This window comes from Gymnoscopelus braueri, assembly GCF_963280865.1.
Source record: "Gymnoscopelus braueri genome assembly, chromosome: 9".
Classification (NCBI taxonomy): Eukaryota; Metazoa; Chordata; class Actinopteri; order Myctophiformes; family Myctophidae; genus Gymnoscopelus; species Gymnoscopelus braueri.
The window spans coordinates 26,639,255-26,783,433 of NC_137610.1; the positions used below are offsets into that span (position 1 = coordinate 26,639,255).

General features: G+C 40.7%; 8 protein-coding genes across 16 annotated transcripts; 4 read left to right on the plus strand and 4 right to left on the minus strand.

Moving 5' to 3' along the window:
- Window positions 1-5,975: 5,975 nt before the first annotated feature.
- On the minus strand, window positions 5,976-110,933 carry pdcd2l (programmed cell death 2-like). 6 transcript variants are annotated; one of them, XR_013933772.1, is made up of 6 exons: window positions 110,507-110,933; window positions 109,879-110,004; window positions 108,874-109,044; window positions 108,297-108,450; window positions 104,346-107,976; window positions 5,976-6,069 (listed from the first exon to the last, which is right to left on the minus strand). XR_013933772.1 is itself a non-coding variant. In XM_080437960.1 (5 exons), the coding sequence occupies exons 1-5, from the start codon at window positions 110,880-110,882 to the stop codon at window positions 107,631-107,633; spliced, it is 1,167 nt and encodes a 388-aa protein (XP_080294086.1). In that variant the 5' UTR covers window positions 110,883-110,933; the 3' UTR covers window positions 103,731-107,630. The 6 variants fall into 6 exon arrangements, 4 of the variants coding, with proteins under 4 accessions (XP_080294086.1, XP_080294087.1, XP_080294084.1 ...); XR_013933773.1 differs by lacking the exon at window positions 5,976-6,069 and adding an exon at window positions 103,122-103,700 and having other exon boundaries at window positions 103,793-107,976; XM_080437960.1 differs by lacking the exon at window positions 5,976-6,069 and having other exon boundaries at window positions 103,731-107,976; window positions 108,874-109,038.
- On the minus strand, window positions 6,966-11,512 carry LOC308092250 (myoD family inhibitor domain-containing protein-like; the record flags this gene model as incomplete). Its single annotated transcript, XM_080438095.1, has 4 exons — window positions 11,419-11,512; window positions 10,743-10,835; window positions 9,949-10,227; window positions 6,966-7,243 (listed from the first exon to the last, which is right to left on the minus strand). Exons 1-4 carry the CDS (start codon window positions 11,471-11,473, stop codon window positions 6,966-6,968), a joined length of 705 nt encoding a protein of 234 aa, XP_080294221.1. The 5' UTR covers window positions 11,474-11,512.
- On the minus strand, window positions 15,195-22,683 carry LOC308092251 (forkhead box protein P4-like). The gene is made up of 13 exons (XM_080438096.1): window positions 22,578-22,683; window positions 22,214-22,297; window positions 22,027-22,123; window positions 21,560-21,704; window positions 20,718-20,822; window positions 19,943-20,030; window positions 19,538-19,621; window positions 17,913-18,159; window positions 17,407-17,483; window positions 16,838-16,939; window positions 16,174-16,295; window positions 15,869-15,938; window positions 15,195-15,474 (listed from the first exon to the last, which is right to left on the minus strand). Exons 1-13 carry the CDS (start codon window positions 22,659-22,661, stop codon window positions 15,346-15,348), a joined length of 1,434 nt encoding a protein of 477 aa, XP_080294222.1. The 5' UTR covers window positions 22,662-22,683; the 3' UTR covers window positions 15,195-15,345.
- On the minus strand, window positions 30,615-33,611 carry LOC308092589 (forkhead box C1-B-like). Its single transcript, XM_080438589.1, has 3 exons — window positions 33,541-33,611; window positions 32,902-33,323; window positions 30,615-32,040 (listed from the first exon to the last, which is right to left on the minus strand). The coding sequence occupies exons 2-3, from the start codon at window positions 33,303-33,305 to the stop codon at window positions 31,569-31,571; spliced, it is 876 nt and encodes a 291-aa protein (XP_080294715.1). The 5' UTR covers window positions 33,306-33,323; window positions 33,541-33,611; the 3' UTR covers window positions 30,615-31,568.
- ppp1r3ab (protein phosphatase 1, regulatory subunit 3Ab) lies at window positions 33,174-45,846 on the plus strand. 2 transcript variants are annotated; one of them, XM_080438588.1, is made up of 5 exons: window positions 33,174-33,205; window positions 35,468-36,275; window positions 37,039-37,091; window positions 37,188-37,285; window positions 40,555-45,846. In XM_080438588.1, the coding sequence occupies exons 2-5, from the start codon at window positions 35,476-35,478 to the stop codon at window positions 43,891-43,893; spliced, it is 4,290 nt and encodes a 1,429-aa protein (XP_080294714.1). In that variant the 5' UTR covers window positions 33,174-33,205; window positions 35,468-35,475; the 3' UTR covers window positions 43,894-45,846. The 2 variants fall into 2 exon arrangements, with proteins under 2 accessions (XP_080294714.1, XP_080294713.1); XM_080438587.1 differs by lacking the exon at window positions 33,174-33,205 and having other exon boundaries at window positions 35,252-36,275.
- On the plus strand, window positions 52,809-61,162 carry samtor (S-adenosylmethionine sensor upstream of mTORC1). Its single transcript, XM_080436859.1, has 5 exons — window positions 52,809-53,081; window positions 57,065-57,206; window positions 57,546-57,674; window positions 58,467-58,581; window positions 59,838-61,162. The coding sequence occupies exons 1-5, from the start codon at window positions 52,904-52,906 to the stop codon at window positions 60,480-60,482; spliced, it is 1,209 nt and encodes a 402-aa protein (XP_080292985.1). The 5' UTR covers window positions 52,809-52,903; the 3' UTR covers window positions 60,483-61,162.
- Window positions 65,760-81,669, plus strand: LOC308091750 (tRNA-dihydrouridine(20) synthase [NAD(P)+]-like). The gene is made up of 16 exons (XM_080437465.1): window positions 65,760-65,865; window positions 67,964-68,107; window positions 68,720-68,765; window positions 68,991-69,082; window positions 69,176-69,219; window positions 69,916-69,976; window positions 70,371-70,418; window positions 71,635-71,700; window positions 72,142-72,212; window positions 72,772-72,858; window positions 74,135-74,303; window positions 75,284-75,405; window positions 77,251-77,391; window positions 78,132-78,219; window positions 80,023-80,096; window positions 80,389-81,669. The coding sequence occupies exons 1-16, from the start codon at window positions 65,860-65,862 to the stop codon at window positions 80,675-80,677; spliced, it is 1,548 nt and encodes a 515-aa protein (XP_080293591.1). The 5' UTR covers window positions 65,760-65,859; the 3' UTR covers window positions 80,678-81,669.
- LOC308092125 (nuclear factor of activated T-cells, cytoplasmic 3-like) lies at window positions 81,809-102,968 on the plus strand. Of its 3 annotated transcripts, none has more exons than XM_080437955.1 (16): window positions 81,809-82,259; window positions 86,560-86,694; window positions 87,214-87,439; window positions 88,146-88,380; window positions 88,749-88,858; window positions 89,535-89,638; window positions 90,143-90,455; window positions 91,288-91,450; window positions 91,884-92,083; window positions 92,575-92,747; window positions 93,355-93,495; window positions 93,703-93,758; window positions 94,071-94,425; window positions 96,119-96,480; window positions 97,893-98,103; window positions 102,595-102,968. In XM_080437955.1, exons 1-16 carry the CDS (start codon window positions 82,157-82,159, stop codon window positions 102,726-102,728), a joined length of 3,021 nt encoding a protein of 1,006 aa, XP_080294081.1. In that variant the 5' UTR covers window positions 81,809-82,156; the 3' UTR covers window positions 102,729-102,968. The 3 variants fall into 3 exon arrangements, with proteins under 3 accessions (XP_080294081.1, XP_080294082.1, XP_080294083.1); XM_080437956.1 differs by having other exon boundaries at window positions 86,560-86,640; window positions 88,146-88,389; XM_080437957.1 differs by lacking the exon at window positions 86,560-86,694 and having other exon boundaries at window positions 88,146-88,389.
- Window positions 110,934-144,179: the final 33,246 nt, after the last annotated feature.

A 144,179-nucleotide genomic window follows, 5' to 3' on the forward strand; every position in this document is an offset into this window, starting at 1 on the left:
GATTTTGTCCAAACCTCACCCCGATTGCACACATTGTCTCTGTAGTCATATGATCAAGGAGCATCTGTCAGATTTTTCGGATTCTATTCCGATTGACTCCGATTGGCTTTCAAAGTTTGCACTACATGTGACAAGCACCGCTGGACCCATTGGCTGCAAACTTTGCACACACACTCCCAGTAGAGTAGGCCAAGGGAGAATCTCCGACCATATTTTTCCTCCAAATCGGCCAGTTATAGCGCCACCATGAGACAGATTTTTGCGAAACACATTTCTTGTTACTACTACAGAATTTGTCCAAATCTCACGCAAATCGATATACATTATCTCTGTAGTCATGTGATCAAGACGTATCTGTCACATGTCTCACATTCCATTCGAATTGACTATGATTGGCATACAATCAACATATTTTTTTTTCCATTTGCAACATATAGGCAAGGCCATTTGTGCCAGATTCCAGATTCTGCCATAGTGATTTCTTCAAAACACTCTTTTTTCTTCTACTACGGATTTTGTCCAAAACCCACACAAATCAGTACACATTATCTCTGGGGTCATGTGATCAAGATGTATAAGTTTGATTTCTCAGATCCCTTTCCAAGCAGATGACCAAAGTTGCGGGCCCTGGCTAAGCAACCCGGCCTGGCGGAGACCTGTTCTCCGAGGAGCACACTTTTCTTTTATTTATTTATTTATTTGACAGTTATTTTCTGTTGCTGTTGGTAGTCATGGCTGCCAGTTCCCACCTAATGTTGTGTGGGAGTTCTGACTGCTCCAGACCGCACTGGATAACTGTTAGCTTGCATAATGTCTTCAGACTAGGACTTAAATCTAAGATGTACAGGTCATCGGGTGTGTAGTAGTATCCTCCAAAGAGAATGATACGATCTCCCACCACCATGCAATAGCACATACCAAGGTTACATGTTCTGTTGCATGGTGGACATTACATTACATTTACATTACAGTCATTTAGCAGACGCTTTTATCCAAAGCGACTTACAATAAGTGTATTCAACATAGGTAGGGAACGAAAACTACTAATCACCAGAAGTCTTTAGTGCATTTTCTGCAAAAACAAGCAACCAAGAGTATACCTAGCGCTAAGGTAAAAGTGCAATATATCAGCTACCTATTTCCTTAAACAGATGAGACAAAATAGCTAAATCAAATGAGCATGAGCTAAAACAAATAAGTATCGACTAAACAAGATCCAATAAACAATCCAATAATCCAATAAACAATACAGCAATAGAAAACAAGCGTTCGTACAACTAGTTAACAACAAGTAGGTCAGGCAGAGAGGAAGGGTAGTGTTTCCTGAAGAGGTGAGTTTTCAGCCTGCGGCGAAATATGGGCAGTGACTCTGCTGTCCTAACATCAGTGGGAAGTTCATTCCACCACTGTGGGGCCAGAACAGAAAAGAGTCGTGACCGTGTGGATCGGCCAGAAGGACCCTTGAGTGACGACACTGGTCTTTCCCCTTGTGCTCAACCTTCTTCCAGGAGAAGGTCTCTGGGTTGAATTTCACCAGGTCACTGAATGTCTGGTTTAAAGTGCAGCCACCAAATATGTACAGCTCTCCATTGTAGGCAAAGGCTGAATGACCATAGTGTCCTGTTGGAGGAGGCTCTGCAGAAGGCGTGCTCAGCCAGCAGTTGTTGTCTGTGTCAAACACTCTGATGTTGTTGTCCTGCGGTACGCCTCCAAATACATACATCTTTGTCCCCATGATGGTGGCAGAGTGACGTTGTGAAGCAGGTGATGCAATGCCTCTGGTGTTAATTAAAGACCAGACCATTGTGGTGGTGTCCAACTTGTACATGTCATTAGTACGTCCAGTCGGCCTGATGTATCCTCCATAGATATACATGGCCTTCCTCGATACACAGGCTGAGTGGGATGTCCTCGCCATTGGAACAGTCCCAGAAACCCTGGGTTTGAGCCATCGGTGGGTGTCGACATCAAATGCATGAAGCAGGTTGCAGAAAGGATGGCCTCCCCAGATGTAGATGCTACCTTCTATCAGCACGGCTGTGTGCTTCTCACGCCTGGAGGGAACCTCAAGGGGACATTCTCCTCTCCCAGTTATCACCGGGCTCAACTTCATCCAGCGTAAAGACACTGTGTTGAAAACATTCACATCAATCTGAACGTTGTCATCAGAACCTCCAAAGGAGTACACCTTGTGTCCAACTGCAACAGATGCATGGTATTCTGGACCTCCGTTCAGATGCACCGTCCAGCGGAACATTTCTCGCTCCGTAGATGACGTTGGACTTGTCAAGTCTTGCTCTGTAAAAGTGTCTAATGTGCTTTCTACCACTTATTGGTTCAGTGGTATAGATGTCACGCAACTTTTGACCAGTCCACAAGGACAGTATAGGTCGGGGTGGCCAATCAAGGAAGCTGATCACCGTTGATCCCCCTGATATGGTAAAAGTACAGTCCAGGCAGGTTCTGGTAATCTCTCGTGCTATGCAGCAAGACAGTCTGTTGACAAACAATCCACAGGACAAGTTACTATACAGGCAGCAGCATTTGTACGTTTTAACAATTTGTAAGTTGCTAAATCACATCTTGTTGTGACACTTTTAAAGGACGTGGTTGTGATGGTGTCGACATTGTGATGTCGTTGTGTGATGATGTCGTTACTTAGAATATGTAATGACTGTCTTTGTAAGCATGCGTGTACAGGTCACACTTCAGCTAGGAAACTTTACAAAGTACTAAATATTAGTGACTCCATTGGTGGGGTCCAGATGGACCAGGTCAGTAACTCTGAGAGTGGACACATGGGCCACCAAATGGGCCTTTACGGTTCCATTTGCACACTCAGAATTCCATGAATCCTGAGGATTTTTACAGTGTAGATCAGGGTCCCAGAGATGACAGACAATGCATATAAAACTGGGGGTCCTTGAAATGAAAAAGGTTGAGAATCAATGAGCTAAACTATACTTGGACTCCAATCTACACTGTAACATCCTCAGTGTTAATTTAACTCTGAGATTGTTCAAATGGGACCAAATGATATGGGTCCGTTTGGACCCCTAGTGGCCCCTGTACCAGACGTTGAGAACCAGTTAAGCCCTCCCCCAACAGCACCTCACCTTTTTCAAAAATATTGTTTCCAAATAATTTTTTTACTTCTTATAATTGTTTTAATTTTTTTATTGCATACCTCCCGTTGAGGGGTGGTTGTGGTTCTAATGGAGAAGTAAACCATCACAGAACTTCACAGGTTCTGGAAATGTTCAGGTTATGGAAGGTTATGGGTTAACCCTGTCGTGGTCAAATCGAGCCTTTAGGTCTTGTGTTATAATCTTCCTCAGTTATTTTATGCATAACTAAGAGGAACTGAACTGGAGCCATCTCATTCCAAGGTATAAAAAAAATGAAGCTTGATATCAATATTTCATGCATCCCTATTTTGTAACCCAACCCTCATTAGCTAAGTTTTGATGTATTTCACTTCGCTGACACCCTCCCCCTTCCCACACAAAACACATGAACATAACACGCTGGTTTAGAAAACCATTCCCCTCACTTATTAAAATATGTGTTTATGCCCCCACCGCCGGCGTACCTCGCATCACTTTGATCTCCCCCTCTCTCTGTCAGCCCTCAAATGTTAGATATTCAAATTCCGGTTACGTTTATTTTTGTTTCTTTTTTTACAGTAAGATGGGCACATCTGACAGACTGACTATTAGCTTGTTTTATTATTCTTCCCTCCCTTTTATTTCCTGTTTTAATAGACGCCACTTCATACACTAAAGGCATGAGCCTTGTTTTTGATTGAGGAGGTTACAAACATTGTCACGGAGCTGTAGACAAGAGAAGAATACAAATAAGACACATTGTGAATAAGATGAGTTGAAAGGGTTGTTTTTGAAAAAGCAGGCAAAGGCTCAGAACAAATCATTCTTCAACTGGGTTCATGGTGTTTTCTGTGTGATGCCCACTCTTGTTGTCTCACACTTGCCAGCCCAACAAATCAGCTAGGAAGACAGCTCCTGCAATATCGACTCTGTCGGGTGTGAAATCTTGTCATGTCCAAAACTGTCACTTTTCTGGAAACTGAAAAAAAAAGAACCTGTGTTCCAATGCAGTGTGGGTCTCAAACTTTTTCATGTCAAGGACCCCCAAATTAATATGTATTTGGCCACCGACCCCATTTGAAAATATTCCCAGAAGTTCTTGCATAAAACGGGAGTGGCGAGTGACCCCCATAAAATATTTGTATTAAAATGTTTCAAAAATGTTGCTGTCTCACTAGAGAGACAATATGAAATATTGCAATGAACAAGTGTAGTACAATGTATTGTCTCTCTTGATAATAATAATCAAAATAATAAGTTGCAAAAAGAAACAAGTTGCACAAATATTCCAAATCTTTCTTCTTTTTTTTTAAATAGCAGATCTATATTCTGATGCGACGCAAATTCTAGATCAATATCTGGTGTATATAGGGTTGAACTGATTTTATGCTATATATTCACTTTTTGCTCAGGACCCCCTGGTTCAATATTTATAAAACCCACAGACACACTTTAGCCACCTACACAATGAAAAGCTAAAATAGGTGTGTGTGTGTGTGTGTGTGTGTGTGTGTGTGTGTGTGTGTGTGTGTGTGTGTGTGTGTGTGTGTGTGTGTGTGTGTGTGTGTGTGTGTGTGTGTGTGTGTGTGTGTGTGTGTGTGTGTGTGTGTGTGTGTGTGTGTGTGTGTGAGAGACCAATGTCCTCAAAATGGGTTTATGTGCAAGCCTAAAGGTAACATTATGACAAATTGAGGGGGACAAGCGGAACAAACCTTAGTTGTGTTTGGTCACCATGCTCTAAATTAAGTGTCACCACCGTTACTTGTCACTAAAACCGAACGCGTCGCAGGTAAAAAAGAGACACTTTGATTCGATTCTTTTCTCCGTAATGCGACTCAAAAGAGCCCCTCGACTCTCCCAGGCGGCGTTGACAGTGTCGTCTCTTACTGTACTTTGTTATATTTTTGGCGTTTGGCTGTGCGTCTGCGCTGTCAACTTTAACAACGAGCTCTAAACAGGCTTTAAACGGACTTCCATCTCCAACATAATGTGAGAATAAGCTGAGCGTCCTTTCATGTTCTAAGTGATTTATCTGACAAAATATGAAAAGAGGATTGAAGAATCGGCCGACACAAGTTTAGGTGTCGTGATGTTACAAAGAGCTGTGAAGCGGTGCTGGAAGAACTACTCAGATTTTCTTTACTTAAGTCAAAGTAGCAATACCACAATATAGAAATACTCTGTAAGGCCTGTATTCAAAATTTCACTTGTGTTAAAGTACAACATTTTATACGTACAGTACCAGTAAGTACAGTACATTTTTATATTTGAATATAATAAATACGCCTTGCATTACGATGTGCTGTAGATCTGCTATTTACGCATATCCAAAGTATAAAATATGGCTTAAATGGTTAATGTATATGTTTTGTGAAAATAATCTAAATCTGCAAAGTAGTTACTAGTAGTAACTACAGTACAGTTTACAAAGAATTGTGTGGAGTAAAAAGAAAAAGTACAATATTTGCCTCTGAGATTTAGTGGAGTGGAAGTATAGTATCAAAAAGTATAAGAAACATGGAAATACTCAAGTAAAGTAAAAGTGTCTCTACTGAACTGAAGAAAGTACGGTAAATGTTAGTTACTTTCCCCCACTGCTGTGAAGAGATACAGTATTAAGTATATTCTGGAGACTTGGATCATGAGAGGCCATGATGTACAGAGATCCTTCTCATACAGACATGCACATGGGTCAGAATCATCTGTGAAATAGATAGTTCATATTGACAGTGGTGGAAGAAATACTCAGATAGTTTTACTTAAGTAAGATATACAAGCTCACAATGTGCCGTTCATTGTGAGCTTTATGCATTCGCTGGTGACAAGAACCACTCCGTAGAAACATCAGCGTTGTATTATGTACTGTATTATATCGTCTCTGTCGGGTGGAAACCTCATATGTCCAAAACTGTTACTTTTCAGGATTCAAATTCAAAAATAGCAAAAGTAGCAGATCCACAAGCTCAAAGTGTGCCACGCTGTAGTATGATTAAGTAGGGCATTAATTTACAAAAAAACTAGTCCCATACTGACTTTGTCAATGACCTTGACGAATTAATTTAAATATTTCACAGGATCCGCTACGTGGTAGCGTTGATAATCACTCAAAGATTGACCCAGCCGCAAAGCCGTGGGTCGGGTTGGCCAGTCAAATCCGAATGTTATGTTTGTGACACCCACCATCCACACACCAACAAGGCAATTAAAAATAAATATTAACAAGATGAATATTGCATTTATTTAATTCCTCTTGTCAGCGTTTGCTATGATTCATTTAGTGGTATAAGTTCTGATTATTTGGCAGATAAGAATAATAATTTAAAGAACAGTTCACGACGTCATGCACATTCCTCAGCTGCAACGGACTGCAAGAAAGTCAAAGTCAACGTGAATGAAGGCATGACATTTGATGAAAGGATGATAGCTGTTAATGAGCATTTCATATGAGACAACTGTATATGTGATCACTAAAGGTATGGATGCCTTGTGTTGTTTCCAACTATAATTTATACAGTAAGGTCAACCATTGACTGCTTGGTATCAAAACAGCATTGTATTCAAACTAATGAGATCCACATTGGCTTGATTTCTGTTTGTTTACCCAGAGAAATGAAAAATGGAGCAAAGACGACCTTGAAACATTCCTGTTGATAATGATGATGATCATACACGATAATAATCACTGTATCACAAGTACTGTGTAATATACTTGATATCGTTGCTGTCGGGGGAAACCTTGTATCTCCAAAACTATGACTTTTCAGGAACTGGAAAAAATTGTCTTCATTGATGTGTGTCCTCTCTTCCGAGTGAGTCTTCCAACATGTTCTTGTGCAAAAACAGTGCATTAATCGGTCTCTAGCTGTGATGACAAATGTCACAACAGTCCAGGCAGAACTCCATACACTCCTTGGATTCACAGCAGGAGCAGGCCTCGAACAGGACAGAGTGGCATTGCTGGTGACAGCGGAGCTCCTCTACAGGGGTGTCCTGGAGGGTGGCACAGCAGCGGGCACAGCAGCGGCAGCAGGACGAGCACAGGGCATGGAAAGAGGACGAACAGGCTTCCAACAGAGCCAGGAGCAGCGCTGAGCACTGACACCACAGACAGGCTACGACCAGGTGCATACAGGAGCCTGGTGGTTGGACACAACAAACACACCACTTACAAGGTTATTATAGTTTTACATTTTTCATTAGTTAGTCTTTATTTTTTATATATTCTTTGCTTTCCAATTTCAGTGTAAATTGCTGGGTTGTACATTACAGCTTACTGTGTCAGGGGCCCCCAATGGTCACATCCAGCTTACTGCTGCCAGGGGCCCGTGACGGCCGCACATTGTACAACCCAACTTGCTGTTGCCAGGGGGCGTGATAGTGAAATGCAGCAAGATTCTGCCAAGACCCGGAAAAGATGAGCTGTGATTGGCCAGTAGTCACTTTCAGTGGCAGTTGGGGCAAACGCTCACCCCAAAATATGATTCACGATTCTGTGCCGGTACATAACTTCACAACGTTCGGCACGGCAACACGCTCGCTTTAGCTCGCTCTGTGGTGCCTCTCGTGGCTCAAGTTCACTTGAGACGGCGCGCCTCCGACGTGGTCCAAAACTATACTTTATCGGCAAAAAGAAATTGGTCTGTGGTTGTCGGAAAAAGAGTGCCTGCAGCGAGATTCGATCACAGGGGGTGTGGGGGTTGACAGCCCATTGCTCAGCGAGACACTCCACCAGACCAGTTAAATAATTAGGGTTTTGGGCTGTATTAGAATGTGACAACGCCCCCACCGTCCCCTCTGGGGGCGGAGTCCTTGTTTTCTCTTTTTTGCATTCAGCCAATCGCAAGGCAGGCAGGGCGGGGCTTGGTAGAATCTCGCTGTAGAAAAATATCACGCTGCCAGGGGCCCCCAGGGGCCACACGTTGTCAAGGCGCGCCTTTGCTACAATCCGCAACAAACTTGGCGCAAACACTGTTCAGGGGACTAAATTGCACACGTACAGTATGTGGTGCTGCAGCAGGGTTACAGCATTGTTTAACTCTTCAAATGGCCATTGCTCTGATCAGTGCAATATAGGATTTGAAGGCTGCTACGAGGCCTTCAAATCTAAAAGTAGATTTCCAGATCAAAAGTCATTATAAAGTATAGAAAAATCGACATACTCAAGTTAAGTAATAGTCCCTCACAGTTTGGTTGGAAAGTATCTCTAGGCCTACTGATACTTTCCATGTTGTATCTGTACTAATACTTTCCACCGTCACCACAAGCTTCCATGCATCTCCAACATACAGACTACCCCGTCCTCCACCTCAGTGAAACATCCAAGTTGTTTTTGGATCCAAACTAGAGTATACGCTATTTAAAACAGCAACGATGCAGACATCATAGTACTAGGGTTACAGGGATTAACGATACTATTAACCTTTTAAATTAATCTCATGCATGTTTATCTCCCGTTCTCCTCCTTAGAACTTAAAAAGGAGAAAACTACAGTTCTTCCAGTGATCAAGTGTGAGTGTGGTTTACTTAATCACAGAACCTGGATCAGTCTTTAGGGAAAACAAACGGGTCACCGGGGCCTCCAGTGATGAACAACAACCACAACCAAAGCTGTCAAAGCTGGATAATTGCTCTCGTAACCAAATTGGGTGCACATTAAAAGTGCATATTTTAACCCCAGTTATGCAACAAGGCGCCTCTATGAAGCCTGACTTATAAAAAGCAGATATGCAAGCTCATGACCGGTCGCGTTTGCAAAGCGTCGTGAGCGTGTAGATCTGCTATCTCTGGCGTGCGACACCTTTCTGCGCAGTTAAGTATAGCTGCGGCTTTATTGACTTATCCGTTGTGTTATTATTAGCGTGCTACTGTTTGTTTCATCACCAACATGGAGCAGATGCTGAGGCAGGCTGATGCAAATCGAGGTTCTTTTATCCTGTTTACTTAAGGAGGTAAATGAAAGGAAGACGGCAGAATTCCCTGGGGAGCGGGGTTCAAAGTTTTCTGCTTTAGCTGCTTGAATTATACTCCCCCCTCACACGTCATTTATGCTAAAGTGCTGTGTGTGTGTGTGTGTGTGTGTCTGTGTGTCTGTGCATGAGTGCAGATGAATGTGTTATGTGAGGCCACACAATATTGATTTAATGCAGAGCTTTATTGCGATAACAACATGAACGCAGTTCATCAAATACCTGCGTTATCGCAGGCACTGATTGTTTTGTAAGAAAGAACCAACCGACCGACTTTAAACTCGCCGTGCATCCGAGGGAGTGATGCACCAAGTAGGAAGTCGGTAGGATCAGCAAATCAAATAATTTCTGGATTAGATCAATACTGCGGTTATTAAATATTTGTTTCTACTTCATGTACATCATCGGTTCTCAAAGTGGGGTCCAGGGACCCCTAGGGGTCCTTGAGGGGGTTCCAGGGGGTCCCCAGCTAAATGATGGATAGTTAGGAACCAAATGGACCCTTATGGGTCTGTAACTGACAGTGTACAAATGGAACCAAATGGACCCTAACGGATCCATTTGGTTCCATTTGTACTCTGTCAGAGTTAAATGAACATGATTTTACACTATTAATTGGATTGGAAATGCCATTAAATGGGGGTCCATAGTCTAAAATGCATGTCAAAATGGGGGTCCTTGAAATTTAAATGGTTGAGAATCACTGTTAGAGCCGTAACAATCTTCTCTTATTATGGGGGTCCCTGGTATATCTTTTCAAATGGGGGGTCCGCGGGCTAATAAGTGTCAATTTGGGGGGTCCTTGACATGAAAAAGTTTGAGAACCACTGATGTACATTACATTGCCCCACCAGGGAGATGGTTCTGGTTCCTACCGTCTTGTGTGGCAGCAGCTATCTGTGAGCGGGCCAGACTGTCCTGGCTCTTATTGGTCCGCTTGCTGCTGCTGGTGCTGTGGACCGACAGGCTGGAGCCCTGAAGTCTGCTCAGCGCTGGTGGAACAGGAGGAATGTTGTGGTTGGGGAGTCTAGGGGAGACGGAGCGGCCACATCGGGCACAGCGGGGCTTATGGAGGTCACCCTGAGGTGTGTGGAACACCTGTGTCTTCACTGGAGGCCCCTGAGATGATGCATCCACCATGGACACAGGCTGGCCTGCGGACAAGTGGGTGGGCAGCAAGGTTATTGTGGTTTAGATTTTTTTTCATTCGTTTAGATTTGTATCACCTTGTTAAAGGAGTCCGGTAGGAGACTCAATGGAGACTCTTTGAGACTCAGCCGGTCATCAAATGATTGGCTTAGGAATGCGACAAAAACAAAAAAATCTCCATGAATTCTAGGCTTCATGGGGGGGGGGTGTAATTGATCGAAAATATGTTTTTTTGGGGGGTGAACTACTCCATTTAAGACTCAAATAGACCATGGCACTCTCAGAATAACTTCAGAAGATATGTAAACACTATCTAACGGCACCAACAAATGACTATTTCCCTAATACAGTTTAAAACAAACGCATAATGAACTAAAGAAATACCAAACAAAAGCCAAACTAATAAACAAAAACCTTGAACCACACCTTGTATTCACATTACAAGTCAAGAGATATCAATGTGATACTGGCAGCTCAGTTCAGTGAGTTGTTAGGTGTGTCAGTCAAGGCCTCTACGTACTGGTAATGAGGTCAGTGGGGACAGCATTGTGCCGGGCAACAGGATCATGTGATGATGGGATCTCTTCCCCTGCTGATCTGAGCGATGCGCTACCTTCAACACGTGTCAAAGAAAGGTCACATTAGTGAACTGCGGTCAGAGCACAGAGGGTTTGTTTCAACCAATTAGACATTTTTATCGCTTCCAATTTCACTTGTTTATCCTGTGTCCTGATTTTGATGAAATTGATAACCCGAAATATGCTATGGGAATATAGAGCTATTTAACACAAAATAATATCAATTCTTGTACCTTTATGTTAAACACCAGCCTGTGTTACTGTGCTGTACAGTGTTCTGGCATACAGTACATTATTCCAGTGGTTCTCAAAGTGGGGTCCCGGGACCCCCAGGGGTCTTTGAGGGGGTTATAGGGGGTCCCCAGCTAAATTTGTTAATATAGCATCAAGATCAGTTTAACCACTTTGAACATATATACATTATACTGTAGGGTTAAATTACAGCTTATTATTACAGCTATTTAAAATACAAGCTCACCAACGTGTTGCGATGGGACACGTTGTGCACAGCAATTTCCCTCCTATTGCAGTGCAGTGTGAATGCACATACAGCATGTTAGTGACAACAGGCTGAATGTACAGTAAGTTAGTTCACAAATCAGATCATTTATCATTTACCTTGAGTCATGTCCAGTGTCCTGTCCACAGGCCTGTCATTTCCTGCTGATAACATCTCTTCTTATCTTCATGTCTGTGGAGGGTCAGAACCCTCATCTTCCTCCCTGCTGTGTCCCCGAGTCAGCAGGCTTCCTCACTGCAGTTACACCACCCAACAAGAACACCCACCCACCTTGGCTGAGTCACAACCCAGCACGCTGTGTGTGTGCGTGCGTGTGCGTGCATGCATGCGTGCGCGCTGGGGGGCATCTGGGTGTGAGTGAAACTCCTTTACCATGAGTCTGAAGTTGCACATCAGTGACTCACTAATGCCTAATTTGCACCTCGCCGTACAACGGTATCACACGCCGAAAATAGCCGATCTACAAGCTCACAACGCGTTGCATCCCCAGCGCGTTGTGAGCTTGTAGATCGTCTGTTTTTGGCGTGTGTGTACCAAACAGGCTGATCCCAGACATCAGCCTGGATACAGCGACATGACTCTGATGTTATCTCCTCCGTTCTGCTTTTAGTCACCTCACACAATGGAGACACATGCCCCGTAAGAGTGTTAGAATTGTGTGTGCACACACACACACACACACACACACACACACACACACACACACGTTTGTATTACTATCCTTGTGAGGACCGAGATGTCATTTTAGGTCACATTTTAGAACAGTGATTTTATGAATTTGAAGCCTAGAGACGAAAATCTACACGCTCACAAATCAGGCATAGCTACAGTATAAGTATAAATCAGGCAAAACTGAGTATAGACCAGGCATAAATCCAACCCTAACCCCTAAACCTAACCTCTAAAATGTCTAAAATTCTAACCTGAAACCTTTGCCATCTGTAAGCCTAACTACACAAATCTGTGCTCAAAATGTCGATTTCTCAAATTCTACTATACTATACTACTATACTTGTGGGGACATTCGACCCTCTAATGTATATTAATACAAGTACACACACACACACACAACCTACCTCATAACAATCCTGTCCAGGCCGCTGCAAAGCCTTCATTATCCACACAAATGTGATAGAAGGGACCATCCATCCATATTTCAAATCTTTTTTTTATTCATTAGCATTACAATAGATCAAAATCTTTTCTACAAGTTTACAACTTTAATCTGTATTGTCCTGGCTGCTTTGTATTATCATAAAAGAGACGGGAGGTCACCGGGGACAGAGAGAAAAGAATGCGTCTGTTATGATCATCATTCAAATCAGAGTCCAGGACCGCTGAATAGATGAATCATTATCATATATTTATGTTTCATATACAACGCTCTCAGGGCTTTTGTTTCCCATGAATCTGCGCGTTATTCGAGGATAAACACAACATGAAAACAAGATAGGCCACTTCCTTCATGTCTGAATGTGCTTGTTACAGAAAACACCAGCTTCACAGCTGTAAACACGGAATTGTCATTACAACATGTGTGGTGCAGGCATGTCAACAGTTTGTTTACAACAACAAATACACAACAGTACAGGACAGTAGAGTCACACAACGCAGTTTAATAACTCCGATCAACACCTATTGTACACACACCAAGCATGATACGTAACTATAAATATAATCCATAACGATTTTATGAATTGAAATGAAATGAAAGGAAGTTTAAAAGGACAGCCTTGTGGGCTTTCCTCTCTCCATGTCCAGTTGGACTGCCAGCCACCCTGCCATTTGTAGACTATTTGTTTGAAGTTTTCAGTGTTTTTTTTACACTCAGCCTAGTCAATGTTTTTTTAATAAAAACCCATAGAAGGCTGAACAGTCTCTATATGTCAGTTATCTAGCGAAGGCAAAGTGGGCATTCTGGAAGTTAAAATCATCTAACCCCCAAAGTGACCTACTGTAATGTATAGATTGATGTCCAGGTGGTGGTTTGGTTAAAAAATGCCAGATTACTAATGATGATTACTGTCAAATGTGGAAAATGCAGAAGAGGACAATAGTTTTACAACACTGATCTGAATGTTATTTCATTTTCTTTAGCTATGATGGAGTTGGTTGGAGTCTCCAGTGCTGTCAGTGTCATCACATCTTGACGATGAAGATGAGCAGAGAGACCAGCCTCTTCCCGAGGTACTGTTAACTTTAGTACCGTCAAAGGGCTTTGTTGAAATACAGTACAATACATGTTGACTCGTCTGTCGTCCAATGAGCATATTGTGGCACTTCAAAGCAACTCATAAATGAAGCAGTCGAAGTGGTGTGATGCCATGCTAACTCTCAGTCAGTAAACACGTCACATGGAGGAGAGCTAATCAGGAAGTGTCACCTAAATGGGCTGACAGCGTATCAAAGGCAGCCCTGAGAGACAACAGCAAGCCTAAAGGCGCTGTGTCTTTATCAGCAAAGACAACATTTGACATTAGTCAAAACAAGGAGCTCAAAACTCTCCGAGAGTTGAGAGAACTTGAAACGCAGAGAGCTTTGTTCTTTATTTTAGTTGGTGAAAGCTGCTGCTTCACTTCCCGTTGATCATCAGTGGATGACAGGCTGTTATTGTGCTGTTTAATGACGAGATTGTCTATAAATTCCCTTATATTTACGTTTAGTAGACTAATATAGTTCTATACAGGCAAAGGAGCAGTTGGGGGGGAGTATGTAATGAACACTGAATTTCATATTTCTTTTGTCTTTCCTTTTTTCATTAGATGGTACTCGTTTACTTAAAGTTTGTTGCAATGAAAACAAGCAACACAATCACACATTAATATTAATTTATTGCACTGTAATTGCACATTGTATACTTTTTAAATACGTTCAAGTACAAAGGGCTGTTTGTAGCATACAACATAAAAAGACAGGGGGTGTATAATTATGCATTATGGTTCCATAATACATACTGTACCATAATACCATAATCATGAACCATTAGGGTCAAGGATCAAAACAGCATGAATCACTTTGAACCTGGAGTCACAACGAGTCACATCGGGACAAATTGTGAGCTTGTAGATCGGCTATTTCCACAATTCGGCATAGGACAAAGTGCACAGGGCTTAAGTGGTTAAAAATTCTCATTTAGAGTTTTATTTGCAGGAGACAAGAATAATAAAGCCTCCAACCCATATCCTAATCCATTTTCTATTTCTTTCTAAAAAAAGAGAACAAATTGATGACAAATATGTATGTGAACCATTAAGGCAAGAATGATGCATAATGTAGCTGAAATTACAAGCCACTGTTTATTTATCTTTTGACCAGTTTTGTTTCTACATGGAGGAGATTGTGATTGCATCAGCACAGGACATTACACAGACAAGAAGGTGAGTACATTGACATTTTTTTTTTCATCAGTGATGTGGAGATGATAGCTTATAGTTGGTAAAATACGAACCCATAATATTACAGACAAAAGTAGCACACTTTTGTGCATATTTGACTTTCATTAGGCTAATACATACTACTGTATAGTGTACTTAAAGTTTACATTAGTTTACAATGTCAAGAAGAAGAAGCGATACATCAGGAATGTTTATACACTACGTTCCCAGACTTTTTTCATCTCACGAAGAGAAAAGCCTTTAAGAGAACTAGAGCCAAAACGGTCTATAGTAACTTCAGTTTTTTTGTACTTCCCCCAGTCTTTTATGGCCAATCACACAACACACTTTTGTGAATGTAAACAGATCAGGGCCCACTTGAAAATTGGCCCACCCATCAGACCATTGGTGGTCAGATGGACGGGCTGTCTGGACCACTGGTCAGAGGTCATGCCAGGTCAAACAAGTGCTCTTCAGACATCAAACATTCTTGGTCTTCATTTAATGCTTCCTCTTTAAGAATGAAGGATCTGCAACACACAAACCATGTGTTTGGTTTGTAGTACTAGTATGGTTATGGGTGATTTGTACACAGTATACATCATGCATTAGAGGTCGAGAGCTTGTTAATACTGTTCAAGTGAATGGAACTTACTGCTGTAGAGGTGGGGAGCAGTCAGGGTGAACGTGTGCAGACGTGTTCTGTTGCATTTGACCTCCATTTACACATCCATTGCTTCCACCTTTAAACCCTGGCAGAGATGCCTCGCTCAGTGCAGTCTGAGAGAAAAAAAACAGTCAAATACCAAAATGAGGAGTGAAATACCAAATAATCCAATACCAAATACCAATGACCAAAAAGAAGATTCAAATACCAACTACGACCAATGCCAATACCAACTACCAAAAGGAGGAGTTAAATACCAAATAGTCGAATGGCAAAAAGAGGAGTCATATACTAAAAAAGTGAGAAAGAACCAAAAACGAGTCCATTTGGTTCCATTTGGTACTCTCTCAGAGTTAAATAAATTACACTGATGATTTTACAGTAGATAGATAGGTGTCTCAGAGGGGGAAAGGGTATCAAATAGGGGTCAGTGACCCAATGCTTATACTGTAACTGGGGTCCCTGAAATTAAAAAGGTTGAGAATCAATGCAGTGTGAAGCTCTTACCTGTAAGCTAGCTGTCAGCACACTCCCAAACATTGTGTTAGTGGACATGGTCTTAATCAGCGCTGCATGTCTGCAGAATGACATTAACACAATGCTGTAGTTTCCATTTATATTTAAAATGCACGGAAAACAATATCAGACAACTGAAATAATTACTTAATTCTGAAAATGATTATTCATTCATTATGAGAGATGACATGCGGGTGGCTGGAGTGACAGAGGAAGATGCAGAAAACAGAAACAGATGATTCGCTGTGGCGACCCCTGATGAGAATTAGCCGAAAGAAGAAGAAAGAAGGTTGTACCCAGTGATTTTCTGAGACCTCCTCCTCTGAAACTCCAGCTCGTCCACGGTCCACACGGCTCCCTTCATGTTCTCCACACGAACAAAACACTTGTGCAAGCTGAGGTTGTGACGCACCGCGTTCTGAAGAACACACAACATTCATATGAACAAAACAGCATGTGAGCTTGTAGATCTGCTATATTTTTTTACTGTATTTGAAATAGGGCTTACTGTATGTAGTTCATTCATAATGTACTTTTTCCCCAGAGCACAATATTTGTCTTTGAAATGTATTGGAGTGAAAGTCATAACTATCCAAAAATACAAATACTCTAGTAAATTACAAATACTATTATAATTTTTTTAACCTAAGTACAGTACTCAAGTACATTTATTTGGTTACTGTCCACCACGGTTCTTAATTATGTCTTTGTTATTGTTGTTATTGCTGCTACAATACAGATGAAGCAAAACCAAAGAATTGTACCCTTACAGTATGTAGTTACTCGTAAGATTTAACAATAGCAATGTCCCCATCAAAACATTTTAATATACAAGCATACATCAGCTATATTTTTTTTTACATTTTAACAACGCACATCTTGTATGGGGAGTTCCTGGCACAACATGTTTTCAGATGGGGGTCCTTGACACGAAACAGTTGAAACACTGTCATAACGAACCTTCCAAGTAGCTGCATTTCTTCTGAAATAAGCGAATGTTCGTGTGAACCAGCTGTATATCTCATTGAGGGTTAACTGCATGTCCGACGCTTCCATTATAGCCTGAAAGAGATCAAACAATGACAACACATTTCATTCTTATTTTCTTAGAGATGATATTCTAATATGTATTCATCTATCTATTCCAGTGGTTCCCCAACCTTTTCTGGATCAGGGCCCACTTGAAAATCATGAAAGCATTCGTCACCCATCTGACCACTTAACCCGACAGCCGAATGCATTTTCAGAGCATGTTTATTTTAATGATCAATCAATTGATTGTGTTCCGGCTTGGATCAATGGAACTAAAGTAGTACAGTATTAAGTTCCTATTCATCGTTATCATATCATAACTCATTTTTCATGGTATATATGTTTATATTATTATTATATTATTAATGTTATATTATCAATGAAATCGGAGTGTTTTGCCAATTATTTGGGGGTCCACTTGCAATATCCTCATGGCCCGCCAGTGGGCTTCAACGCTGATTCATCCAGTCATTCAGTTGTAAACATACAGATCTTACCTGTCTAATGAGTGTGGCGTAGGTGAAGGGAGGTCTGATGTCTGCATTCTTATACAGCTCAAAAGGGGATCCTTTTTCTATAAATAATCAGAATCAACTTTATTGTCACATCACAGGTTTACAGGCGTAAAGAAGTGGGTGAAATTTGTTTCAGATTTAGTTTTTGTTGTTTTAAGGATGAGATTCTTACAATATCCACAGGAGAAAAAAAAGTATATTTAAGTGTGCAATGAGGCATAGCCATTTAGCTGTAGAAATACATGTGTATATCGTCTCTGTCGGGTGGAAACCTTATGTCCAAAAACTTTCAGGATTCAAATAAAAAAACAGCAAAAGTAGCAGATCGACAACCTCGAGCTTGTAGATCTGCTACTTTTGATGCTTTTGTGTGACGCTGTAGTATGATCAAGTAGGGCGTGAATTTACAAAAAAACACAAAAGGTTAAAATATGGAGTTTTCTGCCCGACAGCAAGGATATAGCTAGCAGAAACCATAGTAACTGTACCTGAGGACAGAGGGCAGTGCGAGGGCTGATGACATCCTCTGACGGGCCCCTCATCGCAGGGTGTCCGGGACGGAGACGCTCCTCCAAACCCATGGGATGATACTGATGGGGATGAGGAGGAGGAGGATGATGATGGTGGTGGTGGTGGGGCGGCAGGCCCCAGGGGAAGGCTGGGGGTCTGCACTACGGCTTGAGGACTTGCTGGAGGTAAACTCTTGGACGCGGCAACAGCAGACGCTGGACCCATCTAGATGGGACAGAAAGAGCGATCTGAGCTGCATGGGCCAAACAAGAGCTTAATGAAAGTTGGACAGATGATAGAGGTGGTGGAAAAATTACTCAGATTAGTTACTGAAGTTAAAGTAGAAATAGAACAATATGAATTTACAAATAAAAGGCCTGTGTTCAAAATTTTCATTAAAACAAAAGTATTGACATCAAAATATACTTAAAGTAAAAGTACTAAAATCTTTCACAATTTGTTATTTTTGCCACCTCCTATTTTTTTCCAGAAATCCTCTGCTAGTTACTGTCCACCACTGCAAGAGCTTAAAGCTCTATCGTGTAATTTCTTTGGTGTGAATAAAATGTTATTTTGTCCAATCTGTATGGTAGAGCATATTCTCATCTGTTTTTATGTCTGGAGACTCCCTTCCAGAATAGGCTTCAGAGGTGCATCCTGCAGGAAACTTGGCTCAGATCTGAAATTGAACCCATTTGATTTGGCGCATAGGCAGCATGCCCTTAATTGCTGAACACAGCAGTGTTCGAACCCACAACATCCCATATGAAAGGCGTATGCTCTAACTGCTACACTACAGTATGTTAATACAATATAACTAATACAATTGGGGTGGTTGTATTTGGTCTACAACTGAGACATTTAGATTGTGTGTCTAGGTTGGACACAACCTTTGACACGATCCTGTTTCTGGTTTGACCTGAAGGTCAAAATGTAATTTCTCCCCAGACCAAGCAGGCAGGCTCTATTAGCTCAGTGGTAAAAATGTCTGCACTTGTGCAGGAGACACAGATTCAAATCCTTGGTGGAACAACAAAGTTACAAAGAGCATCTTTAATGAAAGTTGGTCAGAAGAACAAGGGGGAGATTTAAGATGAGTGTAACAAAGTGATTCGATACGGCTCCTCTGCGGCGATGCCACTAATATCCCCAAAGAAGGGAGGCAATCATTGCTAATTAAAGGGTGAAATTGTTTGGTTGAGGGTTGTGATTATTTGCCAGATTAACAAATGATTATCTTCCCTATTATGCTGGCATGTGTGTTGTCTGACAGCCTGGCTGCCATCTGGTCTTAACAGCTGTGCCACCACGGGTGTCATTTGGGGTTCCAGGGGGATGGCGATTGCCACCCTGTAGCTTCCGCATTTAACCTAAAAATGTTGGTCTTTTATTCCTATTTCCTCCACTTCTGAATGTTTTTTTTTACAGATGAATCAGATTTTTGATCGACAATTTCGTCAACTTTATGGGATTTATTGGTTTTATTTCCTAAATCAATTAGTCCGATTAACCATTCAAGCCCTATTTTGCGTGTGTGTGTGTGTGCGTGCATGCGTGCATGCGTGCGTGTGTGTGCATGCGTGCGTGTGTGTGCGGTACTCACGGGTGCAGAGAGTGACTGTGTTTCCAGAGGGGTGAGGTGAAGGTGAGACAACATGGCCTGCAGACGTTCTCGTTCTTTGGAGAGCTGTTGGAGAGAGCAGTAATGAGAGGATGGTGTGAGAGGAGATTACGGTGCGTTTGAGGGTTTCATGACAACATCTTATATCGTGGAACACACAATTTAAGTTAACTATTTCAAAAAGTATAAAACATATGGGTGAATTTTTGTTTTTATTTTGGGTGCTGATCGGTCAAGCGTTTTTTTTAGATCAGCTGTGGACACACAGACACACACACAGGTCGACCCTCTTTGACAGCTAGGCTCCTGCCGAGCCAAGCTGTAAAATAATTGGTACTAATATGCCTGTGCACCAGGTACCCTGATGGTGTCTCTATGATTGCTCACCTGAAGGTGTAGCTGTCGCACCACCTGCATCTGCACCCGACACTGAGCTGTGCTCCTGTCATCCAGAGTATGCTCGCTCCCCAAATGCCTAACAATACACACACACACAAATAACCCCATAATATATGCATTATATCGTTGCTGTCGGGCAGAAACCTCTTACATATCTCCATATTTTCACTTTTCGTGTTTATTCGTAAATTAATGCCCTATCATACTGCAGCGTCAAACAAAAGTATCAAAAATACCTCACAAAAAACTCTATACTGCCTCCCCCTGGTGAGCCGGGGGGCCTGACAGAGGGGAAAGGAACTGGTTGGAATAACGTGTTCCTTCCACGCGCTACGTCCTACCAGGGAAACTCCCCCCTAGGTGATAAGAAGCGGCCTGCTCACTCCTCATGCATTGAAGGAAGCATGCGCTCTGGGCTCTCCCGAGGGAGAGTAGCGCCCAGAGGGAGAGTAGCGCCCAGGATTACAAGCTTAGGCAATTGGCACTGGGTGAAAAATAGGTTACAAAATCCTGGGATAAAAATTTAAGAAGAAAAAAAATAGCTCTACTATCTCCAAACGCGCCAATCTGAGCTTGTCGATCTGCTATTTTTCATTAGATTGAAGGGAGGTAGATTCCTATTTTCCTTTTAAAGCATTTTCAAAGTTAACAAATTAAAGTTATTTCAAATGTAGAGAAAATAGCGGATTGTTGTTTTGCTTTTAGTATTATACTATATATAAAATAGAGTAAATGTAAATGTAAATAATTTGTTGAAACGTACTTGATGAATTGGCTGATGTTTTCACAGACGGACTCGCATCCAGGCCAGTTGCATACACCATGAGAATACAGCATTTGTGCAACCGAACAGTCCACTTCAAGAGCACTGGAGGGAGATGAGAAGAGGGGTTAAGTGGTACTGGCATTAGTGGCATAATAAAAAACGCAATACCAAGAAAACGAGAACAGAAAAAGAAGAATGGAAGAATATGACTGTGGGCATTTTGTTTTCTGTGAACTACAACCAAGCAGTGATGACAGAGAAAGGTGGAGGAGGGCACAGACAGATAAAGGGAAACGTCTTCGCTTTTGATTTAGTACATGCATTCATATTGACTTTTCTTTGCAGGTGCTGGAACTTAAATAAAATAAACAAAAACAAAATATACCGTCCCAAGGGGAATTACAAAAAACACAGTTTCAGTGTAGTCGCACCCAAACACCTCCCGTCTCTCAAAGATGAAAACACACATTTCTACAGATGACAACTCTTTGAAGTTGTCAAAAAAAAAAGGCAATGGGAGTTCTTGCATCTAGTGAGAATAGAGCAGTGGTTCTCAAACATTTTCATTTCAAGGACCCCCATCTGAAAATATATTGTGCCGGGGACCATAAGAGAGGATTTAAGTCAAATGTTTTCTAAATGTGTCGAAAATATGTTCGCCAATTGTTCACGATTTTTCCAAAATGGAGCAGATTGGCTATTTTCAAATAGCCAAAGTACAAAATAGGGTTAACATGGTAAAACTGTTCCTCATTTATGCTGGGGACCCCCTGGTACCCCCTCAAGGATCCCCTGGGGTCCCCGGACCCCACTTTAAGAACTAGTGGAATAGAACGTACCATTGTGTCTGGTGAGAGGGGGAATGTCTTCCTGATGCCGTAGCTGAGGTTATAGAGGTAGAGGTAGGCTCCACATGGCTTTCTTCTGTTAGGACCGCAGTGAGCTCCTTCCATATCTGTTGGCTCTCTGCAGTGATGAGGCTGGCTAAAACACACACCCGAGCGCACACACACACACACACACACACACACACACACACACACACACACACACACACACACACACACACACACACACACACACACACACACACACACACACACACACACACACACTAAAGAGTCACTAATGTATATAAATATACTACATTAGAAGTGACTATACTGTACTAGAAAAACATATACCAAAGATCATAATCTATCTACAGTATCTGTAAGAGTGTTTTTTTTATGCATAACCTGCATTTATGATCAGGGAAGCAATGCATATGTTTCCACAGAAGATGAAGAAGAAGAAGAAGGTAGACCTGTAGACAGTGTAGGGGAGCACAGCACTGCTCTGTGTGTCCTGAGGAGCTGCTGCTGTTGGAGGAACTGTTGGAACAGCAGCTGCTGTGGAGACAGCTGCAATAACAGGTAGACACATTACTGACACATTTCACTCACTCATGTAAAATAAAAGAAACACTTAAGGCCCACAAAAAGCACACACACCTCTTTGACCTTCTTGCCTGGAAGCTGTAAAAGCTGCAACTGTAGCTGCTGCTGCTGCTTCTGGTAAAACTCCTTTAAATGTTGCTGTGCAAAAGAGACACAACATTATACAGGTACAGAGCTGTAAAAACTACAGAGGTATAAAGCTGATGAGCCACAGCATGAAGTTATGGGAAAGAGCAGGGTTAGCAAGGCTAAGAGAAGATGTGACAATATGCGAGCAGTAGTATGGATTTATGCCAAGGAAGAGCACTACAGACACGCTGTTTGCCCTGAGAGTGTTGATGGAGTGTTCTCTAATGTACATTAGAGAAGGTCAGAAGGACGGAGTTATATATCGTCTGTCAGGTGAATGTATCAGTACCTGCTGCAGCAGTAGGGCTTGTTGTTGGTGCTGCAACAAAGCCTGCAGTTGAGGAGGCGACAGAAGTTGTTGCATGGCCTGCATGGCCAACACAACCTGAAGCAAACAGTTCACACAGCATGAGAGAGAGAGAGAGAGAGAGAATTGTTTCATTCAACAGACATGACTGCTAATTTGTTTGTTAATGTAGCCGATCTACAAGCTCACAACACCACACTGGGTTTTATGAATATTGAAAAATAGCTTGTGACTAAATAATAACTACATTGGATCCATTGGAAGATTTGGAACACAGGTTATTTTTCCCATTTCCTAAAACATAACACTTTTGGACATACAAGGTTTCCATCTGACAGCGACAATTATGTTCTTAAAAGCTCCTGGGTTTTTTGTGCTCTGCAAAATAGCATTAGTCACCAGCTGTATCACTGTGTCACAGTCATTTTGTTTTATTGCTGGATATAATAATGGTTGTTGTGCAGGCGTATATTTATATGTGTACTAATGCTCATGCTCGGCATTTATCGTGAGCGCACTAAGACAAATTCCTGGCAACCTCACTTGGAAAATAAATTACTGAGTCCCTAGAACAGAAGGCAAGTGTCAAGTATTACACAATAATAAGCATCACAATGGGAGTGATTGGGACACAATTACAGCGGTGTGCTGTCATCTTATTGTGAACATCATCATGATAAGTTGTGTCACTGACCCTGAATGAGATGGGAGATAGGTTGAACACTTAATTAGCAATACAATTACATGCATATTGTGACTCCTAATGGAAGTTTATGGATATTAATGAAGGCAAACACACACAGAATAATAAAACGACAAATAAGATAGAAGCTAAGGGCAGTCATTACCATGACTGAATTATTCCAAACATGTCCCTTCAGTAGCCTATCAAACTGCATCAAATGTGTGACAAAACCCGAGATGAAACGTCTGTGTATTAATTCAAACAGAAATATTTTATGAGGAATGCCATATCGCTGCTGTCAGGCAGAAACCTTGTATCTCAATGTTTCAACCTTTTATGTCTAAATTAATGCCCCACTCCAAGTAGCCGATCTACTGGTGAAAGTGGTTGAAGTGTGTCTGTGGATTTTATAAATATTTAACCGATGAAAAGTAACTACTGTGACTAAATAATAGCTACACTAGATCCACTTGAACACAGGTTGTTTTTGGCATTTCCTGGAAAGTAACGCTTTTGGACAGGTTATCCAACACTGCTGTTGGAGGAGTAATGTTTTGAAGAAAAGGGAGATAGGTTGAATGGTTAATTAGCAACTTAATTACATGCTAGTTGTGACTCCTAATAGACGGCACACACACCCACAATGATAACTGATCCACTCTGTTACTCAAATAAGATGGAGGCTAAGGCAGTCATTACCGTGACTGAATTATTCCAAACAATATCATACTCCATCTAATGCATGACAAACCTGAGATGAAATATCTGTGTATTAAGTGTAAGGGATATTTTTTGGTTGAAACTAAAAGCTGTTTGTTAAATGGTTACATTCTGATAGTAACCATTGCTATAAAGTGTTAATTTGTTCAGTAACAGGGGTCTCCCCATCTTTACAGCTCTAATAAACAGAAAATAAATGTTCAGGTGGGTTGCCAATTTCAGCCAATCAGGAGTGATTACCTATTTATCAGCTATCAAGTTCCTTTTTCCAGTTCCAATTTTGTCTTGCTCATTTCTTTCTGTCATCGTCTCCAATTTCACTTGTTTCTCCTGTATCCTGTATGAGTTCTCTCTCCTGATTGGATCAAATTGGTATCCCGTCCTGAAAATGTATTTTCTGTTTACTAAAGAGCTGGAGAGACAGGGAGAGCCCTATGACTGAAAACACTCTATACTATAGCAATGATTGCTATCAGAATATAGAACTCCACTTATTTGAACAAAAACATATATACTGAACCTTTAATTAATATGCCTCCAGTGGGACAGAAGCGTGTAGCACTGTATATTTCACAAACATCTGCACGGTCTGTGACTTAGTTACCTCTTGCCAAGGTGTCTCACTGCTCTGGTGTTTGTGCAGGAGTAATATCTGAGCTGCTTGCTGGACTGAATGAAAGACGGAGACTTGTGGGACCTGCATGTGGTTCTCCCGTCTTGGTCTTCGCAGTCCTTCAGGACCATACTGTACATTTCATGAACTCCACTTCATTGAACGACTGGAACTCTCTATCTGTGACTTTATGGTGCAGAACACTGCAGCTGTTCACTCTAGAAAATAGTCTAAAATGTTCACTTTGGCTCCTAATGTGTTTTTGTTAAAAATTGTGCTGGTGTTAAAACTGTTCAAACCACTAAGGTAATTTGTCAACGTGTGTTTCATGTCAGCCTTGTTAGGAAGAGAAAATGAATACATGATGAGATGGGGAAACGTCACTCACAGTGGTTATGCTCATTGAAAATGAATCATGCCAGGATACTTGAACTCAATACATCACTGCTGGACCCCTTCACTGTGGGGGGTGGGTGTATGGTTTGATTGGTTTCCCATATTTTGGAAACCTAGCCTGTAGGTGCACAAGATGATGAAAACATGCATGACTTCATAGCGAATCAAGAGAAGACAATATACAGCAAAACTGACGAGACGAGTCAAAGGAACAAAACGAGGAGTGGTGTGGTGACCAGCATGCAGCCGTGTGCTCTGGCTTGTTTTATTGATATCCTAGATTACATTTCCCATAGGATGGAACTGAATTGTGACAGACAACCATAAAATTAGGTTGGAGTCGTGCTTAGCTTATAGTTATTTGCCTTTCTCTAGCATCTATTTGGCTCGGGTGATCCTGTGGACAATTATTCCTCCTCCTCTGCACCGACGACTCACAAAACTAATAATGAAGGACAAACAAGAGTTCTGTGTGTCAACTCCCCAGCTGGGATCAGATCTCATATGAAATCCCTGCCACTGTCAAACAGAGGCTCCAGCGGGGCTCCGGGTTTGCTTGTGTCCTGCCTATGGAAGTTGAGATGCCACATTTCTCATGACATCTGTTTACTTAAAGCTCGTTCTATTTCCCCACTTAGGATGGATGGAGGAGGAGGAGGAGAAGGTAGGCAACTGAAAGGATGAAGAGGAGGATGCATAGGAGGATGGAAGAGGTGGGTGGATGAAGATTACCTGTTTACACTGGAGTCTCTGCCAGCTTTCTGCGCTCACTCCGCCACAGGAGTCCCCATTAGCCGGTGTCTCTCCCGGAGCGCTGTCTGAGTGACTGAGGAGGCTGCTGGCTGCTGCCGGGGTTTGACGGGCTGAGATGCTGCTGCTTGGACTGAGCAGAGACTCAGGCATCCCAGCTTCAGGTCCTAACAGAAGACAACCCCCAGGAAACAGTCAGTCAGTGCAGTAAAAGTAGCAATACCACAATGTAGAAATACTCTGTTACAAGTAAGAGGCCCGTATTCAAAATTTCACTTGCGTAATCGTACAAAATACTGGCATCAAAATATTAAAAAATAAATAAAATAAATTGCAGACCTACAAACTCACAACACATCTCAACACGTTGTGATATTACATATCGTTGCTGTCGGGCATAAACCTTGTATCTCCATATTTTCACTTTTTGAGTTTTTTTGTAAATTAATGCCCTGCTTGATCATACTACGGCTTCACACAGAAGCATCAAAAGTAGCAGATCTACAAGCTATAAATGCAGATCTGCTACTTTTGCTATTTTGGAATTTGAATCCTGAAAAGTGTCCATCCGACAGAGACGATGTGTTATATTACGTGTTTTTGCTACTTTTGAAAGATCTTGAATGTGAAAGTGAAAGTGGTTAAGTCGGTCTGTATGGTTTTATGAATATTTAACCAATGAAAAGTAGGCTATTAACAAGAGCTTGTGTTTTTGCTTGTGTTTTTGCTACTTCTGTGTGACACTGTAGTATGACAATGTAGGGCATTAATTTATGAAACTTAAACTTAAACTTAAAAAGTTGAAACATTTTAATACAGGATTTCTGCCTAACAGCATTGCAATGTTTATATTCAAGCTCATAAAGTCTCGGCTTTGATGGAAAAGTTAAACATTAAATGTGCTGTACATGTTCGGAAAATCTAATTCTCAAAATGAAAATGGACTATTTTATTTAGATTTGGTGAAACAAATGTGTACAATAGACTCCCAACACTAATTAAGGGCTATATTGTAAAACTGCCAAAATTAAAGGCACCAACTTCAATTGATTTCGTACTCATGCAAAATCTTTTCTTTTTTCGTATCCCGTCTATAATCTTTTTATGTAATTTGACAGCATCTTATCTGAAGACAAATCAGTCCAGTCTCTCAGATGCTCTGGATCAGTAAAGCAGTGGTTCTCAAACTTTTTCATGTCGTGGACTCCAAAATAAATATGTCGTCAATTTGGCCACGGACCCCCAACTGAAAATATTTTATGCCAGGGACCCCCATACAAGATTTGCGTTGTAAAACTTTTTCAAAAATATTTCACATTTCACATGAAAATAGCCTATCTACAAGCTCACAGCGAGATGTTGTGAGCTTGTAGGTTTAAAGTGGTTTAACAGATTTTGATGCTATAGCGACCAATTTTGCTGGGGACCCCCTGGAACCCTCTCAAAGAACCCTGGGAGTCCCTGGACCCCACAAGCGACAGCTAGATCCATGCTGTAGCTTTGTCCTGTAACTAATTACTTTTACTTTTGTCCTGTACCTAATTACTTTACTCTCACATGCTGTGTATCAAATACAACATCCGTACATGAAAGAATCATTCACACTCCCATGTCTGAACTTTTCTTGCAAGTAATAGAAAATATGACATAATTATATTACATTCTATTGAAGAAAACTGGCTTAAAGATACAACTCACAATATCCAAATGAGTACAGATATAACCAACCAAGTAAGAACTGGTAATCGTCGCTGTCGGGTAGACATTTTGTATGTCCAAAACTATCAACTACTTTTCAGAAAATGGAAAAAATAAGCTGTATTGCAATAGATCCACTGTAAAAGAAAACAAAACACACACAGACACAAGTAACCACTTTCACTTTAAAAAATTTAAAATAACAATAATAGCAGATCTACAAGTATAAAATAGGTCTTAAGTGGTGAACATACGTTTTGTAATAATAATCTAAATTACAAGTAACTTGTAAATAAAGTTTTTAAATAATTGTAAAGTAGTAAAAAGTTGAACATTTGCCTCTGAGATGTGGAGTAGAAGTATATAATAAAGTATTGAAACATTTTACTTCAATACTTAGCTTGTAGACTGGCTATTTTTGCTACTTTTGTGTGACATTGTAATTTGATTAAGTAAGGCATTAAGTTACAGAGAAAAAAAACACATAAACAGTTGTAACATGGAGATACAAGCTTTCTGCCCGACAGCAGCATTATGTAAATAGTAAAGACTGGTTATGCAATAATGAAGAAATAACAACTTTCTAAGAATAAAGACTAGTAATATTACAGCACCATTCAGTATATAAAAGACAATATTAAAGGTATGTATACGTACCGTTGTGTAGAAGAGTGTGTGTGTGAGGCAGCCAGGCAGTGTAGATGTACACAGTTTGCTCACAGAGGATGAGAATCCACTGACACAGAGTCTACCTGAGAGGGAGGAGTCAGCCTATCTGTCAGTTAACCAGTGCTGTAAGAAGTACTTTACTTAAGTAAAAGTAGGAATAGTAACATAATGTAGAAATACAAGTAAAAGGCCTGTATTCATTGCATGCATCACTCAGAGCCCGTGTAGAGAATTTGGCCACCATCGCCCGTATTGATGAAATATCATTGGATCTTCACAGCCCCAATAAAGGACCCTTTACAATTGATATGACTTATTAGTCATTTTTAGCCACCATTATTATCATCATCCTTTAAAGCTTTTTTTTTTTTTTTGCTTCTTTATTCTTCTACTTAAAGCATGAGTCCAGAATTGTGATTGCCATTATGAAATTATCCGATACTAAAAAATGATATTTAATACAGTAGGCAAAATAACAGATAGAATTAGCAGGTGAGATTAAAGAAAGGAAACACTAAATATAATTTTGCTTTTTTTAATGAACTATCATATCAGCAAAAATCCCAAAGGAGGACTTAAAAAAACCCAAAATGACTCATAAGTTAACACAGACTTTATTGAATCTCTGTCATAATTAACAGAAGGCCGTTTGTCCGTTCCTTTGGGGAAAAATACAAACATAGTCCCTTTATTTAGATGTGCTAGGCGTGCTCTGTGTGTGTGTGTGTGTGTGTGTGTGTGTGTGTGTGTGTGTGTGTGTGTGTGTGTGTGTGTGTGTGTGTGTGTGTGTGTGTGTGTGTGTGTGTGTGTGTGTGTGTGTGTGTGTGTGTGTGTGTGTGTGTGTGTGTGTGTGTGTGTGTGTGTGTGTGTGTGTGTCCTTCAAAAACTAAATTAAGTACAATGATATAGCTGAATATGAACAACAAAAAATACTTCTTCAGTTGTCTATCAAAGCGTTATCAAAGAGCTATTTACAGAAGTGCTCATCTTCTCTTATTTGAAGAGGATGTCATTGTATCTAATTAAAAACAAATTAAACTAACCTATCTATAGTATTAAAGGCATGGACAAAAAGCCTAAACTGTGTGCATAGACCACATTACCCTGCTTCAAATGACTGCTTCAAATGAGGAGACAGTTGTTGTTTTGTCTTTGTACAGCATATAGTATATCGTCGTCTCTGCCGGGTGGAAACCTCACATGTCCAAAACTGTTACTTTTCAGGATTAAAATTATATAATTATACAATAAAAGCAAAAGTAACAGATCTACACGCTCGAAGCGTGTCGCTTCTCGCCGCTTTTCAAGTTTGTGGATCTGCTACTTTTGAAACTTTCCTTTCTGTCCTGTCCTGTGCTTCAATTTGATTTACATTCTGAAGCACACTGATATCACATGATATTCTTTACAGCAGTTTAACTGTGTGCGCGCATTTGTGCGTGTGTGTTTGGTGCTTGGCCTTTGGTTTGACTGTGTTGTACCGTATAGAAGGTGCTCTACAATGTACAATAATGTGTGTGATGACAGCAACTATAGATCAGAGCAGGACAGACCAGGCCTCCAAAGCTGACAGCAATTCCACAATCCTTACTGTACACCCTACCCACACATCTGTAGGACATCAAGTTTATGTAATAAATATTAAGTCAAAGCTTTGTATTCAGATAGTAATCATTGCTATAGAGTGTTTGTTCAGTAACAGGGGTCTCTCCAGCTCTTTAGTAAACTGAAAATACATTTTCAGATGGGACACCAATTTCATCCAATCAGGAGAGAGAACCCGTTTCAGCTTAGTTTTAATAGTTCCCTTTCCAATTTTGTCTGCTCTTTTTTTTTCTTTCTTGAAGCAAATTGGTATCCTGACCTGAAAAAAAAAGGAAATCTGTTTACTAAAGAGCTGGAGAGACCCCTGTTACTGAACAAACACTCCAAACACAGCAATGATTGCTATGGGAATGTAGTGCTATATACAGTAACACTATAATCACCTCCCCTCATACTCTCCTATGGATTAGTTGATTTTAAAATGTATGTATTGTCGTGACCTAATTTCTTTTTTACAAAAACAAAAGGGGTGCATGATTTACTCTTCGATCATTATATTGATTGCTTTGTTGTTTTTAAACATTCAGTATGCCTCTGTGTTGACATTCTGCAATTCCATGATTCTTCTTCCATCCTTGTTGTGACCCTTATCATTAGGAAATAAATCAAACAAGAAATAACACGACATATCTTATTTTTACACCACAAATTACAAAACAATACAGGATGCAAAGACAAAACATTAACAGTAGGCTACAGATGACTGTTTCTGGTGAAGGAAGATACATAGTAGTTTGACATTGATATGATTAAGCAGACATTTACCTTTTAAAGCCTTCTGTTCACTGCTATAAAAGTGGTGGAAAGTAACTAAGTATATGTTCTGTACTTACTGGTATGTACAATTTTGAGGTATATTTAATTTATTTGAGTATTCATTTTCTTTCAATACTTTATACTTCTACTCCACTACATTTGACAGATACAGTTATTAGTTACTTTGTAGATTTTGATAATTTTTCAAAACATATTAACCAATTAAGCCCTATTGTATACTTTGGCTAATCGAAAATAGACAATCTACAAGCTCACATCTGCTATTTAAAAAATATATATTTCTGAATATTTTTTGTACTTTCAATTTGGTACTGTAAGTATATTTTGATGCCATATTATTGCACTTTTACTCAAGTACAATTTGAATACAGGACTTTTACTTGTAACAGAGTATTATTACATTGTGGTATTGCTACTTTTACTTAAGTTATCAGAGTAGTTCTTCCACCACTGTATAAAACAGTGGAGGGACAGGCTCAAGACTAGCAAGATTCTATTGAAGGTTTTTTGTGACTCTCTGCCCCCTAGTGGATCATTTTTACCTATCCTTCTCTTGTACTGTGAAATAAAGCTATAATACAATATAGTTAGCTAAAAATATAAAGATACAGGACATTTTTTGACAGTACTCCTACAGATTTTGTCCAAACAACACACAAATCGGTACACAGTATCTCTATAGCCATTAAACCAAACGGGTCTTTCAGATTTTTAATTCCATTCTGATTGGCTAAGATTGGCTTTCAAAGTTTACAGGAGTGCTCCGTTTTGAACAAAATACCTCAAAATCATTAACACTTCAGATGTCTGTGAAAGTTTGCAAGCACATTCCCTCTAGGCCCAGGAAGAAATGTCACTTGAACATTTTAAAATCAGCCTCATGGTGGCGCTACAACAGGCAGATTCGTATTTTTTGTTGTGCTGCTTGGAGCCTATTGTATACGCAAAGTGACAAATAAAACCCTTCTTCTTGATTCTTGATAGTTAAATATTTACATTAGTTTCTTAGCAGGATACAGCACAATAAAAGGCAGTCCTCACCATTATCATTCTTCAGAGATCAGGGTTGAAATAAATAGTTGACATTATAAAGCGAAGGTTTCAGTGTGTCTTTGAAGGTTTGCGTCACACTCCCACTCCCAGGCAGATAGGTTTGCTGCAGGGGTGTAAAGAACATGCTGTCATGTGAATCCTTCACGGGTCGGAGGCGCTGAGGGTCATACATGTGCCAGTTATGCAGGCTGGGGTGCCATCTCCCAACTATAGCTCTATCATGTGAGTCTGGGAACCTCTGGGGAGGACAGTCACTTCTCCAGCAGCCAGGACAATCTTCCCAGCACTCCCTGTTTAACCTCCAAGGCTGAGAGCACGCTTCTATCCAGTTCACAGACTTGTTCTGACAAGCCCAAGGTTCAGGGCGCTGTGTTTTCACCGGGCCTAAAGTCACAGGTCCGTTCAGACAGAAAATACTGAGCAGGCATTTCGGCTGCATCCAAGCTGCACAGCCATACACCTCTCTCTCAGTATATTGCCTGTCAAAATTATTACATAATCGTATGAGCACAATGATTTGAGCCAAGCACAATTATTTTTGCATAATCGTCAGAATCTTTTCCCATCCCATAAAATCATCTTTTGAAACTTTTTCATACATTTTCATAATCAGATCTGCAAGTTCTCTATCAGGCTATTTTTTACCTATTTCTGACAGAAATGTGAAAGTATACAATAGTATATGGTATATGTTTTGGCCATAGTTAGTACATTGTTTATTTAGATTATTGGTACCGGTCATTATCAGCCATTTATTTATATTTTTCATTAAGGCTTTGTACATTTATTATTCTGCATTTACAGTATTTTTACAAAGCCTAAAAGGCGAACTTAAAATCATATTTTCTCATTTTCAATGCCAAAAACACAAATCATTTATTGCAATTATTTGTATGACAATGGGCATAATTTTAAATGTTTATGATTTCCAGTTCAAATCGGTTGCTGAGCCAATCAAACGAAGCTATGGACAGTAAACATGTGTGCCATCTTCTGAAAACTTGGGACTACAGTTATATACGGTATATAGTATATCGTTGCTGTCGGGCAGATACCTCTTATCTCCATATTGTGTTTTTTTTTCCAATTAAATTAATGACCTACTTGATCATACAGCGTCACACAAAAGTATCAGATCCGCAAGCGCGAAATACGGCGTGAAGCGACACGTTTTGAGCTTGTAGATCTGCTACTTTTGCTATTTTTGAATTTGAATCATGAACAGTAACAGTTTTGGACATAATGAGGTTCCCACCCGACAGAGACGATATACGGTATCTACGGTACATACAGAGCCTATTAATCGTCAATAAAAATGTCATGATGGTGACAGTCCTTACCTCTCTCTCCATATCCTGGCTCTCCTCCTCCTGCACTGTCTGAAGTTCCCGCGTTGAAAGTCACCCAGGTGACACGGGTGAATGCCCCAGTAATGGCCCCTCCCATCCTCGCAGTGGCCCACCTTCACGAAGCACTCGTTGACGGAGAGGTTGTGGCGGACGCTGTTCCTCCAGGCTCCCTGACCCCGGCCGCTGAGGTAGGGGAAGCGCTCCTCCATCAGCCGGTAGATGGACCTGAGGTTGAGCCTCTGGGAGGGCGAGGACAGGAGTACTTTGGCTATCAGGCCAATGTAGGAGAGCGAAGGTTTTGGAAAGCGATGACTGTCATCACACAAGGTCCTGTCTGGAAAGCTGGGCTGAGGCACTTCTTCTGTGTGGGCGTTCTTCTTGCCACTGTCTGACATCGCTACGTTCTTCTATCCCTGGAGAAATAATAGATACAAGTTTGTGTTTTCACTCTCAGCTTTTCCTTGGTCAGAATCAGCTTTATTACATCAGAAGTTTGTAGTTTAAATGGAAAGGGAAGAGGAATGGAGATAGAAAGGAGAGCTAGGAAAACAGGATAGAAAACAGGCCAGATAAGCAAAAAGTAAAGCAGCGTATATGGTCGGTAAGTACAGTAACAGTTATGTACTGTACCTCGTGCACTCTGGATCTTGATAATTCCTCTGAAAAATTTACAGGTTCCTTTAAACACTGCCTTTTATGTAGGTCCTACCTCTTTTTCCGTTTTTTATTTGTTGTACTAGAGCTTCATTATCCAAAATGCCAGCACTGTACAGTTAAGAATATGCATTTGCTTGAGAGCTACGCTTGCCTTCAGAGATCTATACATGTTACTATTAGGAGTGAAAGAAGTTGTCAAAGTTTGTCGTTTTATACTGCTCCCATTCATGCTATGGGAGGGCTAACCATTCTTCAGTTAAGACACAGTACTGTTCATACAAAAAGTATTTTATTTGCTCAACAAGATTCCAGCTTAAGCCTTTCATGCCACAGCCTCAGAGGTGGAAGGTAAACACTGGTGCAACAGCAGCACAAGCCAATTGTATTAACCGTAGAACTGTAACCGTGAACTGTGTAATTCTTGGTCACTGTAGACAACTTGATAAGGCATAAGCTCAAAGAGATTACAGGAATGAGCTTGTGTGGATGTGTTATTTGCTTTTCTCTGTGACTTTATCACAGTGGCGTAAAGAAGTAAGTACATTTACTCAAGCACTCTGTATAATTTCAAGGTACAGTAGCCTACTTTCACTTTACTTGAGGATTTCCATTTCTTGATTCTTCATACTTTATACATCTCAGAGGCAAATATTATGTTTTACTCTACCACAATGATCAATTATTAGCTCTAGTTACTATAGTTACTATAGATTACTATAGATTATTAATAATTAACAAAAATATTAAGCAAAAAATCTTCTACACTTTTAAGTACCTTTAAGTCCACAGCAGTCATCATTGTAAGCTTGTAGATCACATTTTTTTAAAGTACGGTTGACGTCAAATTATTGATCACTAAAATAGTGGCTAATGATCAATAAGTATAATCCAATGAGTATTTTTTCTTCTGCTACTTTAAGTATATATTGTTTTTAGGCTAATACTTTTGCACATTGACTTAGGTAAGATTTTGAATGCAGGACTTTTACTTGTAACTAAGTATTTTTACATTGTGGTATTGTTACTTAAATCTGAGTACTTCCTCCACCACTGAGCTTATGTGGATTTTGTTATTTGCTTTTCTCTGTGACTTTATCAAGTGTTATTCTGTAAATGTATCGGTATTACACAATCACACTTTGTGCTGTCAGGTGTTGGCCAACAATAAAATGTTGGTGGACCTGAAAGTTACACAGAACTTGGACCTTAAAGACGGGGTGCCATGATTTTCAGTGATCCCCCCCCCCCTAAAACATAATCATCAGGTATTATGGTTATACTAGGAGGAAGCTTTTTTTCAAAAAAAGTGTACAGAAAGTGTTAAAATTATGTTTTATGTGGACACGCCTCCAGTTCATTAAGTAAACCTGGTTCTCACCTTAGCACCTCCTCCACCACCTTAGCACCACCCACTGTCCTAGTCCCTCCTCCTCCTCATGCCTACACCTGCTGTGTTATGATAATGAGGGGGAGGGCAAAAGAAACATACAAACAAAGCTCACTATTGCCATGACAGCCATAAAGTACTAGCTGAATAAATAGTCTTACTCTCTAGGGAGAACCGAGGCCCAAAAGAGAAAAAGATTAGCTTAGAAAGACAACTTACTTAGAACATTTTTAGTTTCGGCTGTATTCTTGAAACAGTATGATGACTTCATACATTATAGAACTAACACACAGAAAATGCCATTGTAAAATTACAATGACATTTTCTTCAGTGTTCCACTGAGCTTAGAGACTTCTGCACATAGTTAACAGTAAGTCCTTTCTGGCCTATTTATAGTGTTGGCCCCAGCTACAATGTGCTCTGTAACTCGACTCCATCTGCTCAGTCACAGCTTGTTGAATGTCAGTTGCCAGCAACAGGGACACTGCAATTTGTCTCCTCACTCTCTTACAGGGAGCCCAATGGAGATCGTGGTAGAACCGAGGCCCTTCCCCGGGCCATGGAACCTCTTGGGGGTCCCGGTCCCGGACATCCACTCCATTATAGACGTGGAAGATGATGAAGGAGAAGAAGTGGTCATCAGGATCAGACCTAAATCCTCTCCACTCCCGCGGAGAAGGAGTGGAGATCTCTCTGATGGTGACTCAGAGCCCGAGACCCCGCCGTCCCGCTCCAGAAGGGTGTCCTTCGCGGACGCCAAGGGCCTCAGTTTGGTGCGTGTTAAGGAGTTTGACAAGTGGGACATACCTAACCTTCCCGGCTTTGCCTCACTGGACGGTGAAATCAAAGATCCGGAGGAATTCTACGTGTCTGCTCCGTTCTCCCTGCCGTTGTCTTCCGAGGAGGTGGCCACGAGAGTTCAGGAACAGAAGATGGGGCTGGAGACCGTCGAGTTCATCCCTGGGACCACGACACTACGAGGGGTGATCCGTGTGCTCAACCTGTCCTTTGATAAGACGGTGTACGTACGTACCACCTTGGACGCCTGGGCCAGCCACTTTGACCTACTGGCTGAGTATGTCCCAGGCTCCAGTGACGGGGTCACTGACTGTTTTGTGTTTAAGCTGACCCTGGTTCCGCCGTTCGAGGAGCACGGGGCCAGAGTGGAATTTTGTCTGCGGTACGAGACTTCTGTGGGAGCCTTCTGGGACAATAACAGAGATAAGAACTATGTGCTGTTCTGTCACCAGAAAGCTAAAGAAACCAAGGAGGAAGTCCCGCAACAACACGTATGCAAGAAAAGCTGTCTCAAGACCATCAGGTGAGGAGCAGTGGGTTTGATTGATTGATTGATCAAAGACTTTATTCGTATGAAATGTAATCAGCACGTGGTGCAGTCAGACATTAAGGGTTAAGGCTTAAAGGATAACACAAAAACGTCCTGGGGAGTAAGTATCAGATGCTTTACTTACTGTATGTGAAAGTAGCAATACCACAATGTAGAAATACTCTGTTAAGTAAAAAGTACAAAAGTATTGACACAAAAATATACTATTATATACTAATATACTAAGTAAAGGTCCTCATTATGAATGGCACATTTCATCCTAATGCATTATAATGTACTTATAATGCTTCATAACACTTATAATTATGCATAACAACACTTTATAACTATTAAGGTAGTTATAATGTGCTGTTTCACTGAGCTTATACTGCATTATGATCAGCACTTATAATACGTTATAAACACTGTTATCTTGTCATACATGATTATAAACATTTATAACGAGTGTTATAATGCCTTATAAGTGCATTATAATGTTGTTTGTGTGTTTGTGTCAAATGCTGAAGCTAAATACATTTGTTTCAGAGATTTGTGAATTGATTATAGCTATGTGAATGACATAAGTTGCATATCGTAGAAACCTTGTATCTCCATAATTTTGACTCTCCATAATGTTTTCTTTTTTGTAAACTAATGGCCCACTTCATCATGCAAGAGTGTCACACAAAATTAGTGAAAATAGCAGGTCTACAAGCTGTTGAACTACAGTATAATCTATCAATTGATCATTTCACAGTCACATCTTTACCACTGGGGAAGATGACTCATCGCTGGAAAACTCATCATTGGGTGACTATTTCTTTGAACAATTAAGTAGTAAAATATATCAGTCAATCTGTGATTACATGATAAATAATGAGAAACACCTCCATCTTTATTCTCCAGGTGTATCAACGCATGATGCAGTCACGTCCAGTGTAACAGCTCAGCAAAGCTCTGATTCTCTGTCAGGAAGTTTGGAAGAAAGTCGTCAAAAATTACTAGTGAGTAATACCTCACAGTATGGTTAATTCCTTCAGCTGTGGTGTCTTAACCATATTTTTGCCATTCATTCATTCAGTAACATTGAGCTTGACTTTTTGACATGTCCTTTGTCACTTTGAGAGGATTTCATGCCTCCACATGTTTTTTTTTCTTTCATTGAGATATACAGTATAATTTAGACCAGTGTTTCCCAAGCTGGGGTCCGGGCTCCCCTGGGGGCGCGCCAAAGATCAAGGCCTGAGGCCGTGTCTAACTCCCACATGTCACGTCATCGTGAAGCACACTAATAACATTGTTTTAAAATATTTTCTGTGAAAAGATTTGGCTTAGAGGGAAATATTATAGGGTACCTAGCATAGAGCCCTGGAGGACCCCGGTCAACTAAGTATATAGGATTTAAGTGGTTAAGTGTTTTGAGAGCGTCGGTGATATTGGTCATTGCATATAATCCTACGGATTGCGGTGGCACCTGTCAGCAGGGAGTGTTGGGCAGGAGGAGTAGGACGAAGGTTCTACGTCCTCACTGGCAGGTGAGTCAGTAGTTTACAACAACATTGACAACACAGAAATCAATTGGCACAATGACTAAATTGGGGAGAAAAAGGGGTGAAGAATTATACAAATAATTCATTAAAAAAAAACTTTTTGAGAGACATCATGAGGTTATAGTATATACTGTATGTCAATAATGGAAAGAGATATATAAAAACACTGTCGTGTTTTGAGGAATGGGATCCTATCGAAGTAAGAATTGACAAAGAACTCACATTTAGAAAAAGGCTGCTATGCTATGCTACTTTACCATTCTAATGCCAATACAAACTTGGTACAAAAGGCCCAGTGTAGCGGACATGCTTCTAATGCTATCCGCATTTGGATGCCAGACATACGGGTTTAGCCCTATATACAAGTGCAAGTACTGTAAGTATCAATCCGTCCTGATGTGATAAGCCTCACCCATCTCGTACCCCAGGTTAAAATGAACTGCAGTTATAAATTAGAAGTTACTGTATTTTATAACAATTTCGATCTGTTTATAAAGTCACAGTTACAATATTTGCCCTTGATTTGGGCCTTAACAGTTTACAGTTTAGGCATTTAGCAGACGCTCTTAATCCAGAGCGATTTACAGTAAGCAAGGACACAAGATAATACATCATAATACATCATAATACACATAATACGTCAAATGCTTAAAAATAGTAATCTAATAATAAAGTAATACATAAGTAAACCAATAATCTAATAATAACTACATACGTAAACCAAGGACCTATCATCAGCCTACATTGAACCTATATACACACTATAGGATGCCAGGTCAACAATGACCTGGCATCTGTCTACATAACATGCTAAGTTACATTTTAGCCTTTGCATAATCTTGCAAGGTCGTCAAGGCTAGGGCAAGTGCTACGGGCTGAGGTGGAGTCTGAAGAGGTGAGTTTTCAGATTACGGCACTCAAACCCTATACTTAGTTGACCGGAGTCCCCCATGGGTCTACACTGGGCCCCCTAATCGTTTACCACTACTCTTCGCCGAAAATAGCCGATCTCGGAACGTTCTACCAGAATGTGGACGCTACGCAGTTAAACTACGTAGAAGCCTTATGGTACTGTACTAGTCTACAGTATGTCCTTGACCTTGTCCATATGAGGTTGCAGGAGGAACAGGAGATTCATCATGCCCTTTCAGAGAGAATCTCACACCAGAGTCATGTGAGGGACCACTGACATGACAAGCGTCACTGACATGTAGTCAAGTCAAATGTATTTATAAACATTTCATCCATCCAGGGATGAAGCGTAGACCAGATGTGCTTTAAAACATACTGTAAGAATGAATTACGATGAAGTGACAGTACCATAGTGTTAAATAAGATAACTGCACACTTAAACTGTAGCAGTTTCATCCTAATGCCACTTGAGAGCAGTTCTTATGAGGTTCTCACATGCAGTGGTGGAAGAAAGTATTCAACCCAGTACTTGAGTAAAAGTATAGATACTCCTCCTGGTCAAATATTACTTAACTACAACTTAAGTGAAAGTTGCTCAGTCAGACTTGTACTGCTGGAGTTAAAGTACTGGAGTACTTGCTTTTAAAAATACTTAAATATTCAAAAGTACAAATTATAAAAAGTTAAATTTATTTTAATACGTATCAATGCATTTTCCCAAAACATTCACAACAAAAACTGTGAAAATAGCCGATCTTCAAGCCCCCTCCTTTCTCTTCTTCTCCCTTTCTGGAAAACAACAACAAAATGATGGAGCACCCACTTCTTAAAAAATAAAATTACTTTTACTTTACTTTATTTGTTTATTTAGACAGGACAGAGCATATTAATGAACGTCACATGAACGTAAATACACCGGATTTAGCAAAGATGCTCATTTTCATCCGCAGTCCTCACACAAAACATAAAATCAGAAAAACATAACATCAGAAAACAGACAAACGGTGAAATACATTTACATAACATTACATAGCCTAAAAATAAACCTAAAATATGATCACAAATGGTTGCAGCTTTGGTTTTCAAGCAACCATCTTTTCACATTGGATTTAAAAGATGGAAATGTAGCACAATCCCTTATATGTAGAGGAAGGCCATTCCATGCTACACAACCCTGTACTGAGAGGACATTTTGACCGAAGGTTGTTTGCCGGTGCGGCACTTCACAATCAGTGAAATCAGTTAAACAGTGCTTAAGTGGTTGATTCATAAAGTATCTTTGTGTACCGGAGTCCCTTCCTAGAAATGTTGTCAAAAGTACAATATTTGTCTTAAGTCATAAGTTTATCAAAAAAAGAAAGAAAACATTTGCTCAAGTAAAGTACAGATACTGAGAAAATGTACTAAAGTACAGTACTCAAGGTACTGTACTTTGTTACTGTACACCACTGGTCACATGCTATGTTTACAGCAGCAGGGTTGGAGGCCAATTAGAGTAGCTTACTGTATACGTAATGTATACGGTACTGATACTGTACCATAGTTCTTATAATAACAATTGCCATGCTAATTAAAATGAATGGGGGGCTATGTTACATACTACAGTATTTAGTCTGGGCATGTTACAGTTTGGGGTTTCAAATGTCACCCTCTCCTAAATGGCAAAGTTGTTGTGTAAGCACATTGACTTGAAACTTTCAGTATTTAGTCTGGGCATGTTATGGTATGGGTTTTCAAATGTCACCCTTTCCTAAATGGCATAGTTATTGTGTAAACATGCTGACTAACTTGTTCCTCTCGTTGACGGACAGGTGGAGAACAGCCGCAACGGCAAACGAAGAAACAGACGGAGGGCGGCGAGACTGGCCCGGGTGAAAGACCACTTTATTCAAAGAGATGCAGAGCCTGGTGACATAGAACATGAAGAATCCCTTCCAGACACAACGCCGACGATACAAGGAGAAAAAACACCAGAAACACATTCAAACGAAACATCAATACAATCGTTTCCAGAGGAGCTCGACAAATATAGCCATTCTGAACCCATTACAGACTCTCTGCCAACATCCAGTAACCCAGATGTCCAATGTAAGACCTCAACAGTACAGGATGACATGTCACACATTGACTCAGAGAAATCTGAGAGCATGGAGTCATTGCAAAACCAGAGACCATCAGAAACCTCAGAACATAGAGGGAAGCTATCTACAGTAAGACAGAATCACATGAACAGTAATAGTAGAGTTATGAGTGACGAATCTCATACAGCAGATAAATCATATAGAACTGTCAGCTCAGCAGAGAGCATCGAAGGCTTTGTGAATCAGGCCACTGGCTTTACGTTTGGAACTGTGGTGGCTCCACTTTATCGTCAGGTGGTGGGGACAGTAGGAGGGGAGAGTCGGAACTTGGCACATATGGGAAATCTGGTGAGGGGACAGGAAAATAAAGGCGTCTCATCCTTTTATACAACTCAGACGTGTCTTCACACAGAAAGAAGAGAACTTGTGAATGAAACTAAAAAATCACACCAAGAATTTGTTTGGTGTGAGGATAATTCAAAGTGGTATCTAAATACCACTCTTAATTATCCTTTCTCCAAAACAATGGAAGCTACTACAAGTGTTTCACCAGATGACAGCAGTGAAGAAATTCCAGGGCACCCCATTGAAACTCTAGAATCACACCAACAATGTATTGGTCCTAAACCTATCTCAGGGAATGTAATGGAACCTCTGGCGACTGCAAATGTTTCAAATGCTGAGGAGTTAAAAATGCACAGCATCCCCAGAGAGAGTTCACATCTACAAGGAAACGATCAGGAGGACATTCTGACCAACGATGTGGAAAACAAGGCTCTTGTCCAAACACAACAAGTGCAACATCCTGAAGACAAACATTCACAAATTAAAACAGTACTAGATTCAACACTTTCAAAGGAAAATACAGATGCAGCCTGTATACAAACCATTTCCTCACAGCCTCAAGTTTCCCAAGTGTCAGACCATTTCAATGGCTGGGTGAACCAACTGACAACCAGTGATAAACCAATAGACCATGAATGTATTCACGAGTCAAAAGAAGATGAAGACATTCATGCCACTGTAACAGCAGGAACACTCAGTATGAATTCTGAACAGGAAAGACCAATGATCTATTTTGAACATTGCAATGGTGACTGCAGAGATGATTCAGCTACAACATCAGCTGAGAATAGCACTACCTGTATTGTGTCTTCGGTTGATACCATCGAGGGACAAGATCTCATGGATATAGCACTTAACTCGTCACTGGTGTCGAAGATGGAGACAAATATGGACAAGAGAAACGAAACAGACGACTCAAGCAAAGAGGAAACAAAAAAGTCACTCGAAAATGTGGACAGTGGAGAGTTAGCTGACCTGATGACAAAAGACATGATGACTACCTATCACTTATACACTGATATAGTTTCTGAGATTACAGACAAAATCGCTGTAGAAGAGAATGCAATTATTATGCCAGGAAAACCAGAATCTACTCCGGTTGCAGATGTAGTCACTAAACCGATGGAGGTCAAAGAGGAAACCGAGGGAAAAAACTGGGAGATGATGGTCGAAGAGGAGGAAGTGGATGTGTTGAGAGACAACGAAGGAAGTGCGAAGACAGGGAACCAGCCAGAAAAAGAGATGGAGGCATTAGGCAAAGAAAAGGACGAACAGAAGCAGGAGCTGTCAGAAGAAAGAGAGTTAAAGAAGGTAGAGTCAGAAGTGACAGAGAGAGAGAGAAAACGTATACAGGAAGAAACGATAGAGGAGATCACAGTTGCAGAGAAGCAGCCGGAAGAGGATGGTGATGTGGAGGAGAATGTGAAAGAGGAAATAATATCTGAGGAACTCATCGTTTGGGAGGAAGGGAGGATCGGAGAGGAGGAGCAGACAGGGGAGGTCTCTGTGGAAGAGGATGTCGGAGGGATGCAGGAGGATGAAGTTATTTGGAGAGGGAAGGATGAAGAAGAGACTGAGGCCGAGAATTTGAAAGAGGAAATAATGTCTGAGGAACTCATCGTTTGGGAGGAAGGGAGGATCGGAGAGGAGGAGCAGACAGGGGAGGTCTCTGTGGAAGAGGATGTCGCAGGGATGCAGGAGGATGAAGTTATTTGGAGAGGGGAGGATGAAGAAGAGACTGAGACCGAAGAGACGGAAGGGGACGTTAACGAGGGAGAGGAAGAGGAAATAAACGTGGAGTGGGAGGAGAAACAGATGAAAGTGAACGGAGAAGATATGGAGGAGGTCATCACAGAGGAAGGAGACGGAGAGATTGTGGTTGGGAAGAGAGACGAGGCGGCAGCTTTAGACCAGAGCTTATCCACACCGATAAATAAAGTGCATGAGGGTGCAAGTGAGAGAGAAGGTGACACAACGGAATACACATGTGGCAAGAATGAAATGCACATCTACACAGAGGGCTACAATCAGAGCGACAGCATTGCGACTGGCCGATCAAAAGCTACGTGTCATTCGGAGAGTGGGAGGGACCATCCTGCCACCACAGACAGAGTGTCACCCGACTTAACGGAAGAACCCAAAAGTGACCAAACGGACGGCGAGGATGGCGCTTCTTCCACGGATTCGCAGTCAGACGATGAGGTGGAGCTGTACATGCACTGTCTGCGGGCCGCACACAAGCAAAGCCTCAGGCCGGCCACGTTGAATCACAGCAAAGAGAAAAGCTTGAGTGCAGGTAAAAGGCCCTCCATTGGGAGAAACAGATCCTTGTCTATGCCGTCTATCAGCGAGTCTATGGACGAAGAGCAGCCCTCTGGCAGTCTTCAAGATGACACAGAAAACACAGAGAGTGAGGAAGCCACGCCAGCACCCACACCTCTACCTGTGACAGGTGGACTGGACGGAAGCGACACTAAGGTTGCGTGGTGGAGAGAGACATTTTCTTGCAGTAATATCTCCAAAGCATTGCTCTACACAAGCCTGACAATGTTTTTTTTCTTTGTGGCATACCACTATAATTTTCTCGCCTATTTCGCTCTGTACTTGCTGTCCATGTTCTGGCTGTACGGGCAGGGAGAAAAACAGCCGGTTAAAAAGCAACATTTTGCTCAACAAAATGTGTTGGACAAAAAGAATAAAGTTAATCTGGAAAATCGGTTTTGAACGGTGGCTTGCAATTATAGATTATTTTCTTACCGATTATTCTATCCATCATCAAATAATCGAGAAGCAATTTTTTTCGATAATTTGTTTTATTTTTTATATATCAACTAATCGACAAGAAAATAATCTAATTGATTTTTTATAATCGACTAAATTGATAGTTCTGATTAACCACTACATGCGATCTTCAAGCTCACAATGAGTCGCATCGCGATGCACGGTGTTAGTTTGTAGATCACACATTTGAGCTATTTTAGACGTATTTGAAAGAAAACTAATCTTTTTTTTCAATATTAATTTAAATCGATTATTTTTTATTAACAATTACATTGATTAGTTCGATCAACTGTTGCACCCCTGGTTGATCCATGCTAATGTCACAAATAGCCTGACTGTCACATGAGGTGACAAAGCACTCACTGAGCGCGTGCCTAAAAACAGGATGTAAGAAGACCCCCGCAGAGCCCTATAATCATGTGGTCATAGGGCCTGGGGTGAAAACAACACTTTATTAATAGAATGACTCACTCTTTATGTTTCTGGACAATAACAGAGTCTAAAAGGAGAGGGATGACCATTGGTTTGAATTATCCAAATCTGACTGTGATGGTATCACTTTTAAACTGGCTCATGTAATATTTGAACAGTGTGGAGTGGTGAGGGGCATTACACATACTGCAGAAGACAATGAATAGAAGACATATCCATATAATACACTGGTTCTCAAAGTGGAGTCCGGGGACCTCCTATTTTTGGGGTTTATCACAACCAGTGATAAACCAATAGACCATGAATGTATTCACGAGCCAAAAGAAGATGAAGACCCCTAGGGACCCCCTATTTTATTTTTCAGCTATTCGGAAATAGCTGATCTGCAAGCTCAGAATGCATCGTATCGTGACACGACGTGAGCTTGTTGAACTGCTATTTTCAAAACAACATAAATCTTGTCTTACGGGGGTCCCAGCACAAAATGTTTTCAAATGGGGGTCCGCAGTCAAATACATACAGTATCAATTTGGGGGTCCTTGACATGAAAACCTTTGAGAACCATTGCGTATGTGATACACTGTATAAGAATGTTAATTCTGTATTTTGAGGCCTTTGTTTGTGTTCACTTTCAACATGTTTAGCGGTAAACAGTTTAGCAATTATTTAGTTAAACCACTGGTTCTCAACCTGTAGCCCGGGGCCCACTGGTGGGCCGTGAGGATATTGCAAATATAAACCAAAAATGCACGCGGCCCACACAACTGACCACGTAGGTCAGATGGGTGGGCTGACGACGCTTTCAGGATTTTCAAGTGGGCCCTGATCCAGAAAAGGTTGAGAACCAGGGTTAGGGTTAGTGCAACAAAAAATATTTTCTCAAGTAAGAGTTACTCAGGCGTGTTCATGCTATTGAGTTTACCTCTATTGTCAGAGTACATATCCATTTCTAGGACTGCAACTATCCACTATCTTAGCGATTATTCTATCGATTACTTTTTCGATTAATCGAATAATCGAGAAGCACGTTTTTTGATCATTTGTTTTGTTTATATATCAACGGATCAATTTGGAATAGATTTCAAATTGATTTTTTTTATAATGGACTAAATTAATGTTTGATTAACCACTTAAGCCTTATGAAATACTTTAAAGTAGGGCTTTAAAACTAGCAAAAATAGCTCATCATGAGCTTGTAGATTTTTTTTAATGGGAAATAAATAAATACATAAAGATTTCCCGCCCAAAATCGATTAATTTTCTTAAAATCGATTATATTTTTTATTAAAATTGATTAAATCGATTAGTTGGATTAACTGTTGCAATCCTATTTCCCTTGTACGCTGTACAGAAAACCTTGTTTAGACAAAGGAGCGAGGTCGGGGACCATTGCTCAAGCTGATCAGTACTACACTGTTTTATATTATATATTATATTATGCAAACTTTGAGACTATTTGTATCAATGCCACCAAAAACTGTTATTTGTTGGAATATTTGTGTGTATTACATTTACTTTGATATGTATCAAATGAGTAAATAGCAGTATCAAGAAAGTATGACGTACTGTGTTATTGAATGTATGTTCATTTTTGGAGTTGGCTTTTATGTGTTCAAGTTGTCTTGATGTTGGTTTCATTAATATAATATCTATAATAACGATGTGCTGTGATTGAATACAAAAGCAACACACTTTAGTATATTAACCACTTACGCCGCTATATAGATCGTGCCATGACAAATACTAGCAAAAATAACAGCTCTACAAGCTCACAACACGTTGCGTTGTGACAGGTGGTAGATTGGCTATATCGTAAGTTTTTACAATTTGGGGGGGAAATCATTTTGAATTGTTTGAACATGTTTTCACATTTTCACTGATACATGCCCAATATAAGAAGCACTTGTGTCTGGGTAGCTCAGTCAGTAGAGAACTCACCTTCGGGCCACAAGTGTTGGGGTTTGATGCTGCATGGCACCGCCAACTCAGTGTAAGAGTATCAAGGCTTGGGTGCAGCAAGTCGTGTGGTAAGTACTGGGAACATATGGCAGGTGTTTTGCTCCACCTCAGCAATCCATCTCCTAAGGGTCTAGCACTGTGTTTCTCAAAGTAGGGTCTGGGGACCCCCAGGGGTCCTTGAGGGGGTCCCCAGCAACATTAGTTAAATATACAGCATAAACATCACTTGGCCCCATAAAATAAATTTTTCCCCATACAAATTAATTTGGGGGTCCTTGACATGAAAATAATTTGAGAACCACTGGTCTAGCGCATTAAAACAGGTTTTAGGTTTCTCCAAAACCTACATGCTTAATATAAGAAAGCAAAGTTGAAAGTGGTTTTAAATGCTTGCAGTGCAAACTCTATGACTGAACAGCTAAAGTTGCATTACACATCAGTTTGCGACAGTCTGTCTATCAGCTCTTTGGACTACAGAAGTGAATGTTATCAGTGGCACGGCAGGTGGGTCATACCCTGAAACTCAACAACACTTCACAAACCTGAATCCTTATCTGATGCTTAGCATGGATTTGGTACAACAATACAGTTTCTATTGTATTTCTGATTTACACTTGCCAGGTTGAATATTTTGAACATGAACCCAACATTCAAACATTCCAGTTTGTGGTGTTTACTTGAGGTATAATGTGGTTTTCAAAGTGAGGTCCACATCCACAAAGTCAATATTTAAACCAGTGGTGAAAAGTATTGAAGAACATTTAATCAAGTACTTTACTCAAGTACTGCTACTGTAAGTATATTTTGATGCCAATAGATTTGTACTTTTACTTAAGCAAAACAATCTTCTTTTGGAGTTTAACTACTGATTTAAACCTGAACAAAACAGGCTTCTTCGTCACCAAATAGTTCCTAGGGATTTTGCTCTCCCCTTCTGTCCCGTGACTTTCTCTGGGAAATAACGACAGGCTGCGATCCAAGAGGAAACTCTTGCCAAATGGAGGACAAACCCTGAGACGTGGCCAAAATGCAGGGACATTTCTGACATGACACTGGCAGCACTGAACAACAACTCCTCCTCTACATGTAGATGTCTCTTCTGACAGCTTGCACTTACCACCTGTTAAGATGACACTGGTGGAGGAAGTAGCCTACTCTCTATGTAACTTTACCTTGTGTTTACATAACAAAACAATAGCCTATACCAGCAGTTAGCAGCCACTGGAGTAGTGTGGTGGTGTTTAACCTACCTAATTTGATTAATTATTAATTATCTATCGGCAAAGTAACAAGTAACTAAACCTACCAAATAATTGTAGTGGATTAGAAAGTGCAATATTTGCCTCTGAGATGTAGGTATAAAGCACTGAAAATAAATGGCAGTATGTCCATTTAATCATTAATGGACATACTCAAGTAAAGTAAAAGTACCACAACACTGTACTTAAGTGCAGTGCTTGAGTAAATGTACTTAATTACTTTCCACCACTGAATTTTAGGCTACTGAAGAAACTTGATACAGCTCCAGCCCTCGGGACTGAACCCTTTGCATAAGGTTTTGACGTACGTTGACGTACGTGGTTTAATCGCTGCACAGCTGCAAGTACTATCCAGGGGATTGTGGGAGTCCTCTGAGAGGATTATCATCGCTGCCTTTTGACACAAAACTATGTACAGTATACTTTAAGCCCCCCAGAGGAGCACAACAGCATGGTTAACAGGGCACATGCACATTGATATTGCTACCCGGAGTACACGCTCAAAGAGAAAATGATGGTCTACAACAGCGGTTCTAAAAGTGGGGTCCAGGGAACCTCAGAGTTCCTTGACAGGGTTCAAAATGGACTTTCTCACTTTCTGAAATAACAACAATTATGGAGCTTACGCAAAAACAATTTCACCCACTTCTTTACAGCTGTAAACCAGTGATGTGACAATAAAGTGGATTTTCATTTTTCTCCTCTCCTTTCCAAAAGGCCCTCCTGGCAGCCCTCACATTAAAACCTGTGTCCTGTCTCAATGTCAGAGCAACTATAGACACCAGCTGACCAATAGTAATAGTTAACTCTGCACTCATTCCATGCATGTGTCACTGAAGTACTATATGTTGGCTGACCGCTGAGTGGTTAGTGAGCCCGCCTAGGGAACCAGCTGGCCCTGGTTGCCCCAGGTTCGATTCCAGACTATCCCAGCATATGTGCCGATGATATGAAATTTGTCCCTGAGCAAGACTCTTAACCCCAATTGCTCACAGGTTCTCATTGGAAACAAGACCGCAAGGACTTTCATGAACGACCTGTTAAAAGGAATTATCCTTATCCTTTACCCCTGACATTTTACACACTCCAAAATGACCTGCATGAATCCTGCTCAACATTCCAAATGATAATTGAGTGTTTTTATTAGACAGCTCTCCGTTGCCTCAGCTACAGCGTGATACTGAACAGATCTTAAATGTCAGGCTACTGATTGAGAAGCACCTTCAGCACCAGCACGACCTGTACCACAACTTCATTGACTTCAAAAAAGCCTTTGACCGTGTTTGGCATGAAGGGTTATGGCAGGTGCTCAGAAACTACAACTTCAACAATAACATCATACAGGTCATCCAAGCCCTTTACACGGACTCAAGCAGTGCAGTTCTCATAAACAACAGCATGGGAGAACCTTTTAAATCATCTATTGGTGTACGTCAAGGCTGTCTCCTCTCCCCTGTCCTATTTAACATCTTTCTGGAAAACATCATGGAGGAAGCACTCCAAGAATTCCACACCTCCATATCCATCGGAGGAAGACCCATCTCCAACCTCCGCTTCGCTGATGACATCGACCTCATGGGGAAAAGCGAGGCCGAACTCCAAGAACTCACCACCAGACTGGAAGAGGCGGCGAGAGCATATGGCATGTAGATAAGTGCAGAGAAAAGTAAGATCCTGGTCAACAGCCACAACCATGTATCTCCAACGAAGATCATAATGAACGGGCAGACGCTGGAGGAAGTAAAGGACTTTAAGTACCTCGGGTACTATGTGAGTGAAGATGGCAGCTCCACAAAAGAGATAAAAGCAAGAATTGGCATTGCAACATCAGCCATGACGAGACTGGCCAGTATTTGGAAAAGTAACACCATCAGCTTCTCAGTGAAGGTCAGACTTTACAAGTCACTTGTACTCTCCACCCTACTCTATGGCTGTGAGAGCTGGACACTCACAGCGGACACTGAGCGCAGGGTACAGTCCTTTGAAAGCAAGTGCTATAGAAGAATGCTACATATTTCATATAAAGAATACCGGACAAATTACTATGTTAGACAGTTAGACAGCACCCATGCTGGAGAACAGGAGCCCCTACTCTCAACAGTAAAACGTTGCAAACTGGCCTGGTATGGTCATGTCACAAGACATACCTCCCAGTCAAAGACCATCCTACAGGGGACAGTGGAGGGGAAGCGGAGAAGAGGCAGGCAGAGAAAGTCCTGGATGGACAACATCAAGGAATGGACTGGCTGCAGCTTCCAAACCCTGCTACACACAGCAGAAGATCGTGAGCGCTGGAGATCCCTGACTGCCCAAGCATCCACCATGTCACCCCTACGGCCCCCTAGGCCATGGGATGAGTGAGTGACTGGTTAACAATAGATGAACCTGTAATTGATTATCTAAGTCATCTGTATATTTATGTATGACTTGCACTGTGTCCTTAATACCCTGAAGAAGGCAGTTGTATCTGTCCGAAACATTGGCCTTTTTAACTCTGCGTCCTCAAATAAAAGTTGGCACTTGGGCCTCTTTGATGTTTTCAGCTGCTTATGTTGCAACACTCATGACTGCCTGACTTCAACGATACTCAGCAGAAGCACACATAATCTCTCACATGATGCTGACTCATTGCAGAAGTATTTCATCAGCATGGTGTAATTAAACAGATCCTGTCCCCAAGAGGACACTTAATCTGAGCAGTGTGTTACTCACTGCACACTGTAACATCAGCTGCTATTTCTCTGACCCTAAATCTAGTCAACCTAAATACGCAGCTACCATCATGTGCTTGTTATTTTTAGGATTGACTGGCACTAAAAGGGAGAGGGGATTTATAACTTTTCTGGTCTACATGGCAGTGGTTCTCATAGTGGGGTCCGGGGACCCCCAGGGGTCCTTGAGGGTGTTCCAGGGGCCCCCAGCTAGCACTAATTGGACTTAGATAAACTCATCCCCTGGATGATCTGCCCCTTGGCTACAGATGGCTCACTATTTTGGTGTTAAGTCGCTTGTCCTATAAGTATTGTTCTAAAATCTAAACAGATTGTATTAGGATTTATTTTTGTGTTTTATGGTTGCTTGAATAGTCTGTTGGGTGTTGTATTGTCTCATAGTGAACCACAAAGGAAATAAACTTCTGCTTTTTTGTAACAAATCCACATTGGCGTTTTTGAATGGTGATTTTTTTTGTATTGCTTGCCAATAAAGTATTCTACCTAACTAGCTAAATCGTGGATAGTTAGGAACCAAATGGACCCATTTAGTACACTCTCAGAGTTAAATTAACCCTGATGATTTTATATTCTAGATTGGGGTTCCAGAGATAAAGAATAGTATCAAATTGGGGTCCGTGGGCTAATGCATATTAAACTGCGATTTGAGAACCTGGTCTACATGGGAGGGTGGATGTCGAGTTGGAAAATTAATTCATTGCATATGCAACAAGAGGTGTAGTAAACTTGGGACAAACTCATCATTACTAAACTGTATATGGATAGAATTATAATTAATGATTTCATTCAAATATTATTTTATTTGTATGTGACAATAAGCATCTAGAAGAGGGGTTCCCAAACTTTAAAAAGATAAATCTGGAGCTTGAGTTTATAGATCTACTATTTCACTATTTCTTATAAGTTATTTTCAATTTATGGTCCCCCCCCCCTGAAATAATAATTAACACAAATGAATGAATGAATAGAAAACATTTGAAACGTATTTTTTTTTATTTGCTTTTTACCCATGAAAATGGGTCCATGACCGCAAAAATGTACCCATTGTTTGGGAAACAATGATCTAGAACCTTGATATTCATCAATTTCTAACAAGCACACATCTCTTAAAGTAATTATGCCACAATTTCCTGTAGGCCCTATTGATTCAACTTTAAATGTGTTAGATTAGGTGCAGTACTGTGCAGGCTATCTGTTTTTAATCCAGGTGACTGACACAATAAAGGGCTTTAGAAATGGGAATTGTGTGACCTTTTGAAACCACTAGATGACACTATGGGTGCGTTCGGAAATTACGCACCGGAGCACACTCGCCTATTAGTTTGTATTGGCCAGTGCGCTCAGTGCTGTATTTTCGAACGCGCCCAATGTAGCCTACATTGCTACTATGGCTCTCCTGAGGCTAGACATTTTACATGAGTAATATTACCCCAGATTATTAGATAGATAGATAGATAGATAGATTATGTGGACTTCACATAACGTCAATGTTCTAACGTAAATCACTGCTGTTTGTTTCTTAAGATAGTTAATCCTAGTGGTGTTTACTATTTTAGGCCACGTATTGTGCATTATTGTGTGAATTCCACAAGATGGTCACATATTTCGGCAGGTCACCGTTTTCACGAAAACGCCGCCAAAGGAACAGATCTACAGGCTAATAGCACGTCATATCGCTAGGCGTTGTCAGCATGTAGATCTGGTGGAAAGACAGCGAGGTTAGTTCTGTTTTGGCTCTCTGAAGAAGAACTAATATAACCAGCTGCGCTGCGGCGTTGTTGGCTGGTGGTGCACCGTCGCTCGAGAGTATCGCATGCCCAAAAAGTACAGATCTACAAGCTAACAAAGCGTCGTGATGCCCGCATTGCCTGGCTTTGCGAAGCGTTGTCAGCTTGTAGATCTGTTCTTTTTGGGGAAGCAGCGACACCGTCGTACGAATGCTGTAGGTGCACCGGTGGTTCCTCTCTTCTCTACCGGTGTCTAGTGTTGCCATGTCCGCTTATTATAAGCAACTTTGGGCTTGTTTTTCTGGTAAGTTGCTTGTAAATATTGGTAGTTGCGGTTTGTGTTTTTTTTTGGGCTTGTTTCTAAAATTAAGTTGCTTATTTGGGCTTTATGGACATACCAAACCATTATTATACCAAACTAAAAACATTTCTAGGGGAATCATTTTGGAGTTGCACGGCACCGGAGGTTCCGGTCATGTGTTCCGGCCGCCGGATGACGTAAAGTTATTTCCGCTCCGACCAGATTAGAAACCCGAAAACGGTATTGATCCCAGCCAGGCTACCAGATTTGTGTTGTTAAAATGTTTCAAAAATATTCCACTTTTTTTTTTTTTTTTACTTTCTTTAAAAAAAAAAAAAAAGATTGCTTGTATATCTGCTATTTTCAAATGGCTCGCTTCTTCTGGGCTTGTTTTCATAGGCCTGGTTGCTTGTTTCTCTCACAACATCTGGCAACACTGTGCACTGGTCGTTGCTCTCTTCTCGACCGGTGTGTGAGTGAAGCTGCCTGCGGGGAAAGGGGAAGCAAGCAGCGGCCAGGCAGGCAGCGGCTCGTCGCAGTGCCATGGACCCCACCAACAACGTAGAGACCGGGGAGACGGAGACAACAAGCAGCCCTGAGCCGCTCTTCTACGTGCTCATTCCCACCCAGAACCCATCGCCGCCGTGCAAGAAGGAGCAGGACAAGCTGTCCGGGGTGGTGAAGAACGTCCACAGAAAACTGCGTAGGAAATACAGAGAAGGTGAGAATGAAACATTGACTGACTTCTTCTTCCCTGGCCCTGTGGCTGAGTTGCCAGGTCTTGCGAGTGAAATAAGCAACCAGGTTTAGAAAAACAAGTCCAAAAAAAGCGTCTATTATCAGGCCACATGAGCACTTTATAAACCATCATTTTGCGAGAGAAATAAGCAACTAGGTCCATGAAAACAAGTAAAAGAAAAGCCACATGAAATATCATATTTAGACGGTTGGGTCTACAAATACATATTAATATGGGGGTCCTTGACATGAAAATGTTTGAGAACCACTGGTTTAAACAACATTAGGAAACACGCCCAAATAAGCAACTTATACTTTTGAAATGAGCCCAAATAAGCAACTACACTTTAGAAACAAGCAACTTTACAGAAAAATAAGCTCAAGTAGCTTATAATAAGCTGACATGGCAACACTGTGCTGTGGCTGTTGTGGAGCTAACGAAACCAGAGTTAACGTTAGCTATAATAATAAAAGCAGTTGTTCTCAAACATGTCAAGGACCCCCAGGGCCCCGAATTGATATTTGTGTCAGGACAGCCCATGATAGTCTTGATCCGAGGCTATTGGGGTCCATGTCCTGGACAGGGACCCCAATAGCCTTGGATCAAGACTATCATGTATTTGATCGATTTTGACATTTGCATGTAAAGTCAGAGTCGATAAAATACATCTATGATAGTCTTGATCCAAGGCTAGGAAGGACCCCCACATTTTCCAATTTCTTTCTAAGATTTTCAATATTTGTCTTCTTCTAAAATAGCAGATCTACTAGCTGGGCTATTTTTGAATAGCTGAAGTTTAAAATAGGGCTAAAGTGGTTAAACCACCTCCCTCAAGGACCCCAGGGTCCCCAGGGTCCACTGCTATAAAGGCAGACCATTATTTGTCTGGGTCTACAAATACACAAATGTGTACAAGTGTTCTAGTTATTTATGTTAATAGTATCAGCAGTGTAGCCTACACTGGGTTACACAGGGCAGGTTGAAATCTCTGTTTGGGGAATCCATCCCAGCTTCATTTTCATTATTATAAATCCTGTTTCAGTTTCTCTCTTCCTTCCTGAGCCAATACCTTTACTGAAACACCAGCCCTGTCAGGACTTCCAGTATATATCCACCGTTTGGTGGTTAACGATTTTAGAACCAAAGTTGGTTTCGTTTCAGTGTGTGTGTGGGAAAAGGTCAGTCTACACATAAAAATCTATTTGATTTGTGAAGCACATTATCAAATAGGCTGCATGGTCAGCAGTCAGTGCAACACACGAAGGCTCATATAATCAATTTAGGCCGTATCATGCACACCTGGACCTCAACAGAATAGTGAATAAGACTCACTGCAATGGAAGAAAACAAACTAAAAGCCATGACTGGTTCAGGTAGGCCTATAATACTGAATCGGAACTGAAATACCAAGGCAGTGTCTGATTTTCTTTACCTGGAAGAAGGCAAATAGAAGTAAGCCTCTTAAAAAAGAGTTTGTATACATTAGCAGACATGTTGCCGGTTATAATTTCAGGTCTTAAATCGTCATAAATTATAACTCCTTTGGATAACTCATCTTTCACAGAAACACTGTTCATGGGTTTTAAGTAAAGCAGTTATATGTTAAGGTACAGCAGCCATCTTTGGTATCTTCAGTGGTCGACAGTAACTACGTACTTTTACTGTACTGTACTTAAGTGCAATATGAATGAACCACTAAGCCATATTTCAAAATACAGTGAACATTGCAGATCTACAAGCTTGTAAACTAAGCAAGCAAGTACTCCTCTACTTTAACGCCAAGTACAAATTTGACAGAGCAACTTTCAGTTGTAGACAGTTGAGTAGTATTTCACCTATCGTATCTCTATACTTTGAGTACTGGGGTTGAGTACTTTGTTTGTCCACCACTGATACTGTACACAGTGGTCTTTTGTTCATTGTTAATGTAGAAGGTGATGACAGTGCATATTGACGTTCTGGCTGATGCGTTTAGGAGAGACTTGGCAAATGTAATGTATGCCACCTGTGGAGACGATCACCCAATTCTGCTTTAGTTTGGATTATTTTTAGACTTAACTCTTTTTTCCACCAATGCCTAGATCATAATGAGGCAAAATGACAAGACCTTAAAGCTAGCTGAACACTGTAACTTTCATGTTTTACCCTGGGTCAGAATCCGGGTCTCCTGCGCAAGTGCTGACATCTTTACCACTGAGCTCAGCTAATGGACCATGGCCTGCTTGGCTTGCTCAGGGGAGAAATATACTTTTGTTACACTTGTCAAGCAGTCGTGTCTAACCAGACAGGATCTAAATGACTGAAGAGCAGGGAGACCAAATACAACCACCCCAATTGTATGAATTAGATTGTATTAACCCATTAAAACCGGGAAAGCATCTGGGTCATTTTAGATTTTAGCCATATCTATCGTCTCTGTCGGGTGGAATAGTCATATGTCCAAAACTGTTACTTTTCAGGTTTCAAATTCAAAAGTAGCAGATCTACAAGCTCAAAACGCATCGTTTCACGCCTCGTTTCGAGGTTGTCGATCTGCTACTTTTGATGATTTTGTGTGATGCTGTAGTATGATCAAGTAGGGCATTCATTTATGAAAGTGAAAATATGGAGATAAGTGGTTTTTGCTCGACAGCAATGATATATAGCAACATAAGTTTTTTTTAATTCTGAACTGCTTGTGTGTGTAAAACTGCTATTGAACACTGGCCTGTCTAAGGAAATATATAGTCCTAATTGAGACTGTCTGTGTAGGAGGGATGTGCATGAAAGCTTACTCCCCAAATGACCCACAGAACTATTAGTAGTTGTATGGTTTGGTTAATTGGTCATCATTAGCAAAAGGATTAATACGTCCTAGTAGTTGTAATGCCTCCTCTGTCTTCAGCGTGCCACAGAAATGGCATCATTTAGGTGTTCTGGACTGGTTGCTAAGTTGCTCTTTGTTTTTGTTTTTATGCCGTGCCCCTTTAAAAAGCCTTCACAGACTGGTTGATTTTCATTTCAGAATACCGCCTTCTAGTAAAAACATGCATTTCACTTTTTCCCTACTCTCAAATCTCAAGAGTAAACAAAAACAAAACGATGTGGTAACTGCACTTAACTGCTAACCTGTTTGACCCAACAGAAATGAACAAGAAGCAAAATAATTTCAAGCTGTAGAAACCCATAAGTTCATGATGTGTACTGTCAAGTGCAGTACTTTTACAGTATAGTAATGTATTTGTTTAAAAATGCATTGCTTTGATACAGTTAATGGCTTACAACAGATAATGTTGAATGCACTCCTCAGACAAGATCGCTAGTGAGCAGCGGTCCCTTTGGCAGGACCTCATGATTGGTTAATAAGTAAAGCATGATCTTGTAGGCTTGGCATTGTATCCCAGCAGTCATGCTCGGACCGGGCACTGTGCTGTTTACTCCCACCCCTTTTTGTTGTTCTGCAAATCTGATATAGCTGTTTTCCTTGTGGTCATGGGATTTCTCCCTTATCAGCATGTGGGCCTTCGTTTGCAACTCAGAGACTGAACAACAAACTAACGAGATGTGGTGGTGAAGGGAATTTTCTTCGTGGACATTTTTGCTAACATGAAATGGCAAAGAGGGGAAATGATTCCACTTCTCTTGCTGCCAGATGATGCATGGTCACTGACGGAATGCTGAAGTAGTGCAGAAACATCAGTACGTAGCCTGTGCTTTTTTAGCTGATTACCAGGAGGAGCTCTTTAAATTCTTCTACACTAAATTGGATGACCACGATTAGCAAGTAGGTACTAAAGCCTTGCTGTTTGCTGAGTATACTAGGATAGTCCAACTCGTAACATTTTATGTCTTTAAATGTTTTATGTCTTCGTTTTCAGAAGACAAAAATAACAGTCTACTAGTCTAGTTGTACAACTTATGGAAATTATGTCTATTTTGGATTCTATAATGAATGCTCTATTTCATAATGTTATTGTTTTCCATAGTGGGTGATTTTGACAAGATCTGGCGGGAGCATTGCGAGGATGAGCAGACACTTAGTGAGTATGCCCTGGCCATGAAGAATCTAGCCGACAACCACTGGACCAAAAAGTGTGAGGGAGAGGGACGCATCGAATGGTGTCGCAGGTATGACTCACTTCAAAGGAAGAGACTTTTTTTTCTGCAATTTCAGTGGTGGTGCATTCTTACTCACACATAGGCCTGTTATTACATACCGTTTACCGTATTACATGATCACCGCCATTATTTAGCATAATCGTTAATCCTCTCCATTCATCTGTATAAAATCAACTGGATGAAATGAAAAAATAAATAATCATATGCCATCATCATTTCCACGTTGTTGTCCACACACTTTTAACCACTTTCAACCCTGGCGTCCCTACTCACGCATCACTTTTGTAACATGTTGATGTCAATGTAACGGCGAGGTGTGAGAAATATGTTTTGATTCTTCTTCCACAGTGTTTGTCAGGAATATTTCTTGGACGGTGGGATGAAAAGAATGTTGGAGAAGGATGAGAAAAGTGCCCAGCTTGCCATGGGTTTGGCCACGGCATCTTTTAGTGCCCAGCCACACAGCACCATCCCTGGGTAAATTACTGCTAGAGGCTGCACTCTGACCAAGATATTCTCTGTTTTGTGTTGTTGTTCAGTGTTGCTCTGTAGGGTAAGGGTAAGGGATATGTTTGGGTAGAAATGGCTGTTTGTTCAATAACAGGAGTCCCCCTGTCTCTCCAGCTCTTTCAAAAATAGAAAATGCATTTTCAGGTGGGCTGCCAATTTCAGGCAACCAGGAGAGAGTACCCATTTATCAGCTTCAATTTTGTAGTGTTCCAGTTCCAATTTTGTCTGCTCACTTCTTTGTGTCATCACTTCGAATTTCATTTATTTAATCTGTATCCTGTGTGATTTCTCTCTCCTGACTGGAATAAATTGGTATCCTGATGTGAAAAAATGTATTTTGTCTTTACTAAAGATGTGGAGAGACAGGGGGACTCCTGTTACAGAACAAACACTCTAGCAATGAGTACTGTGTGATTTCCCTCTCCTGATTGGATCAAATTGGTATCCTTATGTGAAAATGCATTTTCTGTTTACTAAAGAGGTGGAAAGACAGGGGGACTCCTGTTACAGAACAAACACTCTAGCAATGAGTACTATCAGAATATAGAGCTATTCAACATTTATTTCAAAAGACTTTAAAAGTTAACTAAATTAAATAACACAAATAACTTGTGGCTCTTTCCCACTACCAAGAACTAAGTGAACCATGCCGTGCCATGATCTAACATACTGTATTTCACGGGTTCTGTGTTTCCATAGAAGATAATGGATAGTTGCAGCCCTAATTCTGAGATCATCTTGTGCTGCTTTGTGTTGCAGTTCAATATCCCAGCCGGGGAAAATGCGCCTGCTTGATGTGGGAAGCTGCTTCAACCCCTTCTTGAAGTTCGATGAGTTCCTTACTGTTGGCATTGACATAGTGCCTGCAGTTGAGGTATCTAACATTAATTTAGCCATTTCTTCTGCATTGTAAGGAGCACTTCACCCATTTTCAACCTTATCTTCATATTAATTGGTGCTCACTAATGCTCATTGTAAGATGGCACCACGTCTGTCTACTCACTCTGCGTCTCATTAGTGGGCTATGGACCGGTCAGAATCCTGCCTCCCAGTGACATTATAACAGCCTTTCTCTTCCTGGAAAGTTAACGTGCTAAAATAGAAGCCATTGTTCTTGCATAAAAAACAAGATATTTAAAACAAATATTATACCTGGTTGCTAAGTTATTTCTCTCACTAAACATGGCAACGTTTTTAGATCCCATATGGTTGCTTATTTCTCTCACTAAACATGGCAACGTTGAAAGGCCAAATGAGGAACAGTGACACAGTTCATAAAGATACATACTGTGGCCGAACACGGTATTGCGGGTCGTCTTTAGATCCCATATTCTGAGAGGACATTGAGCCCTCATTGGCTAAAGGACCAGCCAATAAGGAAAAAGTCACGCAAAAGTCAGGACTTGCAAACAATTCAGGACTAGCGAGTGTAGATATAGACCAGGTTTGGCAACCTGGTAAAAAGAAAGAAGTTGGAAATCTTGTTTGAAATGACCAACTACCGATGTCACCGTTAGACAGGTTTGTGAACTGTCCACAGCCCTCCTTTGAGACACAGAGGTGGACAGAAATTGTACCATCTTATAATGAGCTGAGACCCACCACACATGCACACATGCAGAAACACACTCACTCACTCACGCACACACACTTTTTCAAACTGTTAACCACTTCAGCCCCATATACTTCTTGTTCGCTGAGTAGCGAAAACAGCTGATCTACAGCTTGTGAGCTTGTTGATCAGCAATTTTAACTATTTTTGATACTTTTAGTTAAGAGTATTTTTTACAATATAATGACCTAAAATCCAAGGTCTGATTATATGCAACCTTTTTGGACTACCTCCAAACAGAGAAGCCCCCTCCCCCGTGATCTGTGGCGCCCCAGGATGGGAAACACTGTGGAGAACCATGCAAATGCATGCAAACAGGAGCCGAGTCTCCCTCTTTTCTGAGGGTTTCGACCTTGGATGCGTGTGGTTTTGAGGTTTAGGGATAGTTTTTGTGAGGTTACGGTTAGGTTTAAAGTTGGGGATAGACATATTAGGAGCAGTCCCCCAGGCGAAATCCCAACTGTAGCCGTGTTTAATGTGTGTTTCCTGTCCCCCCCCCCCCCCCCCCCCCCCACCAGAGCGTGTACAAATGTGACTTCCTCAACCTCCAGCTGCAGCAGCCCGTCCAGCTGGCGGACGACGCGGTGGAGGCCTTCCTCCGCCACCTGCGCAGCCCCATCGATGCGCTGCCGGCACAGCTCTTCCACGTGGTGGTCTTCTCCCTGCTACTGTCCTACTTCCCCTCGCCATATCAGCGCTGGATCTGCTGCAAGAAGGCCCACGAGCTGCTGGCGCTGCACGGCCTGCTGCTCATCATCACGCCCGACTCCTCCCACCAGAACCGCCACGCGCTCATGATGCGCAGCTGGCGCGTGGCGGTGGAGTCGCTGGGCTTCAAGCGCTACAAGTACGTCAAGTTCTCCCACATGCACCTGGTCGCCTTCCGCAAGGTGTCGGCGGCCACCACCGGCGACCTGGTGTCGCGCAACTACCCCGAGATGCTCTACATCCCGCAGGACTTCCGCTCCAACGAGGAGGAGGAGGACTACAGCGACGTGCCCGTGCAGCCGCCGCCGCGCTCCGACTTGGAGGACGACCAGGTGGCGTGGGGCTTTGCCGAGCTGCCCGAAATGCCCTACGACGACTCCGACTCCGGAGAGAGCCAGAGCAGCTCAGTGCCTGGCTTCCACGAGCTGGAGGACCCCATCCTCCTCCAGAGCTAGGAAATTAAAAAATGAACTAGTACCAACTAGTTAAACTGTGCCCCCCTAGCTCTGGTCCTTAGCGTTGGAGAGTTCTCTCTAACGCTCTGCCAAGGACTGTATTCTTTTTGCTTTGACCCCGGTTTTCAGTGTCTATTGATGTATAAACTGTAGTAAAAATAAAGAATATAATTTCGCTACTCACCGAAACAAAGGCGGTTTTCTTGTGTTGACAGCATTTTGTCAGCGATGGGAAGCCTCTCAGAGCCTGTTGTGTAAAATTCTCAAAATAAAATACCATTTTTATATTGACTACCACGGTCAATATAAAAATGACATTGTTTCGGTGAGTAGCAAAATTATATTCTTATATATATATTCTTAATTATATTCTTTTATTACAGTTAAGACATCAGTAGACATAGAAAACTGCGGTCAATGCAGAAATACATAGTCCCTGGCAGAGCGATAGTGAGAACTCACTATCCACCCCCCCCAACTGCTGCGCTGCCAAATTTAACCTGCTGCATTTCTTTCCCCCCATTTCTCACCCCGCTACCCCTGAAATCAATGCAGTTTGCACAGAGTGAAAGAGAAGTTTACAGACGTCAATTATTTTCTCATATCCACACACACACACACACACACACACACACACACACACACACACACACACACACACACACACACACACACACACACACACACACAGTACACTTTCAAAGATAGATATATTTTAATAAATAGCTATGTTTTTTACGAGTTGGAAAACGGAATGTGCTCCAGAGGGTCGAGTCGGCCCTACTTACTCCTTCCTATCTCCTAATCGGCTCGATAACATTCGATAACGAGTAAAGTGGTCTCTGTACTCTTATTTCTTCAATGTTGAATAAGCTAGATTGTTGGGATGTTTCTTAGCATAAAAAAAGCCAAAATACAAAAACCTGATAAGTCTGTCAAGAGTTTGATCATAGTGGAGAGAGGAAGATGGAAAGACTGGCATTAATAGACCTCTTCACACTTCTTTGACACCTGAGTTTTCCCTCTGGGATCATCATTTCAGCGTTTCTCAACGTCTGGGGACCACCAGTGGTCCAAATAGAGCCTTACGGGTCTGTAACTCAAGTGTACTTGTCAAATGGACCCTTTATGGGTCCATTTGTACACTCTCGGAGTTGAACTCTGAGGATTTTACAGTGTAATTTCAAGGACCCCCAGCTTAATATGTATTGGGCCCCCATTTGATAAATTATTTTAATCTCGGACCCCAATCTGATGTAAATCAATCGATGATGATTTGATGTAAAGAAATGGGTAAGGGTCCATTTGGTTCCATTCTTACACTCAGAGTTGCAGACCTGTAACGATCCATTTGGTTAGATTTGTACTCTCTCTGAGTTATAGACCGATTACAGAGTTAATTAATAGTCCATTTTGGACCCCTGATGGTACCTGGAATAGACGTTGAGAACCTGTTTATAAATCCATTTATAAACATTCTAAATGGGTCCAAGTTTATTTCCCGTTGCAGTAAATGCAATATCAATATGAATATCAACAGCTGACAGCCAATAAACTTGGACCAAATCTGTTCACTTGCAACGCAGTTCCACTGACAACAAGGTCTATAGGCTTGCTTCTGTCAGCCTTGCAGTTAGATTCCTGAACATTTTATGTTTTGTTTTCTGTTGCACTACAGTTTTTCTTTTTTACAGTTTGGCACTGTTACAAGTGCTTTAGTGTTACTATTCTGTGCAAAAGAAATAATAAACAGTTTCTAATTGTGCTTTGTTATGAAGTATATTCTCAAACAGTCAAGACAATGGTGTTCTCAATGTCAAGTATCAATATGTGACAATGCCATTTTAATCACTTAAAACCCTCTATACTTGATAAAACAGTCCTGAGTTGCAACTGTATTTGGTACACTCTTTTTTCACTCTACATCAAATCTCTTCGCGCGAATGTTTCCCCCAGAATAGAGGGGGCTTTGGGGTTCAAGTGGTCAAACTCGGCGTCTTACAGCTGACTTGTGTATCTTTTACAATAAAGTGGTATTTGTAGCATTTTCAGATCCATACAGTAGGAGTTTGTACTAGGTTTACTAATGTGAAGTCGTTAACTGTTTCAAACTAGATTTCACTCTTTCTCCTTAACCGATGTTAACCACATAAACGCTATGTACTAAGTTGACAAGGGTCCCCCAGCGGTCTATACTAGGCCCCCTCATTTTTTCCTCCGACTACACTAAATATCCTCGCCACAAATAGCTGATCATCACACGTTGTGAGCTTGTAGATCAGATATTTTTGTGAAAGGTGGGACGCTTGGGTTTGTGTGGTTAACAATACTGTATTGTTGTTTCCCAATAGATTTCAAGAACCTATAGTATGTATTTGTGGTCAGATAAGATAGTATAGCACTGTTAGCCAATTTTTACTTACTGCTGCCACTATATCCCTTGAGTCCATTTTGATGTGGAAAATATTTACTCCCCAAAGAAATATCATATTTTTGTCAAACTCCGACATGAGTGAGTTTTTAGCAATAGCGAGCAAGAGCAAGATGAATGTACCCTGTCTTTTTGTGGGAGGTTTGACCTTAATGACACAAGTGCAAGTGTGCATGTAATAGGTTGTAGTTGGCTGGGAGTGTGTAATGTGTGTATGATTGTATAATGCGTGTTTGCTTTTGAGTGTGGCACTTTTATCAACAATAATTACACAGGGTGCCACAATTAAAACGGTTAAGGTTGTACTTTTGACTCCACTACGTTTCTGGGAAGGGAAAAGGTACATTATGAACAAACTACTTAGGCCCTATTTCACTTGAATATAGTGAAAATAGCAGATCTACAAGCACACAAGATCTGCTATTTTCACTATTAATATTGAAAATGACCTTTTTTAAATGTCTACGTTTCAGTACGGTAATGCATTGATATTAAAAAGAAAATGTACTTCGTAATTTGTACTTTTGAATACTTAAGTATGCTATTTTTAAAAACGTATGTTTTTAAAGTACGTTGAATACATACAGTAGGTATTTCTAAAAGCAAGTAATCCAGTACTTTAACTCAAGTACATGTTTGACAGAGCATCTTTCACTTGTAGTTGAATAATATTTGACCAGGCAGGAGTATCTATTGACTCAAGTATTGGGGTTGAGTTTACTTTGTCCACCACAGGTTAAAGGCTGATTTAGATGCCCTGGCATAAAAAAAAGAGAACTCAAACCCCGAAGAATACAAAAAGAGCTTCCTTTGCCAAATTGTGTGTGCAACTGTTCAAATCCTCCTTTTGTAGCAGTATTAGTCAACAAGAACATATATGTGCAATATTATCTTGCTTTCCCATATCATTTTCAAGTTAAAATAAGACTTAATGGTTATATCATCTGTTATTCACTTCTACTACAGTACGTACTACGTAGACATTCTTATCACCTTTTCTCATACAGTTAAGGAAGCATATTTTGTGATATGAGTATGATATGGGTACATTTACATGTCTTCCAGTGGTTTTTTTTGGTCCATTTGCATGCGTAGTTTCATTTTGACAATGCAGAACAATGTGTGCTCATTAGTATGGTTGTATTTCTCTTTTTATAAATGAATGTAAATCTAACACAAATCTCATCTGCGTGCTTGTGTGTGCTTTGTTTCAGGTTTTGTGGATATGTAGATGAGAATATTTCACTATTGTACATTTTACAGCAACAATATATCAAAGATATAACGTTACTGTCAGGTGGAAACCTTGCATGTCCATAACTGTTCTTTTTTTATTTAAAAAACATTCCAAAATTGTGAAAATAGACGATCTACAAGCTCACAACGTGTCGCACCGCAACGTGTTATGAGCTTGTAGATGTAGATCTTCTTGTATGATGAAGTAGGGCATTCATTTATGAAAATAATAATAAAAATAAGTGGAAATATGGAAATACAAGTTTTCTGCCTGACAGCAACATATCATATGTATTGTTCCAAATTAATATATTCTTAAAACATAAGAATATGTAACAAAGTCAGTTTAATAACTTAAAAAGAAGACAAAATAAAGAAAAATACATTAACAATTATATTTTTAGGTTATTCATTAGGTCAGGAGTTTCCCCCCCCAATCCTATCATCAGATTCTTTCAGTAAAGATGACTATATTTTATAATATATTATTAATTATTATATAGTTATTGGCTAGTGCAGTAAAATGTAGGCTATAATCTGATAAGCCAACAAGGTCAATATTATATATTTAAACTTAAATATTATCATTTTTTGAAAGACCAAATAATACATGCATTTTTGAGCAGTGCCAGCTGCTCCAACAAGTGACAGAGTGTGTTTGTCCATATGTCTGTATGTATGAGCGTGCCACTCTGCAGCTGATTTCAACACAAAGATGCAAACAGTTACACTAATTAAACACAAACAGGAGACGGTGTGCAACACATGCACTCACACACAGGCTGGCTCAGCATACGTGAGCACACACACACACACACACACACACACACACACACACACACACACACACACACACACACACACACACAAATGACCAATCTACAATTTAAGTAAAAGTACTTTAAGTAACTAGTAACTACAGTAACTAAAAGGTAACTACAGTGGGTAAAAAGTAATCAGTGAGTACAAATACTTAAAAGTATTTAAAATGAGTAAAGAATACTTAAAAGTTGTTAAAATTAGTAGGTTCTAACATTTCAAATGGCCGTAACTCGGTGACCATTGCTCTAATCAGCGCAAATAGAGTAAGAGTAGTACCGCCCACATCAATCAGAGTCATACCGCTTGAATAACAGCGCCCACACATCAAATAGAGTAGTACCGCCTGAATACCGCTAGGTCACCTACCTTCAGAGTGGCGCTCTTGAGCAGCCTTTGATTGATTGATTGATTGAATGCTTTATTAGCAGTTTGTGAAACAAAAGCACAGGAAAGTACAGTTCAATACATGCTCTGCTAAGAGGATTTAAACCCAAGAAAGCCTATGGCTTGTTTCCATTGGGGTCCTTTGAACTCATTTAATTTAATGACAGACAAATATACAATACTATGCAAAACAGCCTTGAAATGAATGGACAGGGATTTAATATTGTTCCACTAGTTCATAATATAGGTTAATGAAATTAACTCATCAAAGCCAAGGCAAAGCTCACTTCGTAGTACACTTCACACTGGGTGTGTGATTTCAATTTTTGAACGGTAGCACGCCGCGATGGGCGAGGTTTAATGACGTAACTTTCAAAACAGGAAGTGAACAACACATGATTCAGTCAGTGTGCACTGTGCAGTGGTGGATGTGAACACGCGTGGAGTTCCACACGAAAACAGCTTCTTATCCATTATTAATAATAACCACACAACGTTTACTACATGTCGGTGAGTTTTATTTACTGTTAGGCACACGAGTTGTATCCCCAAATGTAAGGAAGATGTGCTACTATTTAGTCAGGACAGCTCAGTGAACGACTGTGGAGTAAGCTAACGTTAGCATAGCACAGTGAGTGGTTCTCAGACCTGTTCTAACCTCGCGTCACCAGTCTTTCCACCTCGGAGGAAAATCATTTCCAGGACCCTCCCATAACTCTGTGTAGACAAGATGTCAGATTTACAGACCTGTAATTTTTCTATCTATTTGAGGTCCCTAGGCCGGACCCCACTTTGAGAATACTTTTGGCATAGCAAGACAGCAGTGGTGTAAAGTAATTAAAGGGATATTTCACTTTCAAAAAAACTTTTTGTCATTTTATCGTCTACTCAGGCCTTTGTGAGCCCCCCAGACAGTTTTTAAGTTGCTCGATTCAGTATTTAGATATTTGATATTAATTTTATCAGACACGCCCCCTTCCTATACAAACCCATTGTAACTTCAAACTCCATTTTAACCATGTTAGATTCATCAAAAACACCCGTCCTTGGTTCGGGTGACTCATACCGCCCCCCTAATACGCGAGGGGGCCGTGTTTTTTCAATTTTGTCAGTTATTTTTAATATTTTTTTAGGAAAATGGAAAAAAAATATACAATAAAAAAATTAAATAAAATAAATGAAAAAGAATATCGGAAAAACACGGCCCCCTCACGCATTAGGAGGGCAGGGTGAGTCACCAGAACCAAGGACGGGTGTTTTCGATGAATCTAACATGGTTAAAATTGAGTTTGAAGTTACAATGGGTTTGTATAGGAAGGGGGCGTATCTGATAAAATGAATATCAAATATCTAAATACTGAATCGAGCAACTTAAAAACTGTCTGGGGGGCTCACAAAAGCCTGAGTAGACGATAAAATGACCAAAAGTTTTTGAAAGTGAAATATCCCTTTAAGTAGCCTACATGTACTCAAGTACTGTACTTATAAGTACAATTTTGAGGCATTTTAACTTTAGTTGAGTATTTCCAATTTTCAATACTTTAACTTCTATTCCACTATATCTCAATAGACAAATACTTTTTACTCTACTACAATAGAGAGACAGTTCATAGAACTGAGCGTTCTGAGCTGACTTGCAGAGCACAGCCACAAACATATTTATTGATTTAACAAAACTTTTAGCTTTAACAGTTAAAGCTCTGTATTCTGAGTGTTATTATTGCTATAGAGTGTATTCAGTAACACGAATGAAACCCTATAGGATTATTTTGTAGTTTGTTTTTGTTTTTTTTCAGGTTAAAAAGCACATTAAAACATGACGGACTGCATAAGATTGATACTAAACTATGATGTAAGCAACACAGCTGCAGCTAATCAAATATACAGTATGTGTCGGTGTGTGCATTGACGATACTGTCTATGCTTGCACAATGGCACACCCGTGGTTCTGGACACACCTAGATCTACTGTAACACACCTGTTTACTAATTAGCTGCAGCTATGTCGCTTAATAGCCTGCAGTGTTTTAAATTGTTTTCAGTTTTATTTATCAGCACGTAAAGAGTTAAAAACAGAAGAAAAAATACATATAATCCCAATGTGCAGGAGAAGTTTAGAAGCCTAAAGGCTTCCCCTATTTTGCAGAATCAGACACATACAAAATTATACTACATGCATTTTAAAGGGGGAAAAGTAATACATTCAAGAGATAAATAAATACAAACATACATATGTACACACAGTAATACATGCATATATACTGCATACCGAATAACTGCATACAGAATAATAATAATCACCAAATGCTTACGTACATACATGTACATATACCTATTTATCTACAGTTCTTTTAGCATTCTTTTGTAGTTTGCTTAAAAGACCAACAGAGATGGATATTTTTTTCAGCATAGGATCAGTGGCATTACAAAGAGTTTTCAATCTGCTGTAGTTTTTAACCTGAAGTGGAAAACAAACTACAAAATCAGGCTAGTAAAATTACTGATCTGCAAGCTCACAACATTGTGAGCTTGCACATTGCGACGAGTTGATGTTTTTGAATTTATACAGGTCAATTTATGTCCAACTGCTGATTGTTGGGTTTTATTAGGAGGACCAACCGACCATGACATCGGGTACAGCAGGGAGACTGTGTTTCAGCAACATCATGGCCCTGGCTCCAATGGTTCGAGTCGGAACCCTGCCCATGAGGTTGCTGGCTCTGGACTATGGGGCCGACGTAGTCTACTGTGAGGTGAGTAGCACAGGAAAATAATAATGAGTAAAGCTGCAATCTGAACATTTTATGTAATTCAAACCCTGATCTCCTGCATGAGAGACCAATCATCTACCGCAGTGGTTCTCAAAATCTTTCGTGCCAAGGACCCCCAAATTGATGTACATTTGGCCGCGGACCCGCTTCTGAAAATGTTTTGTGCCAGGGACCCTCAGAAGAGAAGATTTGTGTAAAAAACATCACAATTATTCAAAATGTTCCAAACATTTTCGATATTTTTCAAAAATAGCAGATGTACAAGCTTGTATATCTGCTATTTTTTGAATAGCCAACGTATAAAGGGGTGAAGTGGTTAAAATGATTGTGAAGCTATATTAACTACTTTTGCCGGGGATCCCCTGGAACCCCCCCCAAAGACCCCTGGGGGTCTCTGGGCCCTACTTTGAGAACCACCGATCTACCGGCTCTCAAGCAACAGGATACTTGCTTGGCTTGGCTCGTACACTGGCTTGGAGTGTACAAATGTAACCAAATAAACCCACAAAAAAAAGAACACCCAGGTTTTTACAGTAGGGAAATGTGAGTTGTTTGAGAACAGTGCTAAATTAATTGTCACCCATGTCATTCCAGGAACTCATTGATATAAAAATGGCTCAGTGTCAGAGGGTGGTAAATGGTTAGTATATTATTCTCTCCTTTATTTCATCTTTTGAATCTATAAAGTTGCCCATCGTGGGTCATCTGTCACATCACTGTGTGTGTGTGTGTGTGTGTGTGTTTTTCTTGGTTAGTATATTATTCTCTCCTTTATTTCATCTTTTGAATCTATAAAGTTGCCCATCGTGGGTCATCTGTAACATCACTGTGTGTGTGTGTGTGTGTGTGTGTGTTTCTTTGACAGAGCTGCTGGACACAGTGGATTTTGTTGCTCCAGATGACAGAGTCATGTTTAGGACCTGTGAGAGGGAGAGAGACAGAGTTGTCTTTCAAATGGTGAGAGGGTCCTGGTCCAGTGTGGTTTTGCTTCTCTGTTGGTTCAGAGTTGACAGGTTAATGCAATAAGTTCTTTCTTTGATGTTTTTGCAGGGAACTGCTGATCCACAGAGAGCGCTAGCCGTGGCACAGCTTGTGTGAGTCCACAGACTTATTTTTTTTTATCTTAACACATTTTCAAGATTTTTCTAAATGTTCCAAAAATAGCTGATCTACAAGCTACCAATGCATCACATCACAGTGCGTTGTGAACTTGTAGATCGGCTACTTTTCAAATAAAATAGAAAATAGGGTAGTGGATAAACTGTTCCTCATTTTGCTGGGGACCCCCTGGAACCCACTCAAGGACCCCCGGGGGGTACCCGGACCCCACTTTGAGGACCACTGTAGAGCGGGCAAAGACATAGTAAGCTGGTCTTGAACCCAGGACATTGTGATCACGTGGTACAGTATTTACCAGAACCCAGATCCCTTGGCTTGACCTTAAAGTTTTTCCTCAATTGCTTGGATGCATTTCCTGAATCCTCAAGCTCATTCCTCAAACTCTTTAAGTGCAATCCCCAAAACCGTAAAATCATATCTTATAACTCTACCAGCTGTGCGAAAGACAAATAACAAATAACCAAAATTATAACCAAATGCGGCAGCAGACACCAACTCAGTCAATCACTCTCTACAACACTGTCAGCGAATGTATAGCAACTTCTGATCATTGTGTGAACGCTGGCACTCAAAATGCAGTATTCGCATCAAAGCTTTACCTTAAATTCATGAGCCTGATATTTCATTATTTTACAAGAAAGGTTTTGTGTATTCTTCTGTCAAATGTGCAGGGAGAAGGATGTAGCTGCTATTGATGTGAATATGGGTTGTCCAAAAGAATACTCCACTAAGGTGAGTTGAGCTCTTGCAGTTAATACTTACCTGTGGATTATTTGGATGACCTCTGACCTATAATCCATAATGGATTAGCCAATATCTCTCTCTCTCCTCTCTCTTCTCTCTTGAATGACATTGGAAGCAGTCACCAGGAATTTTATAATTTTAAATAACTTTAAAAACACACAAAATAGAATCATCTCTTCAGTATCTTTTTCTGCCTTTATAAAAGGTCTCATATTGGACAACATACACGCTGACACCAATATATATATGTGATAGGCCAATTGTATGTGTGTGCACTTGACGTGTGTATTTGACAGCCCGCTAAATTAATATCAGATGATAAAATGGGCGTAGAGTAGATATGATCTATCGGTGGGCTCTACTATCTGCTTTGTCCCTGCAGGGAGGAATGGGTGCTGCTCTTCTTTCAGAACCTGATAAGATTGAGGCTGTGAGTATCTCTTCTTTCCACTGATTGGTTCCCAACCTAGGGTCCGGTACCTTTGAGGGGGCTGGCAAAGATCATAGGGGATTGTGTGATGCCATGTCTGTTTCGAGGTAGTTCAACATTTTTAACAATATGCCCAAAATCATAACTTCCTTCCATCCACTCAATGTTTCACAAATAGCTAAAATAGCCGATCTACAACTTGTAGATCATGATTATTTCAGACTTTTGACTCTATTATGGTGAATGAACGATAAAAAACCCCCCCACAATTTTCATTTTTTATTCATGCCACCATTGTGCAACCAAGTCTAATACAGCAGCGTTTCCCAACCACCGTTCCGCGGCTCTTTACTGTGCCGCCTGAGAGAGTTGGGTGTGCCACGCCCAGCCCGAGTCCATTCAGTGAAGCGACCGTCATCCATAGCAATACAAATTTATGTCTTTGTCTTAACATAAGTGTTAGTTTTCTTATAAAGTGCTTCTAAATCACTCTAGTGTGTTTGTGTCAACGTATGCCGCGGCGCCGTCAATGTTGAATGTGAATCTGTGCCTGTGGGGTAACCGGAAGACTCGCTCACCGCCATTTCTTTTGCGGACCAGCGGTTCTTGTATTCTTGTATTTGTTTTACTGAGGATAAGGTTTAAAAAAAATTAGGGTTAGGCATAGTTTTACTGAGGTTACATTAGGAATATGGTTAGGTTTAGGCATAGTTTACTGAGGTTACGTTTAGGAATACCAGGTGAATACCACCAGATTTGCCCCGGGGCGACTGTGTTTTGGGGCAAGCTTTTTGGTATTCGTCTGTAGTGCGCAACTGCTCAAGCATGTGTCCGCAACAATGCTATCAGGATCAGATTATTAGATATTATCAGATATTAGAAGTATATTGGGTTTAGTACCAAAGAAGTTTTACTCTGAAATCAAATTACATTCATTGCACTGACCCAAGTTTATATATTTGTAGGCCAAAGACATTTTGTAATGTTCAAGGTTTCTTTATTATTACAGTATATGAGAGTAAATATTTTGTTCTGATTCCTCATACATTGTAGAAGCAATAAAAATATAGCCTGCCCTATAATATATCCTCTAAGGAAAAAAGGTTGTGAACCACTGGATTATTCAACAGTTTGTTCAAAGCTATCCAATCTATCTAACTGAGTTGAATAGAAAGCCCAATGATCAAATGTATTCCTTTTCTTTTCTCAACTGTAGATCCTCAGGACCCTTGTCAAAGGAGTGTCCAAACCAGTGACATGTAAAATCAGAATCCTAGCTACAGTAAGTGGTGAATGGCCCTTGCTTTTCAACCAGGGTTATTATAGTTAAATAAAACTAACGAAATAACAAAACTAGAATTGGAAACACCTTTTAGTTAACTGAAAAAAAAACAAAAAAACAGGCTTTACAAAAAAGATAACTAACTGAAACTGCATTGTGTGTTTACAAAACTAACTAAAACAACATAAAAGCATAGAGAAAATGTATTTAGTTTTACTCTTTGTCAGTATCCAATATTTTTACAAAGAAATTCTCTACAAGCTCACAATGCATTGCGATGCGACACATTGTGATAGAAATAGCCATTAGAATAGTCATTCGTACATGGTAAATTCTATCATTGTGAAGCTTCACACTTTGCCGGGGACCACCTGGGATGGCCTCAAGGACCCCTGGGGTTCCTTGGACCACTCTAATGAAAGCTGTCTTGAATGATTTTAGGTGGAGGAGACAGTGAGCTTGGTCAAAAGGATTGAGAAGACGGGAGTAGCTGCTATTGCAGTTCATGGCAGGTAACCTTTTCATGCAAGCATTCTACATCCCCATCTTAATGCATTTTTCACATAATCTGTCGGGGTGGAATCTTTGTATGTCCAAAAGTGTACATTTTCAGGAAATGGGAAAAAAAGAACCTGTTTTCAATGGATCTAATGTTGATATTTAGTCAGAAGCTCGTTAATACTTGTTAAATATGTATGAAAACCCACACACACTTGACCACTTTCACTTTCAAAATTTGTACAAAATAGCGACGCATTGTGAGCTTGTAGGTCTATTTTTGAAATATTTTTGAAATATGTTGAAAGTGAAAGTGGTTAAGTCTGTCTGTGGGTTCTATAGGTATTGAACCAATGAAAAATATTACCGTAACAAGATTGTGACTAATACAGTAACATTTCCTGAACAAGACCATTTTAGACATAAAAGGTATCCACCCGTCATGCAATGATATAAATCCATTCTGCGGCTATATGTCCATCTAAGTATATTGTAATTTTTTATATGATAATTGTCAAATGTCAATATTAAGCATATCAAGTTTTTTTGTGATGACTTCTCGCTGGTGTTTAGGTTTAAAGATGAGCGTCCGAGGCACCCTGTTCACTGTGACTTCATACAGGCCGTGGCTCACAATGTGTCTGTCCCTGTCATCGCTAAGTAAGTCTCCATCTCTCACACTAACTCTTCTCCTGGCAAAAAACTTTTGCCATTTTCTAAAATAGCAGATCTTCATGCTTAGATCTGCATCACATCGCAATGGTTGTGAGAGGGTAGATCAGCTACTTTCACTGTTTGCGTAGGACGAAGTATTCAGGGTTTAAGTGGTTAAGTCGTACAATCAGGCAAAATATTCTGTATCCAGTCATGAAATAAAGATCTGTAAGAACCTTGTTAGAGCTTTGGAAATATATTGATATTATATTGATATCATGATATGAGACTAGATTTAATCACACGGCAGCCGAATGCCGTGTTAAGTGCATCTTCAGTTTTCAGTTAAGTGTATTTTCAGAGCATTATTTTATTATATTATTATTATTATTCTTTTTTTTATTTTTTTTTATTTTTATCCCACGATTTTGTAACGCATTTTTTCACCCAGTCCCAATTGTCTAAGTAATCCTGGGCGCTACACTCCCTCTGCCAGCCTAGGGAGAGCCTAGAGCCGAGCTCATGCCTCCTTCAATGCATAAGAGCTAGCAAGCCGCCTGCTATCACCTGACAGGGGGGAGGTTCCCTGGTTAGACGTAGCTCGTGGAAGGAACGCGTTATTCCAACCAGTTCCTTTCCCCTCCATCAGGCGCCCCGGCTGACCAGGGGGAGGCAGTATAGAGACCAGGATTACTGCATGTTTTTGTGAGGGTACCTACCCTGGGAGACACAGGGAGAACATGCAAACTCCACACATTATCATTATTCTAATGATCAATCAATTGATTGTGTTCCGGCTTGGATCAATATTTAAGTTCCTATTTATCACAATGAAAGGTTTTAAAGAAAACATACTTATCCTTTTCTTTTTCTACACTAATGTTTTTGATATGAATGTTATCGTCAGAACATCGTTAGTGAGGTACTGTAGTTGGTGAAAATTATTGTGATATTTGATTTAGTCCATATCACCCATGTCCGTGTCCTTGGCTGTGTGTGTGTTTTAGGGGCGGCAGTGGCTCAGGGGTAGAGTGGCCGGATGGGAACCGTGAGGTTCACAGTTCGATCCCGGGCTCCCCCAGAGTTAGTGTCGAAGTGTCCTTGAGCAAGACACTGAACCCCTAATTGCTCCTGATGAGCAGGTTGGTGCCTTGCATGGTTTCCTCCGCCATCGGTGTATGAATAAATGTGTGTGTGAATGGGTGAATGTAATGCACAATCTATGTAAAGCGCTTTGGATAAAAGCCCTGTATAAATGCACCATTTACCATTTTGTTAACAGTGGAGGCTCTTTGGACCGGGTGAAGAGTCACTGTGACATCCAGGAGTTCCTTCAGGCCACGGGGGCGTCGTCGGTCATGCTGGCCCGGGCCGCCATGTGGAACGCCTCTGTGTTCCGCAGCCACGGCCTGCTGCCTGTGGAAGAAGTTATGGAGGAATACCTCAAATATGTAAGCACCCAGATTCAAGTTCTCAGTCGCCACGACTGATTTCAGTCATTTGGATTACATAAGAAGTCTTAAATGGAAGCACGTCAAGTGCCGAAAATAGCCGATCTACAAGCTCACAACAGGTCGAGCTGCGTGGTGTGAGCTTGTAGATCTATTTTTGGTTATTAGTTATTTTAAGGTGAAAGAGCATTTGAAGTGGTCAAACTTATGGGATACATGATTCTTCCTTAAAGAATATAGGTTTTGAACATCATGATTCTACATATTGTGCTAATTGTTTAGAAACGGAGTGCTATTGTGGGGGCCATAACAAAATGTTTCAGTTGTGAGATTTTGTTTCGCTTTAATCCATGTGATACCGACCCCACCGATTAGGCAGTGGTGGAAAGTAACTTAAGCATATTTACTCAAGTACCGTACTTAAAAGAATCTTCATATAATTGGTCCTCACTAAAGCTCATTATTATAAGATGGCACCGTTTCTCTTTCACTGCTTTTACTTTGAAACTTTACGTATGCATTTGTACTTTTACTCAAATAAAAGTGTCGCATCGCTCCTCCAATGATTGAGGTATCACTATCTACATTTATAAATATATCTGACTACATAATCACAATATCCCAAGTTTGATTCCGGCTGGAGACCTGTGTTGCATATCCTGCCTCCTCTTTCTTCACTCCCTCAACTAGATGGCTTTTTGCTTTAAAGAAAAGAGAACAAAAATAAGTTGACAAACATCTATGAGATAGAACATACCGTACATACAATACAATGTGTGATTATCAAATTTGTTAACCACATGAACTCTAGCCTTCCTATTATGCTGTGTTTACTATGCAAAAATAGCATTTGTGACCTTGTATATCGGCTTTTTTTGGCCAAGAGATTTGATTTGAAAAAAAATTGAGAATCGAGTATAGAGCCCTGGGTGAATTAAAGGGTTCCAGTGGTTAAAACTAATATGTTCTCCTTTTTTCAGGCAATACAATACGACAACAATGTGTTCAACAGCAAGTACTGTCTGTGTCAGATGCTGAGGGACAAAGTGGAATCTCCAATGGGAAAACAAGTCCAATCAGCCCAGACCAATAAAGAGCTTTGGTGAGTCTTGTCATTTGCTAATTGCAAATGACAAGTGTTGTGAGTTTGTAGATTGGCTATTTTCTCTGTGTGAGAAAGTATACATCAGTTTTGCCGCTTCACTTTTACAGTCTGAGATCTTGAAACAGACCGATATCTCAGCACAAGAATATTCTACATTATATCTATACATTATGTGTTACCCTATTTGTACCCCATGTATACTTGGTTCAGAACTGATCCGTATGCAAGTATGCGACTATGTGTTCAGTGCACAAGTGGCATTGATCACACACTCCACTCACATACTTAACGTCTAAATAGAGGTTCAGCTAAATTCACAGAAATGCCACGCATGCCAGAACTGCCTTCTTAACTCATGCCATTGAGTCACTCGTCAATTAGCCTGAGGCTACGAGCTCAATCCATGGTCTTGAAGGGCGGACCCAAACACAGCCGCCTGGATTTGTGCGTGGCTTCCTATTGCTTCACCAATCTATGTCCCCGCCTCCCCTCCCCTCCCCCCCTCGGCCTGTGCACGGAGCACGCTGACGTCACCAAATTTAGAGCGACGCCCCTCTGCACTCTGATTGGTTAGGAGATAACAAGGTCCAAGACCATCGTTCCTACATCGCTCCCCCAGGCTTTTTTTCTTTTGTAACAAAAAAAAAAGCCTGGGTTTCCGAGGCTACTCGTCAATTGGCCCGAGGCTCACACTGTGACGAGTTGTGTTTTCAGTAGTTTTCCACTAGGTGGCGCTGTTCCCCAACCTATGAGCCACCATTTCAGGCTCAGTCACACAGAGATCTAGGAGATCACGTGATAGCAAGATTTACTCCTCCATTCACTTCCTGGTTAACGTATTTGGGAAAACGATTGTATCTCGCCTCTTGTGTTTTACTATGCATTTTTGGCGCGACATGCTATTTTCAACGGCTATAAGAAGCGAACATGGGTTCGTGAGAATTTTTTTCCGCGAAAGCGCAGTGAAACCCTCCGTGATTATCAACGATCAGGGGATCGATCATACTGGAGATAAATATTCTGTGACTATTTGTAAAGGTAAGGATATGGCGCTTAGGTATATTATTTTGTGTGTTGGGGGGTGTCGGGTGTTTGCAGATGCTGAGTATTTGGCAGGTTTTACTCGTTAACCCATTAAGACCTGAGGCCGATTCTACATCAGTAGTTCTCACACTTTCAAGATTTTTCAAAAAGGTAAAAAAATAGCAGATTTACGAGCTCACAGTAAGTCAGTGACGTGCTGCGAGCTTGTATATCTGCTATTTTTTAAAAGCCAACGCAAGAATTTTAAATAACTGATTTAATGGGTTATTGTGGAATTTGGATTAAATGTGGACTTTATGAGCTTGGAATCTCACACGCTGCTGGACTGCATCTCTCTCTGTACCAAATGTTGGTATTGTTTCACTTGCACAAGCTGCTGTACAGAAGACTGCAGTGGTGGGAAGTAACTTAAGTACATTTACTCAAGTATTTACTACACTTAAGTACAATTTTGAGGTACTTTTACTTGACTTGAGTATGTTCAGTTTTCGATATTTGATACGTCTACTACATTACATCTCAGAGGCAAATCAGTTCTTAGTATTACAACTATTTGAAAACTAGCCGATCTACAAGCTCACTATTTGTGAGCTTGTACCTCGGTTTGTAGATTATTGAATGAATAAATACATGAATTCATTAAATTAAGTAGATTTTAAAAAGTAAGTCCTATGCGCATTAGAAGGAAAATATCAGTCACTAAAACCAAGTATGTGTGTTACAATGGCTTTATGTGTGCAGCCTGTAAACCAATAAAAAACCTAAACCATCCTGTAACTAAAACCATGTGTGTTGCAGTGATGCCTACGGGATGCAGGAGTTTTATGAGAAGATCGAGACCCAAATGCAAACCAAGAGAGAGGCCATCCAGATCCACAGCCACCCTGAGCACCCCGTCATGGATGGAGATGTCACTACCATGCATGTTAGGTTTGAAAGGTAGTTTGGTTAGTTATTTAGTTAGTTAGTTAGTTACCGCCCGGTCGGTCGGCCTTCCTGTCCTGTCGGCTGTCCCGTCCTGTCCTTCCCAGTAGCAAAAATATAACAAACTAGAGAAGTGTGCTCCTTGGAGCACAGGTTTCTGCCAGGCCGGGTTGCCTCCGCAGGGCCTGCAAAGAGTTATAGGCCAAAACGTGAACCGGCCTGTTACAGCGCCACCATGAGGCCGATTTCCTTGGCCTAGTGGGAATGTGCGTGTAAAGTTTCACGGCAATGGGACGCTGCGTTCACGATTTGAGGCATTTTGTTCTAAACGGGCCACTCCAGCAAACTTTGGAAGCCAATCTTAGCTAATCAGGATGGAATATGAAAAAATCGGACAGATCCGTCTTGATCACATGACTATAAAAATTATAATGTGTACCGATTTGGGTGATGTTTGGACAAAATCTGTAGGAGTATATCGGCGCTATAACAGGCTGATGTGAAACATTTGGGGTAGAGGCTTTTCCTTGGCCTCCAGGGAGTTTCACGCTGATCGGTCCAACGGTGCCGGAGATTAGCTGCTCACGGATGGACGGATGGACAGACACATGCAAAAACATTGTCTCGGCCATGCCTTCAGCCTGGCTGAGACGATAAGAAAAGGGATTGTAGTCGATTGTAACATTATTTTTATATTGTGGTATTGCAAATTGAAGTAAAAAAATCTGCTTCTTCCACCACTGTGCGTTTTCTAGGAGGGAGTACCCACCACAGATCACTCCTAAGATGTATCTGCTGGAATGGAGCCGCAAGGAGAAGCTGGAGCAGCCATTATATGAAACTGTAAGATGGATTAATTGATTTAAGTTGTCAGTCGCCACGACTGATTTCCGTCATTTGGATTCCATAGAAGCCAGCATGTTTTCTATGGAAGCATGTTGCGCAATAGAAGTAAGCATTTCTTCCATGGAAGTATGTTGTGCAATAGAAACCAGCATTTCTTCAATGGAAGCATGTTGCGCAACAAAACTAGCCAGTCTATAAGCTCTCAATTGAGAGCTTGTAGATAGGCTATTTTCAGTTATTATTTTAAGATGAGAGCATTTGAAGTGGTCTAACTCATAGACATATATAGGTAGACGCCTCCTTCGGCTCTGAGGCATGTGTATCTTGGGCGCCATTTTAGCGTAGGAGAGCTTCCCTGAAGCTTCCGCGTGTGTCACAGAAGGGGGCGTTCGGTAGGCCAATCAGAGGCAGGTGGGGGCGGGACAACTAGATTCTGACAGGTCTTAGAAAAGACGCACTGTGATTGGCCTGTAGTCAACGCGCTGTGAGCGCTGTGATTGGCCAGTAGTCACTTTGAGTGTCCATTTGCCTACGCGAAAATGGCGGCCGCGATACAAGTTGCTCCAACGAACTGCAGAGGCCAATGAGGTATCTAGGTTTCTATATCTATGGTCTAACTAGCAATATGTTCTGAGGCATCTTCCATAAAACCCTAATGGTCTAGGATATTTCATAAAAGCAAAGGTTAAAGCCTCAATCTGTGATTTCTTCACCTGTTTGGAAGTACTGTATGTAGAACAGCAGGAACAATATTGCTAAAACATCATCATTTTACATATTGTGTTCATTGTTTAGGAAACGGCACTAGTGTGGGGCTCCTTTCACACTGTTTCACAAATCGCACATTCGCCATACAAATCGTGAGATTTTATTTTGCTTTAATCCATGTGGATTACACACTGCAGTCTATCTCTTTACATAGCAACAAAGTATTTTTTTTTGTCTCCAGGCCACTGAGGAGTTGAGCGACCATAATATTGTATGTCGCTGTTTTTAGTTGATGCTGTTCTCAGTTGAAAGTCTCTTTTGTCGTACAACGCAGTCATCCAACAAATTACCAGTTTCTTTTGAATATTGAATCAGCAAACGAGGGTTGCTCAAGTGGCTGGTCGAGTATGCAGACACGCCAGTCACAGCCTAAACTTGGCAGAATAATGACTGGTGTTTTTATAACTATGTCAAATCATTGACATCAATTGTTTTGCCACTATTGTCTCTTTGTGTACATAATTAGTGTAATGAAGAATATAGATACTAGATTACCTTCTGTGTACATGCAGTAAGAAATAAAGGAAAGATAAGATAGACTTTATTATCCTGATCCTGATTTGTCTTGGACACAACAGTATTTGCTGTTGAACAATTACAGTGCATACACAGACTGTAATCAGTCCGCACACACAGTACATGCACAGACGCCAGCCTACAAATTGCACACTGCCTCTCATACAACACAGATCATATTAATGTGCTGTAAAAATTAGTCTCATCAATATAGAATTATTATGAAATGTACATATTTATAGTTCAGATAAAAAGCAGCATTACAAGTTTAAAGCATTACCGGTAGAAAGCGTCACATGCTCGACCTCAAGAAACCCATTGTTTGGTTTAAATGGATGAAGTGGTTGAGATGCACTGGGGTACTCTGAAGCCCAATGATTTATTTATTCACCCATATCCATAGCCTCTATATTGTTTAGAGTTATAGTTTCCGTTCTTTACCTTTAGAACATAAATCCTTCTTCGAAATGCATCAACTTCACTGATGTATGTGTTCATTCTGATTCTTGTGTTCAGGTGCAACGGCCACAAGACAGAGGTTTCCAATCAACGGTAACGATAGCAGATAAGAAATACAGATCGACCTTGTGGTAAGGAAATAGAAAAACACTGCATATTATATGCCCATGTTTTTGACATTTTTTCATTCTGCATACTACAGTGTCACACAAAAGCATCAAAAGTAGCATATCCACAAGCTCGAAACACAGCGCGACGCAACACGTTTTGAGTTTGTAGATCTGCTGCTTTTGATATTTTTGAATCTTGAAAAGTAACAGTTTTGGACATATGAGGTTTCCACCTCTGCCCTGTGCTCTGCGCTCCCCATTAGTGTTGCACGCAAAACTTGCAATCGAAAAGTCTTGATTTCTTTGCTTACAGGGAGAAGTCAAAGAAGTTCGCGGAGCAGGCAGCAGCTATAGCGTGCCTCCGTGTTCTGGGAGTTCCGGAGGGCAAAATAGGCGAAGAGCACTCTGGCCTGGTCTGTAAGAGGAAGAGGGAGGCCAAGACCAACGGCGCCATAGAGGACGATGTGACCAAGAAAAGACACGTGTCAGATTCTGATTCACAGCCAAAGGTAGAAGAAGAGGCCAGGGGGACCGCTACAGTAGTACACAACGGGAACCATCGCAAGCCGGACAAGGGAACAACTTTGGATCAACACAACTGACAATCTGACATAAAAGAATAAAACGTTTTAAACAACAACTCATAAATGTGGATGAAAGACCACAAGATGACATGCAGCTTTGATTTCAAACGGAGGTGGGCATGCTGTCAAATCCGTTGTCATGGAGAAGGGGAGATGCCCCGACTACTATTGACAAGGAAAATGTACTCAAACATTTTCATGTCTAGGACCCCCAAATTGATGTGTATTTGGCCTCAGAACACCCATCTGAAAAGACTTTGTGCCAGGGACCCCCATACGAGAAGAGTTGTTTAAAGGTTTTCTAAATTATTATTATTAATATTTCTAGAAAATAGCCGATATGCAAGCTCACAACGCTTCGCGATGCGTTGTGAGCTTGTAGATGAACTATTATCCACAAGTATAAAATACAGTTAAAGTGGTTAAACAGATTTTTATATTATATTAACTAATAATTAATGTTGCTGGGGACCCCCTGGACACATGCACAGATGTGTTAGGAATCAGTTTGTGTTCTCTTCTCTAGAGGACATGATCATATTTTATGTTTTACATTTATTCAGTAATTGAGTTTATGCAAGTACGAACTACAAACAACTCTTATCTTGGTTTAAGCTTTCAGTGTTGCCTTGAAGAGGAGAGTTCACGTGAGGCTCTGTTCTTGCCCACAGTACCCAAGTCTTAATTTATATATTTTTTTAAACCCTTGGTATCATTATCTTGTTACAAGAAAAACTAATAGACAATGAAGTCAGTTACAATGTATGTGGTCATTTTTCCCTCAACCACTAGAGAGCAGTGCCGAAGCGATATACGATGTTTTTTTATTTCATTTTATTTAATCTAATTATTCATTTAAAGTTTTCATGTAGTCAAACATCACTTGGGGCCTTACAGGAGAATGTGTTTTATTTTTGATCCCGGGGTAAATTTTCCACATAATTCAAACCCCCTCATCCATTTTTGTTAATTCCAAGAAAAGACAAAAAAATAAAGAAAAAATGAAACTTAATTTGCATTATAAGTTTGGTGTTTTGGTGTTAAAATATCGATTTTAATTCAAGTATTAAATTATGAATGTGTAGTTTTGGTAAATGATCCTCCCCCCTCCCTCCCTCCCAACAGTCAGTCTAGTTTGCTGACGTCACGTACAGGACTGCTGCTTTGTTTGTAACGTGGAAGTTACGGTGTATTATATCCTCTCCACGGATTACTTTTAATCAACTAATATTAATTAACAATAACTAACCCATAACGCATCGAGTACATATTAACATCACAGAAATGCTGCTGTCGCACATGTAAGGCTGCCAGACCAGGCTTGAAGCCGTCGTGTTGGTGTCATTTAACAACTTTGCTCCCGGGTGGATACTAGCCGCCGCCAGCTCGGGACTTGTTGCGGTGTTCTCGTTACAAAGTGTCCCGTATGGGTGTTGTGTTGGCCGGCTTGAGACGCGCGGCTGTCCCGGTCCTAGTGTCCTATAGCAGCCCAGTCCCATGACTACTGTAGAGGAGCTGGACTTCAGACTCATATTTGGGGAAGACTTGGCTCGACAGCCGCTAGATGAAGCGGTGCTGCCAGGCCCCAACGCTGCTGCAGGTGAGTGAGACAGATCTGTTTGTTTATGGATTATTAATCTGTTTTATTTATAGACTATTTGTTATATCCCTTCTGTCTGATGCGGTCGCTATCTGATTAATCACGTTTCTCTCCGACTAAAAGTTATTTTCCTCAGCTGTTTAAAGTGCCATAAACTGAAGTAAATACGTGCCATATCCATTTAACGCATTTTTAAACTACTAACTAAATAGCTATTAGTGTGTAATAGTTAAACTTGGTAGTTTAGTTTAAATGGGTGAGTGTTCAGGTGAATATGTGTTGCATAGATTGCAGAAATATGATCTGCATGGTCCAGAGGTTCATATAGTATGGTTGGTTGTACACAGTCTAGATGAGAAACAAACAACCCGAATTGAAAGTTGACACCCAGCCTGTCAAAGCAGAGAAGTGTGGCTTTTACAACAAGTCCTGCTTCCTTGTTTTGTAACAGAACATTGCAGCCACAGTGCCAGCAAGGCGACAGGCAGCTGGCACTATGGCACCACAGTTTACTACAGCAGGGGTTTCTCAACCTGTGGGTCGGGACCTCCAGGTGGGTCCCCACATGATTTGAGGGGGGGTCCCCAGATGACAGTGAAGTGACAATTTAAGGACTTACGACCTCAAAAAAGAAATAAAATAAGACCATTACTGCATCAAAAGTAATCAACAAACTATACGGTAAAACTGGTCAAACACTTGCCAAATTGTCAAATAATAAAGAGCCAAACATTTTGAAAATAGCTGATCGTGAGCTTGTAGATCTGCTATTTTCACAATATTCATCTGTGGAACCGAGTCAAACGAAATTGAATGCCTCAATACCTACATTCCAAGTGCTAATCAGGGTGGGGGGTCCCCAGTTCAAATATGATTATTTTGGGGGGTCACGGTCTGAAGAGGTTGAAAACCACTGCTTCACTGGCACTGACTGCTCCCCAACCAGGGCGAATACAGGTCGAATCTGGGCAACTAAACATTTGTGGGCACCTCAATGTTAAATTGGCTCTTTTTTTCCAAAATGTAAAAATGTAAAAATAATGAATAAATAAATGAAATAAGTATGCTTTGGAAAATGCAGGGCAGAAATAATGTAAAGTATATACGATTTGAAGTTTGAATTTGAATCATTATCTGACCAAGATTTACCCTTCAACTTCTTGTTTATGCCCATAATGACTGGCTAGTGGCTATCCACAGGTTTTGCAGTAATTGTACAAATATTAGGCCTTAAATGTAATTAAAATAGTTGTATGTATTTGCCCCTCCCCCTCCATTTATACAATGAATGTAAAATTAAAAAAAATAATAATAAAAAATATATATATGTATATGTATATATGTATATGTGTGTATGTATGTCCTCAGGTGGCCACTGTTCCGGTTACCCAGACAGCTGGCACGGTGGCACTAGTGGCAGTGCCCCCCAGGGCCACACTGTTGCATCAGATAACAAATTGACATTCATTACATTCATGGGTTTTTGCATACAAGTAAAGAGACTCATTTCATGTTCCCGTATCAAGGCACAATCAGCCGTCTCTCTCTGCCTTTTTGCATTTGGCATTCAGAGCAGGTGGGTGTCTGTGTGTGGGTGTGTGTTATGTGAACTGTGGTATTCATAGTGGGGCAGGGCTGCTGACAGCCGCCAGCATGTTGGCTACCCAGCACTGGTTCTCCACCCGGGTCCCGAAGCCCACAAGTTGGTCCCGTGAGGATATTGCCAGTTGGCCCCCAAATAATGGTGCAAAACACTAAGATTTACTGATATAACATTAATATGAAAACAATTATGTAAAAAACGAATGAATGCGAGTTCATTGTGATAGATCAATAGGATTTCAGCCTCTTACAACACGATCGCTAAAATAAACATGCTCTGAAAATGCACATCCTTCATGTCAAGGACCCCCAAATGTATATGGATTTGGCTGCGTGGAACCTCATCTGAATATATTTTGTGCCAGGGACCTCCATACAAGATTTGTATTGTTAAAATGTTTCAAAGATACTCCAAAATGTTCACTTGTTTTTTCCAATAAAGATTTTTAATTAGCTAAATAGCCAACAAGCTTGTATATCTGCTATTTTCAAATAGCTGATGTATATAGGTTTAAAGTGGCTGAACTGAGTTTTTTTTACTTATGGCTTTTGATTATGTAATTTATATTAACTTAACTTTGCTGGGGTGGGGACCCCCTCTGAACCGCTTCAAGGACCCCTGGGCGTCCCCGGAACCCACTTTGAGAAACCACAGTGCTGCAGCAGTGAGAATGAGCTTGCTGAGTAGTTGTAGATATTCTATTACGAAGGCAGTCGACCCCCAGTCCGCCTAGAGAATACTGATGGATTCTTGTGGCATATGTTGGCACATAAAACAAATGACTGAGGACAATAGATGGCCTTTATGTGCGTGTTTGTTTTCATTTTACTACTGTCTCAGCTGTCTGTTGGCTATATTAAATGACTAATACAACTTTAGATTAGAGGTTCTCAAAGTGGGGTCCGGGGAACCCCAGGGGTCCCTAATGGGGTTCCGGGGGTCCCCAGCAAAACAGTGGTGTTTACCTGCAGAAACACACTGCCCTCTCGCTGTATTTTGGTGTTTTCACTGTTTTGGTAGACGGGATGTCTTTGGGCTACCAAAACAAACAGTGAAAACACCAAAATACAGCGAGACGGCAGTGTTTCTGCAGGTAAACACCACCACACTACTCCAGTGGCTTATGACTGCTGGTATAGAGGGAAATGAGGGGTAAAAAATGTTTTGGGCGGCTTAAAACCGCCCCTATATGTGAGGTTTGGACATCGACATTCGCTGCACTGTGATTGGCCACCATTGTACCCCCCCCACCTATTGTACCCCCCCAACCCTGCGCTGTGATTGGCCACCATTGTACCCCCCTAACCCTGCACCGTGATTGGCCACCATTGTACACTATGGTGGCCAATTCAGGACTATTCAGGACTGTGATTGGCTAATGAACACATGACACATGTGCATAGCCCTATAAATAGGACTATGCACTTAAAAAAAACACATTTATGTTTTTTTGGGCGGTGAAACCGCCCCTATAAGTGAGGTTTGGAAAAATGTACAAATATCCCGCGCAGTGAAACCGGCCCTATAAGTGAGGTTTGGAAATTTGTACAATTATCCTGCACCGTGATTGGCCAATCACAATCTATTCAGGACTGTGATTGGCCAGTGTCACATGACACATGTGCATAGCCCTATATAAGAAACCATAACTTGAAAAAAACCAAAATTTGGTTTTTTTCAAGTTATGGTTTCGTCCATCATAAAGAGTGTTTCAATAAATGTATTTATCTTTTGTACATGATTGGTTGACTCCATTCAGTATTGTGATTAGCTAGCAAGACACCGCCCACTTCACACAGGGTGTGAATTTTTTAAACCATAAATGGTTTAAAAAAAACACATTTATGTTTTTTTTTAAGTTAGGGGTGTACAATGGTTGGTCCACAATATTACTTTTCTTTAAGTGAACTTCCATCACTGTGATGACCACTGTGACCACACCGCCCACTTCACACTGGGTGTGATTTTTTTATTGTTTTGTTATGTAAAAACAGGGGAGAGTTACACACTGTACTATGCCTTTAAGTACAGTACTTGAGTAAATGTACTTTGTTACTTTCCACCCCTGCTCATAATAGATGAGGGCTGCTGCAACGTGTGTACCCACAGTAAAGGTTTGCATTGCAAATGTTCGGCCCTCATGGGTTGTTTAATGGTTCACCTCGTCTAGTACTGCAACATATCAATAATTTTCTTATCGAATGCTCCATTAATTTAATAACTGTGAAGCGTCTTTTCTTTTTCTCTTATATTTCAATGAATCGACGCAGTAAAAAAGTCCTTTTGCACATCTACGTCAAGGGACAGGTTCTTAGGAGTAGTCAACATTATGAGAAAAGCAAAGGACCCCTGCACACTGTCTTCACTAACAGCAGAAGTTTAATAATGCGTTTTGGTCAATGCGTTTTGGTCATCCAAAGGTCTGAGCGATCAAAACTTATCATTAAACTTTCTGCGGGACTCCTTTGCTTTTCTCAAACAAATCAACACAAATAATTTTTATTTCTTCATAATCTGCTAAATTGAGTCTAAGTCTGATGAACCACTTAAGCCCTATTTTATACTTAATCTTGTGGTGTTACCAAAAAAAAACATTTAGATTATTGTTTTGTTATTTTAAATCAAAAAATGTTCTTCATAAGCAATGAAATCGATTAGTTTTATTAACCGTTACACCCCTGATCTCTTCTCAAAAAGGACAAGATGGTCGTGAAGTCCGAACATTTGACAACTTCTACTCCCTGATCAGTCAGCCTATTAGCCAGGACCTACAACAAGGTCAGCATGCCACTCCAGCTCCGCTCCCAAACCCCAATAACTACCCCCATCCACGTAGTAAACATGTCACAATTATCTCATAATCACAATGATCGCAATTATTTGAGATAATCAGTTATTTTGTGTGGTCGTCTGGTCGACTCGTAAGTATTGTCAGTCATCTCGTCATCTGTATCAATTCATCCGTTGAACAACAGCGGAAATAGACGATCTACAAGCTCACAATGCAATGCGAGCTTGTAGGTGTTGTGAGCTTGTAGGTCAGCGATTTCTGCTATTTTTGACAATGTTTGAAAGTGTAAGATTATTAAATGCATGGCCTGTTTTGGCTATGATGATTTGTTATGACTATTGGTACCGGTCATTGTCAGTCATTTCCTTACATATTTAAGTTATTTGTTCTATCAGTTTTGCGCAATTTCTGATTACAAAATCTATAAGGCAAACAGAAATGTAACTCTGATCCATACACTCCAACATTCAATGCCCAAAACACGATTAAAAACGTTAATCTCAATTATTTGTATGGCAACCAATTGCTGAAATGACATCGTGACTTCTCTCTGCATCCAGGATATGACGAAGTACAAGGGTCCCAGTTCGTCTCTGTGGGGAACCTCAGATCGTTTGATTGCCCCAGTATTCAGATCACCAACAGCCATCCAGACACGGTCAGCTGCCAGGATGGCAAGGCGTCCGGCAGGGCAGGAAGCCAGGGCACCGAGCAGCAGACTTGGAGCAGAGATAACCTCTATCTGTCCCTGGACCCCTACTACAGGGATGCTAATCTCAACCCAAGGTTAGCATCGTTCTTTCATCATTTATTTATTATTATTATTTATTCGTTTTTTAAGCGGGTTTTGCTAATTTCGCTTATTTTTGTATGTTTTGAAAAGGTGGTTTTAGGCGCTCGGGTGGCGCAGTGGTAGCCCCAAATGCCTGCCCACTGCCCACCACCGCAGAGGCTGGGTGTTCGAGCGTCTATACGAACACAATTGGCCAGTGTTTGGGGGAGGATAGCCGGGCGGGTAGGGCGATATTTGTCACTGCACGTACTCCTACGGGCTGGGGCGGCACCCGTCAGCAGGGAGTGTTGGGCGGGAGGAGTAGGACTGAGGCTTTACGTTCTCCCAGTGGGGGCTCCTCACTGGCAGGTGAGTCCGTAGGATACAACAGCAGTGACAACACACAAATGTGTTGGGGAGAAAAAGGGGTAAAAATAAAATAAAAGGTGGTTCTAGTTTATTACTTTTATTGTTAGTTTTAGTTGTTTTTATTGTAATGGGTTGGTCAGGGGCGAGATTCAAGATGCTCATTTTCTTTATAATTTTAGTTAATTGAAGTTAGTTTTGTGAATACATTATACAGTTTCAGTGAGTTTTTTGTAAAGCCTCGTTTTTATTTGTATTTCAGTTAACTAAAACGTTTGAGTTTCTTTGTGTTTTTTTTACTATAGTTTTGGTTATTTAATTAGTTTTCATTAATATCCCTGTCTCAATCCACAGCCCGGGCAGCAGCCTGTCCTCTCGTAGCTGGCTGTCGGACATCTCGTCCTGCGAGTCCTTCTCCCACGTCTACGACGACGTGGACGGGGAGCTGAACGAGGCGGCGGCCCGCTTCACGCTGGGCTCCCCGCGCGGGACGACCCCCTCTCCTCTGCCTTCGCCGGGCTGCGGCGGAGGGGCGTTTGGCGTCGAGATCTGGCAGCAGCAGTACCAGCACACTCTGGCCTTCACCCAGGTTATTAAAGTTCGTACTTTGTTTTCCACTTCGTTTATCAATTTCGGTTTAGTTTTAATTAGTTTTTAAATTAGATTTGCTATTTTTTTTTTTTTTTTTTGTATTTGGGAAATTACTTTGACAACAGGGCTTAAAACTGCCACAGCTAAATATTATGTATGAAGAACTAAGCACACTTTAGTTTCTCTATGATTTGAGTTAGTTTGAGTTAGTTTTGTAAACACACACTATATAGTTTCAGTTAGTTATAGTTTTTTTGTAAAGCCCTTGTTTTTTATTTATTTGTTATTTTCAGTTAACTTCATTTCCAGTTTTGGTTATTTTGTTAGATTAAGTTAACATTTACAATAACCCCGGCCTTTACCCAGGCCCTCTCGCCTCACCAGTCTCCCCGCCAGTCGCCCTGCCCGTCCCCGCGCCACTCGCCACGCAACAGTGTCACAGACGAGAACTGGCTCAACCCACGGCCCACATCCAGGTCAGTGGTGAAATTTCTCTACTTTGCATTCCTCTACTCTACATTTCTCTACTTAAAGCTGCATCACGTAAAACATTTTTGTGAATAAAATTAAATTTTGTCCAATCTGTATGGTAGAGTTTTGTATTTGGTCTCCCTGCTCTTCTATTGAGACATTTAGATCCTCCTGTGTCTGATTTGTCTCAACCTTCGACATGATCCCGTCTCTGGTTTGACACAAACTTTGATCTGAAAGTCAAAATTCAATTCAAGCCAAGCAGGCAGGGTCTATTAGCTCAGTGGTGAAGATTTCAGCACTTGCGCAGCATGCGACCCGGGTTCAAATCCGGGGTAGAACAGGAAAGTTACAGAGTACAGCTTTGATGTACCAAGAGTAAAGGTACTTTACCCATTTCACAGTTTTTTTTTTTTTTAAAGAGTTTTCAGAATTTGGTTAAATATAGGTTACGGCTTAATTTTTTTATAATAATAATAATAATAATAATCTTGTAATTAAAGTTTTCAAATAATTGTAGTGGAGTAAAAAATACAATCTTTTCCTCTGAGATGTAGTGGAGTAGAAGTATAAAGTAGTGAAACATTTTCATACGTAAGTAATGAAAAAGTCACCTCAAAATTCGACTGAAGCCCAGTACTTGCAGTAAATGTACTTGGTTACTTTCCACCACTGGTCCAGGTCCAACTCCAGACCCACGTCCCCTTGTGGTAAGAGACGGCATTCCAGCGCTGATGGCCGAGCACGCTCCCCCTCCCCTCACCACTCACCCAGTCCCACTCCAGGTGAGCACTGTCACTATTATGACACATTATTTGACATAATCACTATTATTTTTGCATAATCTTCAGAATAATTTCCATTCATCTGTATTATATCGTCGCTGTCGGGCAGAAGCCTCTTATCTCCAGATCTGCTACTTTTACTTCTTTTTATTTTATCCTGAAAAGTAACAGTTTTGGAGATATGAGGTTTCCACCCGACAGAAACTATATTAATCTGTTGAATATATACAGATGAAATTGTCGATCTACAACCTCACAACGTGTCGCATTGTGATTTTGTAGATCGACTATTTCCGTTATTTTTGAAAATGTTCAAAAAAGTGTTTGGTTGATTCTTGTTGTATATGGCCTGTTATGGCCATTTATTTTATTATGTTTTTTGACAGAAATGTACTTTATATGTACATTTCTGTCTATGTATTTATATGTTCCAATATTCAAGTCCAAAAGCACAATTAAATACAATCATTTGTTTGACAACTAAAATGTCATGATTGGGGACAGGCCTGTCTCCAGGTCACTCTCCCAGAGGCAGCGTGACCGAGGACTCCTGGATCGGAAGCCCCACCCTGGGCCCCGTTCTCTACGGCTGCTACCCTGAGCTGGACGTTCCCTCGAAAACCAGGAGGACCACCGGGACTCAGCTGGCAGCATTGTGTGGCCAGGGAGAGGAGCTGGGAGCATCGCTGCCTTTCCTGGACTCACCGGGAGGAGGAGAGGAGTGTGTCCAACAGGATGCCGGTCTGGCTGAGCTGTTTCTCCCGGTTCCCTCGTTCAGCTGGAACAAGCCCACACCTGGCACCACTCCCCTGTTCAGGTTGGTTCTTCTTTTGATTTTCTTTCATTATCATTAGCAGAAGTAGAGGTAGTAGTTATAGTAGTATTGGTATTAGCCTGTCTTCATTTTGATTATTTAATAGTACTACTAGACCGGTTTGCTCCGGGACTACGCAAGTCAGAAACGATGCAAGTTGGGAATGCATGCCCCACCCAGTTGCAATACCCATTGTACCCGTTGTCAGTGAGTCAGTGTACCCAGTGCTGTTCGGACTACCCTTACGACCGATCGACCAGATTTGGAGATACGGGGATCTCGGATGTTTTTGTCAGAAACTGCTGATGTCGTGATCAGTAGTTCTCAAACCTTTTTGTGTCAAGGACCCCCAAATTTATACGAATTTGACCACGGACCCCCATGTGAAAATGTTTTGTGCCAGGGACCCCCAGAAGAGAAGATTTGTGTTAAAAAAAAATTATCCAAATGACAAAAAAGTTTCCAATCATTTTAGATATTTTCCCAATATTTTCAGATATAGCAGATGTACAAGCTCGCAGCATGGCACAAAGTGAAGCGTTGTGAGCTTGTAGATCTGCTATTTTTGAGTTTTAAGTGGTTAAAATTATTAGGATGCTACATTAACTACCTTTGCTGGGGACCCCCTGGAACCCCCCCCCCCCCCCCCCAAGGACCCCTGGGGGTCCCCAGACCCCACTTTGAGAACCAATATGGTGTTTATAACATACATGGTTACAAATGGGAGACAGACGGACCCACAGACATACAGACAGATCTTGGGTACAGAGTTTACGCTCTGCGTTTAATCAGCAAAAAGCTGGTCTAAGCCTTATGTCTTGTTTTCCCTCTCCAGGAGCTCGTCGCTGCCCCCTCTGGACTGGCCCCTGCCCAGCCAGTATGGCCCCTGTGAGCTGAAGATTGAGGTGCAGCCAAGAGCCCACCACAGGGCCCACTATGAGACGGAGGGGAGCCGGGGGTCCGTTAAATCAGCTTCGGGAGGTCACCCTGTCGTCAAGGTCAGCAGTTCTCAAACATTTTTATGTCAAGGACCCCCCAAATTGATTTAGGGATGCACTGTTGTGAAACTGGCTGATGCCTATAACCGAAACCGATATCAGCATTGCTTTTATGGTCGATAACCGTCATTTACAGATGTTGATATTAATTGTATAAAAAGTAAACATTTTGTCCATTCTGACAAATTTGAAATCAGTGCCTTTTTATTTCAAAACTAGGGATGCACAATATTGACATTTTGGGCCATATCGGAACATAAGTTGTCAACTCGTTGACCCCATGAGAGAAGATTTGTTAAGAGCTCTTAGCGTGTTGTCCTGCTGTATGTGTACCACATCACTTAAAGTAATGTGGTTAATGTTAGTGTTGACACCATGTAATTGAGAAGGCCGCTGCCATAATGCAATGTAATGCTGCTGTGTTTGTTTACAGTTGAATGGCTACAGTGCTCAGCCAGTCAACCTGCAGGTGTTCATAGGAACAGCTGATGAGAGATATCTGAGACCTCACGCCTTCTACCAAGTGCACAGAGTCACGGGGAAAACCGTGTCGACTCTGTGCCTGGAGAAGTCTGTAGGCATCACAAAGGTTCTAGAGATACCTCTTCTGCCAGAAAACGGCATGACCACCAGGTAATAGTCATATCCATCCACAATTTACACTATGGAGTTTGTACTGTATATAGGTGATTTATTGGCTCTGTGATACAAATGGCTTGCATCTGTGAATTCTATTAATGTGATTAAAGCACAAGTACACGTTGGTAGAGGTTTGGGTTGTTGTGTAGTTACTGTGACATGATGTAACTAGTCCAATTGGTAAGATCTTGCTCCATTGCACCGACGATTAGAAATTGACATTCCACAGACATTCGTCTGTGGTGGCCCAACAACCCTCCGGGGATATGGGATAGGAGGATAGTATTCCAAAAATAGTCTCCTCCTTGACTTACATGGCACGTGAAGCAGCTCTCAAAGTACTCTTTTAGCACATAAACGAACACAAACAAAGCTGATTCTGACCATATATAACCTCACAAAACCCAGTACAGCCTTGTACTGACCTCAATTATGCTTATATGAAAGAAAATGTCAAGTAATTGTATGTATTTCTTGATCTTCAGCATTGACTGCGCAGGCATCCTGAAGCTGCGAAACTCGGACATCGAGCTGAGGAAAGGGGAGACGGACATTGGGCGGAAGAACACGCGGGCGCGTGTGGTGTTTCGGGTCTACATCCCTCAGCCCGACGGCAAAGCCTTGTGTCTGCAAGCAGCTTCTGTCCCCATAGAATGCTGTGAGTTCACCCCTATTTAACCACATGAACCCTAGCGACCTTATTCCGGGCATGGCAAACGTAATAGGCCAACATTTGGCGAAAATAGCCGATATACAAGCTCACACCGCTTCACGAAGCGACGCGTGAGCTTGCAGATCGGCTGTTTTCTGTGAAGAGAGTTGACGTTGAAGAAGAAAATGAGGGGGCCAAGTATAGACCACTGGTTAACGAGGTGATTAAAGGTGCTGTAAACTATATTTTCTGGCTAAAACTAATTTATTTTAGTTTTTTGTTAAAGCCATATATTGTGATAGTAACCCTTGCTACAGACTGTTCAGTAACGGGTCTCCCTGTCTATCCAGCTCTTTAATAAACAGGAAATACATTTGCAGGTGGGTTGCCAATTTCATCCAAGAATGCATCAGACCAGGCAATTTTTCCAATATTCTAATCACCAATTTGGGTGAGCCTGTGCGAAATGTGGCCTCAGCCTCCTGTTCTTAGCTGACGGGAGTGTCACCTGGTGTGGTCTTCTGCTGCTGTAGTCCATCTGGTTCGACCTGACCATGAGCGTATAGACACAGTATTGTGTACTGAAATAGGTTGCCAATTTGTTGCCTTTCAGCCCAGCGTTCAGCTCTGGAGCTTCCCCATGTGGATGGCTTCAGCCCAGCCTGCTGTGCTGTTGACGGGGGACCGGAGATGGTCATCACTGGCTCCAACCTGTCCCCTGAGTCCAGGGTCATCTTTGTGGAGAAGGGTCCTGGTAAGACTCACTGCATTTACACTGACTTTTAAAAGTAGTACTTTTAACTGGTGGAGTTCAACCGTTAAGGAATGTGTTACAAACTTAAACTCTCCACGAGTCAAAGACACCACCGGGTAGGTAAACGGTGAACTACTCCTTTAAGAATGAAAGTGTAAAAATTGACCCGTGAGGGAGCTGTAAGTAGCTGTGTTTTCTTATCCTCAGATGGAAGAACGCAGTGGGAAGTGGATGTGAAAGCTATTCCTGAAAAGAGCAATGGTGTAAGTTTACCAACATAACTAATGAATGAATGACATGTCTCTGTGCCTTTTAGGCTTTATAAACAAAGATTCCACAGGGCAGATATGATAAATAACTTAAATATATACAAAGAAATGATTGACATATTTAATATACCTTCTTGTAGCTTGTAGATCTGCTGTTCCCGCTATGTTTGGAAAAAGTTAGAAGATGTACTGTACGAACATTTTTCAACATGGAAACAATTATGATTATCTCAAATAATTGCGATTAAAGACTTATATAACAATTGTGACTGGCCTAATGGCAGCATCCATGTTTGCGTGTTTCAGTGCAGCATCGTGGTGGAGATCCCACCGTATCACAACAATAAGACCACCGCCGCAGTACAGGTCCACTTTTACCTGTCCAACGGCAAAAGAAAACGGAGCCTAGCTCAGAGCTTCACGTACCTGGCGGGCGCCACAGCGGCGGCGTTCTGCTTCGTCCCCGCCGGTGGCCATGGCGCCGTCGGAGCTCCGCTGATAAAGCAGGAGCGCTGTGACTTGGACTACATGCCGGCCCATAATCCACCTGGCGTCTATTCAACGACGGCGGCTCAGCTGCCCTCCCCCGACCGAGCCTTCTGTCCTGACAGGCCGTTCTACGATTACGCGGCTCCGCCCCAGCCGGCATATTCACCTGCACGTGAGACCCTTTCTTATTTTTTTGCACGAAGGAGGTCCTGTGTGCCACATGTGTTCACTGTTCTACTGCTGCTGCACCTTATCGTCGCTGTTAGGCAGAAACCTCATATCTATTATTTTTTTACTTTTTGTACGCAGCATGGCACAAAGTGAAGCGTTGTGAGCTTGTAGATCTGCTATTTTTGAGTTTTAAGTGGTTAAAATTATTAGGATGCTACATTAACTACCTTTGCTGGGGACCCCCTGGAACCCCCCCCCCCCAAGGGAGGCATGCTTAGTGGTCCCTGGCTCACACACTGTTGCATCGGATGGTAGGGGACGGCCGGTTCGTTCTGATGTGGTGACTTCGGTCCGTTGAATAGACCCTGGTGAGCACATGAAGGTTGGACAGGAGGGGGTACTGCTTTGTGGGAGGTGCAGGGGGCACATGGTGACATGGGTTGAGGTCTGCAAGACCGTGTATGTTGACTTGCTATCGGGAGGGAGGGTGGAGGAGGTATGATCATACCACAGCGTCACACAAAAGCATCAAAAGTAGCAAATATGCAAGCTCTAAACACGTCGCAAAGCCACACGTTGTAGATCTGTAGATCTGCTACTGCTTGTAGATCTGCAGCTTTTGAATTTGAATCCTGAAAAGTAACAGTTTTGGACATGTGAGGTTTCCACCCGACAGAGACGTTATGTACCTGCTGCTATTTGTAACCTCACTATATTGCTGCACTGTCTAAGCTCATATACATACCTGCTACTATTTATACTTACATTTGATAGAGCTTGTACGAAGAAAAAAAAAAGCGATAAGGAGCTTGCACACTGGTCTGTATGTTTCGACCTAAAAAATTCGACTTCACGTTGTGTCAATCACGTTTACCCACTGCCTCCAAAAGTAAAAAGAGATAAAAAAAAGATTTAAAAAATAAAAAGATTTCGGACCAGGTTCGATTTTCTGCATTTTTTGCTTCATCTTGTCTGTATATTGCAGTGTTTTGAGGCTGTAGCCTACAGCCTGTGGATTGAGGAAAGGCTCCTAGCACGCACTTTTCCAACAGGACGATACTCTTCCAAGTGTGTGTGTCCCTACTCTCAGCCGCTGTTTAGGATCACTGGGGTCTTCTTTTTAATATGGCTGCAGAGTATGATGATGCAGAGCATCAAACTGGGCCAATGAAATAAACATGATCAAAATTGTCCTGAAAAAACATCTGCCAGGAGACCACAGGTAAATGTAATTTTCCCATCGAAAGGATTCACTGCCGCGGTTCTTCCTTTTGTCTCCTTTGTACATAGTGTTTGTTGATGATTTATATTATTGTGTTGGAAACAAGTCCCTTTTTTGTGTGTGTGCGTTTACATTTCTGACAAAAAAATATTCAATCAATCAATCAGCAGGTGAAATTCTCCTTGCTCATAGCGATCTCAGAATGGACCCAATATTTCCTTTTTTATTTTTGTGTTGAACAAGTGAGAGGGACCACACAATCACCCTCACTGCTTGATGACGATTTTGTTACGTTCTGTGAAACTTTCAGCAATTAATAGAATATACGCATTGGGAGTCAGTGTGCAACGTGGCTGATTAAATAAACGCATACGAAAATACAGACTTCAGGGGGCAAGATCCTTTACACCCGCTTCTTTACACCTATAAACGTGTGACGTGACAATAGAGACGATTCTGCTTTCTCTTTCAGGCCCTTCTCCACTCCGGCACCCCTCTCACCTTCAGCGTGGCTTTGGTCCTGACTCGGCGGGACAGCCACGGATAAACGCTATGCAAACCGTAGACCTCGGACTGGCCTCGCAGACCATGCCCTCGTCCCAAACTGTGCCTTACAGCCACCAGTCCAGTTCCCCCGTAAGATCGGCTGTTGTCCCGGCCGCCCGGTCTGAACACCAGAGTGGTCCCCTCAGGCCTGACCAGCACCACCACCACCCTGCCCCGGTCCGTTCCATCACCAGCCATCCCACAGCACGCTTCCCCTCAACGGGCCGCTGCGAGTCCCTCTCCGCCTCGCAGTCGACCACCTTGCATCTGTCAGCTCCTCAAACCAAGGTTATTACAGTTTTGTCTTATTTATGTCTCATTATTATTTTAAAACATTTTTTTAGTTTTTGCTTTCAATTTCAGTTTCAGTTTTCAGTAGTATTTAAAGCGGGTTTGCTAGTTTAGTGGTCATGAAGTGTGGGTCATGACTTTAACCACTTGTTGAGTGGAGTCCCTCAGGGCTCTACACTAGGGACTTTTATGTTATCTAATATCTTCGCTGAAAAAAAACAAGCTCACAATGAGTCGCAGGGTTGTCGATCTGCTATTTTCTGCGAAAGTTTTCCCAGAATACGGATGCTGGGGTTTAAAGGGATAGTTCACCCAAACAATTACTTATTTTCTATCAATTACACATCCCATGAAGCATTGAATTCATGGAGATTTTTTTGTTTTTGTCGCATTCCTAAGCCAATAATTTGATGACCGGTGGAGACTCAATGGAGACTCTTTACCGGAGACTCCGCCGGTCATCAAATTATTGGCTTAGGAAAACGATAAAAGCTAAAAAAATCTCCTTGAATTCAAGGCTCCATCCATGGGGTGAGTAATCGATAGAAAAAGGTCATTTTGGGGGTGAACTATCCCTTTAAGTGGTTGAAGAATAAGATTACGGATACAAGGGGCTGAAATGAGTTTTCTCAGACGGGTGGCTGGCGTCTCCCGTTCAGTTCAGTCACCCGGGAGAGCCCCGGATCAGAGCCGCTGCTCCTTCACCTGGCAAGGAGCCAGCTTAGGTGGTTTGGGCATCTAGTACGGATGCCTCCTGAGTGATGCCTCCTGAATGTCCCAAGGGAGGTCCTGGGAGGAGGCCCCCAGGCAGACCAAGGACCAGATGGGGGATTATATCTCTACGCTGGCCTTGGAACGCCTCGGGATCCCCCAGGATGAAGTGGCTAATGTGCCTGGGAAAGGGAAATCTGAAGCTCTCTGCTGGAACTGTTGCCCTCATCACAGACTCCAGATAAATAGGCAAAGATGGATGGTTTAGTTTAGTTCTTATTAGGTTTAGTGTTAGTTTTTATTGCAATGGGGGTTGTCAGGGGGGTGACATTCAAGCTCAGAAAAATAGAGAAAATAGCTCAAGTTTGTCATTTTGTTAAGTTTTAGTTAACTCATTCACTGCCAGGCTTATTTCAAGCTAGTTGGCAATGCCAAAGGCATTTTGGGTCAAACGGAGAAAAATAATTCTCCGTTTACATTTTAACATTGAAGTGGATGGAGAATTAACTTTTTGAAAATAACCCAAAAAAAAAAGAGGAGACGTCAAAAGACGTCATTGGCACTAATGGCACACTGAAAACGGCCGTCAAAAGACGTCATTGGCACTATATGAGTTAACTATAAGAACCCTGCCTCAAACGTCCTCCTCCTCCCGACCCTAGCCACAGCCTTTTTGTTTCATAATTATCCCGACCCAGGCCTCCTCCTCCTCCCAGAAGACTCAGGCCTCCTCTCCTGGAGCTCCAAGGAGAGCCCTCCTCCTCAGCTGTGAGGACGCCCAGAAGCAGCATGTGTCGGCCCCCCACTCCCTGTTCTCCAGCTCTGGAGATGCAGTCAGCATCAAGCAGGAACCGGATGAGCTGCCACACCAGGCCTGTATGGGCCTACAGGAGATTACGCTGGATGACGGTATGTTTGTATGTAGGGGTGTCACGACCATGAGATTTTACTTGTCAAAAATTTGTCATACAAATGGTGATTAACGAATTTATTGAGTTTTTGGCATTGAACATTGGAACATTATGAATACAAATTACATTTCTGTTTGCCCTTTAAAAATCACGATTGTTATTTTCCTGTAGTATGACAAAGTAGGGCATTAATTTACGAGAAAAACGCGAGCTTCTGCCCGACAGCGACGATATCGCCTGAAGATGATGATGGTGCTTGTCACCACGCAGGTAGAGAAACCAAAAAGATGCCATTGCACAGCACAGCACACGCACACACACACACAGCAGGGGCGCTGTTGTTGTTCCCAGTCACGGTTTGGCTGTGATTCCAAGCGGACCGTGAAGCCCTCAGGCTGCTCTCCCCACGCCTAGCAGATTTTTTAATTAATCACCTCTCGTCACACGAGCTGTGTGTTTGCCCAGAACACACAGTTGTGAAGCAGTCTGCTTGTCACCATATGCCCACACTGAGCCTTTTGTTTGCTCTCCTACTGAGCGACATGGCTGCTGGCCTGACCGGCTCCCTATTGCCCAGTGATCTGGGTTAATTATAGTTTTGAGGGCAGTGGTGCAAAGTAACTTAAGTACGTTTACTCAGGTACTGTGCCAATTTTGAGGTACTTTTACTTGAGTATTTCCTTCATCCATCTTTCTTGTCACATCACTGGTTTACAGGTGTTAAGAAGTGGGTTAAATTAGTTTTCGTGCAAGCGCCATCATTTTTGTTATTTTTAGGTATAGAAAAGGAAAAAGAAGGGGGTGGGGTGGGGGCAGGGAGAGCAATGAGATAAAGAAAGAAAAAAAATAAACATGTCAAGGATAGGCAAACAATATATATCTACATATATACACATGGCGTAATCCAGCTGGTACAGTATGTACATGAACCTCATGTACATACAGACATACGGTGCATCTCAGAGGCAAATATTGTACTGTTTACTCCACTACAATTATTTGAAAAGCGTTAGTTACATCATAATTCATCATAATCATATCCTTTATTTAACCCGGTAAAAGTTCTAATCGAGAATAAAATCCCTTTTTCAAGAGTGACCTGGCCAAGAGAGCAGCATGAAAGTTAGATTTTGATTATTATTACAAAACATACGGTACATTAACCACTTATGCTCTATTTTATGCTTCAGCTATTTAAAAAGAAAAAAGATTACTCAAGTCAAATATTGAATACAGGCATTTTACTTGCAACAGATTTAAAATTAGTGGTATTGCTACTTTTACTTAAATAAAAAATGTCTGAGTAGTTCTTCCAGCACTGGTTGCTTGGCTGAGGAGATGACACTTGAACTGTGTGTGTGTGTGTGTGTGTGTGTGTGTGTGTGTGTGTGTGTGTGTGTGTGTGTGTGTGTGTGTGTGTGTGTGTGTGTGTGTGTGTGTGTGTGTGTGTGTGTGTGTGTGTGTGTGTGTGTGTGTGTGTGTGTGTGTGTGTGTGTGTGTGTGGCCGCTCGCTGATGGAGGCGTGCTAAAGATACCTCCCATTTTAATCTGCTTCACTTACCGTATGCCAGCGGTCAGGCAAAAACCTCTTATCTCCATGTTTCAAAGTTTTTTTGTGAATTAATGCTCTATATGTCGTCATACAGTGTTGTACCAAAAAATTGGCGATCTACAAGCTCACATTCCGACACGTTAGCTATTATTTAAGTGAAAGTTAAAATGGTTAAGTGTGTCTGTGGGATTTATACATATTTAACCAATGTATTAACACTAAATAATAACTGCATTGGATCAATTAAAAGATAATTATGTTCCTGAAAAGTAACAGTTTTGGACATACAAGGTTTCCGGCCTACAGCGACAATATGCCAGCTGTCATAGGGCAACCATGACAGGCACTCCAAAAAGACGCCATGGCCCCTCCCTCCCTATGAGGCGATTGAAATAAGAGCCTGTAGGAGGCTTCTCTTTGAACTTGACATTCACCCGCTTTATTTAGTCCTGCCTCTTTGCATGTTTGCAATTGTGGGAGTTTTCTAAATTTTATTTAAGGACCAGTTAAGGACCTATTTTCAACCTTTTTTTTTTACAATAAAAGCACAGGATCTCTGTACGTCTGTAGTTCACGTATCTTGAGAACCGTCCGACCCGACCGACTTCAAACTCAGCATGCGCGTCGCCACCGACCCGAGGGGGTTCAGTGCACGGCGTTGAGTCGGCAGGATAGAGTTGCCCTAGAACCCCAAAATGTCTCTTCAAAAATCTTCTGTGCGACGCTTTGTGAGCTTGTAGATCTGTATAAAATAGGCCTTAATTGGTTCATGTATGTTTTGTAATAATATTCCAAATCTATGCATTGCGTATATAGTGTTTCCCCTAGCCAGAAGTTGATGGTGTGGGGGAGGAATGCGCGTGCATATGTGCATATGCATTTTGGGTTCTCAAAATGCATATTTATGGTCAAACACAAAGTCTTATATCTTATATAGTACATGTGCACAGTCATAATCTGTATAGTTTACATATGAATTGTCTCCAGATTTAGGAAAATATACTTTTATTAGACAAAAGTAGAGACAAAAGTATACAAATTCACACATCAACAACTAGTGATGGCACAGATGGCATCTTTGAGCATTGATATATATTTTTTCCTGTTTTTTACAGAAAAGATCATACTGTAGCGGTCGGATTTAAGGGGTGGCGGCCTGCCACTGCTGAATGCATATAGGGGAAACACTGTTGCTTTATCGCTGCATAATCACTTTCTGTGTGGATGTACTCATGACATAAATAGCCGTTTAAAGTTAAACGAATGTGAATTGATCGAACAAAATAAACATTTTTTTTTATTTGAATCCTGATTCCTGAAAAGTAATGGGCATATGAGGTTTCCACCCGACAGACGAAAATAGTCCTCAAACAGGTCAATTCAGACCACTGCAACTGGTTGCAAGTTGCAACTTGCAACTTGTTTGTGTTGCTAATCATTGGTGTGGGCTGGGTTTTAAAGAAACAACTAGATATGGCAGATGGAGGGGTGTAGCTCATGTTAAGGTTGATTGAGAAACCATGTGAGATCACCGCACAACAAAACCTCTTCCTCTTGAATATCACTTCTGTATTTGTAATTGAAAAAGTCAAATTGTTTAGCAGAAATGTGCCCGGCACCTGTTTCCTACAGATTTAGAAAACTTTAAAAATAAACACACTGCCTAAGTGCATGTTAATGTGCACTGGCTTTCATCTGCTCTCACACATAAGCTCGGGTTTCAGAAAAGCACTGCACCTTTTTGTGAGAGCGCTATGAATAGAGGTTCTATCTAGAACCATTCCATGTAGGCTCCTTGTTTTTAGCAGCGCTGGGAGAGCACAAATAAACTCGCTAATTTGACTGGAGCCATTCTTTTTGTCGCTGCGTCGGGTAGAAACCTCATATCTCCATATTTATATTAGTTTTTTCCCCCTGTAAATTAACGCCCTACTTCGTTATAGTCTGAACAGCAATACATTAGAATAATTAATAAGCATTACAGTTGTTATTATTCTGCTCCAAAATATAAAATTACAAATGAAGAACACAGCATACTACTGTGATGAAATGATGCTAGGTGGGATATACATAATTATGACTCATTATTTTGACACAGTATCTTGTGTTTGAAAAAGGCACTCTGCTACCCCTCTGTGGCTGAACCAAACAATGCCTGCAGATCCTGGAAAGAAAGAAAAAAAATGTCCAGGTCTCATGCCTTAAACAGAGTTATATGTAGTGTTTAAGTTTTAAATAAAAGTGTTAAATGTTTAAGTGAATGAGCGTTGAATGCACTGAAGTTTGAAATCCACCAGACTTGTATTATCTAATTTAACTTTCATGTTTCACAGATCAGGTAGATCTATTTTATTGGCTATATTTTACTTTCAAATTAGTTTTTCAGAAATGGCTGATCTAGATCAGTGATTTGACAATTTGAATTGTTTTTGGCAATTCTTGATTTGAAAGTTTACCTGCTTTGGCCTATAATGACATGACCAAAACACCATGACCAGCTCTTTAATGAACAGAAAATAAATTTTCAGGTGGGTTGCCAATTTCATCCAATCAGAAGAGAGTACCCACTTGTCAGGTTCAATTGTATAGCATTCCAATTTTGTCAGCTCATTTCTTTATTCAATGTTTTTAATCAGAACTTCAAATTGCACGTGTTTATCTTATCTAACATTCTTTTACACAAAAATGCTAATAAACAGCTGAGATTTGGTGAAATAAAAAAACGGGCTTCGCAGTTCCGTGCACATGGTAATGGTCAATGGCTGTGTGCAAATTCAGATGAATAGCTCCAGCCATTGAGGAGAACCGGGCAGAACAATTTTGGTCTCACCACATTTTGGTCTCACCGGAGATTTGTGGAATTATAGGAGGATATAGAGCTATTTAACACTAATTAAAAGATCACTTACACAATTGTTTACTGTTTCCTTCTCACAGTGAACGAGATCATCGACAGAGACATTTTCCAGCTGAGCAGCGGTGATGACATGGTCCTGGAAGCCCAGGACCCGTACGGCTGGGACCAGAACTCTGCTGACACAGCCCTGCAGTTCTGCGGAAGCCTCCAGTAGTCCTGTTTGCTCTCCTTACTCAAGCTTAGACTCGTCGCTGTCGGGCTGACAAAACCTTGTATCTCCATATTTCAAGCTAGTTTGTTTTTGTAAATTTAACACCCTACTTCGTTGTACAAGAGTGCAGCGCAAAAAGTAGCTATAATAGCCGATGTACAAGCTCACAACGCATCGCAAACATTTTGAAAGTGTTTGTGTGAGTTTTTATAAATATTGAACCAATGAAAAGTATTAACAACAGCTTGTGAGTAAATATTTAACTTTTGTTTTTCGATTTCCTCAAAAGTAGCTGTTTTGTACATACAAGGTTTCCGCCCCGACAGCGACGATATACTCCATCGCTCGAAGGTGTCACTTGCCGAGTGACACTTGAAGGTCAGCCGCTGTCGGCAAGCGACTGCGTTGTGTGATGGCGTATAAAGTGATCTTCACGTGTCGATGCCGGTGCTACTTCTATGCATTTAACTAAGATCAGTGGTTCTCAACCTCTTCTGGATCAGGGCCCACAGTATTGAAAGCGTTCGTGGCCCAACCATCTGACCACTTAAATGGGTCCTTAAAAACAGCTTACAAAAAAGTGCCATTGGGGTGCAGGGGGACCTATCTCCCCACTAGACTATAACAGCTGCAGCTGATTGCAACACAAAGATGCAACTAATTATCAACCAGTACTCAATTACACTAATCAAAAACAAACAGGAGACAGTGCAACACATGTGCCACTTAAAGACATGCACACACACACGCAGGCCGGCACAGAACACGCGTTTGTGCGCGCACACACACGGGCCCAACAGTCAGCACACTCGTCAATTAGAGTAGTACCGCCTGAATACCAGTACACACATCAAATAATAGTAGTACCGCCTGAATACCAGCCCCCACACATCAAATTGAGTAGTACCGCCTGAATACCAGCACACACTCATCAAACAGAGTAGGCACCGCTTACTCACACTAGGTGTGATTAATCTTATCCACAAGTTTCCGAGGGCATTGTGGGCATCACTTCCTGTCGATTTGATCAGGTTTCAGTGATCAAATCGACAGGAAGTGATGCCCACAATGCCCTCGGAAACGTGTGGATATTATTATTAAAATCTTAAGTGTTTTGCCAATTATTTGGGGGCCCACTTGACAGTGGAAAGAAGCAAGGGAAGTTTTTCAGCCCCCAGTAGAAAAACCTTAATAAATGACACCAAACGGGCAATAGGCGTGCTATATCATCTCTGTCGGGTGTAAACCCAGGGGTGCAATGCTCACTGGACGGCCTTGCACGCCGTGCCGGAACCTATTTGACCAGGAGCACGCGCAGGCACACGCATAGATTTAAAAGTACTTTAAATTCGCACCTCAACAAAGTTTTCAAAGGTTCCCGACTCACACCTAGCGAATTAACATAGGGATAAGCCTAGATGCATATGAATTGTCCATTGTGTGACTTGCAGTGTAGGTGTTAAGCGACGTGCACGTCACGTCATTGAAATAGAGTGCAAGAACATACCAAATGAGCATTGCATGCCTGTGTATACCTCATATAGTCCAAAACTGTTACTTTTCAGGATTCAAATTCAAAAATAGCAAAAGTCTCAGATTGACAAGTTCAAAATGCGTCACTTCGCGCCGCGTTTCGAGCTTGCAGATCTGATACTTTTCTGTGACGCTGTAGTATGATCAAGTAGGGCGTTAATTTACAAAAAAACACAAAAAGTTAGAATATGGAGATGAGAGGTTTCTGCCCTACAGCAACGATATACAGAAGCAGAGGGTGGAATACCCTCGCGGCCCACACTAACAGGTTGAGAACCACTGAACTAAGGCTTTTTGTACTGTACGTATCGAGGCTAATTGACAGTGCCTCTTCTAAGCACAGCACGTCTGCTGTTTAGTTTGATGAAGTTATTACCAGTGGTGGAACGAGTACTCTCATTATTTTACTGAGTAGAAGTAGCAATACCAAAATATACGTACAACATTCTCTCTTACAAGCAAAGGGTTTGTATTCAAAGTATTGGCAGGAAAACATACTTGATAGTTCCAAAATAAAAGTACTCAATGTTTTCAAAATGTGTCGGATTGCAAACTTTTTTGAAAATAGCCAAAGTATAAAATAGGGCTTAATTGGTTAATGTAAGTTTTGTAATAATCTAAATCTACAAAGTAACTTAAGTTTTCAAATAATTGTAGTGGAATGAAAAACTACAACATGTGCCTCTGAGGTGTAGTAGTGGGAGTAGAAGTATCAGAATTGTACTTTAAGTACAAGTATGTGAGTACATTTTCCACCACTGGTTATCAGGCCAAATTATTTGCTTCATGCATCTCAGGAGTTTTAGTTCGATTGAAAAATTTATAAAAAGCCTTTTTGTAGCAAAGATGGTTATAATACCTCATTTACATAACCAAAGATTTTACCTGACAATTCTCTTAACAACATTTTTACGATAAAAAAATTATAGCACAAATCTGTAAATTAAATTTGCCTAATTTAAGCAATAGGATAAATGTTACATAATTTATACAAACCAATTTGCAATGTAGGTACAGAGGTTGTAGTTTGCCCCAAGATAGGACAATGTGTTATTTATTGACTAATTCATTTAATTATGAATCTATTTTTGATACTCTGGATATTGCAGATTTAAAAACTAAAGTGCTTTGGAATAACTGCTTTTTGTAGTTTTTTTGTTTTTTTGTGTATATTTTATGTACATTTTTCTATTTTGCTTTCAAAAGAACATTTCCCATCAAGTGTAACTTGTTTGTTTTTGAGTGAAGCTAAAGCTACTTATTAAACCATTAAAATGTGTATCTTGAGGTTCAAATCGAAAATAAAAGAAATATAGATAATCTGCTCTTTGGGTTTGTGAGAAAGAATGATGTTCCTTGCCATTAGGGCCCATGTTTGCGATATTAAACAGAAGACATGGAGAACACCACTTTGATCATTTGTTTGTATTGGCAAGGTTATTTGAAATCATCAAGGAAAGTATTGTTTGTACTCAGTTCCTTTGAAAACTTTAGAAAGCTGCTACAACCAGTTTCCCAACAAGATGAGTGGAGTTCTAGAGAAACCAGTACCCCACCTGTCTGTTAACAGATGCTCTCGCCACTCCTAAAGCCCAACTAGTATTCCCCTTTATCTGTAACTCATAGTAAAACTTCCCTGATGTGAACCCATCCTTTGACAACACTGCATGATATTTAAATCTCTTTTTAGTATCAGGGACAGGGACATTCTGAAGTGTTGCTACAAGCATAACTGCTTTCCCATCCGGGGACACGTGAGGTTACAGTGTGCAGTGTCTGGGTCAAGGGTCACATCCACTGTGCATTCCTTCATCCTCTTCAGTTTAATTTCCATCACCAGAAAATATGCACATCTTCTCACAGAGGTCGTTTCAGGCAGATTGATTGTGTTCTTCTGGTCCTTGTTTAGGAAGGTGGACATGTTCAGTTCTTTAATGAAACCCTCCACTTTTTGCTCTTCAGTACCCCACCTGTCTGTGTGCACCGGGGCCTATTTCACGAAACCAGAATTAGGGGTTAAGCCTGGATTTAACACCTATCCTGGCTTAATTTAGCCAGGATTAGCGATGAATCGGTTTCATGAAAGCTGAATTATCTTGCCAGATTAGTTTAGCCAGAGCACCCTGGATAAGTTTATCCATGACTCGATTTCACGAAAGAAAATGTACCCAATCCTACCTTAATTACCATGGAAATTTAGCTGTGAAGTTAGCCTGGTAGGGACCAGGCTAACAGCCAAGCTTACTTAATCCAGTGCCTTGTTCTTCAAGTTTTTCCACAGTTAATTCAACACATGTGTTTGTTTATGGACTCATTTTAATGACCCTGCATTCAAATAAAACGAAATAAATACAATAAGATATAATCAATTTAATTATATTACTGAAATAGTGTGACCATGAATCATAATTGTTTCACAATGACTCATGTGATATGTCATTGTCACTCTGTTAACACTATAGTTCATATTGTTGTTAGATGTTTGATAATATTACATTTTTTTTTTATATTATAAAAAATGTCTGACAGACATCCCTAACCCTACAATGTAAGTCAATGAGGAGCATATTTTAAATTATCAATTTCTAGTAGTCAATGGAGAAATTATTTTTGATTTCTTGTCCACCTTTGGAGTTACATCATGATGGCAAGGTAACTACACAACCCAAACCTCCTATACCAGGGGGGGGGGGGGGGGCTTTTCAGCCTGGCTTGGCGTTCATGGAACGGAATAAACCAGGCTGTATGGACCAGACTTTGTCAAACCTGGATTTGACTTAAATCCAGGCTTATTTAATTCTCCTTTCGTGTAATAGGCCCCAGGATCCTCTGGTATGCAGTGACAAGTCTTGAGCACCTCTACTGAAACATCCTGAAGCACACTATCCAAACCCCCACAACACTATTAAACATCCTATCCTTCAACTATAAATGTGCATGTCATTACAGTTCTCATACAAAACATACTGTATAGGCCACGGCCAAATGGATATGCACAAACCCCCATTTGATACCATCTGCTTGGGAATCTACACTTGTACTCGTAAGGGTTCCATACATTTGGTGTCTCCCCGTGACCCAAACATACACAAATACATTATGATACTTTCGGCCTATTTAACAGAGAAAATAGCCAGCGATGAGACATGTTTTGAGAATGTTTAGATCAGCTATTTTAACTATTTCTTAAGTTGTTTTTTTAATATGTGGAATTCTTTGTATTTTTTTGAACATTCCGTAAAGTCTTTTGAAAAATGACAGATTTTAATCTCTCAAAACAGATTCTGTTAACAGGAGACTGAAGGGTAAGATTGCACTGATTTAGAACCATGGTCTTCCCGGACCCAACATTGAGACCCACTGCCTCTAGAGTCACTTAAAGAATTTCTGGTCAGGGTCTGCTTGGACAAAAAGGAACTCTTCTCGAGGCGTGTTGCTTGAGCCAGAGGGCCAGCAGCTGTTCCTACACGTATACACCAGCACGGTTCCAAACTCCAGCACCGCTGCCGGGTCACAGTTTGTGGTAGAGTCTTTAGCCCGCAACAGGCTCACCAGAGCAGGCATCAGCTGGAACTCAAAGGTCCTGGGGCTTCCACAGGAGCTACAGGGAGGAACCATCTGGGTGATGTTAGAAGGAGGCTCCGAGATGAAGAGAGGTTTGCCGTTCCAACAGTAGCGCAGGATCTGTTCCGGACAGATGGAGATCTTCTTCATGAACCTGGAGAAGAACGCCATCATGAAACCTTAGTTTGATTAACAATTCAATTTTTTTTTTGTCAGTGATCAATGGAGTAGATAAATCAAATTGCACAGGGCAGATATGACAAATAGCTTATATCTCAAAATAGATACTGTATGTAATGTACTATGACCAAACCATGTCATGCACATCATAATTTCAAACTTTTCACAATAAAAAAACAAACAGCGGAAATAGCTAATCTACTGTTGCTATTTTTCAACAGATGAATGGAATATGAATCTAACGATTATGTCAAATAAGTGTGATTATCTCAAAATAATTGTGACGGGACTGACCTAGAGAAGACGGCATCACCGTGTCTGGCTTTGGTCTTCTCATACTTCTCCCCGTCTCCGCCGGCGTCGCAGCCATCCAGTTCCCCCACGCTCACTCCTTCTCTCCGCTCGTACTCCTTCAACAGCTTCCGCACATGATGCTCCAAGACATCCTCTGCACCCAGTGTTGTTATGTTCATTATTGGACTACCGGTATTTATTTAATTCATTTTCACGACAACATTGGAAATAAGTGTTTCATTACATTTATGTGCATACCCTGGGTTTAAGTTCTATTGTGTTGGAACTTGTATTTATTTTACCAAAATAAAATCCATCAATAATTGATTGATTTTATTTAGTAAAACGGACAAAAAAGAATTGACAATTTGACATTTCTGGGGAAATGAAAAAATAAAATATAATAAATGAAAAACAGTATTTGAAAAAAACACAGCCCCCTCACACATTAGAAGGACAATATCAGTCACAAAAACCAAGGACGGGTGATTTCAATGAATCCATCATGGTTAAAATAGAGTTTAAAATCAAATATCTAAATACTGACCCCAAACATCTTTGAAAGTGAGATACTAACCTTGCTGTGCATGCAGGTCATCCTCCTCCATCACACTGACGTAAAATGGACGGAGGACAGGAACACACTGCTGCTCAGTCTGAGAGTCACTCACTCTCAACGTCAGATCCTCCAGCTGCTCGCTGACTTCACACTCAACGGCTGTAGGGGCCCTGATCCCTGGATCTACAGCTGGACAATATGGACAAAACCAAAGTTGGAAACCTTGTATGGAGGGCTGTCACAATTATGACATTTTACATGACGATTAATTGTCACACAAATAATTGCGATTAACGATTTAATGACATAATTTAATTTTAATGACATAATTATTTAATCTTTATACTTAAAAAATCATTACAAGTGGAAATAGCCAATCTACAGGCTCACACATGTCGCGATGCAACGCTTTGTGAGCTTGTAGATCTGCTATTTCCACTATTTAAAAAAAATGTTTTAAAATATGTGAACATTTTCCAACATGGAAACGATTATGACGATTATCATTATCTCAAATAATTGTGATTAGGCGATTATGTAATGATTGTGACAGGCCTACATGTCCAAAACCATTATTTTTTCATTATCATTTCAAAAACATGTGTCATACACTCAGGGTTGCATTGCTCATGGGACGGCCTTGCACGCCGTGCAGGAACCTATTTGACCAGGAGCAGGCACATGCATAGATTTAAAACTACTTTAAATTCACACCTCAACAAAGTTTACAAAGGCTCCCGACTCACACCAGGTGGATTAACATAGGAATGAGCCTAGATGCATATCAATTGTGTGACCTGTAGTGTAGGTGTTAAGCGACGTGCGCGTCACATAATTAAAATAGAGTGCAACCACGTTCCAATTCAGCACTCCATACGCAGTGATTTTATATTGATTGACGTTATGGCTTGCTGCCCTTCCTCATAATCGCTCTATATTCCCATAGAAATCCCTGCTATAGAGTGTTAGTTATTATATCGTGATATTGATATAATGGATATAAATGTCCCAGGCCTACAGTACCTGTGTGTATTGGTGCTGCATTGTGTGTTGGGGGGTCTTCATCCTCCATGCCCCAGTCGTCAGCATCCTCACACCAGTCTGTGCTGCTGCTCACTGGAAGACCATTCACTGCTGCTGGGCTGGCTGCTGGGTTGGAGGGATGGGACCATAATCATTATAACGCCCACGGACACAACACCAGAGGGAGCTCCACTGATCTCATTCCCCCCAGATTCTGCACAAACATGGGGATGAATTCATTCTACTATTATGCCACCACCACAATGTGTGGAATGCCCTACAACCAGCCATCAGAAAGTGTGACTCTCTACACTACCCTTCCCAGGCTTCCCTACCAAATGTAGGGTCCATTTGGTTCCATTTGTACACTCTCAAGTTATGGGGGTCCTTGAAAATTAAAAGTTTGATAACCACTGTACTGGTGGACTCCTAATGTGCCATAGTGTCATGGTAAATACGTTTCAGACATATTATTCTGAAGAAAACCTGGAGAGTGGAGACAGGCATTCAGTATGATCAAAATAAGAACAATGTAATGTTCAAAAACGAAATCTAACATTTGCCACTGACACATTTGACCGTGTATGGATATATTGATGTTAATAATAGTAATATAACAGTACTTTACCTTCTTCCACCAGTGGAGTTTTCGTAGCTTTCACGTCGGTCTCCAGGCACTGAGATCTCACAGCCCTCCAGGTGTCCTCTTGCCTCCCGGTGCAGGAGGGACCGCAGCACGCAAACACATGTATGCATCTATGATACGGAGAGGCGTGCAGCGGACAGTAGATCTGGACCACATGGACCAGGGCAGCCTCGCACACACTACAGCGGGGATGCTGCCACCGCACCGCGGGCAAGGGGTCCGGCAGGTCCCCGATCTTGTTGGTGGAGAAAGAAGACGAGTGGTGGTGATGATGTCTGGTGTCAAGCTCCCCATCGCACAAGCCAATCAGAGTTGTTATGATCTCCTCGTTGGAGGATGATGATGATGGCGCAGCCATGTTGTTTGTTTCACATGTTATTGTTCACAGCGTTAGCTGAGTACGCTGACAGCGAGGCCACCGGAAGGAAGTCTTCAGAGTTGCCAGATTCAGTGAGAGAAATAAGCAACCAGATCTATGAAAACAAGCCCAAAAAAATGCAACTGTATGGGCCACATGAGCACTTTTAAACCCATATGCATTGGCTATTTTGATATAGCTGTGAGCTTATATTTTCAGAAGAAACTTGGAAAATGTGGAATATTTTAACAACACAAATCTGGTACACAGGTCCCATGGCACAAATTATTCAGTCCACAGAAAATATATGATTGATTTAATACTTTATTAACAGTTTGCCAAAAAAAACACAGAAAGTACAGTACAGTTCAATTCAAATACAAAGATGACAGGATTGAACCAAAAAAGCACAATGGCTTGTTTCCATTGGGGCCCTGCCTGCCCCTGTGTATTACAGGGAAAAAATACAATTTGGGGGGGTCCTTAACGTGAAAATGTTTGAGAACCACTGGAAACAAGCCCAAATAAGCATCTACACTTTGGAAACAAGCCCCCAAAACAACCCGCGACTACCAATATTTACAGCAACTTTACAGAAAAACAAGCCCATAGTCACTTATAATAAGCGGACATGGCAACACTGGAATATTTTTGCAGATCAGTTACCAAAATATTGCCGGTAGTAAAACCGCTCCTGTTCAGTTGTGGAAGTACTCCGATTTGTATTTACTTTTAATCCACTAAAAGTAGCAATATCACAAGGTAAAAATACTGAAGTACGAAATTATTAGTATTAAAATATTCTTAAAATAGAAAATGTAAAAGTATTATCCAGCGGCAGGGTAACCTGAAAGGTAGGCACTAGGGACATCTGGACACCTTGATGTTAAATTGTTATTTGTCCAAAATAAAATAAAAAATAACATTTTGAAAATGTTAAGTAGAGTAAAGTATACAAGATTAGAACATGCTAATATTTCTACAATTGCAACAAATTGTTACAAAACCATATCCATGAATTTTGGGGCATAAACAAGAAGTTGAAGGATAAAATTAACCTAGTGTAATTGTTCATAAATGGGACGATTGCTCATTCAGTCTGCCAAATGAAAAAAAGCTTACAGCACCTGGTATTCCCAGGCGGTCTAGTGGCTTAACGCAGAATCGCGGGGCCTCCCCGCGGGAGTTTCACGTGAGGCCCACGTACATGCACGCGCGCTGCGTGAACAACCGCGTGAACAACCGCGTGAAGCGCACGCACGCGAAAAAAATCGGGTCTAATTCGGGTCTAATTCGGTCTAATTCGAGTCTAATTCGGTTCTATTTGACCAACATAAATCAACTTTTTTATTTTTTTTTTAGTGCTGCATTCATAATAAACATGACGATTGCTCATTCAGTCAAATGAAAAAAAGTTTACAGCACCTGGTATTCCCAGGCGGTCGTCTCCCATCCAAGTACTAACCAGGCCCGACCCTGCTTAGCTTCCGAGATCGGGCGTGTTCAGGGTGGTATGGCCGTAAGCAACAGTTGCAGTGGCCGGTAGGCCTTATATAGATGACAGTGGCCCTGCTGTGGAGTGTGTTTATTCCTTTACTCTACTTAGGCTGGGCTGCTAAAGGGTTAGAAGTGACATTTTTCAGCAGTGACATTTTGTTAGTTAGTGCTGCATTCATAATAAACATGACGATTGCTCATTCAGTCAAATGAAAAAAAGCTTACAGCACCTGGTATTCCCAGGCGGTCTCCCATCCAAGTACTAACCAGGCCCGACCTTGCTTAGCTTCCCAGATGGGACGAGATCGGGCGTGTTCAGGGTGGTATGGCCGTAAGCAACAGTTGCAGTGGCCGGTAGGCCTTATATAGATGACAGTGGCCCTGCTGTGGAGTGTGTTCATTCCTTTACTCTACTTAGGCTGGGCTGCTAAAGGGTTAGAAGTGACATTTTTCAGCAGTGACATTTTGTTAGTTAGTGCTGCATTCATAATAAACATGACGATTGCTCATTCAGTCAAATGAAAAAAAGCTTACAGCACCTGGTATTCCCAGGCGGTCTCCCATCCAAGTACTAACCAGGCCCGACCTTGCTTAGCTTCCCAGATGGGACGAGATCGGGCGTGTTCAGGGTGGTATGGCCGTAAGCAACAGTTGCAGTGGCCGGTAGGCCTTATATAGATGACAGTGGCCCTGCTGTGGAGTGTGTTCATTCCTTTACTCTACTTAGGCTGGGCTGCTAAAGGGTTAGAAGTGACATTTTTCAGCAGTGACATTTTGTTAGTTAGTGCTGCATTCATAATAAACATGACGATTGCTCATTCAGTCAAATGAAAAAAAGCTTACAGCACCTGGTATTCCCAGGCGGTCTCCCATCCAAGTACTAACCAGGCCCGACCCTGCTTAGCTTCCGAGATCGGACGAGATCGGGCGTGTTCAGGGTGGTATGGCCGTAAGCAACAGTTGCAGTGGCCGGTAGGCCTTATATAGATGACAGTGGCCCTGCTGTGGAGTGTGTTTATTCCTTTACTCTACTTAGGACATGGGGCAGGTTAGGACTTGGACAGGGGCCATTTTTGAAATGCAGCCTCCTGAAGGTGTATCTTTAGGGCAGTTTTGAAAGTGAGTAGGGTTTACACTCCTTTACTCCTTTTGGTAGGGCATTCCACATTTTTGATGAATAGCATGAGAACGAGTTCATTCCCTTTGATGTTTGTTGTGTGAAGCTTAATGTCAGAGTTTGTGTTGGAGCGCCTCAGTCCAACCTCTTCCAGAGAGAGATAGAGACAGACTACACACAACATCAAACTACACACTGCAGGTATGTCTGTTACATACACAACATCAAACTACACACTGCAGGTATGTCTGTTACATACACATAACCATACATTCGCAATTTCAAATTTTATCCATAAAGCATGGAACCGAAGAAAACATGCAACTTATGCATAGTTACACTGTGATGGATTATACCAACTTGTTCTCACCCTTAATCATTGAGTTCTTGGTATTGAAAATACAATATTTGAGTTCACAGTATTGTCCATGCTAAACATTCAAGTCTGTCTTCTGTTCATTCTCTTGCTGTTGTTTTCTCTCTCTCTCTCTCTCTCTCTCTCTCTCTCTCTCTCTCTCTCTCTCTCTCTCTCTCTCTTGCCCTCCACTCTCTAGTTTGAAAATTAGATTACTAAATTGTAATTCTGATCAGAGTTATGTATACAGTGTGGTAATTATTGATTTAGTTTATTATTATGTATTATTTATTATTTTATTTTATTTATTTTTTTGTGTCAGCATGTTGGCACTGGAAAAAAAAATTAATGTGTCTGAATAATCCCGTAAGGGATGGGCTGTGAAGGCAGCTGGACACGAAAATAAATCATTCATTCATTCATACACAACATAAAACTGATACATTTCATGTTTACATACGTTGAATACGAGCTAATTAGCTAAACTACTAGCCTACATTTCCCAGCTATATTTGCCGGCTACCAATAATAGAAGAGATAGCACAGAGTTGTGCATGCCGTTTTAGCTTCTTCTTTTTTTTGGGTGTTATTTGTATAACCTAGCTCTGGGATGGGATGGAGGAACGACTGGTATTTTATGACTTTAGTCATAAAAAGCTTCCTCTAAGCTATGGTCAAAGGTGCAGGCCACTTCAAGAATGGAAACTGATTTGGAGTCTTCATTGATAACAACAACAACAACTAGTGTATTAGCGGAGAGATGTGCAAATATTTCAGGATTTTCAGTAGTTGAAACATGGAAGGTTTGACACAGGAATGTTTGTAATACGTTTGTTTATAAGGCATAGCCGAGACTATGTTTTGCACCATGTCCGTCCGTCCGTGTGTCCGTCTGTGAACCGCTAATCTCCGGCACCGTTGGCTTGATCGCAGAAAAACTGTGCACACACACACTCCCTGGATGCCAGAGCAGAACCTCTGCCCCCCAATTTTTTTTACAGATTGACTTCCAAAGTTTGCAGGAGTGGTCCGTTTTGAACAAAATGCCTCAAATCATGAACACAGCGTGCCATTTCCGTGACATTTTCTACACACATTCCCACTAGGCCGAGAAAGAAATGGCATTAGAAATTGGTGGTGCTATAACAGGGCGATTTGTGTTTTTTACCTATAACTGCACTGATCTGTGTAAAACGTATATGCACACTCCCTAGAGGCCAAGGAAAAACCTTTGCCCTGCATTTTTCATCTGCCTTTTATAGAGCCACCAGGAGGACGATTTATGTAAAACATATTTTTTTATATTACTTCAGATTTTATCAAAACTTCACGCAAATCGGTACACATGATCTCTATAGTCACGTGATCAAGACGGATCTGTTTGATGTTTCATATTCCTTCCTGATTGGCTAAGATTGACATCTAAAGTTTGCAGGAGTGGCCTGTTTTGAACAAAATACCGCAAATCATGAACGCAGCGTCCGTTTGCGGTGAAACTTTGCACGCACATTCACACTACGTCGAGGAACAAATGCCACCCTTTTAACATTTCCCTCTTATAGCGCCACCAGGAGGCTGACTTTTACAATTACTTTTTTATATTACTCCTTTGTCCAAACATCACGCAAATCGATCACGCAAATAGGTACACATTATCTCTAAAGTCAAGTGATTAACATGGATCCATCCGATTATTCATATTCCATCCTGATTGGCGATTCCGAACATTGCTGGCCCACAATAACCTACCTGACCTGGCCGAGATCTGTGCTCCAAGGAGCACTTTTTCTAGTTCTTCCTCTTGTCTGCCAAGTTGGAGAAGAAATGTCATCCAATGAGAAAAGCACTTTGAGTTGTTGTGCTGATGCTACCTCTTCTCTCCTCCTCCTGTCTGTGTGTAAAGAGGTTTCACCTGAACATGAGGAGAGGAGCCCCAGTCTGATCCAGGAGGAACCACAACCTCCACAGACAAAAGAGGAACAGAAAGAGAAACCTGTTGTGTCACCCCTGACATTATAACATAGAAGACTTGCTCAGGTATACAGAATTGTTTTTTATTTTGCCTAGACTTCTGAAATCATCAAAACAAACTCACTCCACAAAGAGCCACAGATGGAAGAAAATGTTTAGTTGTACAGAGTGTGGCAAAAGTCTAATTCAAAGGGACATCTGAAGAGACACAGTGATTCATAAAGGGGGAAACCCCTTTACTTGTACATTTTGTGGTAAAGGCTTTGGTAAACCTAGATTGTGTGAGAGAGACAGACATACAGTGAGAGACAGACAGACAGACAGTGTGAGAGAGACAGACAGACAGACAGACAGACAGACAGACAGACAGACAGACAGACAGACAGACAGACACAGTGTGAGAGAGACAGACAAACAGACAGACATTGAGAGACAGGCAGACAGACAGTGGGGGAGGGGGGGGGTTCCAGGGGGGGTTCCATCTAAAACCATTTAGGTTTTCACATGGCTAAAATAATGTTCCTTACGTTTCTATTTTCATCTAATTTTAGAACATGTGGTAAACTGAGCCCATTTTGGAAGACGGAAGCAGACATGTTTCTCTGGGTGGTAATAAATCACAATCCTTTAAAGTCCGAGGTAGTCATTTCCAACAATCTTTTTATTGTCAAAAAGGCAACAAATACAGGGTTCAATGGTGTATTCCGCATCGTTGTTCATAGGACCTGCTTTGTCCTGTTGAACGTGACAACTGTGTGTAGCCGAAAATCACAGAGAGTCCTGTTTTTCCCAATAGCACCATGTTATAAGCAACCAGATATTCCTCCTTCTGACCACTCACAACACAGATTTTATAGAACAATAGACCTTCTTGGGCAGGCCTTCTCAATCGGCACAAGGAATTAGCATCTCACTTGGTTTAAACATGTGACAATTTACTTTAACCCTTATCTATAAAACTGTACCTTTACACAAGCTCATATTATGCAATCTTTGTTTAACACCTTATTACCTTCAAAATAAGACCACACATATATGTATCCAACTTTGTATGAATGATTTAGACAGAAAGAGATGATTTAAAAGGGGACTTGGCGTTTTCCTTAGATTCAAGAAGAAAAGTCTACATGCAACTAACTGGCTTCTCCCCAACCACATTTGTTCACACTTGTGTACTTACTATAGAATAAGCTTTTACTGTGAGCTAGTTATAATTTACAATAATTCAGTTTAAGTCTATTTCTTTTAACAGCTGGCTGTAGAGAGAGAGAGAGAGAGATGGCAACATGCGTGATTAGATCGCATAATTACAATGCCTTTTTGGGAACAAAGAACTCGGCTGGGTGTGGTCTTTTAGGTTAGCACCTAAGACAATAGACAGGATAGCTAGACTGTTTACCTTAGTTAGATCACTAAAGCTGTTCTCCCCCACTCACAACCCTCTGGCCTCCTTGTTTTGGTCTCACTCTGACATGGAACTTCTTGACAATTTGTGTTCATAATGTATTAATAGCATATTAACTTCATATTCATCAGTCTTGAATACTGATACACGACATATTCCCCTCATGGAGATATATTAATACATCTCCACAAAAGGATATTCAAGACTGATGTCACTTGTGTAGGTATCAACTAGAATCTGTTTTAACCAAAAGACAACTTATTCTATTAAAATGGTCAATCCGTAACCCCTCAAGACTGTTGAATTATAAAAGTGACTCATCAACAAACATTGTACATCAAACACACAGAACTAATATCACTGTACTCTCAGCTGGACTTCTTTTCACAAAACCTAAGAAAAAGTCAAGTTAATACAAACATAATTATTACAAGTTGGCAGTTACATTGTGTGGACAACGCGCAAATACAGAGACACAGCTCTGCTCTTATTTATTTTTTCTTCTATTCTAACGAACGCAATTCATTCTTCTTGACCGTCCATTTTGCACAATTTGACATGAGGCATAAGTACGAATTCCCTGGACATGCTGATATGCAATCTGCAGATTTGCGCACCATCATAGCCCAGAAAACCCGCCCATATCCTTTCTGTCCGAATTTGGGAATCACACAAGAATTGTCATCCTAAGGGTGTTGCTTCTGAACCGAATCACAGCTATTTCAGTACTTGACTTGATATTGACAATCAGGATTCTCTTATCCATACCTGATCCGTACGGGTGCCCCTCTTTTCATATGATCGAAAGAAAGTGTCATGCCTTTCAATTTGCAGATGCAACTTGATGTGTCACGGGTAACTCCTATAGGTACCTGGGACTTCCAACCGCTGCTGGTTTGTCAGAAACTATTGTAGATCTGTGACGACAGAGGTGTTGCACCCTGGCCTTGACAAGTTGTTTTGCAGGGCCGATGATGATGAGTTGACAGGTAGCTGGTGGTCGCCACTTCCTGCTAGATCGGTAACGCGGAGATGAAACAGCTGTCAGGTCTGGAACTCTCTCCTCCGGTGTGGCCGGTTGAATCTCATGCAGGCTGTATCCCCACGGCTCCCCTCTCGACCATGGTCTGTGATGGTCACTGGTAGGTGGAGAGATGTGAAGATAGGGTAGCTGTGGTTCCCTGGAGGTAGAAGTCCAGGCGACCTCTGTTTGTTCCGGGTCAGCTATTCCCTTCTGCATTGTCATCCTGGTCCAGATGGATGGCTCCAATCTCAGCACCTGCTTTATTTCTCCTAGTACAAAAACAAAAGTCCACCTATACCTGCTCCACAGAAGCTAAACAGATGCCTAACTGCTTTAATACTCATACATTCAGGGATTAGTCACTCATAGACGCACAGTTTAACTCATGCTGTTAAAATTAGAGAACCTATCATCAAATTGTTGACTGCTATCTGATTCTTTCAGACAGTATATTCTCCTGCTGGTCCATTCGCTCCTTCATACATTGTACTAACTAAATTCCAATATTAAAGTGATCTTTCCCGCCTTATCCCTATTTTACTCTTCTAATTCCTTTTGTACTTTGTCAATCAATCGTTCCATTTCGTTTATTCATTTACCACAGCTTTCTCCTTTTTCCATATATGACTCTTGTATTTTCCTAATAATAAATCTCCTATTTTAAATCTTTTACTGCACACTGCAATTGCATCTTATTTTGCTCCAAATTTTCTGACAATTATTTCCAAAGTTTGTAATTTATTTAAGGACAAATCTCTTAATTTACTGTGATTCTCTTAGAGTCCTGGTTAACTTACTATTTCTTTTCGTTTTTTAAGCATGTTCCAAAAATGTATTTTGCCATGATTTGATAATTATGAGAATATTCCAAAACTGTGAAGTCTAAAGGACAACCACAGAACTATATTTTCTTTAAATGAGCATTTTCCCAAAAATAAACTGACAATATCTGCAACCTGCATACTCTATAATTTTGTTACAATTTAGTAGACTCTTGAAAGCATATTTTGCTAAATCATTAGTTTTAGGGAAAGAGTTTGTTATCAAGTTTCAAAATAGGCATGGAAGCAAATTATTTAGCTCTTTTTTTTTTTTAACTCCCACACCAAACTATAATCTGTGCTGTGTCAAGTCCTTGTGTCAAGTTCAAAAGATGACTACTGTTTTTCTTTCCTTGTACGGTGATGCTTCTTCTGGTATTTTCCAGTATTTCCAATATTCACCAACACCTAAAGTAATGTCTCTGTACATTTCAAGTGTCCTTCAAATGTCTTTTTCTGTAATAACTTTGAATTCTTGCAAGATGTCTTTTTCTGTAATAACTTTGAATTCTTGCAATCGATATCTTCAGGCTTACCTCATGCCCACTGGACTCCTCCCCTCTCCGGTGAACCATTACAATGGATCACCGGTTCCTTCTTGAAATCGCTGGGCCCCCTCAGGGACACCATGATATGAGACGTTGAGCCGAAGGTTTGTTGAGAGGCCGTGGACAGGATTATGCAAGATGATGTGACTTTCATGCATGAAACAATCCTGATGATCAACCACGTCCGTCGAGCTGCACCTGTGTGTTGGCAAAACCTGTTGTCCTGCTTGTGTCCGTCAATTGGAGTTTGACGAAACCTTTGGTGTGCCATATACAGCAGGCTTGTATCAGCATATCGTCATCGAAACGGTCGCACCTTCCTTCTGCTGTGACTGCGGTCTCCTGTATTACTGGATCAAACTTGTTGGGACACATGGAATTCTTGCAAGACATCACTGGACCACCATACGGTTGTCAGTTTTAGTGTGGGATTTTTTTTGTGAGCTTTTTGGTTACCTCGTTCCCTTTTTTGAAAAATAATACGACCGCTTTCCTTCTTTTCCCAATTATTTTGGATCAAATATGCTCCCCTCAGGCCACATTAATTAGCATTTGTTCAAATAGTTTCAGTCACAAACATTTGTCATTCCATTTCATTTTCTAGGCATACAGCTGTTTTCACAAAAATGTTAAATTCTCCTCATACTATTCTGACTACTGAAAGTATGTTTTACACTGTACTTCCCTTCCTTGAAAATAAAACACAAACGATGGATACCATTATGTTGGTCACTTCAGAGCAGTTTGTTCAAAAGGAAACTAATACTAATGTAATATTGTATGAAAAATGTGTCATTCTACACAACACACAATATTCTACAACCAGTATTACATATAAACTTTTAAGCATTGTCAATACAATATAGAAAATGGGTGTGAATTTGGTCAACACATGTACACTCTATGTACATGCACTAATACATGTATTATCGTGATTTCTGTTTAGAAGCTGTAGCAAATGTAAACAAAAGGTATTAGGCTATATCGCCAAGGATAGGAATTTTTGAAGCTCAATTTAAAAATACTCTGTTTTAGAAACTTTTGATCTTATCTATGAACGGTTAAAATCAATAATAAAAGGTCCTTTTTCTAGAATTAAGACACTCTGGGACTACACTAAGCCCCTCTAGTTACTTCTAAAACTGAATCAAATACAAATCAAACATTCTGAGCGTCTAATAATTTTAAAAGTCTGGTCGATACATTACTTCTTCCAGACAGGAGCTGTCTTTATTAAGCTGGCACAAGACACTCAAGCCATACTGACAATCATTAAGCCTCACTTGTATAGGCCATCTATGAAATAAAGGATTAATCGTTAACACAACAGACAAACAATGTTAATTCAAGCATTCTTAACACACTAGACCTAAAAAATACTACTAAGGTAACCTCGTTAAAACTAAGAACTGTTAGAAGGAAGCAACTCTGTCACCATGAAAATAATGTCAAAAAGACCTAATCAACTGTCATTAATGGACAGGCTTCATATTTTGACCGCCAGGGGGAGCCAATCTGACAATGTCAGCTCAGCCCCCTCAGAGGTAAAATACACTATCATGTCGTCAAATAGATCACTCCCACAGGCAACACGTCATTACGTAATGATCACGTGACGGTCCGTGCTTCCAGTGGGGTGAACTTTTAATTTCTCTTTACAATACTTTAACCAAAAAACGTATTTCAACTTATTCTTAGCCACCAGTGGTACGTCACAAAAATCGAGTATAATTACACGTTTGCAACTTCAAATCCTACACATTCGTGTCATTAAAATAGTAACATAAACTGGTTAACTGTTCATAAATTGTCATTCAAATTCGGGTTTAATCTATTTAAGAATATCTACTTTCCTTTAACATATCGATCTAAATAGGTTACTAAATAGTGTGATAATTCCTCACATCTACCAGTAGGCAATGTCCATCAGTTTAAAAGGACAGAAATAGTCTCGAATGGTTGTGCCCCATCAAATAATCACGCATAATAAACAATTTTAATTTATACCTCTAGTAGGGTTTTAAAGCCACTTATAGCACCACTCTTAAACACCTTTCAGATATTATGGGAAAAATATCTCATTGTGGGTATTTAAGCAGGCACTCGTTTTTATCAAATTTATCCTAGCATTTACTATTTAGTTATAATCAAACAATTCGTTTTAAATTCGACCCATAATCTCACTTCTTCCCACAGCCCAGTGAGCCAAAATGCAATACATCTGTGAATTGAACCACACAGATGTAAAACACCCTAGCCCAACCTACAAAGTAACCATGACTAAGTTTAAACATATTACTACAGAATGCCATGGTGACTCCAAAGGCACACAACAGAATCCTTTCCTCTGGAACCAGCCAGAATGAGGGACCCTGGGGACGCGTACCCCAAGGTTACTGTGTGTGCACTAAAAAGACCATATTTTAACATAAAGACAATGCTCTCCATAGCACATAGGTTAACGACCAGACCATTAATGAATACGGGCGTGGATAAAGCACGCAGAACAGGCCAATAACAAACCATTAAACATACTTAGACACAACACCTTAACTACCCTAATTTGAACATCAACAGCTACTTTCGCCAATTCAATTCATTCCTCACAATAAACAATACACCCAGCATCCCAACCTCACTCCACCTTCAAGAACCGAGAAACAATCATTCAATAAGCACTCCTACCATATAGTTCACATGAAACAAACACACAACGTTCCCACCCGACCGCTTAACGACTATTTAAAGAAAAACAACGGTAATTAAAACATCTCAACGAAAATTAAGGCACTGCTCCACACTCACGTGTCAAAACAGACAAATAACACCATTACAGAGAACCTTCAAAACAACAGAAACCTGATCCGTAGTTTCTTAAAAAGACAAGTCTTCCTATTAAAAGAAAGAAAGCTAAAAAAGCTTCATAAACAAAACAGTGTGAAAAACTAAACGCCATCTTGTGCTTAAACACAGTCAAAAGAAGCCTTTCCCACACACGAGAGAACGTGTGTCCTTGTACAACTACAGGGTATAACGTACAATTATTCTAAATGTAAAAATAAAAAATTAATACTTTACTCCCTTCAAAGATCTTATTCCATCAAAACAAAAGGAATCTCGTACAAGCGTTGAGATAAGGAGATATTACGAATGTAATATACATAAGAAAGTAGCTTTTAAGTTTTTAAAAGTTAAAACTCCAAACTGCGTCTCTCCGGATATGACGTAGAAACGCGGAAGTCAAGACGCGTAGAAAAACTACATTCCCGGCCCAAAAACTACAAATTGCGCGTCTGGCCCGAGTGAAAGCTCTCACACAGAAGAACAAAGAATGAGCTATGCAAAAAATACCTTCCCCCTCTAGAATAAACAACAACACGAAACAGTAGGCCTACGCTGCTCTAAATTTAAACCTCCTATCCTCACCTGTTCACAAAGTCAAGAAGCAAGACGCTTCTTTAATCCTATAAACAGCCACATTCTAAACTGGCTCTTAACCAAAACATAACCGTTCCATTCGCCTTCGTAGGTTTCCAAAAATCAAATCCAGCTTCATATTTACACAAATTTCCACTCGACACAATAGGCCAAGATAAAAGAATCACTCCTCTCAACCAACATAAAGCCTCAAATTTCAACCATATAGTTCTGTCCATCTCTTACAATAATACAAGCGGAATCCTAAGTCCAAACAAAAGTTTTTAAAAGCTTATCATACTCCACTCCCCTCTTCAAAACATTATACCCATTAACAATGTTTTGAGAAAAACTCATTCATTCACGAAGAAAAATTGGAAACGAACCCAAGCTACTGTGTGCACTAGCAGCTCAAGTCCACAGTCACTTTAACAATACAAAATCATCCGACGCTAAAAAGCAACACAATAGATAGAGAGAGAGAAAGAGAGAGAGAAAAAGAGAGAGAGAGAGAGCCGTAGCCCTACCCGAGACCCATTAACAAACAGGTCACAAACGCTACTAGCAAAAAGCCACCGCGACGCTTGGAAACAACATATGCAAACATGCACAACGAGTACCAGGAACCAACTTTAAGTGCCATCAGTGGGCTGCCCTTACATTACATACTTATAGACATTCTTACCGAACCGAATATTTTCCACAGGCCTCTCTGTCAACCTTAAACGCTGGGATACAATGTTGCAAACTGTTTCACAAAATAAGCTTAAAATATCGGTATTTAGAAACGTGTCGGCTTAAATCACTGCGTAGCCATGGATCACATGACGCTCGTCTGACGATAACGGCAATACTGGAAGTTATTCCCCGATAAAACAAGCTTAAAATATAAAACAACTCAGAACACCCTATCCAGCTCTTTCATACCTTCACTTCCTTTCATAACCATGTGGAAATATCCGGTGCGCTCACGTATATTATAACTAGCAAGATTAAACACCAATAGTGAGAGTCTAGATTTACAAGGCTCTATTTCATCACAAGAGCCCTCTTAAACCAGATGTGTTTTTTACACTTTCTGATCAGATCCTACGTGTAATTAATGTCTAGCTTGAACCCCTAGAAAGAAATTAGACGCTTTAATGTACCACGACAAATCAAAAGTCCATTTATACTATCCGAAATGCAGTTTAACCCAGACACGGCTTGAACCCCCGTGAAGAGATCGAACACTTTTTTGTGGTACACGGAAACGGTGAAACACACACTTCTACGCTCCCTGTGTCAGTGTCTCACCAATGCGTGCATGAAAACATACACTCCACAGGCTCCAAGCGGCCTTCAAGCACGCAACTTAAAACCACACAGAGACATCATCCATTTCCGCCGGAGCCAAAATGGTCCATATAAGGTATTTTTTTTTTCCAACCGCCATAAACACGGACAAAGTTTTAACATTAGAGGTACAATTCACACATACCTTCAACGAAAACTTTGTAGAAATGTCCCGTGTTCCAGCAGCAAAGGGCCTAGCTGTCTCGCCAATAATTGTGTGGTAAACTGAGCCCATTTTGGAAGACGGAAGCAGACATGTTTCTCTGGGTGGTAATAAATCACAATCCTTTAAAGTCCGAGGTAGTCATTTCCAACAATCTTTTTATTGTCAAAAAGGCAACAAATACAGGGTTCAATGGTGTATTCCGCATCGTTGTTCATAGGACCTGCTTTGTCCTGTTGAACGTGACAACTGTGTGTAGCCGAAAATCACAGAGAGTCCTGTTTTTCCCAATAGCACCATGTTATAAGCAACCAGATATTCCTCCTTCTGACCACTCACAACACAGATTTTATAGAACAATAGACCTTCTTGGGCAGGCCTTCTCAATCGGCACAAGGAATTAGCATCTCACTTGGTTTAAACATGTGACAATTTACTTTAACCCTTATCTATAAAACTGTACCTTTACACAAGCTCATATTATGCAATCTTTGTTTAACACCTTATTACCTTCAAAATAAGACCACACATATATGTATCCAACTTTGTATGAATGATTTAGACAGAAAGAGATGATTTAAAAGGGGACTTGGCGTTTTCCTTAGATTCAAGAAGAAAAGTCTACATGCAACTAACTGGCTTCTCCCCAACCACATTTGTTCACACTTGTGTACTTACTATAGAATAAGCTTTTACTGTGAGCTAGTTATAATTTACAATAATTCAGTTTAAGTCTATTTCTTTTAACAGCTGGCTGTAGAGAGAGAGAGAGAGAGATGGCAACATGCGTGATTAGATCGCATAATTACAATGCCTTTTTGGGAACAAAGAACTCGGCTGGGTGTGGTCTTTTAGGTTAGCACCTAAGACAATAGACAGGATAGCTAGACTGTTTACCTTAGTTAGATCACTAAAGCTGTTCTCCCCCACTCACAACCCTCTGGCCTCCTTGTTTTGGTCTCACTCTGACATGGAACTTCTTGACAATTTGTGTTCATAATGTATTAATAGCATATTAACTTCATATTCATCAGTCTTGAATACTGATACACGACAAACATTTTATATCTAACTTTTTACAACAATAAGTTTCACCTAATCACCTGAGTAGTCATACAGGGGGAAAATACAGTTTCAGTTTGTGGTAAAGGCTGTAGTCAAAACTCGTAATCTAAAAAGACATGACAACACATACAGCCCTTTTTTTGTGCAGTTTGTGGCAAAGACTGGTCGGATGGATCCCCTAAACAAAAGAAAAGATTACTCAATTGCACATCGAAAGTTAATGAGCATTCACACAGGGGAGAAGTTGTTGGATAAACACCAACCGTGAGAGAGAGAGAGAGAGCGAGAGAGAGAGAGAGAGAGAGAGAGAGAGAGAGAGAGAGAGAGAGACTCTTATAGGGGGCTAGACTCCTGCAGATCCATAATGTTCAAAGTCATATGTATGGTCTCTAGTCACAAGAGCTTGTGACTAAATAATAATTAGCAATTGTTTTTAAACACTGAATGAGATCAGATACAATGGAGTTTGCATAACCAAATACAACCTTACTCCTATGTACCATTTCAAAACATGTAACAATAAAGACATCTTGAACCTCTTGGAACGTGATTTAAAGGGAAATAAATGCCAAGCGATCACTTTCATGTTTGTATATCAATCTACAGTATGATGGATCTTTAATCCAGGGAATGTCATCTGAACGCATCTGACTGTGTCATTTTTAGATTTCTTTGGCTATTCAAATATTCAATTCGATATTTTTTGGAAAGAATCATGACAATTTGTGCAAATCTTTGAATATATATATTTTAAAACGAACATTTGTAACTCAAATATTTTTTTTCTGGGGGATTCTACTAATGTCTTCTAAATCCTAACAAAAATCCTATGAAAACGTATGTTGCTATAATATCACTGGTTTTCATGTCAAGGACCACAAAATGATATGTATTTGGCCGCGGACACCCATCTCAAAATATGTTATTCCAGGGACCCCCCAGCAGCAAAGATTTGAGTAAAAAATTGTAGCTTAAATGTTTTTTATATACATAATACTCAAAGATTTGCACACATTTTCACGATTTTTCCAATCCATATTTTTTTGAATATAAAAAAAAAAGAAAATAGCCCAAAAAATCTAAAAATGACACAGATGCGTTCCCGGATTGAAATGATTAATGGGTTTCCACCTGTTTTCCTGTTTCCAGGGTGCTGGTGTCCAGAGGGCTGTGTGATGAGCCACACCCAGCAGTGTGTGTTGCCAGAGGATTGTGTGTGTGAGGTGGCCGGGGTGCGTTACTGGCCGGACCAGCAGGTGAAGGTGGACTGTGAGATCTGCGTGTGCGAGAGAGGAAGGCCTCAACACTGTTGGCCCAACCCACAGTGTTCAGGTCAGTAAGGTCAACGCACGCACGCACACACACGCACACACACACGCACACATAGTACAAAATGTGTAAATATGTGCTTGTGCATTATACATTACACAAGGTTATTATAGTATTTTTAGTGTATTATAGCATTTACTTTTATTTCACTATTTTTCAATTTCAGTTTAGTTTTGATAACTTTTTAAAGCAGGTTTGCTAGTTCCATAATGTTTTAAAGGCTTTGTTTTAGTTGAGTTTTCATTAGTGCATAAACTACAGGTCAGCGTTCAATACCATAATCCCCCTCACACTAGACACCAAGCTACGGAGTATAGGTCTAAACCCAAGCCTTTGCAGCTGGATTCTCGACTTCCTGAGCAACGTCAGTTGGTGAGACTTCTGCCCCCCTGACCCTCAGCACAGGAGCCCCTCAGGGATGCATTTTGAGCCCCCTTCTCTTATTTATCTGCATGTATATAGAATATACTGTGAAGTTGTTTACACAAAGTTAGGTGACAGCCACTGAAGAAGAATGCTGTGTATACAACATACCAAGTGTTTTTTCTTTATTTTTATGCACATTTGATTTGATGATGCTCTTTTCATTCTTGTTGCACTCTTTCTTTAAATCTTTTTACGTTTTTCTTTATTCTATTGTCATTACTTATGCTGCTGCATTGTCTGAAGGAAGCCGAACCAAAATAAGTTTTACTCTTATGTACCTGTACACAAGATGTAACAATAAAGTACAACCTTGAACCTTGAACCTTGAGTTTTAATGTTTTCGTTTTTTTGTTTGTGTGTGTAATATGGATTAGTCAGGGGTGAGATTCAACATGGTCAGAAAGCAGATCTTCAAGCTCACAAAACATCGCATCGATTGATTCTTGACAAGGACTAAAACTAAGGACAGTTTCTCTATGGTTTTAGTTAGTTAGTTTGGTAAATACACAAAATATGTTTCTGTTATTTATTGCTTTTTTTGGTAAAGACTCAACAGCTAGCTAACTGTAAACAGTGGTGTAAAGTATCGTTGCTGTCCGGCAGAAACCAGCCAACTCCATTTTGACACTTTTGCATTTCTTCCCATAAATCAGGGCCATTGAACACTCTTTACGTCTGTGTGTTGGTAAAAAAAATATTGAACCAATGAAAAGCATTAAAAAGCACTTCTGCTAACTCCATTGGATCCTCAAACTTTCTGCTAAACCAGCTAACTCCACCAAAGGGAGGTGGAGTTAGCTGGTTTTGCTGACTCCAGGCTCCACCCCCTTTTGACCTGCAACCTCATTGTGAGCTTGGAGGTCCATTTAACTGTTATAATCAATGATGAACAAAACCTCCTGACTCCATTTTTGTTTTGTTTTTTTCATTTCCTGAAAAATGAACATTTTGGAGTTAGCTGGTTGCTGCTGGACAGCTGAGATATATAAGTGTAGTGTAAGTACATATAAGTACTGTACTTTACAAGTAAGTACCATTTTGAGGTATTTTTTACTATTTACACTACTTACTTCTACTCCACTACATCTCAGAAATAAATATTGTACTTTTACTCCACTACAATTATTTGAAAACCTTTGTTACTAATTACTTTGCAGATTATTATAGATTATTATATAATATTATTACAATTATTATATTATAAAACCAGCATTAAGCACTTAAGCCCTATTTTATACATAGGCTATTTGAAAATAGCAGATCTACAAGCTCATAACGCGCCGCATCGCGATGCATTGTGAGCTTGTAGATCTGCTATTTTCACTATTCATCATACAATGAAGTATATTCTGTCCAATCCCAGGCCCTGGTGAAGATGGAGTGCTTCCAGAGAGACACAGCGTCCGTCCAGCCAACAGGAAGGAGGAGGAGGCAAGGAAGCACATTATGGACAATACCTCTCTTATTGTATCACAAGTTAAGAATAGTTTAACCTTTTATCAGCTTTTTGTCAGCTGCAGCCAAGATAAAGTCAGCTGTCTTCAATAACTCTATGGAAAGTAGCCTACCGGACATTGATAACGTTTTGAACTAGCAGTTGTAGAATTGAATTTCAATGTTGAAATTAATCAGCATTGAGCAACATGCGTAAACACTGTTAGCCTGAAGTAAGAGAGATATTTGGTTTGCTTGTTGGTGTTACAAATCTCAACTACATTTATGTCAGCAAGATGAAAGACAAGTTGAACACAGTTCAAAGATGATACTGAGAATAGTGGTAGGGGGTGGTGTACATGGCACTTTTTAGACAGGTGGGCACTCTGGCTTGGCAAAGAGAGATGTTAAATATGTCTGTGAAGACATCTTTCAATTGCTCAGCACAGCACTTCAGCACACAGCCTGGGATATGATCTGGACCAGCAGCTTTCTGTGGGTTGTTATCTGTGAACACCCTCTCTACACATTGTCTGCAGTCACTTGCAGCGTCTGGTTGTTAAAAGGCTGTGCCGACATGTGTGGTGCTCTCTTATCTCCACAACCTCAAAACGAGAAACAACTGTATACAGGTTATTTGTGAGGGAGGGGTTATTGCTCATAACCTGTGCTGCCTGCAGGCCTGCAGCGTCACAAAGCCTCAGCAGGGAGCAAACCTCCCCCGTTAGCCACGGCTTGTTGATGGAATGCACCTCGACAGTTTTTTTGGTGGTCCCATCCTCAATGCACTTACTACATTATAATCCCAACACAGCCTCTGCATATTCCTCTAGATGTACAGTATACAGTCCCCAGTTGTTGCAGCATCCTTAAAGTTGCTCCTCTCGGTGCGTTGTAGAGCTGTCATAGCCTCCTGTGGCCACACTCTCATTTCCTCCACTACCGATGGCTCTTGTCTCACCCTGGGCCTGTATGCAGACTTCAACCAGATAGCTAAGTTCTCAGAGCTGCCAATATGGGATGGGGGGCTGCAGTGTATGCATTTTTTGGTGCCTGTATAAAGATGGTCCAGTGTATGTTCCCCTCTTGTAGGACATTTGATGGACATGCTGATGGAAATATCCAGGTTGGCCTGGTTGAAGTCCCCTGCAGTAATATAAAAAAGCCTCAGGGTGGGCCGTTTGTATCTGACTAAGAATGTTATACATTTCTCCCATTGCCTTTTTAACATCTGCACTGGGGAACATACAGTACTTACACTGCAGTAATGATGATAGCTGTCAGCTCACGTGGTAAGTAAAAAGGTCTACATTGGACGACAATTTGCTCTACATCAGGAGAACAGGATTTGGAAATCATTCTAGCGTCTGAACACCATGAATTGTTTGTATAGACAGCCAGGCCTCCTCTACTAAGTTTACCAGATGATCATGTCACTCTGTCAGCCCTATGGAGTGTTAGCCCTGCTAGCTCTACTCCAGAGTCTACTATTTTATCCGTTTACCACGTCTCTGAAAGAATGTAGACGCAACAGTTATTATTTAGTCACAGGCTCTTCTTAATACTTTTCATTGGCTAAATCTTAATACAAACCCACAGACTGACTTGTCACTGACTGACTGTCACGTTCAACGTTTTCAAAAGTAGCAAAAATGGCTGATCTACAAGCTTGTAGGTCAGCTATTTTTGCTACTTCTGCATGACACTGTAGTAGGGCATTCATGTATTTAAAACATCTATACATATGCAGTATATACATTGCTGCCTGACAACAACAATGTATCACAGGATGTAACTTTTTTTTTAACTATTTTAATCCTAGCTTCTCTATTCTGGAGCAAACATTCACATAAAATAGTTGTAGATCCTCTATTTTTGGCAATTGAATTGAATTGAATAATGACTGTTTCTATTATATCCCTCTCTCACTATCCTCTCTCTTTAAGATTTACCTCATTGCTCTAAAATCAGCTGTAAATTATAGGAATTATGTTTTGGCAACTGAGTCCTTTCAGTTCATATGGTGAATATTTTGTTTCCAGGCAGCCTAAGCCTTGCTTTTTTATTGAGCTGTGATTTGCTTATTAATTGTTTTTGATTGGCAGTGATTAACCTATTTTGTCCTGTTGATTCCAGGAAGCCAGACAGAGGGGCTGAGCTATGAGGACCTTGTGAAGGAACACCTACAGCTGTGGCAGAAGAAGGCAACTCTTGGAGGAGAAGAGGCCTAACAGCTGGACGACCCACAAAGCCCCCCCCCCCGCGCCAAAACACACACACACACACACACACACACACTCACACACACACACACACACACACACACACACACACACACACACACACACACACACACACACACAAACAATGGGACAGTGCATTCATTGTAAAAAATAGCTTCTTCTCCTAGACTAGCCTGACTGTGACCCCACAGAGAATACTTGATGCTACGATGAAAATACTTGATGAAACTACTTCATGCTCTGAATCTCAGCAGGTCTACTCCTACTTTTTATTTATTTATTTTAAAATAAAATAAATCACCACTCCCCCTGAAATAATTAGTTGGGTCATCTGTGGCACTTCCGTGACCGTGGAGAGCGAAGGTCCGTTTCTCAATGGATTTGTCATCTAGGAGGGTTATTAAACAAATTTATCCGGGGTGTATTTTTAAAAGGGGCGGGGAAAATCTGTGAGAGACCAAAATCCAAAATGGCGACCATGAAAATGAACTTTTTAATGGTTTGACCTACAAAGATGCACAATACATGGTTTCAGAGCTTATTTTGGTCAAGGAACACATATTTGGCGTTTATATTGATGGGTTTCCTGTTTGTAAACATGAGAGGATGATGCGCGCGCAGTGGCGGGATGAGCCTGTAGAGGGCGCTATTACCCGCAGCAGCTCTGGCCATTGTACATTCAAAAAATAAATGGTCTTCACCAGGTTTAATGAAAGTAGATTAAATGATGCAGTTTGTAATATCTTCTTTACTCAATAAAAATGATTTGTCGGAAGTTGGATCTGTTTGTATATAATAGCAGCATTATGCCTATTATGCCTATAATAGCAGCATTATGCCTATCTAAATCCCGAAAATAACAATAGAGTGAATGGCGCTTCCGGTTCGTTCTCCCCCGCGCATGCGCAGATTGCGCACTCTGCTCTGTGATGACGTCGCGCGGAAACCCATCTATAATGATTTGACCTATTGTTGACCTTCAAATGCAAAATGGCTGCCAATTATGAGCTCCAAAAGGCTTTTTTTCTTTTTTCTTTCAAAATTGTCACAGAGCCCTCTTATTAGGCTCTAATGAAAGCTCTGCTCATGATGAGTTGAATAATATACAGTATATGTACACAGAAGTAATCTCTGAGGTCAATAAAGTAAATGTTTGTGTGTAAACAACAGTTACTGATTTGCAGTTTCCCATTAAATAGTGTAGGCTACTGAGAATATGGTGTCCAGTTCATCCCATCATAATTAGCACTATAGCCTAACATAAAATAGTATTCTGTATGCAAAGCTAGAAAGGTTTGTTGCTTGAGGTGGATTTAAATGTCAACTCATTTGTCACCCTTATTTTGTAGTATTGCTCCCAGTGTTTCCTGGCTCCCAGTGTTTCCTGTCTGCCTAGTTACTTTTACCTGCCTTGTCTAACCAGTCTTGTGATTTTGTCAGTGTTTCCACCTGTGTCCTCCTAGTCTCCCAGCCTATCCCAGTGTTGATTGTCTGTTGAGTTCACCTGTGTCCTATTAATCCCTGTCTATTTAAGCCCTGTGCTTGCACTGTGTTCTTGTCGGTCTGTAGACCTTTGTCATGTGAGGTTGTTAGTCCTTGGTTTTTGTGCTCAAGAATCTTGAACATTTGATTTTGGATAAGAAACTCTCTCCAGAGCAGGATGCACCGCACGCCCCATCTGTAGTGCTTTCCTCGTAGTGCTTGGTCTACCAACCCCTCCACTACTACCCCTGCTGTAACCAGAGTGTCTGCTATTCCAGAGCCCTTGAATCGCTTGTAGATGGCATAGATGTAGGACATCAGCTGGTGGAAAGGGACGAGGATTGGGAGGATGTCCTTGAACATTTCTGGATTCTCCGCCTTGAGCTGAGTGAGCGTCTTGTAGGTGCAGGTCACCAACAAGAAAGGAGAATGGAATATTCTTCTGCCGCATGGCCTCCACATGTTTCTCCATGATGTCATTCACCACTGCTTGAAGGTTCATTGTATGTGTGGTAATAAGGCTTGCTCTTGTAGGGTGGGGGATGACAGCAGGACTGGGCGTGGTCTTGTACCATGATTGTCTACACGAGACAGTGCATGTATCACAGAGCGATAGTAAAGATCTGGTAGACACTCTGCACAAGAGCGGTGTCTGCATCAGCTATGCAGATACAGTACACTGCTCCTCTATGACCATTGGGCTCTGATGGATGTGGAGGCATCAGCAACCTGCCCACAGGAGATCGCAGACAGCAAGCCAGCTATTGTGATCATCGACAATGACGACTTCAAGATTGACACTATGACAGGTGACTCTACAGGAGTCCATCGAACAAATGTTATGTACATGCAGCCAGAGAGCTATAAAAAGAAACCAGGCGAAGAGACTGCTGAAAAGCTCACCAAGAAGAAGGAAATCTCTGCACAGCTAAAGCAGAAGTGTGCAGAACTGACAAAGGTTTGCCAGTACAGATAACCCCCTGGTAGCAAGAGTGAGCCACCTGCTCGTCCCAGGGTAGATCCACCAGTGAATGGGTCAGCTCCGCAGCGCGCTCGCTCTGTCATGCACTGTCTCGTGTAGACAATCATGGCACAAGACCACCACCTGAAGACCAGCAAGTTCGAGGATACAGTGGTGCCCAGTCCTGCTGTCATCCACCACCCAACAAGAGCAAACCTTATTACCACACAACATACAATGAACCTCCAAGCAAGTCAGTGGTGAATGACATAATGGTGAAACATGTGGAGGCCATGCGGCAGAAGAATATTCCATTCTCCTTTCTTGTTGGTGACCTGCACCTACAAGACGCTCACTCAGCTCAAGGCGGAGAATCCAGAAATGTTCAAGGACATTTTCCCAATCCTCGTAACTTTCCACCAGCTGATGTCCTACATCTATGCCATCTACAAGCGATTCAAGGGCTCTGGAATGGCAGACACTCCTAAGTCCAAGATTCTTGCGCACAAGGACTAACAACTTCACATGACAAAGGTCTAAACACCAACAAAAACACAGTGCAAGCACAGGGCTTAAATAGACAGGGATTAATAGGACACAGGTGAACTCAACAGACAATCAACACTTGGATAGGCTGGGGGACTAGGAGGACACAGGTGGAAACACTGACAAAATCACAAGACTGGTTAGACAAGGCAGGTAAAAGTAACTAGGCAGACAGGAAACACTGGGAGCAATACTACAAAATAAGGATGACAAATGAGTTAACATTTAAATTCACCTCAAGCAACAAACCTTTCTAGCTTTGCATACAGAATACTATTTTATGTTAGGCTATAGTGCAAATTCATTTTTGGTTCATTATGAAAATGTGATGGGATGAACTGGACACCATTTTCTCAGTAGCCTACACTATTTAATGGGAAACTGCAACTCAGTAACTGTTGTTTACACACAAACATTGACTTTATTGACCTCAGAGATTACTTCTGTGTACTTATACTGTATATTATTCAACTCATCATGAGCAGAGCTTTCATTAGAGCCTAATAAGAAGGCTCTGTGACGATTTTGAAAGGAAAACCTTTTGGAGCTCATAATTGGCAGCCATCTTGCATTTGAAGGTCAACAATAGGTCAAATCATTATATAAACACCAAATATGTATTCCTTGACCAAAATAAGCTCTGAAACCATGTATTGTGCATCTTTGTAGGTCAAACCATTAAAAAGTTCATTTTCACGGCAGCCATTTTGGATTTTGGTCTCTCACAAATTTTCCCCGCCCCTTTTAAAAATACACCCCGGCTAAATTTGTTTAATAACCCTCCTAGATGACAAATCCATTGAGAAACGGACCTTCGCTCTCCACGGTCACGGAAGTGCCACGGATGACCCAACTAAATGGTGAACTTAAATCAAAATAAAATACAATTCCTGTGTCATTGTTGATTTATTAACCACTAGAATGCAGGATAGGTGGGCACTATGGACACTATGGACAATGGACATCTGGCCACCTCTAGCCACCTCTAAAATGGACTATTTTGTCCAAAATGTAAAAAAGAAAAAAATGTTTGAAAAATGGTCTTAAGTAAGGTAAAGTATACATTATGTGAACATGCATGGCATATCAATATCAGACTTAATTGTATCCTTCAACTTCTTGTGTATGCCCCAAAATGACTGGATATACGGGTTTTGTTGCAATTTGTAGCAATTGTAGAAATATTAGACCTTAATTGTCGAATGTTTAAGCATGTTCTTATCATGTATACTTTACTTTACTTAAAAACATTTTTGCTAATATTTTTTTTTTAGACGTTTTAGATCTGCTATTTTTGGCCCAAAAATAATCGCGTAGTCTCTCGACATTTAAATTAAATACAGGGTTCCCACGGTCATGAAATTCCTGGAAATATTTTGAAATTATAAAAACAGTTTTCCAGGCCTGGAAAAGGTTGGAAATTAATCAAATGTTTTGGAAAATCTTTGGCTATTGTGTCTGTCGGGTGGAAATGTCCAGGATTCAAATTCTAAAATGGCAAAAGTAGCAGATCTACTTGTAGATCTGCTACATTTGATGCTTTTGTGTGATGCTGTATGATTTACGAAAAAACACTAAAAGGTAAACTACGGAGATAAGAGGTTTCTGCCCGACAGCAACAAAATACATTGTTTTTGTCTAACATTACATGAAAGATGGGTAAAATGCAGTGTTACTCGATACGTTGTTAGCTTGTAGATCTGTTCTTTTTGTCACGTGACACCTTCGCTCGAGTCTGTCTTGGGGCATTGATGGCACACTGGTTTAAGAGTCTCTATTGCACTGTATGATTTCTATAGTCCTGGAAATGGGGTAAAATACTTTAGAAAAGTTATGGAAACGTTTTTAAAATTCGTTGTTAAAAATGTGTGGGAACCCTGTAAATAAATAAATACATGAAATATTTTAATATAATTTTCTATGTAGGGCCTACAATCACTATCCTATATTAATTAAGACCGGGGAAGCATCTCTGTCATTTTAAGATTTCTTTGGCTATTCAAAAATAGCAGATCTACAAGCTCATAGCGCGGCACAGAGCGCTGCGCTATGAGGTTGTAGATCTGCTATTTTTTAAAATGTGTGCAAATCTTATATAATATATATATTTTTAAAGCAAACATTTGTAACTCAAATCTTTGCTTCTGGGGGATTCTACAAATGTCTTCTAAATCCTATAAATATATAATATCACTGCTATAATATCAGTGGTTCTCAAACTTTTGTCATGTCAAGGATCCCCATATGTATGTATTTGTCCGCGGACCCCCCCACCCCCCCATCTCAAAATATTGTGTCCCAGGGACCACCCAGAAGCAAAGATTTGAGTTAAAAATGTATATTACATATTCAAAGATTTGCACACATTTTCACGTTTTATTTTTTATTTATTTTTTCAAAATAGCAGATCTACAAGCTCATAGCGCGGCATAGCTCTGTGCCGCACTATGAGCTTGTATATCTGCTATTTTTGAATAGCCAAAGAAATCTAAAAATGACACAGATGCGTTCCCGGTCTTAATGGGTTAAAATGGCATAATCCCTATTGGGTCGACGGTGGACGTCAGAAATGTAACATCCGGACTTGCAAGACACACAATTGCTCTGATCCGTGCCAAACTTGGTACAAGCACTGTTCAGGGGTCTGCCAGGACAATAGTCACACCAGGGACCACGTTGTACAACCCAGCTGCTGCCAGGGGCCGTACATTGCACCCGTATGGGCGTTACAGCAGCGTTTAAAACTTTAAATGGCCATAACACGTGACCATTTCTCTGATCAGCGCAATATTGGACTAGATTTGAAGGCTGCATAGTGTGTGTACTATGCGCTAACATAATTGTCCCCCACCCTGAGGAAAACACTGTTACATACTGTAAATGTGGGTATGTATGAACATGTAGTTCATTTAAGGGTCCAGTAGGTTTCCTATAAATAAAACATGCACTCATAATGTTCCCCAAATGGTTCAATTGCCACTGCTTTCCATCATGGAATAAACAATAGGTTATATTCATTGACACATATTGATGTAACATAGTTTACAATGACTTGTGTTGTTTGGTTGATTTGAATACTGGTATTTTCAGGACAAAATGTTTCAGCATTGGCTCTTCCTCATGGTATTACTACTACTTATGGTACTACTACTTATCTACAATAATAAATATGATTTTCTCCAGTTAACACTTAAAATAATGTGTTTGTGGGGGGAGGCATAGTAGAAGGAGACTGGTGGTGGTCAGTCCGGTACAGACGGACTGACCGGTGTCCGCTCTGACATGGGTTCATTTTGTCCCTATGCAACAGGCCTTCTCAAAGAAGACACAGAACAGGGAATACACATTATAGCTGAGACTCAATGAAAAGAGAGTGAAAACACATTTAGCAGGGGTTACTCTAGTACTGCTCAATGGGTGATTGTTTCAGTAATTGTATTGCTGTGTTTTAATAGGCTACCAGTTTGACTGAAATATCCACTGCTCCAGTGTAAGTTGTTTTTGTTTGTTTGTTTGTTTGTTTGTTTGTTTGTTTCTTTTTTTGGGGGCAGATACTGCTGTTGCTGCTCTTACTATCATTAGACATTAGACAGGTTTGGGCTGCTTCACGGCCCTCACATCTAGGCCTGATCAAAATAAAAGAGATGCTGCGGCCAAAAAGAAGGAAAGCTGCTGTGGCTAAAATGTTAAGATGTAGTAGGAAATGTAGTTTCATATTAATTGTACAATATGTAAGTACATTGAAGGCGGGGAAAGAAGCCTATATTATAGCCAGAGCTCTGATCAACAGTCTGGGGCAAGTTTCAGGGCAAGTGGAGTGTTCGTGTCACCGTGACCAACCCCTGACACATTTTGGAGGTCATTTCAATTAAAGTAGTAGGATATGTAGGCCATTGGCAAACTTTGAGAGATGCCTAAGCATAATTCAGAGACTGTACTTCATTCATAGACTTATATTTGTTTGTAGATCTATTCATATATTCACTGGTGATAGATGTATATATTCACTGTACATTGTATATGTATTGTTAGACTGTACATAATTATTTTCACTTTTTCAGAGATCCACCGCAAATGCAGATCAGTCTATCTATTATCTATTAGACATATCTATATATCTAGATACGTCTATCTAATCTATTATTTCATCTTGGATTGGAAAAAATGTACCTTGTATTTCATTCTAACTAATGCTGCTGCAATTATGATAAATCCACACACTTTTTACTACTTTTCTTTATTTTTTTTATCTTACTCTGTATGAGATGTAATAAATAGACATCTTGAATATTATGACACCTGAACTTATCTTTCCTATAGTGATCAAACAAGATTTATCTCAAGTCTGAGAACACTGTTCCAGAGGATAATTTACAGCAAATAACTCGGGAGCATTTACATATACAGTACAACATTGTGACAACAAACATACATCGTCACTGTTGGGTGGAAACCTTGTATGTCCAAAACCGTTTCCTTTTTACTAAGCCCATTTAAAAATATCTAAAATAGTGAAAATAGCCGATCTACAAACTGACAACACGTCGACACGTTGTGGGCTTGTAGATCTGCTAAAATAGTGAAAATAGCCTATCTACATGCTGACATCACGTTGACACGTTGTCGGCTTGTAGATCTGCTATTTTCACTACTTTTGTGCAACAAAAGTTTACAAAAAAGTACTTCTGTAGGTGGCAGAGGGCTCACACTTGCACAATAATAATAACACATTATTATTAAGTTACAACAACATTACAAATGAAAAAAATACACAAAGTGCAAAGTTACAGTAGGGAAAGGCAAACCTCTTTAACGCTGCTTATTTCTTATTTCTTATTTTGTCTGCTAGCCACTTGTCATTAAAGTATTTATTTATTTTTCAACAAATAAACATGACATAACAGACACAAACCAACAACACAACAGTACAACTAAATTAAGAAACAAAAAACTTAAACACAACAAAAACAGGCAGGCATACCTAAGCTAAGCGGACAACACCCCCTACACCTCTTTATTATCAGTTGTGATTACATATCAATTGTGATTTGTTTCAATATATGATCAATGCAGCAAACCCTTTATACAAAAAGATGGAACTTCCCTTTTACATTGTTTATCCTGGCAATCAGATATTCATAAGATGCAGTCTCAGTCGGGTTGGGTCCAATCTGCCAGCCCTGGTGTACACGAGCTCTTCCAATTCCTTAATATCAGCCTAGCTGCAGTAATGAGCCCTGCAGTTATCAGTGCACATTGACCTTTGCTGACTCCTTGTGGCAAAAGTGTGTCTCCTAGGAGACAGAACAGTGGAGATTCGGGCAGTGTTTGTCCCAACCAGTCCCTCCCCCAGTTTCCTCAGAACTTCTTTCCAAAAAGGTAATACCACAGGGCATTCCCAGAAGGCGTGTAAAAATAGTAAAAATAGTATTGGATTATCAGTCCAATACTATGCCCTTGGAAACTTCTCAGGAGAGAAGACCGGTGTACTGTTAGCAGGTATTGCATATAGACTTGGCAACTGTTCTTGGTAACTATGCTTAGTTGAAGTCAAGTTGACATTGACAATAGCCTGTGATAAGAGATTAGCATACTGTAATATATAATATGGCATTTCCTCAGGAATAAGAAAGTGACAGCCAGAAGTACAATGTTTTGGACAACAGTCATTCATTATAAAAAATATTTATTACACAAGCAAAAATACATCGGCCAAAGAAATGTTTCTATCAAAAATGTCCATCCAAGGTACTCCAGACTTTTTTTGTGAAGTGTTAAAATGACTAGCTACTATTTTGCAATGACATATTTTCTGAAATATCAAAACCTCCATTGGTAAATGTCCCAGAGAAACATTTGTTGTGATTTTGAGTTTCCAAGGCTGTAGGCACTCCTGTTTTGTTGATGAGTGAGGTAGCTAGCTAATGATGTTTATGGTTTTTATTCAGCATAGGTAGCAGTAGGGTAGTTTTAACAGATACAGTAAGACTTATGCCTTTTTTATCTTTCTTACATACAGGGACAAACAGTACAATACGAAGCAATTCACACCCAACATAACGTTTAACACACAAGGTACAAGGCTGGTTCAGTTTTAAACAACACTTAATTCTCCCCATACCCTCCCTCCCTCATGGGTCCTTAGTCACCGGTGTGGCTATGCCAGGTGTGCATAGTTTAACTAAGCATATAGGCTACTGTGTATAAATCAAAGTCTGCAAATACTTTTGACACACATCCCCGGGTATGGACTAGTAAGTTAGAGAAAGCATGTCTCTGGAAATCCCAAGAGATAAGCCACAGGAAAATTCCTCATAAAAAAAAAGGGGGGGGGGGGGGAGAATCCTTCAATATTTATTTATTTTAACTTCCATTGGCAACAGTGCAACAAACTTTAACAGTGAGAGGTCAACACACCAAAGCTCTCTGAAGAACAGTCATAGGAACATCTCAACTACAACTATTAGTAAAAAAAAAAGAATTGCAAATATTAAGAACAATATGTCAAACTTTTGTAATAAGTAAAATGTTTCTTGTCAAACGGGATTAAATCAGCGACCTCATAAGCCAGCTGGGAGGTGGAGAAAAGAAGAGAGAAGAGGGTTCTCTGGAAATCGAAGAACGCCAACGACCGTCCCTGTTGGAGGAGCAAGCGAGGACAGAGAGAACACATACGGTACTTGAGTCAAAGTATAGATACGCTTGGTCAAATACAGTATTACTCTACGATTAGTGAAAGTTTCTCTGTTCAATTTGAACTTGAGTTAAAAGTATTGGAGTACTTGCTTTTAAAAACACTAGGTATTCAAAGGTGCTTATTTTTTTTTATTTTTTTATTTACAAATTACAAAGTACATTTTCTTTTGAATATCAATGTATTTAAAATGTACACATTTTACAAACAAATTCAATATTTTCCAGAAAGTTAAAAAGATGTCAAAGGTTCCATTCCCGGCCCCGGCAATGTATTTACATGTATTTATTTGTATTCAGCGAGCGACACAATCGTGTGATGAAGCATACATTGTGTGTGTGTGTATGTGTGTGTGCCTGCACAACATAGAGGCGCACATGCCTCTTACAGTAATTGGACCAACATCATCATTATTAGGGCTGGGCAATATGTCTCCAAATCAAGATCACGATTATTTCAAACTTTTGCCTCGATAACGATTATAATTTTTTTAATTGCGAAAATAGCGACACATTGTGAAGCTGTGAGCTTTTAGATCGCCTATTTTCAATAGTTTTGTACTAGTTTTGCCACCATTGAACAACAAAGTAAAAAGGTTTAGTGGTTAATTATAATTAGGCTAATCGTAGTCGGAATAGAAACAATCTATTACAATGTAGTGGTGTCGATTCGTTGATATATATAAGCCTCGCTTCTCTATTATTATTGTTATTATTATGTTTTATTATTATTATGAGTCTTGATATATTTTCGGTTAATTGCCCTATTATACAGTATTTAGTCAGAGTGCTATGGTTATGGTGGACTGGGTTGGTGCTCTACCTGGCAGAGGAGTCAGTGGTTTATGGACTCTGGACACTCTGGGCTCCATAGTCTGCATAGTCCTGGAAGAAAACATAAAATGAGGGTGTCAACATATAGAAACTGTGATTTAAAAAATATATAGTCAGTTGATCATACAAACTCATAACTATGCTCAACAATAAAAATCAAACAAGCCCAATGGCAATTCAAATATTTTGTCTCTAGCTGAGTCTTTTTCAACTGTTGGGTTGGGACTCAAAAGTGAGTTGCAAAATTATCTGACAGTTGTCATAGAGAAAGAATAACCTCAAATATTGTGTCATGTGATATTTCAAATCCCTGGCTGAGAGTGCATGGTTAATGCAAGATGCAGGGTGGTCCTGGTGTCAAACCATTTGAGATGCTCTGCTCCATGCGGCACAAAGGACAGTGCAGATGGTCAACCAGTGCCATCTAGTGGCCATACCCTGAGTAATGCAGACTAAAGCCAGCTGATGATATCCAGAGCAAAAATTCATATGTGACATACATGCTGTTACTCCCCATCTAGGGGGAAAAGGGATGCAACATAAAGTGGAACCTGTTTTCACTTACCCTACCTAAAGGTAGGTACCTAAAGGTAGGGTAAGTGATTTTCTTCTGTTAAAATAAGTGTTAAATAGCTCTATATTCTGATAGTACTCATTGCTATAGTTAACTGCTTTATTAAACAGAAAATGAATTTTCAGTGCTCTATCCTGATTGGCTTACATTTTTTCATCTACCTGAAAATGTACTATATTAATCTGTTTACTAAAGAGCTGGAGGCACCCCTGTGACAGAACAAACGCTCTGTAGCAATGATTACTATCAGAATATAGTACTTTATAAATGTTTTTATATAGTACCTTTTAAACAAAAAAACAACAACAAAATTATAACAAAACCCTACTTATTATCTACTCTAATTTAACCTAACAATACATGACTCATACAAAAAGCTGGCTTCACTCTATTGAAAGTCAGATTTTGGTGGGGATCTACAAGCTCACAACACGTCACAGGTCACATGCGTTGTGAGCTTGTAGATCTGATATTTTCGGTGCAGCTCTAGCAGCCAAGTATAAATGAAGCCTAAGAATGCCTCTCCACTTCTACACATTTTGGAGAGCTGTGAGTTAAGAGAAAGAGCTTCCTCTTACTCTTAACTCTTCATGCAGTTGATATTCTCAAATACCCTACCTCTCATAACGTAAGAATGTGGTGAATCCATAGCCTTATTGTACCATTCTTTATATGTGTCTGTAGTTAGACACATTTATATCCATTTGGAGTTCTGAGGATGCATGGACAGAACGCACTGGCATTGCCATGCTTTAATAAATAATAACCTAACTGAGAATCAGCAAGTGAATATTAAGTTGATATGTCAAGATATCACAGATGTCTGTTGGACATGAGACATTACAGTTATTCTGACTGCAGCAACGGCCATGCACTGCATTTGGACATCTCTCGTTTCTGAGCTGAAATACGAGCATTTTCCCCGGATATGGTGGCTGCAGCCTGGTTGAGCTGGTGAAAACTTCTTCACATAGATCGGCTCTGAAAACGTAACCCTTTGGGAGCTGGTACATCTATCGTGTTTGTTTCTACACAAAGCCATACGATGGATTATAATGGATATAAAACTTCTGTGACCGCTTGAAAAGGTTATAAAACACGAAATTCGCTGGCACTGTGAGTATATTATGAAAATACTCTGGCAGTCAAAGAGTTAAAACAACCAGTCATTAATGTGTAAGTGTTAAATGGCTTTATATTATGAATAGCACTGTAATAATAATAATTACTATAAAATCTCCATGTCTCTTCAGCTCTTTATAAACAGAAAATGCATATTTACTCTTTTATTATTTTTTCTTTGTTTTAACCCAAAAATATGACTTGCATTACATTTTACTAGGGCCTTCAAATACAGTACTTTTCAACAGACAGAAGGCAAGTGACCTTTTTACTTTTGGAAAATAATATTGAAGAAACTGTTAACTGGTTAATGTGTCCCGTCACTTTAAAAGCGTAATTTATACTTCATCGTACGACGGACAAACATAGCCAATCTACAAGCTCACACCGCATCTGATCGCACCACGTTGTGAGCTTGTAGATCTGCAATTTTCAGCAACGATAGACTGAGAAGACGTTGCACATTGAATATGTCACGCTAGGCGACACAAGCCACTCGCAGGGAGAGTTTCCCAAACTGATTATTATCAATTGGATTATTAATATTGTCAACGGAGACTTGCTACCAGGCTGGGCTGCATGCACCAGATACGTACATACATTGGGTAGAAGAGGACGAGCGAAACTTTTCACTCGTAACACCATTGTTCCACCGCACATGTAACCACAACAACGACCCAAACACCCGAGTGTACAAATGGAACCAAATGGACCCTTACGGCCCCCTTAAAAATGGCGATGTATCCAATAGTGAGCCAATCGAATTCCTATTTCTCGTTTCCCTAGCCGCTATACCCGATAACAGGCTCGACAAGCCCAAAGCTTATTGATACCCAGGTCTCGATAAAACCGGGTTGGACCCGGACCCGGTTTTCGAGCTCCATCCCTACCCATGACTAATTCAGGCCGTGTTGCACCAGGCGCTAACACATTTC

Bases quoted from the DNA above. Each gene is read 5' to 3' on its own strand.
- LOC308092251 (XM_080438096.1), bottom strand. From the start codon at position 22,661: ATGCAGGCCATGCAACAACTTCTGTCGCCTCCTCAACTGCAGGCTTTG. The intron at 19,622-19,942 runs GTGAGCAATCAT...TCTCTCCAACAG, and splicing joins TGCGACAGCTACACCTTCAG to CTCTCCAAAGAACGAGAACG. The intron at 17,484-17,912 runs GTACAGTTACTA...GATTATTTATAG, and splicing joins GCACTGCCCTCTGTCCTCAG to AAAAAGGATCCCCTTTTGAG.
- LOC308092589 (XM_080438589.1), bottom strand. From the start codon at position 33,305: ATGTCAGACAGTGGCAAGAAGAACGCCCACACAGAAGAAGTGCCTCAG. The intron at 32,041-32,901 runs GTAAGGACTGTC...TAATTTTGACAG, and splicing joins GCCAGGATATGGAGAGAGAG to GCAATATACTGAGAGAGAGG.
- ppp1r3ab (XM_080438587.1), top strand. From the start codon at position 35,368: ATGTGCTCTGTAACTCGACTCCATCTGCTCAGTCACAGCTTGTTGAAT. The intron at 37,092-37,187 runs GTGACTATTTCT...TTTATTCTCCAG, and splicing joins GCTGGAAAACTCATCATTGG to GTGTATCAACGCATGATGCA. The intron at 37,286-40,554 runs GTGAGTAATACC...GTTGACGGACAG, and splicing joins AAAGTCGTCAAAAATTACTA to GTGGAGAACAGCCGCAACGG.
- samtor (XM_080436859.1), top strand. From the start codon at position 52,904: ATGGACCCCACCAACAACGTAGAGACCGGGGAGACGGAGACAACAAGC. The intron at 57,207-57,545 runs GTATGACTCACT...CTTCTTCCACAG, and splicing joins CGCATCGAATGGTGTCGCAG to TGTTTGTCAGGAATATTTCT. The intron at 58,582-59,837 runs GTATCTAACATT...CCCCCCCACCAG, and splicing joins ACATAGTGCCTGCAGTTGAG to AGCGTGTACAAATGTGACTT.
- LOC308091750 (XM_080437465.1), top strand. The intron at 71,701-72,141 runs GTAAGTGGTGAA...GAATGATTTTAG, and splicing joins AAATCAGAATCCTAGCTACA to GTGGAGGAGACAGTGAGCTT. The intron at 75,406-77,250 runs GTGAGTCTTGTC...TGTGTGTTGCAG, and splicing joins CAGACCAATAAAGAGCTTTG to TGATGCCTACGGGATGCAGG.
- LOC308092125 (XM_080437955.1), top strand. From the start codon at position 82,157: ATGACTACTGTAGAGGAGCTGGACTTCAGACTCATATTTGGGGAAGAC. The intron at 91,451-91,883 runs GTCAGCAGTTCT...GTTTGTTTACAG, and splicing joins GAGGTCACCCTGTCGTCAAG to TTGAATGGCTACAGTGCTCA. The intron at 96,481-97,892 runs GTTATTACAGTT...ATCCCGACCCAG, and splicing joins TGTCAGCTCCTCAAACCAAG to GCCTCCTCCTCCTCCCAGAA.
- pdcd2l (XM_080437958.1), bottom strand. From the start codon at position 110,882: ATGGCTGCGCCATCATCATCATCCTCCAACGAGGAGATCATAACAACT. The intron at 110,005-110,506 runs GTAAAGTACTGT...CCTCCAACCCAG, and splicing joins AACTCCACTGGTGGAAGAAG to CAGCCAGCCCAGCAGCAGTG. The intron at 109,045-109,878 runs GTACTGTAGGCC...CATATTGTCCAG, and splicing joins TGCAGCACCAATACACACAG to CTGTAGATCCAGGGATCAGG.